The sequence below is a fragment of the Aristolochia californica genome, unplaced genomic scaffold (assembly GCF_029961685.1).
Source record: "Aristolochia californica isolate CCGP_79_NKW_82.1479 unplaced genomic scaffold, dmAriCali1.0.hap1 SCAF_2, whole genome shotgun sequence".
In the NCBI taxonomy this organism is placed as follows: domain Eukaryota; kingdom Viridiplantae; phylum Streptophyta; class Magnoliopsida; order Piperales; family Aristolochiaceae; genus Aristolochia; species Aristolochia californica.
Window position 1 is genome coordinate 5,838,843 of NW_027181881.1, and position 143,863 is coordinate 5,982,705.

Consider the following 143,863-nt stretch of genomic DNA (forward strand, 5'->3'; position numbering starts at 1 on the left):
CTCTTGCAAGAATCCTCTAAAACGGGTGAAGTACTCGTTGAGATTTTCTGATTGATTCGTATTGTACATGGCCTAAAAAAAACATCATAGAGCCTATGAAGGCTATCAGTACTAGAATTACTTGTATTTTTAAGGTGGACTACATTATTAACCACAAACTCTTTTATATTGTTAATCAACCAATTAATCACCAAAATGACTTCTTTAAGCCATTTTTTAGCTAAATCCTCTTCATTCCATTAAAGCTATTATAGATCGAATATAAATGACATATTTTATTGGCAAAAAAAATTAAAAAATAAAAACCTGTAACGAAGGCTTTTCCTCTTTTCTTGGCAATTTTAAGTTTTTTTTAGTGAGAACCAAAATTCACATGAGATCGTTTGTTGTTGGAACATCGAATTTGACAACTGTGTCAAAAGTGGATGCGGGGGCCCATACACTTCAAGGTAGGCCCATAGATGATATTACCTTCTGACGTTGCCCTTTGGCATCCAATAATATGGAAATGGCAATAGGCAATGTCATCTCTAGCGGGTGGGGTCAGTTCAGACCGGGTTCAGCCGTTTAATACGTGCGCCCCCAATGATTGGATCATTTTAGTCATTTCCTAAAATATTGCAATTACCTCACCCCAAACATGTTATGATGTGTGACAAGTTATATACATGTGACACTAAGCACATGCATGAACGTGTCCCACACACAAATAAGATAGTAAAAAGGGTTGAAAATTTTTAAGGCTGTAGGACTCCATTACATTTAGCAATGTAGAACTAAAAATCAAATCTCATGTGCACGTGTGCTCAAATTAATACACGTCCTATATTTTCCACCATTTTGAAAATTTGAAACTTGTCAAATGATTTGGAAATATAGAATTTTTAAAAATTTGTAGGTATGAGTGATTGTTACTCTATAGTTTCGATGACATGTGTCTTTTAGATTTGAACCTTTATCTAGTTGGAATTTTCGCTATCCAAACGATTAAGTGTTTGTCATAATGTGAATTCCATCGGGATTGCACATTACAGTCATGCAAAATTATATTTTTTTGTGGGTGTCTGCTAGAAAACAAACCCTGATTCTCAATTAGATTACAGACCCATAGTTATACTCACATATGTGGTATCGTAAAGGATTTACTATAACTCTATACTTTCCTATAGTAGCCTCGATCCCATTAACCTCATCTAGTGTAACTGAGCACCTACATATAAGTGAGACATATTAACCTCATCTAGTGTAACTGAGCACCTACATATAAGTGAGACATGAAATAAATTCACTATAATTAAGCACTTCTACCAACCACTCAATTAGCTCATTTTTTTCATTGTTTCATTTTGGAATATCCAATCAATTAGATTGAGTTGTCATTGATGGTGACTCAAGAAATAACCTTTAATCTCATCCCTCTGAGACTAAATCTAATATGACTCAAGATTATTACTTCAATGAATGTGAAGTTCCTCAAAATTATATATCGAAGTTCAATATGCCTACACAACTTTAAATTATAACTTTTAATTTTTTTCTTTCATTATGGTCATTTGATTATCACAATTAATCAAGATAACAGGAATTGGTTTATCCATTATGGGAATATCTGATAACAAACCCCTAAGCCATTCAATTTCTATTTAAACCTCTATAATGGAGCTAGTAATCTAAGGTCTGCTTGGAAGATTTCCAAGAGACAACACCATTACCAAATGTAAATACAAACCACCACTGGTTTTTGCATCATCAGAATCAAAGATCTTGTTAGTATCACAAAATAGTATCACAAAATCCTTCTTTCTACATAATGAGTTTGACTCAAAACAATCTCATTTCATTCTTTATTACTCTTGATTCCTCAAATGAAATCTGTTAATCCTAGGTCTTTAATGCAAAGTTATAACTAAGGTATTTCTTTACCCCTAGAATTTTGACATATTTGTTTCCAAAAATTTAAATGTCATCTATATAGAAATATAAAATAATGAAAGATTTCTTATATTTTTTTAATACACATTTTTCAAACTCACATATTTTCATGTCATTGCCTAGGAGTTTTATTTAATGTATATAAAAATTTAACTAACTTATGCACTTTATTTTCCTGACCAAGAACTACAAAACCTTCTAATTGCTCCATATAAATATCTCTCTCTAACTCGTCATTAAGAAAAATAGTTTTCATATCCATCAGATGGATTTCAAGTTTATATAATGCAATCAATGTAATAAGCACTTCAATTGTAGTTATCCTAGTGACTAAGAATAAGTGTGGAAAAAATCAATCCCTTCACTTTGACGAAATTTTTTTTAGCAATTAATCTAGCTTTTTATTTTTTAATAGACTCAATTAGAATTAAGTTTCCTTTTCAAAATCCATTTGAAGTAGAGTTATTCTCTAGAAAAAAATCCACCTTTGGTGATTACAACTATATTTGACTCAAATACTAATTTAAAGCCTAGTTGACTCCAAAGGAAACCACTTAAGATTTTTGCATACATCTGGCTTGTGATTCACATGGTGGAGAATGAGTGTTTTCCCTGAATTAAACCCCGATTGTACTTTTCCTTCTTTAGTAATTTGTGCAACACTTAAATTGCTCATTGTTACATTTCTCTCTTTGACCTCCTAGTAAAAAGAAAAATGAAATATCAAAACAAATATGGACAATTGCTTCTATGTACATTTAACTAATGTGAAGAAATAATAAGGGAGCTATAACACAAAAGAGGACGGAGGGCATAGTCAATTCTGCCATTGAATAGCTTTCTAATATGAGGATGTCAATGCTGAAACAACCTCATTGTTTAGATAATAGGGTCCTTATTTATGACCCCCACCAATCACCTTTTTTGTCTAGTTGCTTTGAAAGATATAGTAAGTAGAAGAGAAGGTTATTAAACCGTCAATCTTTTAAGTAATTTGACGAACACAGAAAACTTAATTAAAATTGAGGAACAAAAGGCCATTAGAGAGAATAGGGAGTTGAAGAATCAATGTCTTGATCATGTGTCTATGAATAGTTAACAAGAGCCAAAGGAGATAATATGGCAAATCTCCAATCTTCCTAGTAAGATGTTCATAAGTGCCCGAGTTAATAATCCAAGGAGAAGAATTAGCCCAATGAAGAGTAGAAGACATACCAATGGTAGCAATGGTGGTAGTGGAGGTGCGAGGATATGCGAGGAACATAATCTTCACCTTAGGAGACCCTCTTAATCCTCTGCACTAAATGTTTTTGTGGAAGTAGAAAGAGTTGATCCAACTTCCTTTGATTTTGAAGTAGCAATTGAGGAATTTTTAGTGATTGGTCTTTCATTAAGTTTCCAACACTTGTCCGCCACGTAGTTAAATATTCCATTGTAAGTAAAACTACGATGAGTAGAAAAATCAAGCATACCTCGACCTCTTCCACCTTGTCCTTTGCCACTACATCCTCGACCTCAACCGTTGCTATTATTACCTCTTCCTTGAGAAACCATTGTAGATATTTTTTTAGAAGGTAGATAAAATGCTCAACTAAGTCTTTGACTGGAATCCAAAGCATGGCAGAAGAAGAAAGTTTGGTAGAGGAGCTTAAGATTTTGCCAATCTAATATGGTTTCATGTTAGCAAGGCAAACTACACCAACCAACTCTTCTTGTTACTTTTCTTAAACTACTAGAATCGATGAAATACGATCGTGTCATCTTCCAATCGTGGAGAAATCTTCTTAATTTTGCAAACACAAGATCCTCCTCCTATATGGTGTTGTACATTGCCTGAAACTAATTATAAAGCCTTAAAGACTATCAGAACTTGAATATAATTTTGTACATGTATCGTTGATAACCTTAGTTGTGTCAAGTTGAGCAACATTGTTTGACACTAATTCTTCCATGTTATTTATCAACCAACTAATTGCCAAAATGTCTTCTTTTAACCACTTCTTGTAACTAGCATCTTCCTAATAAGTGGAGGGAGAAGATTTAGAAAGATGATCAACAAGATCATGTGGTATTAAAAACCATATAACAAATTGATCCAGCAAGATGAGCGGCACCATCAACCACATCATGGTGGCAACCACTGATGATGTTGGCTAGCAAATTGCCATTAGAAAGAAATTTTACAAAAAAAATCATTCAAATCCAAAAAAGAAAAACTATATTATACCAGTCCTCTTATCAACTTGGAGCATATACTATATGCAATTCAATTTCTCCATTACTCAAATTACAGATAAATAAAGTTTATAGTGTTCAACTTGTACTATGAAATACAAATACAAGGGTGATCATTACTTACCTGTAGCCATCAAAAACAAAGAATTCTAGATCTCTAGAATGTCTCCCAATTCAAAAAGAATAGCCTCAATGGGTATGGTTGTTAGTGATCGCCTATAACTAGGGACTATAAATATTGAAAACACTCAGTTACTTTTGTTGGCCCAGATGGCTGCTCACGACAAAGGTGAATGGAGAATATTTAAAGTGAAAACTTAAAATATTTAAGGCACAAAAACACACCATAAGATATTAAGATTTTTTTTGTTTTTGAGGTTCTCGTAATGGTAGTCATAGCCCAAAAACAATTACTTCGGAAAATTCCACAAATATACTCTATTAACTGAAATTTACATGCAAAGAGATTCCACCTCTCTTTAAGCCAAGTGTAATACCCAATGACACAACACAAATCTCTCTTGGGAGATCTTCTACTACTAGAATTTGGCTCTAGTGGATACTTTATGTTAAGAGACACTTAAGTGTGTAAGGGTGACATGGGTAGTAAATAAGGAGAACTTCCATAGAGATGACATAGAATTGTAATTATGCAAGTTGGTATATGTCCTCTTCTGTCTTTTTTTTTTTTGAAACATGTAGCCCTACGGGCATTGTAGTAATTTTAAACACCTTCACACAACCATAAATACCTCAAGGTATGGGTTAGAGCATTCAAGCCTCTTCCACTTGGCTCAAATTTTTCCATACACCTCTAACTCTTTTCCTCTTCTTTGTCTCCCTTGGTTTCTTCTTTCCTCTCTCCCAAGACCTAGAGTTCCTCTCCTCTCTCTTTTCCTTGAGATCTTTTGTGTTTATGTGTTTGTCCTAGAAATCAATATGGTATCAAAGCCGACAAAGATCTAAGATGGAAAAGGAGAAGAAAATGGAGAAGAAAGGGAGGAAGAAGAAGAAGAAGAAGATAAAGAAAAAGAATAAAGGAGTTTCAAGTTTTTCCTTTAGTTGTCATTTTGAATCTCGTTTACCCTCTTAGGCCAGTCCTTTGCTGCATTGCTTTGGTTGGTCCTCTTTTTTTATAAATGGGTGTTTTTAAGTTCATTGAGAATATTTTATTAATACCCTATGGGTTTTTACATGTGTATTTTAAGTGATATGCATTACCCTCTTCAGTGATTATTATCACTATTTTTTTCTAAGTTCTTTGAGGTTGGTTTAAACTAATATTTTATCACCCATTTATTACTTTTTAAGAGTGTGTCCAATTGAGTGCTTATCCTTGGGACACCTTGATGGAGGAGATAATTACTACAACTATTTTTTTTTAAACTGATTTTTGTTTCAAGTTGGGATCATTGCCATTACCTCCTAGTTTGAGGGAGAGAATAGAAGGAGAAGTATGAAGGATAAGATTGGAAGTTGAGTATTGCAATTGTTGTGCCTCCTTTCAAATTGAAATATGGGTTATGGTAATTAAATTTTATGTAACTAGAATATCCAAGGGGTAGAACAAGATGAAGATTACAAGCAAGATGTGAACAAGAACAAGATGAGTCAAAGCAAGGCAGACAAAATTTCTTTTTCAAGCACACAAGTTTCTTGATCAATATTATTTGCAAGTAAAGTTACAAACACCAACTTGAGGGGGAGTGTTAAGAGACAACCATGGGTGTAGAGTTGGCATGGTTAGTAAATACGGAGAAATTTCATAGAGATGACATATAAATGTAATTATGCAAGTTGGTGTACATCCTCTTATGTCTTTTTTTATTTTTGAAGCAAGTAGCCTTAATGGCATTATAGTCATTGTAAACACTTTCACATAACTATAAATACAACCTCAAGACATGGGGTAGACCATTCAAGAGTCTTCCTCTTGGATCAAATTCATCCATACACCTCTCTCTCTTTTCCTATTCTTTATCTCCCTTGGTTTCTGTTGGAAGATGGGCTCAAGCCCACAAGCTCAAGACAAGAAGCCCACACGTCAAGGGAGTGGCATATGTGTACAATATGGTACTTACCATAAAGATGGCATAGAGGTTTAAATATGTGTTCCTTTTTTGTCTTTTGTTTTATCAAGTTGTAGCCCTAAAGGCATTGTAAAACTATAAATAGAGGTAGAGCACTGAAGCCCTCTCCTCTCCTTCCACAAATTTGTCTAGCCTTACTCTTTCTTATTTGACACAAACCCTTATTCCCTTAATCCAAACTCTCTCCTTCTACGTTCTTCTTCTTCTTCTCCTCTCCTTTCTCTCTTCTTCTTCTTCTTCTTCCTCGTTGATCTGAAGTTTTTCTTATGGGATCCTAAATTCTACAGTTTCTTCTCCCCTCTCCCAAGAGCTAGAGTTTATCTCTTTTCTCCTTCCCTTAAGATCTTTTGTGTTTATGTGTTGGCCATAGAAATCATCACTATCCTTCTTGATTATGATTTTAAAAAACTTCAATCATAATAAAATAAAAATACATAAGATGAAAGAGCAACTTACACCTTATAGGGTTGACAAATTTCTCCTAGAGAGATCCAAGATTCTAATCCTTTGAGCACAAGAGTCGAGTATATTGGAGTTTTGATTTAGTTAGGATTGCCAAGAGATTTGAGAAAAAAATGAAGGACTTGGGTAGATACTATCTTTTTTCTTTCTAAAAGGTAAGCTTGGAATTTTAAGTGTGAAAACATTTTGTGAATACTTTAGTATGTAAGTAAATACTCAGTGATTATTCTCCAATAAGTTTGGAAGCCTACTTATAAGCTTCCTAGCAAAAATACCCATTTTTTACAATTTAAAAAAAGCTACAAAAAGTGTTGATCAATCAACGAAAAGATATGATTGATCAACCATATATAGCATCTATAATTTTTGAGTTCCCTAAGCCTATTGATTGATCAAGGCATCAATCAACAAATTTTAACTCTTTATAAAACTCATTGATCGATCATGCCTCATCTATTGATTGTTCATGCTTTATAGAATTGGCTAAACATTGTATGCATAATCGATCATACTACAATGGATGATAGATCATGCTTAATAAAGTCTTCCTTGTAACATTATTTATGATCGATCATGCTTTATAAAGTCTTCCTTGTAACATTTTGTATGATCAACCATGCCTATGCAAGATGATCGGTCATGTTATAGGTTCTATAGGACTCCATTCTGAATGATCGATCATGCATAGTGCTAGTGTGCCAATTTGAATTATACGCATGATATAGGCAATACTAAGGGATTTAAACTTTTTAAATCATTTGTATGCATCAATAAAACATGGTTTTTAAGAAAATGTCATGCCCTAAAGCTCCAATGATCATAAATGCCTTAGGATTGAAAATTTAGTTAATTGTCCTCTTACAAAGTTAGAGTTCTTTAGATTTTTCTATATTACTTGACATTAGAGCTACAAGGCTTCTAGCTTCTTTTTAGTTGCTTCTTCAAGATGATGATTTTTTTTCCACAAGGTCTTGTATTGATTATAACATTAGTCTCTTGAAGGAAATGCTTGAAATGCAAATATGCAAATATTACATTTGTAATTACAATGACCCCCTTTTTTTTCTTATAATGACGAAACCTAACTTGTAGAAATTTAAAAACATGATCCCATAGAATATTTCATGTAAGGTTTTTATCACTCTTGCTCCCTGAATTTGTGCACTCAAAAGAGTGACTTAATGTCATATTAATATTCGCTCCCTTTTTTGCCATAGAGAAAAAAGATAAGTGCAAAGAGGACAATAAGTAGAAGGGTAAAAAGATATGCCTTTCATTTGATAATTTAAAAATATGTATTGGAGCACATGAAGCGCAATTAAACACCAACTTTAATTACAAAAAATCAATAATCATAAGTCAAGTCAATCATAGGTCAAATAGGGCTAGTGGAGACAAAGCTGAGGGTGGAGGCAATCGTGACGAAGAGGGGAAGTCGATAACGGAGTAGGGGATGTGTTCTACCTCCTTTTGTCTATCTTTCAATTAGATTTGGGTTGCATTGGTATTCACAAGTGTATCCTTTATGTCAACCACATCATTTTCGAACCGCATGAGTCGATCGAAGTTGGAGGATGCATAATTTCTCTTACTCTTCATGAAAGTATATATATTGCTCTTTTTTTTATCTCTGTCCAAACTAGGCTCATCACTCAACTTTTTTTTCTTGAGTGTCTTTTCCCTTGAAGTGTTTGGAGATCCAATAGCCTCTCACTTTCTCAAATCCAAGCTTGCTTATTTAAGCTCACAGATAGTCATCTTCTTTGAAAAAATTGTCACTTTTTACCACTCCAAAGCAATGTCATGATGCTCCATATTAAGAGTAATGATCTGCTCAAAGGGAAAACCGTTGGCTCTTACATTGTTTTCTACATTTAATATTCGGTGTAGCATGAAGTAGCCAAAATTAAGTTCCACCCGTTGGGTCAACGCCTATAACCAAAAGATAAAAGAGGTGATTAACCTCAAGAAAGTCCTTTTTTCTTGGATTTAGGATGTGAGTCACAATCTCTATGAAAAGTGTAACCCCCGTACTCATATCCTTGGTCTTAATCTCGGAGGAACTCCCTACCATCTGTCAAGAAGGATTCCCGTCGGTGAAGCAAGACCACAGAGTAGCGACGACCAGAGTTCACGCTTTGGTTTCTCAGGAGCAAAGACGACGTTCATCGGACAGAGGCTGATGGTACAGCGAGAGCTCTCAGCTCTTATGGCGGTGGACGGAACCACCACCACCTCACGGGACTGATGGAACAATCCAAACGGAGAGCGTCGCGCTCTCTGGACTCTCGGCGAAGAGGATGGCGCTAGAGAAGATGAATAGTCTCAAAAAATGTTCTCTTCCTTCCTCTCTCTTCATTAGCTATTTAAGCTTAAGCTAAGTGGTTATTACAAACTGGCCCATGGGCCCAATACAATGCCTACTCTAAATACCCTATTGACATAATCCAAATTGTACAACAATTATAATAAGAAATTCTATCTAAATTACAATGTAAGATATCGTAACATCCCCCTTCAAATTGATGATGGTGAGTCAACCAACAACAACTTGCCAACCAGAAAATTATGTCGTGGTTGAGACAATGCTTTGGTGAAAGCACTTAAAGATCCGAAGAGATGTATGAAAGAGATATTACCCGGTGCTCCAAAGTGTCGTAGATAGAGTGACAGTCAACCTCAATGTGCTTGGTGCGCTCATGGAAAACAGGATTGGCGGCAATCTGAATAGTACTCGTATTATCCGCATGAAGGGGTGTAGGGGAGGTCTGAGGAAATTGGAGCTCAGTAAGAAGACCGTGGAGCCAAATAACTTCAGAGCACACAGTAGACAAGGATTGATACTCGGCTTCGGTAGATGACTTGGACACCCGGTCCTGTTTCTAACATTTCCAAGAAATCAGTGCATCCCCCAAAAACATACACCAGCCTGTAGTAGAGCGACGGGTATCAGGGCACCCTACCCAATCAGCATCACTGTATACAACCAATTGAAGCTCGGAGCCAGTAGGAAAGAATAATCCACAAGCAGAGGACCCGCTCAGAAAGCGGATGATACGCCGAACTGTCGCAAGATGAAGGTGTCGAGAAGATGACATAAACTGACTGACCTGATGAACTGCATAGGAGATCTCTGGACGAGTAGTGTTTAAATATATAAGATTCCCTACCAGACGGCGGTAGAGAGTCAAATCTTCAAGGAGAGTCCCTTCATCTTTTCTATATTTGACATTGACCTTAATAGGGGTAGCCACCGAAGATGTGTCTTCCAACCCAGCAAGTATAATAAAATCTCGAATATACTTATACTGGTTTAAGAAAATATTAGTGGGTATGTGATGCGAGTTGCCCAAGATCTTTCATATGAAAGGTCGCATGTAACACTTGTTGCAGCTTGGTAATCAGTCCAGAGTCAGTGCCAGTGATAATGATGTCGTCCACATAAACCAGGAGAATGACCATGCCCACGACAGACTTATGATAGAATAGAGATGAATCATACTGACTCTGTGTAAACCTGTGGATAATAAGTGTGCCACGAAATTTCTCAAACCAAGCCCGGGAGGCTTGCTTAAGCCCATACAGAGGATGACGAAGCTTGCAAACCTGATTAGGAGATGACGTAGTCATACCCGAGGGGAGCTTCATGTATACATCTTCCTGGAGGCCACCGTGGAGAAAGGCATTCTTCACATCCATCTGATGCAACGACTACGACTGAGTGATTGCAATGGCTAATATAGTACGGACCATGGTCATCTTGGCCGTCGGTGCAAATGTTTTCTCATAATCAATCCCATATTTCTGTTTATTCCCCAAGGCTACAAGGCGGGCTTTGTACCTATCCAACGATGGGGGAGGGGGCAGCACCAGGGAGGATCAGAAGCAATCGGCAGATCAGGATGGGGAGGGGGCAACGATGCAGTGGGTGAGGCTCATCAAAGCTTTGCAGGCTAGACAGAGATGCAGAAGACAGTGTAACGTGAGAGTGAAAAAATATTGATTTTTAAAGAATACCACATTCTGAGAAGCACGGTCTCGACGCGCCTGGGGATCATAACAAACATAACCCTTTTGAGAAACGACATACCCAAGAAATGCACATATAACTGATTGGGCTGTAAATTTATGTCATTCATGATCAGGTAGATACACAAAACAAACACAATTGAACATCCGACGATCAATTTAGGACAGAGAATAACCAAATAATTTAACAAATGGAGAGACATGATGCAAGGTAGGTGAGGGCAGGCGGTTTGATTAAATGAACGGAGCTAGAGAGAGCTTCATACCAAAACCGAGGATGAACAAATGATTCAAGGAGAAGGGTGCGGACCATATGAAGAAGGTGACAATTTTTCCACTCAACAATGCCATTTTGTTGTGGTGTCGAGGGACAAGAACGCTGAGAGATAATGCCTTTGCTTTAAAGAAATTCCTGGAATTCAACTGACGTGTACTCGCCTCCAAAGTTAGAGCGTAGTACTTTAATGTAAGTAGAGAACTGTGTTTTAATGAGTGCAAGAAACCTCTTAAAAATGACAAAACTTCATACTTAGCCTGTAAGAAGTAGACCCAGATAAACCGACTAAAATCATCAATAAGGGTGACAAAATACTAATTTTATGCATACGAGACAACAGAAGCAATTTCCCAGACATCACTATGAATAAGGTCAAAGCAGTGGGAGGCATGCGAGGCATGATGAGGAAATGGTAAAACTTTACTTTTGCCAAGTTTGCATTATGAACAGTCAAAATAAGTATCAAGAGAAGTGCAGTCTTGATTGCCTAATAAACCCGATTTCAAAAATGTACAAAGAACATCCGAGTTTGGGTGGCCTAGACGTCTATGCCACATCTTAGTGCCAGAGCCAACAACATTATAGGCAAAAGAAAGTACAGGAGAACGTGAAATAAAGGTGGATAGAAAGACTTTAAGTGGAAATAGCCTACCCACTTTAGGTCCCTTTGCAATCACCTTCCCCAACGCTTGATCCTGCACAACATAGCTAGAGCGAGAAAACTGAACATTATAATTTTTATCAACCAGTTGACTAATAGACATAAGGTTTGTCGATAGGTCAGGGGACACAAAGACATCGGCTATAGGAGAGAGATCACCAACAACACTGATAGGCAGAGTGTTGCCATCAGCACTGTTGATGTGCAGGTTGCCATCATACTTTATGACATTAGAAAGAGACACTACATTGTGGTCATGTGATTAGAAGCACCAGAATCAAAATACCATGGTTGAGTAGAGATTTTCTGCTTACCTGAGATACCAAAAGTAGAAAAAGCAGATATGATCATTTGTTGTACCATTTCCAGAGTGAGAGTGGTCAAACTTGCATGTGTTGGAGAAATTGGAAGTGCAGTGATGGGGTCGACAATCGGCAATGCTACAGAACTAGAAGTACTAATGGAGGCATGATAAGTTGTATTCTTCTTCTTTTTAGGGCGAGTAGGGCAAGCTACGATGAGATGTCCCGACTTCTTGTAGTAGTTACAGGACTTCTTGGGGCATTTCCGAACAAAGTGACCATATGCATTGCAGTGGAAGCACAGAACAAAACTCATGTCCCAACTCTTATTTTTCTTTTGTGCTACATAAGCCACTGGAGCCAAGATATCAGTCTGGACTCGATGTTCCATCCCAGCCTAAGTGGCAAGGCGCTGTTCTTCCCTCAGAAGTTCACTCAAACAGGCATCCAGTGATGGCACTGGATGATGATTCATCAGATGTGATCAAGCAATCTCAAATTCTTGACATATCTTCATCAAGAATTGGTCTCGTTTATTAGTTTCATGTACGACTTATACTGTAGAGAGTGCAGCAACCGGGACATTCTCATAAACAATATTAGTGTAGTCTGCTCACAGATTTTGGAAGCCCCAAAAAAATTCTTCAATGGAACGGCCTCCTTGTGTGAAATTTGCCATTTCATATTCAACTTGAAATCGACCCCATAAGTCTTTTCCCATGACAAATAGCCGGAACTGAAATTCCCAAGCACTATAGTTCTTACCCGTGAATCGAATAGGAGCGAAATCTAACTTTTCTGTTGACATGTTAAGACCGAAATTTTGTTGAGGGTTTCTGAGATACCACCCCGTGGCCAAAAAATTCCAGGTCTACCCCCACAATTTCAAAAATTCCAAATTTGCCCCCACATTTTCAAAATATCTAGATCTACCCCTGCGCTTTCAAAATTACCAGATCAGCCCTCACGTTTTCAAATATTCCAAATCTGCCCCCACAGTTTCAAAATTCTATACCTGCCCCCACAAGTTCTGAAAAATACAGAAACTACCTTATGCAAATAATTGCATTGCAAACTTAGGAAAAAAAATTGTCGGCCGATGTCGAAAAAAAAAAACTAACCTGTCCCTTCTCCTTTTCCGGCGAGTGACATTCCTCGGAGCTCAGATAGAGATTCTGACCACTCCTCCAAGCTCGGATGATGTTTTCTGACCACCCCCGAGAGCTCTACCGAACTCTGAGTCGTCGGACTGCAGCTTGGCGGACAGAGGTTCGACGGGTGGAAATCTCTTCGGACAGAAGTGATTTGATCACTCTTCGGACGAAGCAAGCTCTGATACCATGTCAAGAAGGATTCCCGATGGTGAAGCAAGACCACAGAGTAGCGACGGCCAAAGTTCACACTCTGGTTTCTTGAGAACGAATAAGACGTTCGTCGGACAGAGGCTGGCAGTAAAGTGAAAGCTCTCAGCTTTTACGACGGTGGACAGAACCACCACCACCTCACGGGACTGACGAAACAATCCAGATGGAGAGCGTCGCGCTCTCTGGACTCTCGGCGAAGAGGACGGCGCTGGAGAAGATGAACAGTCTGAGAAAATGTCCTCTTCCTTCCTCTCCCTTCATTAGCTATTTAAGCTTAGGTTAAGAGGTTATTACAAACTGGCCCATGGTCCCAATACAATGCCTACTCTAAATACCCTATTGACATAATCCAAATCGTACAACAATTATAATAAATTTTTTTATCTAAATTACAATGCAAAATATCGTAACATCCCCCCTCAAATTGATACTGGTGAGTCAACCTGCAACAATTTGCCAACCAGAAAATTATGTCGTGGTTGAGACAATGCTTTGGTGAAGACATCAACCACTTGAAGATCCGAAGAGATATACGAAAGAGTTATTACCTGGTGCATATAGCCCAAAGTATCTATCAAAGCTTTCAGTCTCTCATCCATAGAACCTGAGGTACAGGTTGTGTAAAGTTGTGGAGTTTAATTAACGCCTTATGCAGAGTCGGTACGCGGATCGACCTTAAATTGTAATTATACAAGCTAGTGTATAAGGGGTGACTAATAAATAAGGAAACTACAATACTTTAATATTAAATTTTAATTATACAAGCTAGTGCATGACCTCTTATGTTTTTTTCCTTTTGAAGCATATATCCTCTTGTCCTCTTCTTTCTCTCCCTTGTTTTCTTCTCCTTCTCTCCACACAAGCTTGAGCTCTCTCTCTCTCCTCTTTTTGCCTCTCTTCTTCACTCATCTCTTAGACCCTAGTAATTATATGAAAAAGACCTTAGAAACCAACTGGTATCAGAGCACATGATATAGGGCTTTGTTTGAAGGTTGCTTAACATTATTCTTGTGGAAGAAATTGTAATCAAGCATGGTTGGTGTCTTCCTCCTTATGAATTTTGATTTTTTTTAATTAAATATGGTCATCAAGTTCTTTTTTTATTAGATCCTCTTCAAAAATTCGTTTTTGCTCCATCCCATACAAGGAGCTCATTTTTTTAGATGGACATTTTCTTCTTCAAGGCTCGAATTGATAGCTCAAATTCCCTTTGTTGCATCTTTTATCTCAAACATGTTTCTCAATTAAGAATCCTTCTTTTTTAGCCCTAAAAGGTTCCTAAAAATATGGTGTTTTCATTTTTTTTTTTTTTTTATGGAGACATGTTTTTTTTATGGCTAGTATTCCTTCTTGAATTAAGGTATTTCCTTTTGTGTTCATTTTACTCTTTGACAAAAATTTCCTAAATTAAATCTCAAATTTGGTAGCTTCTAATCAAGGGCCGAATTTTCTCTCCTTTGAAAGAAAAAAAAATAGAGAAGAAAAATTGAAGGAAACTTACCATACTCTTACTTGCGTTCATTACATTTTTATACTTAAGCAAGTAAAATATTCCTTCTTGAGAAATTTCAAATTTTGATCTCTTAGAAAAAAATTTCTTTCCTTTTTTTAAGAGATCATTGATTGAGTCATAAAAAAACCCAAACTATGGATGAAAATAGTCAATTTCATTCTTTAGACCTTAAGAAATTTGATTTTCTTAAAATAACTAGCATACCTCTTAAAGGGGTTTTAAACTACTTTTCTTGGGCTCAGTTAATCAAAAGGTTTTTTATTACAAAAGATCTTGCTAATAATGGCCTAATCGAATCTCTTCCACCACTTAATGAGGAAGATGCAACTTACAAAAGGTGGCTAAAAAAAAAAACATATTAGTCATCAACTGGCTAATAATGTTATGCATTTTGATACGACCAAAATTATTTGGGATACATGTATAAGATATATTCTAGTAGATAGTCTTCAAAAACTTTATGATTTTTTTCAAGTCATGTACACTACAAAACAAGAAGCAACCTCAATGAATTTTTTTGCAAAATTTAGAAGATACATAGAAGATTGGAAGTCGGCTCCCCCATACTCCTTCGGTGTGGTCACTCAAGAAAAACAACGAGAATAGTTGGTTGGAGCAATTTACTTAGCCAATATAAAGCCATATTTAGAAGTGGTAAAATCTCAAATCCTCAATTCTATAGCTAAGCCTTCCCTTGATGATATGTGTTATCAAGAATCGAATCCCAATCAAAGAAGAATCAAGGATTCAAGATCAAAATCACTTAGAGACGTCTACCATATTTTTCTCAAGGTAGAGAATCCCGTAATACTTCAAAGGGACGAGGAAGAGTTGGAAGAGGTCATAGTAATTTCATCAAAGATTGAGGTATATCAAATTCCTCACATTCCTCTTGCACCTATTGTATCTTGTCTAATCATGTACAAGACACAAATGTTGGAAACTACATAGTCTGGCCAACACGTATAAATCAAGTTAGTGAACCAAAAGGGGTCAACCCTAAAAAAAATAAAACCCTCATTGAAGAGGATTATGAAGTCTTTCAAACGTTAAAAAGTATGATCATTACCACTTCTAGCACCTCTTCAGTCCCCATGGCCACCACAATTATGTCACCTACTCTCCTTTATGACTCTTCTCCAATGTGGATCATTGACTAAAGGGCTTTTAAACTTTCTCCTTGTCCTACTTTGCAGTTTGTTTCCATCGTCGAAGGATCTCAAACACAAGTTCATGCTGAGACTAACTATAAAATTAAAATTAGTCAACAAAGGGAGGTTATTGTTTACCCGACAAGTCATTCAATGCCGTAATCAAATTCATGTATGTAGATTGAATTAGAGGTCTAAACCAGAGATAAGACTTCACATGCCATTGCAACCTTGCAAATTTCTATTGTGGATTAGCTGAGAACTAATTCTGTTAACTTCAAAATATTTAAATTTTAAATCTGGCATGTGCATCTTCTTCTATTATCCATTTAAAATAGTTTGATCTGTCTAAAACACTGCACAGTAATAAGGTTTTGACCTGGTAAACGACTGACAATCGAATTGGGTTTGGACACTGGAGGCTGATTCCCTTAGGTTATTCATTCATAATTGTAATTAAAAATTTTCCAGTCTCGGACACTGCAAAAACAAAAGTCGCACCAAAGAATAATGGATTAAACATCGACCGTGGTTTCGTTCCCGAATTATTTTTTTCTCTCGAATAAGACCGCCTCCAGCAGCCTCTAACCTCTTCCTCGTTTACTTATTCTTCTACATCAGAACCTTCTGAAGAATTGAATCAACCCATATACCAGACTGTACAGATATTGCCCCACTCCAAGGAATGGCGCTTCTGCGCTCTCTCTCTTCTCAAGATGGCATCTCCCTCTTCAATTGGCCGGGCCTCTCTAGCTTCCCAGTTCAGACAAGATAAGAAAAGAGCTCTTGGGTGGTCTCATCTGGTGCAGATGGCATTGAAGAGCACATGAGCAAGCATCAAATCCACAAAATATTGATGCCCGATCAGTCCGTCCTTCCATGGCAATTTCGCGGGTCCCCTGCCATAATGCACCCCGTCGTTGCACCTGTTGTCGAAATGCCACGGATACGTCATGTCGAAATTGTCGACCACACCGTCCATCAAACCCTTCTCCTTGAGCTTGTCGAGCAGCACCAGATTGAACATCTCCATCTTGCTCGGATTGAACGCCAGGTCCCGTGCGTACCCGCCGGTTGCTACCGTCGTCCTGTAAATAAACTCCGGCCGCTTCTTGCCCCTTTCTTCCACCGACTTCAGCACCTCCTCCCAAAAGCTGGCCGCGTACTCTGCCCCTTTAATGTACTTTCTCAGGCTTCTCCAGTGGACTCCGTCGTGTAAACCCGAGTTCATGATCATCACGTCCGGTACCGTCTCTTCCTTGAAGTACTTCCTCAGCAGCTCTCGGAAGCCTTCGTCCTGAAGCGAATTCAGGCCCTCGTAGTTCTTTGTGTCGTTCCAATGGCCGTTGAAGATGCTCGTGATCCGCACCCTCTGAGATGGGTCTCTCGGGTTGGTGTAATTCCTGTCAAACCGTCGCGGCACAGCCTCGATCTCCGGGTGGTACAGGATGAAATTCAAAATGTTCCGGATCGTGTCAACGTGGTTCGAATCGCCCCAGAAGAAAATCCAACGATCTTTCAGGCAATTCCAGGCCTCGTCGCCTGTAAAGATTTTGAAGCTACAATGTGCAGAATATACCCATCCGTTGCTCTCTAACGAACCCAACGGTCCCTTGCACCAAGGACTCTCGCATGGGTAATTCATATCCAGGCATCTGTAGCGGCCATCCTTATCGATCTCACATCTATCGTTTCTCGCATGTCGAGTCCACCTTCCCGACCACACCTCGTGGTTAAAATCAGACTTTTCGCACTTCCTGATCTCCGGCAACTGAACCAAACCTTTGCCGAATCTGACCGGGACGTTTCGTAGCTCTCTCCGGTAGGCAAATCTCATTGGGGAGAATTTAAGCCCTAGGAAGCTTCTGAAGAGGAGCACCACAGTGAGGTTGTATTCACCTGCAAAGTCCGGGTGGACTTGGAGAGAGAAAGAATAGGAACCGTTGCCAAGATCTTTGACGGGTGGACGGGATTTCCATCTTTCGCCGGATATATCCGTCTCAAAATAGTCTCCGCCAAGACAACGCCGGGTCCCATCCTCCGCGTAGGTTTCGATCATAAACTCGTGGATTTCACCAGTCGATAATTGAACCAATGCTTCATCATCAAGGCCTGGAATTTTAATTTCTGTGCTTTTGCTGTCTTTGCAAGGTTCCCCTCCTGGTGTTAGCCATCTATCAAGAATATCGGACGTGAAATTTGGCTCTAACTTGACAGAAATCCAGTCAACCACCGACCTCATCTTCGTCTCCGTAATTGAGGCGTTGTCCGAATCAGGCAACTTCGGATGGGTTGGCGGTATGTCGTTCCGCTCCTGAATCGAACTCCGCTGCGCAGAAAATTCCCCAGGCGGCTGTGTTGCATTGTGAACGTCGTGGGTCGAATTATCTGGTGCCGAAAAATCTAAACCCGCCTCTGATGTATTGCTAGAATAGGAGATGGCAGTGGTATATGACGGCAAGTTGAGACCGAGATAAGCAAGACGGTTCTGGCGCGAGCTGACGCCGCTCCGGACAGTACAGCTATCAATGCTCCAAACGACGATCATAGTGAAGAAAAGTGCTAACACTATGGTGGGGAGGCTAGTTTTCTGACGGCCAGTGACCGGAACCGGGGATGATCCTTTGTCCGGCATCTGTCAACATTCAACAATCCAGTGAGCAAACATTCATTACCATCATTTTATGAAAGCCAACAAACGGCGCCGCCATGACCAACCGCATTTATATCAATTCATGGTTTTAGTAATAACTATTAAAGTTCCATACCCGTGTTAAGAATATGCAATAACTATTAAAGAAGAAGAAAGAAACGACGGGTTCACATCAGCAAATGCCCAGATGAATCGGGACCTCGAGATGGGCATCAGCAATTTCTCTGTTCTGAATTCTGAAACAGATAAGAACTGGAAGGTCGGGATTTCCACCCCTAAAGTGACACCCACCACGGCATGCCCCTCGGATCACCATGGGCCATCTCTTGACTGCCCCACCATGTCCGGCTCCCGCATTTAATGTGAAAGATGAAAACCTTCTCTTTTTCTTTCTTTTTATTTTCTTCTTGCTTTTTGTAATCTTCCCCAGACGCGAGTAGTTCAGCAATGAATTCTATTACAGAGCAATCATACAGCCTTCGATAGAAACCAGTGTTTTTTAAGAGGATCCAATGAAAAATATCGCCACTTTAGAGACAATAATATAATAAGTACGGGATTTTCGGCTCAAGCAGAGTCGATCAATGTACAATTAGCCGCGGAACAACCGAGAAGACCTCTGCAACAGAAAGACTACTTTCATCGTGGCCTTTTGTTTTTCAAGAAGAAAAATAAAAAAAAGGATATCGAAAAGCAAAAAACCAATAAATTCTCCTGTGGCTTGTGGTCGTTTCCATGTTTTTTGTACCAGACCGACAGGCATTTCGGATTCCGAGGAAAAAAATTAAGAGGAACAAATCCAGCAAGAAATTCCAGAACATACCGTGATTTAGAAGAGGATTCTGCCGATCGTAAGATGTCGGAGCGCCCTGTCGGTTCCCGAAAGCTACGAATTCTTGACAACGCCAGATCCGAACGGAAACGAGAAGCTAATCGCCTTTCCGCTTTCTTTAAGTTCCTCTTTCTAAAAGAAAGAAACTTTGAAGATCACTGTCAGTTGGCAGCGACAAACGACGAGAATAAATAAGAAAAGATCTGAAATTTGAGCTCTACAACCGGCCCTCACGAACAACTCAGCTCGTTCGTGGCCGCGAAGTCTATTTCTTTCCTTTTCCTTTTACTCTACATCCTTCCATGAAAGCCCCAACTAGGGTAGCACTCCAAAACTCCTACCCAGCGATAATCCTTCGCCATTCGATGGATTCCCCAAATCGGAAAGTATCGTTTCGCCGGCGACACGAACACGTAAGATGGGATTGCCGTAAAAGTGGAAGAGTAAGAGGAAGAGGAAGCTGCTCCTGGGAAAGAAATGCTCTCTCGAAAGTGGTAGAAAAGAGAGAGCGATCCTCGCACTAGCACAACCCACCTCCTCTTTCCGCCTTGTCTGTTTTCTGATAAATTAAATCGTTTTTCTCTTCGGTTCTTCCTCTGTCTGGTTTTTCTGTAATGGCGAAATCCCCACAAGCTCCTCCGGTAGGCCATGAAAAGCCGATTCTACCCTCCAAAAGATTCCCACCGACAGAAAAGATTAAGGGCGGTTACGTCAAGCGAGTCTATATTTATTTGGAGATTTGTCCACCGAAGCGTAGGAGGGAAACCACAACGAGCACAAGGGTCCGACAACGGTTCCTGACCGTCAGCGAAGTCGCTGTTTGTCGCCGTCTTCGCCGTTAACAGTTAGCAGGAACGGACAGTAATAAACTGGAAATTGGATGGAAAAGTCGGAAAGTGTTATTTCCAAATCCCCGTCCTTGATCCAAAACCTGACAGATTTTTCTCTACTTCCCAACCCCTGAGATAAACCTGAAACCCGACCCTGGGTTTTTGGGTCGGGTCGGATCAGGTTCCCTATGAAACTTGTTAAAAGACACCCAAATTAGTAAATAAAGAAAATTTTCATAGACATAGCGTAAAATTATAATTATGCAAGTTGGAATATGTCCTCTTATGTCCTTTTGTTTTTGAATCATATAGTCCTAAGGGTATTGTCATCATTATAAACACATTCTCACAACTATTTACAACCTCAGGGCATGAGGTTAAAACATTAAAGCCATGTCCTCTTTGCTCAAATTTGTCCTTACACCTCTCTCTCTTTTCCTCTTCTTTGTCTCTTTTAGTTTCTTCTCTCCTCTTTCCCAAGATCTAGAGTTCCTCTCTTTTCTCCTTCCCATGAAATAATTTGTGTTTATGTATTTGCCCGAGAAATCAACATGGTATGAGAGCTAAGAGGGAAAAGCAAAAGAAAAAGGAGGAGAAAGGGAGGAAGAAAAAAGAGAAGAAAAAAAAAGAGTTTCTCGTTTTTCCCTTTAGTCTTCTTTCCTAATTCTAATTTTTCATTGGATTTTTCACTCACTTAACATATATTTCATATATAAAATTATATACCGTTGGAAATATATTTGAATCTAGTTTTCAACTCAGAAAGAATTGTTGCAATCAGATTTATATAGAGATAGAAATCGGCATTTGAAGCAAAGATGGTCAAGTAGAAGAAAAGTTTTGAGTAGCAGCAGAAAGCCTCAACTTTTTGAACTGTTTGTACCAACATGACTTGAAATTTATATTTAGAATTATATCTCAAAAGAAATATATTGTGTCTACTTTCTATCCCAATACACGTTTTCTCAACTTGGAAGAATTAAAAGTCATGTTGGTATCTTATTGGATGCGAGATTCCGAATTTAAGGCGAATTTTTTGCTTCACTTTTTGAGTTGCTAATGTTGGTTAAGTTTCCTATTTGTTTTCAAACTCTAGTCAAGATTTTACCAACTTGGGTTTATTTCCTTCCTTAAAAAAAATTATGAGTTTAGTTCACTTTTTAATAAAGTCTAAATTTTTTTAATTAGAAAGTCTTGTTTCCTCATTCTAAATTCTAAATCTCCCTTTTTTCAAAATTTATCTCTTGAATATTTTCTTTCCAATTTTATCCCCCATGACCCTTTTACTCAATTGTTTTTCTCCTATCATTCTTTGTCTACTCTCGTTTAACCAACCCCTTGGTGCATTGCTTTGGTAGGTCCCTTTATTTTTATATATGGGTGGTTTAACGTCCATTTAAACTTTTTAATTGTACCCTTCTTGTTTGCTTACTCTTTTCCTCAACAAGAAAAATGTTACCAAGAATGAGGTAAAAGTCTTTTTATGGGACCAACAATAAATAATTATATAAGCTATGGTAAAGAACATCCAAGGGAGAGAGGGAAGATTGAGTATTGAAGACCAAGAACTGTTTTTCTGCTGCTCAATGGTGAATTGGTTACTCGAGGTGATATTTATTGAACTATTCCTTGAAATAAAAATAGCTTTAGGGGAAGGTTGTGATTCCCTCTCCCTAGCTAGCTAACTTCGCCCCAGCCCTCCCTTCTCTATTTGAACAAGAAAGGGGGAGACAATCCCCCTCCTTTCTCGCTCTATCGCTTTAATAGGGGAAAGACCTAGTTCACATAGCAATAAGACGAGGAAAAAGGGGGAGGCGTTGCCCTCCCCTCCCCACCTCTATTTAGGGGTGGTATCAAGCCAAGCCGAACCCGAACCTACCTATGTTCGAGTAGGACTTGATTTAAATATTTTAATTCGAGCTCGAGCCTAGCCCAACCTCGAGCCTAAAATTGTAATCGACCTCGAACCCAATAATTTTAACTGAGTTCAAGATCCAACATACATTTAAAACTTTTCAAAAAATACATGTTAAATAAATTGTATATAATATTATTATAACGCAGAAGAAGATGTTGAGGAGCAGAAAAACACAACTAGGAATAGTTCAATACATATCACCCCGAATAACCAATTCACCATTGACATGAATGGAATCGAACAAACAGTTAAAAACAACTCAAAAAGAAAATTTCATGAGGGATTATATAATTCAGACTTTGCATATCTTTAAAAAAACGCTTCTTTTCACAATATCCATCATAGAATTTGTAAAGTTAAAACAAAAATTCGTTTATAGCTTGTTTGCCCATACCTCTAACAAAACTAGCAGACATTAGCATCAAATGAAAATCTCCTCAATCGCCCTTTTTCTGAAGGAGCATCCCTTGGTAAATCTTTCACGACCCGGCTAACACAAAACAATTTGGCAATTGCCGCACACCACAACCATCAGAGAATGGCTAAAGACAGTCGTTTTGCAACCAACAAGACCACATAAAAAAATCAATTTTCAATTACAACTAAAACGAAAATAAGGAAAGATGAGATTAGTTCAACACCAAGTTATGTCTCTTCGGTCATCAAAAAAATAAAAACAACCATCATACTTAGATAGGAAATAAATAATGTGAAAGATAGAAATAGAGCAATCTCTTTATTTGAATAAATGAATTGCACAAACAAAAAGAAAAATTCACAGGAATACTCACATGTTGAAGCATCCTTGACATTTCACATCCTAAAATCCCAAAAAAAAGTCAGTGCCTAATTAATCACAAGGAAATTAAAAACAAGAACAAATATTACCATGAAAAAAGAGTTCGGACTCTGCATAAGACGCTTTAGCTTATGCCTCCTTTTCTCAAGCTCAGCAGTAGGATTAAGCATATCGATGTTGTTTGGAAGCACCTAAACACAATAGCAACTCGAAAATAAGTGCCATATAATCAAAATCCTGAGTTACAAGTACTCCAACAGAACCAATCTAGCTATCGTAAAACAATAAAAACAAAATCAAGGCTAGCAAATAAATAAACCGAAAAAAAGAAAGGGTATGCAGAGCAAAAAAACCCTAAAAGTAGATTCCAATGAGTCCAAAATGATGAGATGCGACTCCCCGCAAACAGAGCAAAAAAAATAAAAATTCAGTTCACTACATCAACTAACCATTTTTGTCAAAAGTCTCTAGCACAAAAACCCTAGTAGCGGTACTCTTCTTAGAGGTAAGAGCTAAAGGTAAACCTCTACTATAAACATAAAAATCAATAGTAGGGGAGAGACTGAGAGCCATTACGTTTGAGAAATGAATAGGAAGGAGCTCCTAAAACAACATCGGCATGAGGCGTTTGTCCGATTGAAGATAAATAATAGCATACAGAAGATAAAAATGAAAAAAAAAATCAGTGTTAGGTCAGCGATGAAAAATAAAACCAGAAGATTAAAAATAAAACAACTTACCTCTTTCCGTCATTTTCGTCGGGAGGAAGAAGTTTGGAGGAAGAAATCAAAGAGGAAGAAGATCAGAGAGGAAAAAATCGGAGACTGAGACTGAGAGTAAAGGATCAAAGAGGGAGAATAAGGAATAAGAAGATGAAATTGCCCCATTTTTACTGAATCGCCGCCTGACAAACGTTGTTTCTCTGCTCCCCTGATTCCCGTTGAGAGAAAGAAAGCCGAATAGACGAAATCGAAGAGTCGACCTCCCGCTCCTGCTCCCGCCTCCTGACTCCCAAGGTCCCGGGCCCTTGTTAAGTTAATGAGCCGGTTTACAAGCTTTCGAACTGAGCTATGGTTTGGTTTGATGTCACCCCTACCTCTATCTGTTTGGCTCAAGAAGAGACCTCTAAACCTTGAGTTTTGAAAAAAAATATTAATGTTATTACTATTTTTATAAATAAATGAATTTATAATATTTAATACATCATGATATATGACATTTATTTACATTTTTATAAAATAATATTATTAAATTTTGGTATCAACATTTTTATGTACTAAAATAAATTATTTATTAATTTAACACTTAGCTCTTAATAAGTATTTTTATTAATTTAAATCTTAAATAATGATGGTTTCTAAGAGTACTAATTTTTAAAATATATGAATAATAAATAATAACAGGTGAAACTGGGGGGATTTTCTCTTGCTAGCACAAAGACAAGGGGAGGAGAGGAGCAGTGGGCTTATTTCATGCAGTGATAGTAAATAATACTTGATTTTGTGAAACACAAAACTTGATTTTCCATAATTTTTAATGGCATTTCTAATTATTAAATTATTAAAGGTATAACTTGGAAATAATTTTTAAGATTTTTCTCTCACCGACGGTCTCGATTTTAAAATCTAGTCTCTTGCGAGTCCTCTGAGAGTGGGCCAGTGGAGCTTGTTCGATGCATTGGAACTCACGCAACCGGAGACGCTGGCCAACACGTGCCAACTATTGACTCGAGGATCATAGTCTTTTACAGGTTAATTAAAGAAAGAAGTTTATATGTAAATCATAATACAAGCCTTCTCCTATGGGACCCTCAACGCCGACTGGTTGGAAGAAATAACGGAAAAGCAACGATCAGAGAAGAGGCAACAGAGAGAATAAAAAAGTCAGGAGAAGGGGAAAGATCTCGGGTGTAAACAGCACAGGAAGAGGGAAGGGAGACAATATGAGATTGTACCAATGTGCTATTCTTCTAAATTAGGAAATAAAGCAATTTTGATTTGAGGTAGCGATAAATTTGTTGGAAGCGGAAAGTGAAAAAAAACTGGCAAATTTTGGGCTACGAGCTCGGTGGTCCTGGAAGGAGGAGACAGCAGAGGAGGACGAGGAGGAGTGTCGTCCCTGGCGTAGAAGGTTATCCATGGCTTTTTCATGGGCCTCTATCTTCCGCTTCGCCCTCCTCCTCCTACTCATCGCTGCCATTACCACCGCTTGCATTACTCTTCCCATTGAAAAGGTCATTTCTTTATTAATTTTATGTTTTCTGTATTTCATCTATTGACTTGTTTCAGTTTCACTTATTTTATTTTATTTTTTATTCTTAATATATATACTTGTTTTCCTTATTTCCCCCAACATTATATCCAACTATTCAGCTCCATCTTTTCTCTTCAAGTTTTAATTCGTCCTCTTATGTTGCTGCAACAATAATTGCATATTACTACCCTAAGTGATATCACTTCATCACTTGGGGTAGTAATATGCAATTATTGTTGCAGCATGACATTGTTTTCTTTACAATTCTTTGTGCTGGATTTGGAGGATTATGAATGATTCTGATTGGTTTGAAACTTTCGTACTTTATTTCTTAGCATTTGTTACTCGTTAAGGTGTAATCTTGCATTCCTTTGCTGAGACTGGGAGGAGCCTTAGGTGGCACTCTTGTGTTTATCAGTCTCTGCGCTATCTTTGTTTTTCATATCAGTTATATTTCTGTAGCCGACCATCTCAAATTACAAATACTAGGGATAAGTGATACTAACAGTGGCACTTGTTGTTCCATTCATATTTGATATGTAACATCTCTGGGCTTTTTGGTGGATAGTTTACTCTCTGCAAATATCCCATGAGGATAAACTTCCTTCCTCTGCTTCCATGAGTAGTTTTTGGTCAGATTCCTTCATATTTGTTTTCAATGGTTCATTATTTGTGTTTTTACTGATCTTCTCTTTTTAAAGCTTCTCTGGTTCTCTTGGTGGACTGTTTCTGATGGCATGATGGTCATCAATATTAGTATCGTGATGGTAGATACAAACCCAGAAAGCTAGAATAGTGAGATTATAGCATGTTGAGAATACCGGTCCAAGTGTATCCCTAGCTAGTGATGGTTGTGTATGTTTCCCTTTGAGTTAGAGCAGGGTATTGGCAGTGGAGAGGCACCTTTAGAGTGCTATCTGATTGGTACAAACAAGTAACAAGGGCAGAATTTTGATTTTGGACTTCACCAATATTGGCCACACATTTAGGTGGATGATGCTCATGACAATGATTTGGAGGTCTAGATCAGAGCCGATACTTGGGAAAAATTCTTATCAAGAGGAAAAAAGTGACAAGGTGTTTGAAAAGCTATGTGAATTTGCAACATTGATATTAGCAGCAGAAACATGCAGTATGCTCTGCTGAAGGTTGAAGGATCTAAAAGGATGAGCAGATGGCCAAAGACAATGTTGTTTTGTTTGGTAAGATATGCTGAAGCATGTATTGGATGCAGAATTGTACATGGGACTGCAGTGAAGTATTTGGTAGACAGCTCCAATCATATATGTGATACAAGAGTTCAAACATTTTGGTTTGTATTGGTTCTTTGTGTTTCTTGAAGCTAATTATGGAAGTCAGTGTTGGAGTTTTCTTTATCTTTTTACTTCTTAACTTGTTCTTTTTCTGTTTGTATGCGTGCTTCTTATGTCAATCATTTGTCTTTCAGTCCTTATCCCAGTACTACAGACTCTTTTATTCTGTCTTATTATGCTAAAAAAGAATAATTACTCTTCTCATTTGAATTTGTAGTGTTCTTCTTTTTACCATATTTCCTGCTTTTGATTTTTTATTTGTATCTTTAATTTTATTAATTAGGATTATTAGATGTCGTCTTCTGTTTATCTCTATTAATTTCGTCCTTGCATTTAATTCCAGTCGTGTCAACTTTTATTTTGGACACTTGATGTCAAACTATTTTGGATGATTGCATGGCTGAGATTCTAAACAAATGGTGGAAAGTTGGTGCAGCCTCACCATTTCGTATGAAATTATTCCTGAATTTTGTATGCTGACTTTTATTTCCTTAATACTGTGTTCTGGCTCAGATATTGAAGGACTTCTTGTTGTGGATCAAGCAGAACCTTGGGCCATGGGGTCCACTTGTACTGTAAGCATAAAATACTGCTAATATTTAATGTTCTTATACTGGTGTGGCATTTAATATTTAAAGAAAGAGTCATCTCAGTTGTCCAGAAATAACGTAATGGTTAGACTCAATTTATTTTCTTGAATTTGTGTAGGGCTGTCGCGTACATCCCATTAACTGTCCTTGCTGTCCCAGCTTCTATACTCACTGTAAGCTTGTTATTCCTTAGCAGCTTGAGTCAATCAACCTAGATACACATTCATCTTTAGTGATGCAATTCAAGATTCAATGAAGAATAGTATATCATTTACATGAATTATTTAGTTCACATTCTTAACCTTATTTCCTACATAAGAAACTGAAATCAATTTGCATGTTACAAAACTATCAGAGATTTGAAACTTCCATAACCTTGTAAAAGTTCAGAAACAATAATGTGACTTACCAAGTGGGTGGATATTTCTCCAAATTTGCATTTTGGACAATAGTTTCCATTTTTGGCCACTTGGATGTACATAAGAACCTGAAATTGTGATGCGTGCTACAAAACTATCACAGATATGGAATTTCTATCACCTTGTACAAGTTTGCTTTTCATCTGAAGAATAATGTGACTTACCAAGTAGGTGGATATCTTCTCCAAGTCTGCATCTTGGAGAATAATTTCCGTTTTTGGCTACTCGGATGTACATCAACAGTGTATCCAGATCTCATTCAATGACATATCCTTTCCTTACAGTCTCTGTGGTGGAATTAATTTATCGTATTTTGGAAGATTAACTGAATCAGGCATCATGCTATTTTAGCATTTTCCAGTTCGAAATTAGGAAAGTAAAACAAGCTGAATGATTGGAGAATTTATTTTGCAAGTTCGTTTGTTATAATTCCTGAAGTCCATCTTTCTCCCCATATTAGAACTGAATGTACCATAATTTGGTTGCTTGATATTCTTTGCAAATGCCAATTCAACTTTTAATGCTAGTTGATCTCTCTCTCTCTCTCTCTCTCTCTCTCTCTCTCTCTCTATCTATCTATCTATCTATCTTCCTTATACGTTGCACTTGTTTGTTGAATTTCCAGCTTGGGGGTGGTTACCTCTTTGGTTTACCAATAGGCTTTGTTGCTGATTCAATTGGTGCCACTATTGGGGCAACTGCTGCATTTCTTCTTGGTAGAACAGTGAGTTCTAGGCCTTGGCTTCTAGATATTAATGTGTGTGTTTTTGTATCTTGTCACTTGGTGACATCCAAGCACCAAAGCTATTTGACAAAGTTAGCCTGTACTAGTACATAAAACTTTAGTGCTGGCAATGAAAATCTTTTCTTTCACTACCCAATGCAGATTGGGAGGTCATTTGTAGTTTCAAAGTTGAAGGATTATCCACAATTTCAGGCGGTCGCTATTGCAATTCAAAGATCTGGCTTTAAGGTTTAATTATGCAACTGATGGCCTCCATGTCTATGTTTAATTTTTTGTTGTCCAATTCATTGTTTGATACTTGTTCCTTTTGGTCTATTTTCTGTGTTGCTGATCATGCAGATTGTGTTTCTTCTTCGACTCGTCCCATTGCTTCCATTTAACATGTTAAATTACCTCCTCTCTGTGACACCTGTTGGCATTGGAGAGTACATGATGGCTTCCTGGCTGGGGATGATGGTATGTGTTTCACTAATAATTGTTCACTTGCTTGTAGTGTTCATGGCAAATTTAAATTTGGAGAATATTTTGGGTGAGATACTTAGCACAGGTGGAAGGAAAAATAGAATGTGTTTCATAGTACTTGTGACTTCAAAGAGTTAGATCTTTTATCCTCTTGATTTATGAGTCTTAGTGATATGACATTAAACATTTCACTAAACTGTATTGTAATATTTGTCACTATAGGTGTTTGGTAACGGAGAACAATTCAATTGACTACTTTTGTTAGCTCAGTCTTACAAATGCATACAGTTGTTTGGAGAGAACTCAGTGTATGCATAACTTTTTGTACTAAGTGTGTTATTTTTATTTAGCATCTAATAGAAGCTAGATCCAAAAAAATACTAGTGAGACTTGAAACAAAATTTTTCTATGAAACTTTAAGGTTTTACTATAATCTTCTGTTAAATGGCAGTTGTCCTGTATAAATCATTGCTGCTTATGTATAAATTTTTGTACACAGTGTGTTTTTTATTTAGCATCTAATAAAAGTTAGACCCTAAAACATACCAGTGAGACTTAAAAAAGAATATGCTTCGAAACCTTCAGGTTTTATTATGTACATGAGTCCGATTCTTCCCACCTGTGGTAGTTTCTAGTTGTCACTCTTAAATCATGCCATAGCATATGCCAGTTGTATTCTTTTCTTTTTCATGTTTCCAGGCAGCTAGTCTGTATTTTTTAAAAGGTTCCCTTTTCATTATAACCCAGATATTTTTGCAACCAAATGCTAATGCAAAATGTCACTGTTTCAGCCTATAACTCTTGCACTTGTTTATGTTGGAACCACTTTAAAAGACCTTTCTGATGTGACGCATGGTTGGAGCGAGTTTTCAGTAACTCGCTGGGTAAGCAATACTTAACTATCTCAGTGGTTCATTCATTTTGTGCTTCTTCTGTTCGTCCTTGTTTTAGTCTTTACAGTTGATTAACTTCACTATTTGTGTATTATATATATATATATTTTTTTTTCTGACGTTTTTTTCCTCAAAAGTGATTGGATTATATTGAGGAGAGGGAATAAGTGGAGCTCTAACAATATAAGGGGGGTAAAAACAACAAACTAAGGAAAAAACAGCAGAGGCAATTATAGTATATGCCAGCTCACTACTAAATCATCAAGAGAAGCTCCTTCAGAGGCGAGGCATTCCACCTCCACATTAGCTGATTTAGGACTGTGCACCCAAGCACTGATGAGAAGCCTGGATGTGTTCAAAATCTCCTCCAATTTGGCGGTGGCCTCCAAGGGGGATCCACCTCCTTATAACACCTATAAATGATTGCAAAGGAATTCCCATTTTGCTGAGTTTCTAGCTAGACTATTTCATTGCTTATTTTATCTTTTTTGTCAATCTTTCTCTCTTTTGTGCTTATGAATTTGCATGTATTTATTTTATATTTGTGCCATGTTTGTTTTCACATGCATTAATGTCCAAGACAATAGCATTTCTACCGAGGTTTCCCATGTAGACAGCAGTATTAGCACATCTATTCTGAGGTTAATATATACTTAAGAGGAAAATACTCAAGTTTTTGGCAAAAGATTATAAATTTTTCTGTAGATCTACCTGCTGTTTGTATGCTACTTTTGCTGGTGGAAATTTGGTATGTTGGTACTGTTAAGTTTAACCACAGGCTTCTGTCAAGAAGAAGTTTCTTATTGGAATTTATTCAGCTATGCCAGAAGCCACCTTAGGTTTTTTTACTCCTGTTCTGTCCTCTCTAACATTTTTCTACTCTTTGTGCAGGTACTTATTACATTGGGTTCAGTAGTATCAGGTAAGAAGATTTTCTTTTGCTGTTTCTTTATGCTAATATATAGTTATAGTTATGGCAATAATATGTCTTTCAACCTAAGCATTAAGCATGACCTAGAAGGCTAATACTTGATTTGTACTGGCTTGTTTTAAATGCCCAATCAAATAAGTGGTTAGAATTTTCCATATGTTTGCTGATATATTGACTTTGGTTTGTGGTCGAGAACCTTCTCTTTATGTCTGTTTGGGTGGCCAATCAGCTGTTCTTTTTTGTGGTGCCTGACATGTTGAATACTTAAACTGCAAAAAGGCCTGGCATTTTTATTTGGTTTGTGAACTATAAGATGGATCTAGATATGCAAGCTATTGTGTTAAAAAAAAACATATGTTTTAAGTTGAGAGCTTCAAATAGTGAATAGTAAGGAATACTGTTATAAGAATGAAGTCTGCCTAAGGACTGGGTTCTTGTTCTTTGAATCTGACAATATATCATGTGTTAAACCGCCATGGACTATAATTGTCAGTTTGTGACATCATTAAAAAACTCAAACTGCAAATCCAAGGATACAATAGTAGGTATATTGATAGATTCAGCAAGTCATATAAAGCATAGAATCTCTCTATATAGGTCTCACTTCTAATAAAGATTTTTTCGGGAAAATGTTCTGTATTAGTTGTGACATGGTCCATGATTTAGTTTAAGAAATGCTTGACCTATCCATTTTAAACTTGGCCTTTTGAATTGGATGTTTTATTTATGGTATCAGAGCAAGTTTGTTGGGCCTAGCATTTATTGTTGGGTCTCTTCTCTGTTTATCCACATGGTTGGAGTTGCTAGAAATGCCTACAGCCTAGGGGGGTATGTTGGGAAGATCTCACTTTCTTTATAAAGTCATTCACAACATGGCAAAAAAACTTAGGTTGGTTCTCTGCGTGTTAGGTTTGAGTTCCTGAGTTGGATATCATTCTTTACTTTTAATTATGTTGGGTGAGTAAAATTGAAAACTTTTGAAACATAAATGCTGCACGTCCATGGCATTGGAATCTGAAATATGTTGTCCACAACATTTTTTCAATAAAGGTTACTGATATACTAAACTCGGTAACATTTAGATGTATGAATTTGCATGTATTAACTGGAACAAAGCAACTAAGGAAATTAAAATTTTAATTTCAGTATGCCAAAATAAAATAAAACAAATAAGAAATTAAAACAGTCCTCTCCGTGGTGGCAGGGTACACCCACAGTTTTGCTCCTCATCACATTTCCTGACCCCAGTCTGTCCAGTAGATTAGTCAAAATAGCCAATCTGGATATCATCTTTTCTCTTGGTTATATATACTTCTGAAAACTATTGCAGACAATCTGTGGATGTAAAGTATAATGGGTGTGGACATGTTCCAAACGTTTTGGTTTCATGTACAGTGCCTGATGTCCTTGACTTGTCTGTGTTTATGTGGACGCAGTGGTTCTCATGATTTGTGTAACGAAAGTTGCCAAATCAGCGCTGGACAAGGCCTTAGCTGAAAACCCTCAAGTGGAGACCATCTTATCGTCACCTCAGTTGCCAGTTGTCTCTGGTTCACCTTCAGGTCTCCACCAGCCTCTCTTAATCAAGATTGACACAGCTGTTGATGATCATGAGAAGTAGATTTCCTCTCTGTAAGTACTTACCCAGGTTTGATGCTCAGTTTTTACATTGAGTGACAAGTATAGTGACAGTACAAAAACAATAAACGTGATGGTTATATGAAGATGATACCATCCGATGCATCCTAGGGTATGGTTTACATATGCTTGTCATTTGTCATTTATCTCAGAAGTATTTCCAGTGGAGATGTAAAGTAGAAAATAACACTGCCTTGGAATAGGAGTCTTACTTGTACAGGCTATTCTATCATATATGTTATCTTGCTCTCATGCTGTTTAGGATCGAGTTTTTCTCTTTCGTTCTTGATAACGAAGCAAAGGGGAACATCTTCTTTGTTCCACTTTGACAAATGCGAGGTTATCTGTTAGTGATTGCAGGGGGGGAACAGTAGTCATGAACTTAGCTTGACCACATGCAGACGACAGATGAAACACCCTTAGTCCATGGGGTTGTTGGAAGCATTAACAGCCAAAAATGTTGCCTCATCCAGCCAAATAATGAAAAATAAACAAGGATTGTCCACTCAGCTGCTGGTCATTTTGGATCCTATGAAGATATCAATGGCTTTATCTTTTCAGAGAGGATTTCAAGGCAGTGCTTACCGCTTTGCAGAGTTAAAAAGGGTAACAACACAAGCTTCATCTTCTCTTTGCTTCCTTTGTTTCTGAAGCTTCACCCTGGACATTTAAAAGTAACTGGCCATTTATGTATGTTATGTCATTTTATCGCTACACTAATCAAGGATCAAGTTTCTCGTGTTTCAGCCCTAACTTAACTCAACTGTATGAAAGTGAGAGTTGTTATTGTTGAGAAGATTGGGGAAGATGTAGTGATGAAGTTCAGAGAAGAGTTTTAACGAAATATTAGGAGGAAATAGAGAGTAATTTTGAATTGCTGCCCTCTTCGAATTTAGATTCTATTCATGTACTGTTTATCTTTGGTGGAGGTTGGATCAATTTAAACCTGTTATTAAACAGGTTGGCCTGAACCATTCATAAACAGGTAGGGTTGGCATTGGGTTGAGCCAAGTTTGAACTTATGTAGTTTTGACCTCGAGTTCAAGCTCTGCCTTCAAGTCTTAAATTAAATTCGAGGTTGAGCTCGAATTTTAAATGGGTTCATGGGTTCAGGTCGAATTCGAGTCTGATTCAAGTTTAACCTATATTTAAAATTGTGCATCATTTTTATCGTATATAATTGGTTCTTTCTAAACCAAATTCAAGTACATTACATGATATTATATACATTTTTGTACATATATAAAATATACAACATTCAAAGACGAATTTTAAACCAAGCTCCTTCCTTTTCTTCTTGCTAGAAAATTGCATGCCTGAAGTCTATGCTCTCTCAAATAAATGAGCAAAGTCTCCACCTATGACAAAAATAAAAGAATAAAATTTATTATTTTCTAATAGAAAATAATTTTTTGCCGTTTATTACTTCAAATAATGGAAAATATTAATATTACCAAGATGGGAAAAAAAGTTGAAAAATATATAATAGGCAGTATTATCTCTATGGGCTTCTTCTCAGCTTGTAATAATCAAACAAAAATTTATTATATGAAACTAGAATATTCACAAGAAAATATCGTAATTATTGTATTTAGGATCCCATTGACAAGGTCTTTGACCATGGTGGTGAGAGAGGAGTAAAAGAAGAAGAGGAGAAGAAAATGAGAGGAAGAAGGAAGAAAGAAGAAAGGAGAGAGAGACAACTAAAGAGATGGAGAGAGAGGGAGTTTGAGAGAAAATCCTAAAAACTAATTTGAGAGAGAAGAGATGAGACTTGATGATCTACCCCATGCCTTGAGCTTCTATTTATAGTTGAGGAAAGAAGTTTACAATGACTACAATGTCCTAGGTCTACAAACTCTAAAAAAAAATAAAATAGAAGTAAACATATATCATCTTCTTTAATTACAACATTGTGTCACCTTTATGAGAAGACCTTTAAATTACCTCTTAGGCTACCTCCTTGACGTGGAAGAGATATTTACTTTGATGCCACTTCGAGATGTCTTCCAACACTCCCCCTCAAACTACGGGAGAGGTAACATCGTAAATACCTAGTTTGTCGCATATAGCGGTTAAAACCTTGGATGTGACTGGTTTCATAAGAATGTATGCCACCTACCCTTGGGATGAAACATGTTTGAGAGATAATCGACCTTGGTTGATTGATCATGCTTTATATTTTTGGCATGTGCACTTCTGGTTGATCAATCATTCCAATGCTAGTTCATCTAATAAACTTTTAATGTATGAGAATGAATGATCCTAAGTGATTCTAACATGTATGAAATGCGTATATAAATTAGTAAAAACATGTTTGAATGCAAAAAAATTCCTAAAGCTCCAAGTTTACATTGTACCTCATATTTTGTAATGAGTGGACAACTCTCTTTACATAGACTGAGTTTTTTATATTTTTCAATGATTCTTAAAACTCTAGTCTTCAATTTTTCTTCATCTTCTGAGCATATTTCTTCAAGAGTTATTGACTTTCCATGAGGCTTGAGGTCTTTGAGAAACTTGTATCGATTCAACATTTTAGAACTTGAAATTGTGATCTCTTAAATGAAAAGTATTTGAAATACTAGATATACAATTGTCAGGTCTATTAAGTTTTGTTATCATCAAACTCAAGAAGGGAATCAACACACGGTCAACACAAGAAACTTTACATTGTGAGAGACTTATTTAACATGTAATTCACTCAAGATACTTATTTTAACATGAAAATGAATAAAGAAGTTGAAGATTCAAGAAGACAATTCAAGACCCAAACCCATGTTGGAAGAAGTTTTGATTGGAAAAAGATAAGTTCAAGTGGAAAACCTTTTATGATCATAAAGAGTCATTTTTATGTAAAGGATAGATTATTCACTTGAAACTCAATTTAGCTTATTCTCCAAGTTTTGATTGGACAAAGAGCACATAAGTCTAACTAAAATTTTGCTCTCAAAATTGGCGAAAAAATCACTCAAATACTTTAGTTTTTGCTCTCTGGAATTATTTGGATTGATCCCTTGCTTTTAAGTTGACTTGCATAAGTGCTCATAAATGATTTAATCCTAAAATCAAAGTTTAATAACTTGTGATTTATATAATCAAATGCTCCAAAAGCCAAAATCTTTTGAGTGTGTCCATGATATTTTTAGTTAGGAAAATTAGTAATTCCACAAAACTTGTATTGGTTGTAATTATTTATTTTTTGTTATCTATTGAATGTATTCAATTCTTTTTATATTCCTTTTGTACTCAAATTATACATTAATGCTCTTATAAAAATCCACAATTCCTCACTTACTAAGATAGTTGGCAAATGACTAGACAACTGACATGTTCATTAAGTCATTTGGTCGAGAGTGGCATTACTTTCTCAAGAACAAACTCATGTGTAGTTCCCCCAATGTAAATTTGAGTGTTAGTCAAAGCCCTTGAGCAAAACCCATACTTCACATATATGAGTGTTAGTGTTAAGGCTTGGCTTTCCGCACCTTCATCGATTAGTCTTTTCGGGTTGTATTGGTTAGGTGCTTAAGCTAGGCACGCCATGTCCCCCGTTCAAATCCCTGCACGTGAACCTTGGTGTTGTTATGGTGAAACCATGTCACCTTGTATTTAGCCCATGACCTGCCATAGAAAAGCATAGATGTACACCAAGGGCAAAGAATGAAAGCCATACTCAACATGTAGGAGAACAAGGGCACTAACCCGGTCACCTTGTATTTTAGCCAACGACTCTACCATCAAAGTTTTATGCTATGACCTAAACCATAGAATCGTCCCCTTCTTGAGGTTTTTTACGCAAGAAACACTTTGCAGAGAATTAGTAAACGATATTTAAAGAATCCATTAAAGAAAGATGAAAAATGGAACTTGCAAAAGAAGATTTCACTTAGTGAAGATAGTCCTAAATTACGAGCTCGCCAGCCAACCTTCATGAGACATTGATCACTTGCTATCCGTTCTTTTATTACATCTGACCCCTTTCACCTCCTTCCACCTTCCTCTTTACTATGCATCAAAGTTGCTACCAAATTAGCTTCCTAACCATTCAGCATCAATGGCTTCGTCAATCCACATCTAAATGTCAGGAAAACAAGTCGTAAAATAAAAGCCATTTAAGTTTTGTTAAATTCACTCAGTCCGGCCTTCCTAAACTTTCGGTTTACCCTCCATTACAAGTATAATAAGATCATCTCTCACCTAATTCTGCAACTATTTCAACCTCACGGCGACGGTGGGGTTGCTCGGTAAACAAATATTTAACTTCTGGAGTTTCTGCTTTTCACCTTCGTCTTCTGGGTCATCCATTCATGAGAGTTTCACTCGAAAAAACGAGTCTCAGGAAATCCCAGAACTGCTTTCAAGTATCTAACCAAAAAGAAACAGAGAGACAGATTGGAAAGCAAATGTTTGGTCGGTCATAGTCGTCCTCTTTTAGCCAGCCTACTCCTCAAGCAATTAGTCTTTAAGCAATCGTATATAGTATCAAACATGGATGGATATTATCACGGAAATGATCGACGGGAAGCGATATTATCAATACTATTCAACAGTAGATGCTGTAAAGATTATGGTAATCGGTGAAAGTAAATTGTTCTTCGAGTTACGAGTTGGACGTGCTGGTGTTGTAGGCCAAGAAACGCATGAGAATTCTTCAGCCACATCTCACGGTGAGAGAGAGAATCAAGAAATGGTCAATCCTAATTGCTTTTCACAGTGAGATGCAGCTGAAAAGCACTGGGAGAGTGGTAAAGAAAAGTTTTAAAGACTGACATGCAATCGAACTTACTACGAGGAAAGGGATGCGGGCACCAACTCTCCTTCTACGAAGCAAAATATATCCTTTCCGTAAATCGTAATCCACTCTCGCTGCACGCCCACCGCGTTAATGGATTCCCTGTATAAAAATGATAGCGATGAGGACCAACTCCCCACAAAGAAACACGTTTGCACGAATTCCTGCCAAAGTTATGAAAGGCAAATCTTAAATGGACGGCCCCTCCATTAGTCCGAACCCATTATTTCATCTCTGTAAATTTGTCAGCAAGAAAGTAGTTAAAAGGGAGGGTCCCCTTCATCATCATAATTAAACTACCCAACAAAAAGAAACCCGGCAACCTTATAACGAAAGAAACGCTTCTCCCGGCAAGAGAGACAGCAGAGTGGATCTACAGAATGAAAATAACGGGGATGAAAATCTTCAACTCAATCTGTCTGTGCTTTCATGGCTGTCCCGGTCAGACGAAGGTGTCGAGGCCGGCGTCCAGGATTTGGAACCTGACGGACCGGCCGATCGAATTGCAGATAAGGGTGGGTTCCGTACTGAAGAAGGGTCACACGCTGAAGCCAGGGAGCTCGAAGAGGCTGAGATGCAAAGCTATATACAAGACTTACATGCCCAGCAGTGAAAGCGTCGGCCTCTACTACGACGAAATGTGCCAGCCTTACGTGTGGATCCATGACACAGTGGGTGAGTTTGGCAGGAGTCGGGTGGTGAAGCAGCAGTACTTGAGCCTTGAGGATTTGAGGGACTTCTCGGAGATAAGGGTACTCAGAGATCACCACAGAGGCTGCATTTTGGTGCAGAAGAAAGCCAGACCTGATTTTTGCTGAAAACTCGGAGGCTCTTTTCAGTAAGTTAAGTTTATGCTTCTGTTGATGACGACCTGGGTGTACTGAATTTGCCATATGGCCAAGATTGAGGTTTTCTTCTCTTTATGTCAATCTGTTTGTGCTCTTCATTGAAACTAATTACAGAGAATGAAAAAGAAACGTTGCGGCGGTGTTTCACAGGAAAAAATCATTCAGGGCTACAGGTCCAGTTTCTGGACTCTTGTTTGATTTCAAGGAATTGTTGCATTAAAAGACGCCAGTGAGGGTCCAAGCTTTAGTACTCAAAAGAGTTTCCTTCCATGCTTTTAATGATGGAAGCATCAAATCATCCATGGAGCCCTCACTTTAGGAAAGATAAAACGTATTCTCCCATGACTATGTCTCAAAGTCTCCAAACAAGTTCACCAAATAAACTAAAAAAAATTGGAACAGAGAAAGCAGTCTCTCTCTACTCATCCACTCTTGCAATAATTATGGAGCTGTAACTTTTTATTTATTTTCTAATTTTTTTAAAAGGATATTAAAAAAAAATCTTTACTGTTTACTTGTATTCTAAATAGAAAAAAGGGGAGAGCTGATAATTTTTTAAATAAAATATTTAAATTAATATTTTTTAATACCTTCAGAACTGGATAAAACTGAACGAGGCCATCAGAATGTTCTTAACATATATACTGCTTGCTCTTCCAGGAATAAATTTCCAGTCTAGCATTCAACTTGAAAAGCCTCAATTTTCCATTTTCCTTTATAGCATAACAAGAAAGCCTAGCAGTGTTTGTTACATGGTGTGTAGATTAATAGATCAAAATTCTAGACACCTACTTGTTTTTCAGGGCAGATATAACTCACGGCCTAGTAGAGGAATAAAAAACTGAGAGACTGCTCTAGTAGTTCTGGGAGGGATCAGTGGCCAAAGCATGTGGAACCAAATAGAGACCCTTACTCTCCAGAAACTTCCTTGCTGCCGGCATGTCCACCTCCATCAATCGTCTCATTGTTTCTTCCAGAGGCTCCCCGGCCATCTGTTCATGGCAGAGGTAGTGCCCATATTCCTGCAATTTTCTATCCACGCTTTAGAAAGAGAAAAATTCCATTAGTGCATAGAAGATGGAACAGCAAGAAACCTAGAAAAATTAATATAATGAGTAAACTGTGTTCATAATGCTCAGAGATATCCACTCTAGACCTGTAAGTTGTGTATTCAATTCCAAACAGAAGCAAACCAAAAAGATGGTTCATTTATTTTGGTAAAAGACTGAATTTTGTGAAGTGCCTGATGTTGGCAACTTCCAGTGCTCTCACAGTGGCCTTCGTAAATCTTTCACTTCCAACTGTCATCAACTATCTTTTTACCTTTCAAAGTTTGCATCAATTAGCTTAAATTGAAAGTAAAACATTTCCAAGTTCCACAGAACCAAAATCCCTTCCAAGAGTGGATGATGTTGGATGACAAATTCTAGTACTATACCGCTAAGTGAGAAAAGGGACCAACTGTTGCTTCACCACCCAGTCTACTCTGGCTCAATGCCTGCATAATTTAGACAAAACTACAAAGTCAAATAAGACACAAGAAGGTCACTTGAACCAGTCCATCGGTTAGCTGTTTGTAAGAGTTTTTATCACTCGTTAGTATTGGGCAAGTTTTTTTCTAGGGATAATAGTAAACCATTAATAAATAAGAGAAAAAGAAATCTAAATTCTGTCAAGTTCATTAAGTATTTAGATTGCTGACAAACTGATGGCTTTATAGTTCCCTAATTGACATAGAAGAAGCAAGTCAATTTATCTGGAAATACTATAATGAGTAAAGCTATCCTGAAGAGTTTGATCCTTTTAGAAGTATCTAAATCAGAATACTCCACTATAATGCTCACACCTTAAAGCAGACCAGCCTTATCACACCCCAAAAACGAACTTGATAGATGATTATACAAGATATCCCCCCCCCCCCCCCCCCCCCCCCCCCTTAGCCTTTGTTTCGATGAAATGATTCTAGTTCATGGGAGCATAAAAGAAACAATGCCTACAGAAGTTGATTTCCAAAATTTAACACCAATATTCAAATGATCTTTTTTGGATGTGCTCAGACTAGTGTCATTAAGCAGTATATCACATTAATTAAAAACCTAGAATGCAGACTCACCCTAATTTGAAGTTTCAACAACTTGACGTAATCAGTAGCAGAATCCAGAACATGTTCTCTACCACCCTACACCAATGAGTTCAACTATTATATGGAAGCAAGAAATAATCTTTTCAGCATTTCCATTATACAATCAGAAAATAAGAAAAAGCATGAGTCAAGGAATGGTTGTGGATAATGTTGCATGGTTCAAAAATACTTCTTTTGAAGGTTTTGCAAATTAATGCTGAGAGAGAGAGAGAGAAGACTTAATTTAGGGTAAACATTGTCTTCTAAATTCTGCTCACAACTATAAGGACTTAAAATTTCAGAAGACTATTCATAGTATTATGACTTTCTACAAACAACTAGGGTCTCCAAACAGAGAAAAGCACAAAGAACAAAATAAGACTGACGGAAGGTTTTAGAACAAAAAAGACTTCATACCATCTCTTGTGCATTTGGTAGAAGTTTTTGCAATGCTTTTACTCCCTTTGTAAGCCTTGCTCTGCGATGCTGCCACCATAAAATATCTTTTAAAGAAAATAAACCAGACTGACTACAATCAAAATGAACATCTAACCCCCAAAGACATACACCCTAGACATGCCACATGAGAGGGAGAGAGAGACCCGAGAATCTACAGCAACTTGTGAAGTGGTTTGGACCAAATGATTGCCCAGTATTCTGTCACAAGTTCCAGATGTTGAACTTTGAGCTGCAATGGTTACTGTTACATGAGGATCAGCAACAGCACAGTTGCTTGAAGGAGCTGAATTCTTTTGCGAGATCTGAGACAAAAGTAGTACATATGAAACAGAAGAATCCTCATTTCAGAGAATATGCTTTTGCATTCGCAAATTGGAAGCCATACTTGAGCAAGTTGTGGGTCTTCTTCGTTCTGCAACTTGTCTCCTACTTCTGCAGGTAGCACAACATCTGCTACCTGATTCAAGGACATCTAGCTCTTGTAAATCTAATTATCGAATTCTATGACACCTCAACAATTTAGAGACTACACTTACACATCTAGTTATACTATCACAACAATGGTTTGACCATGAGAAGGCATGAGCTGCTCTGTTCTTACCATCAGGTTATTTGAATTCCCATTATTCAGCATATCAATAGGAGCCTCTACCTCGGCAACATTCATATCAAGAGAAAATGTAGTAGGCTTATACATATCTCTCTGCAGACAATCGGGTTGCTTTTCTAATCTTTCATATTTGACACCATAGAGCCCTTCCCTGCCTCCTACGATGTCTAGTGGTACCTGCATGCCAGGAGCAGCTTGGGGCAGACCTTGATAGCCATGAACTGGAGGAGAAAACAGTGTTGACATGTGTGCACTCATGTCAGCTGTTATGATGATAGGATATGCAGCAGTATTGTTGAGTTGATGATCCTGATGATCCACAACATCATCAGGACAAAATGCACCAAAATTTGTAGACATTGGCTGCAGAGTAATCTCAGGACCACTTTGCTTGTGATCACTGCTCTGGATATTGGTCCAAATAGACAGAATTTGTCTGCAATTTCAAAGATTGTGAGATTACTCACGACTGTCAGATATGTTGAGACAATATTTGGCAATCAAGCAGAGGAGAGCTAAAAACTCAAACATTCAAATACTGAAATTCTTGAATAAAACATTAATATGAAAACCCAAAAGTTCGATACATCCTTGAAAACACAAGTAAAATTATTTAAAGCGATTACATGTTTTCCCCAAGGGTAGTCAATGGACTTGTGCTAAATTGTGCAAAAGAAAAAGATTCAATCAAGACCTATTCTACATAATTACCCTTTCTCACAAAAAAAAAAAAAAAAAAAGAAGACATATTCCTTTCAAACGGCAGAAAGGAAATGGCCAGCATTAACCCCACCTCCTCCTAAGCATAGGGAGGGACTAGAAATTAAACATGATCATCCTACATGTCCAATAGAATCTAACTAAATTAATAAATTATAAGTGCTGGTGCCACATCATTCAATCTGAAATGCTCCTACAAGGTACAGATTGTAATGGCACAGAAAAAGAAAGTCCACAAACCATAACCCAAAAGACAGGGAGACAACAAAAAATTCAATAATAAATGAAAAACTAATCAAATTTCCAAGATCTCTGAAATTAGGTTGAATTTGGAAAACAAGCAATATGACAGGGCCATCAACGAACATCAATTGTGGTAACCGTTACTTTCCGTTAAGCGACTTTAACTGTTGTAAGTATCCATATTGGAAGAAAAGGGTATGGCGAACAGAGTTCCCTTAAGATTGAAGATGGTAGAGATTATGAAAACAAGAAAAGCACTATCTCACTCATCTCTTCCCACAGTTTCCACGAAGGAACCGTGTTTATAACAGAGAAGAAACTAATCAGCAACTCAAGTCATGTACAAGCAAGCATCCAGTTTAATCCCTCTAAAACCAATGGCCATTGAATGAATGCTAGGAACAGAAGCAAACGAGTATTTGCCTTTCGAGGGTACAGAGAATGTCGAAGCAACAATGACACAGAGCCCATTTCTAGCGTCACAGACATCTCTCAAAACCGTTTCATGAACAGTGTAAAAGAATCATGCGTCTCCGACTTTATCCCTATGAACTACTTTGAATTTGCAAGATATGTAGTACTGGGAAGAAAAAAAAAAGTAAAAAATGGATCTCAAAGCATTGCCGAACAAAATGACGAAGGCCAAATGTCGAGATTAGTTATTGATGTTTGATGCTACATTCACGTTGGGCAAGACCTTTTAGGTTTTTAGCAGGAAGCCACGGGAAAGAAACGCTGCTGTTCTCGCCTCGTCTGCGACCGAGCTGAGAGTAGGTACGTTTATGTTAATGTAACAGCTGACTGGCCTGGACAACGCGGGATGATTGACGGTGACTAAGTTACGGAAATACCCCTAGAACACTGATAAAGTATAAAAAAATTACAAATTTATTTGAGCGATACTGAATTTTCAGTATTATATTTTTCATGTATAATAGCTCAGGAATATCCTGGGGCCTGGTTTCGTGTTTCCGAATATTCTCATTTTTCAGAGTACGTGCCCTCTTAGTCTCTGATCCGTAGACTTTGTTCCGCGCACCTTTTCTTTGTGTTCCTGCCCTGAAATCCGAGTCCAGGTACAATCGAGTATCGGAGAGGAGAGAGAACTGGAAACTTCGGATTTCGTTTCACAATGGAGAACCCAGACACTCTGAAGTTTGTGGATGAAGATCTTTCGTCTTCTATTCTATTTGATCCGCAGAAAGGTATGACACTTGGATCTATTTATCAAATTCTCGCTCAATTATCTGACTTGCCTATGATAAGTTTTGTTCCCTATCTTTTTTTTTTTTTTTTTTTAACAAAGGTATCAAAATATCGATATGGTTTCGGTTTGTCAGCTAGGTTTTATTTTGCTTTTTTGCCTCATTTACTTATTTGTATTCACATTTCGGTTTCTAGCTTGATGTTCGTCTCCGCTATTAATTTTCGTGTTGAAACTACTTATATGAGTATTTGCGTTCCGTTTCTTCTCGAGTTTCAACCGGAATTTCATTATCTTTCTCGTGCCAACTGGTTCATGAATCATGCGAATCGCGGATTCGGTGTTTTTGTGTCTGTAATTTCATTTGTTCATGCGAATCGCCCATGTTGCAGTCCGCTCTCTTTCTTCATATGTGTGGAAGTTACGATTTTGTGGGTGATTGTAGTATTTCTGATAGTATTTATTTTGCACATGGTGATCATGACGTTTATGTAATTTTACAGCGGAGACCAGAAAGTCACGCAGTTTGTTACTCGAGAAGAAGATTGAGTTTCTTGAATCCTTGGCCAGCAAGGTATGAATCATTTCTATTGACCAGTCCCATTAGGTCTGACCTTTTCAGTCGTAATCTATATGTTGTAATCGCCCAAAAAATTTGTGTACTCAATAAAATTAATTTCTTAAACTGCATAAACTTCTTTTAAGCTGTCAATAATCTATCCCAGTTATTTCCTTATATGTTATTTTTTATTTGAGCAGGTTAGTAATCGCCGTTCTCGAAGATGGTTAAATGATCGGTTATTGATTGAACTTGTCCCCCGTCTGAATGCTGATGAAATCAGAGGCCTTTTTGCTCCACCTCCATGGGGTAAACATTTGCCCCAAGAAAAATATTCTTATGATACAGTGGTACCATATGATTGCTCAGCTCATCCTTAATATGTGTGGCTGGCACTTATTTTGCATCTAAGAACCAATTTTAGTTAACAGCCACTTCCATGAATCTAAAAAGACAGAGCCTTGCAAGATGGATTCTTTACTCAATGTCTTTTTATTTTTTTAATGTTCTTTTCTCAATTTATTTTGTGGGAAAACTAACTTATTGACTCCATCTGCTATGAAATTTGGCAACTGATCCCTTGAAAGTCCATTAAAAAAAAAGAAGTCCAAAATTGACCAGGCTGCAGTGCATGTCAAAATAGAAATAGGTTGCTCAGAGGAATATTACACAAATTTCATATTAGAGACTTCTATTATACCTATTTTGATGATCAACGGGTATCAGTCTTTCCATGATCTTCCATTTTTAATTTCCATCTGGTTATGAATCACTTGGTAATACTAAATATTGATTGACATTTGCTTAATCAGCATTGTCTATCATATGTAAACTTTCTAGTGCATGTTAGTGTGTGAAATTTTTTATGACATCATGGTAAAAAGAAAACATTCATATTTCAAGTTATATCATCTGTAAACCAAGTTTATATATGCTAGTCCACTAAATAAATTCTCCCACAGGTTCACATTTCTTCTCATGTAGTCCTTTATGTAATTATTCTGTCTGTTTCTCTTTGACTTGTTCAGCTGTTGGTAATGTCTTTACTCTTTTTTCAGGAGACAATGTGCCACTATCACCATTTTGCATGACAAATGGAAAAGAGTGGGAGCCATTTAGGAACATAGATATGGATAGTGAGGTATGTTATTTTTTGTCTTTTGAAGTGGAGCTGCTCTTGTCTTCATTGATTGTCTTTCTTTTCCTGTTAGGCAAAGGCAAACTTTTGAACATCATTATCAAGGTGAATTATCTACTCATCATCAGATCTTCCTGGCTAGCTTGAAGACTGATTTAACATGCCCTTAGTTTTTTCTCCTCTTTTGTAGTTTATTTTCCCTGATGTAGACATTTGGATGATGAACTGCCTCCATCGGAAGAATTATAGCATATGGGGAAAGTTAAAATATGAAAAATATGAGATTTTGGGAAAAAATAGCAGAGAAAAGAGGAAAAAAGAAACCTGGGAGAAGAGCAGCCTTGCTGCCTTTTGGAGAGAAAAATATGCTGCCTTTTACATTAGGACAAAAATGCCCCTCAATACTCAAAATTACACGTCTCCTAAAATACATGTTTAAATTGAATGAAAATTGATCCATAGATAAAATAAGACATCGTCTATCTAACAGCCATATTATAAGATAAAAGTGTAATGTGGGAAATGACCAAAATACGCCTGAACTGGTATTTTAACAAAACAAATTTTAAGGTGATAAGAATATTTCAAGATGCATGGAAATAAAAATATTGACTTGATTTGCAGAGAAGATAGTCTGCATGGTTAAATCTTCAAAAAATTGTGTCATCTCATTGTAGCACTTAACCCGACCCTCTGTTCTCAGATGTGGTGGGGCAAAAGTGTGCTTAAGTTCCCTTGGTCCTTTGGATAACATTCATGACTTTTATTGCTCGATCTATGGGTATTATAATTGTTGAGAAGAAATATATATTGGCTTGTAACATTTATAAAGTCGATATGGTGGGGGGACAAAACTTTAAAATACATGATAAGGAAAAGATTATTCCAGTAAAAACTCAAAAGTGTTATGCTTGACCTTCAAACTCTTCTTTGGCAAGTGCATCATTGTGCAATTTTGACTCTCCTCATTAAAGTAATTACAACCAATGTTGTTGAGCCTTAAGTTTATTTAAAAGTCTTGTGTGCTGCATTATTTTGGTTGTTCATGAGATAGTTTACCCTTGTCTAAGCTTACCATCTAATTTTCAAAATGATTCTGTGCTAAAACGAGGTAATGCTTTAGTCACTAGGCTTGAGGAAGCTGTCCCTCCTAGAGAACCTACAGAAGAATACTTGGTACTGACTACTGGTTCTTCTGCCAGTGCAGCATAAGGTTCTTGTTCAACTGGCAAATCATCATCCAGTAACTTTTATGAAAATCTCTGTCTTAGCTTCCTCCTAAGTATACTAACTTTTGTTTTCTAGAAAAGGAGAAATTGAATATTTGAAGGATACCTCCTCTGACATTTCCTTTAGGAAAGAAAGGAATGGTTGAAGAACCTCCAAGTTTTTTTCTAAATCTAACAAATCTCTTTGATTTCTATGTAAGTGGATGAGTTGAAAGAAATTTGCTGATGAAACTGTTATCTTTCCCCTTTTCCTGTTTCCATGTAGAGCGTTTGATCAACAGAAAAGCTGGAACTTTTACTTCTAACATATGGTCCAAGAGTTGGGGCAATGAGAAGCAATGTCGTTATAGCTGTAGCTCTTTGACTGCTCAATTTGGCTAAAACTTAGTTGGTTCCATGACACTACTTATTACTTATTATAATGAAAAGCTGTAGAAATTGTAGTCTTTTGGACACGATATATGGTCCAAGTAAATTATGTAATGCTACAGTACTAAAGGAAGCTTTCTGTGAAAAGGTAATTGGTAGAAAAGGTTATCTCAAACTTTGGATAGATTTTATGATGAATAAAAATAGTTTTCTGCTCCCTATTGAGAGGATTGTCTTTGGTCCAATAGGTTTTCTTTTAAGCTGATCATAAAAAATTTAAGGTTGAAAATTGACTTGACTTTCCAGTCATGAGGTACTTAAACTGGATTGAGCATGCAGTAGTTCGGAAAGATTGTTTGGCCATTCAGATGTGTCAGTTCCACCTTGTTATAGAAGAATTGTAGAGGGACATCACCAACATTTGACCTTCAATACCCTTTCTTGAAGCCTTTGGCCTACAAATCGGTGCAGCTGACAATGAATGCAGTGACATGGATGCAGGGAATTATGCCTGTTCAACTTGAATTATTCTAGCTTGGTCCTTGGTCTGTCTATGCTTTTTTGATAGCTTCATTGTTATAGTGATTGATATATATTGCAAGTGATATTTCTTTTGTGAAGTGGAAAAAAGTCCCACATTGAGAAATCTTAAGAGAAGTGAATAAGTTACAAGGTTGAGAAATAGGTCTCGTAAGTAGTTATTCTTTTTGGGATCAAACTTGGTTCAGTCCGTTAGTGGTATTAGAGCAGGTTGAGTGCGTGGGTCGAGGCCCAATGTGTGATCCGTAGGTTATTTGTATATTGTGGGCTCTATGAAGTGAGGGCTAGGTTATTTGTGTGTTGTGGACATGTCGCAAGCTCATTATGTGTAAGTCTGGACGTGAGGGGGAGAATGAAGTGAGATTAAGTTTCATATTCAGAAAACTTATGAGAAGTGAATGAGTTATGAGGTTGAGCAATAGGCCTTCTAAGTTGTTGGTCTGTGGGATGGAACCAGGCTCAACCTATCAAAAGAAAAAAAAAATCAACAAGAGATAGAGTAGACATCTTGTCTGATACAAAACAAGAATGGTATATCTTCAAAAAAATCATGTATGCAGATAAAAATGTTTTCTTGTGAGCGGACAATAACATTTATACCCCTTCTATGTATGAGAATAACTAAGAAACACACATTTAACAACTCGACGATATGGTTTATCAATAGAGGAACCAAAAATGTGTGCAACACACACTCATCCAAAAACATGAGGGCAAAGAGAGAATAAGTCGGCCTTTGGTTTCAATATTTTGAAAGGAATTTTTCCTCCAAGAAAAAATTGAAAATATTTTGTTTATAAGAAAACATGCAGTAAGTACTACATCACCCCTATAAGATTTGGAGAGTTTCATATGAAGTAGCATCGTACGAGCAACTTTTAGAAGAATGATTTTTCATCTTTGCTACTCCATTTTATTGTAGAGTAATCACACATGATGATTAGTGAATTATATCATGAGTTTGGCTGAAGGAGTCAAACTTCTGATTCATAAACTTGAGCCCATTATTGATACAAAAAGTGCAGAGAGAAGCATCAAACTGAATTATTATTTGATCATAAAATTTTTGAAATACATTGAAAACTTTTGACTTCTCCCATAAGAAATACTTATAACCAAAACAAGAAACAAAATACTTTAACAAAAAATACTAGGAACTGAACATGGTCCTCATGCATCAGAATGCAATATCTCTAATAGACTACTACTTTTTGTTTGACTCAATGGGAATGAAGTTCGATGATGCTTCCCAAGTTAACATGACTCACATTGAAGCAATAAGCTAAATGGTAGATCTGAAAACAACTGAATCGCTTTTGTTGAAGAAAAATGTCCTAACTGCAAATTCTATTGGAAGGTGAGTTGATAGCATGGAATACGAAATGAGTCTGCTAGAGTGAACTTTCCAAGTGATAAAGTCATACTTTGTCATGCCCTAAACTAGTCATCCTTCTCATCTTAAGATCTTAAAATGCACAATGAGTAGGATAAACTGTTATGGAACAGTTCATTAATTTTGTAAGTTGACTAGCCGACAAAAGGTTAATTGGAAACTTTGGAGCAAATAATATTGATTTTATTGACAAGGAGGATGTTGGCTACGGGGGGGCATTGGGTTGGGTTTCGTAGGGAACTCGACCCAAAAATCCCAGTTTTAGGTTTCACGTTTCAGCCCTTGAGTTTATTCACTATTTGTTATGAAAAGATCATATGGAGTTATTATGTTAATTGTGTATGTAGATGATATTATTTTGTTAGGAGTTGACAAATAGGGAATTGAAGAAGTGAAAGAGCATTTGGCTAAGCACTTTCAAACCAAAGATTTGGGTTCACTCAAATACTTCTTTGCATAGAAGTTGTTTGGAGTAAGATGGGACTTGTCTTAACCCATAGGAAGTACGTTATTGATATACTACAGGAGTATGGTTGCTAGGAGTTAAACCTGTAAAGACACCAATGGAGGTTGATAATAATCTTCATGATGAGAGCAATGATGAACTTAAAGATAAAATAATATATCGAAGGTTGGTTGGGAAGTTGATTTATGCTACAGTCACATGGCTCGATGTATCATTTGATGTAATCATGGTGAGTCATTTCATGGAGTGTCCATGTAGAGCTCATTTGGGAGCTGCTTAGAGAATCTTGAAGTACTTAAAGGGATCGCTTGGGAAAGGATTGTTTTTTTAGCCTCCCAATCATTTACAGATAGAGGCTTTTAGATGCAAATTTTGTAGTATCCAAGCTAGATAGAAAACTGGGTATTGTGTATTTGTGGCTGGAAATTTAATTAGCTGGAAGACTAAGAAGAAAAAAATGTACTAGCTAGCTCAAGTTTAGAAGCAGAATATAGAGCAATGACTAATACCGTACATGAGCTAATGTGAATTAAGGCTGTTCTCTAGGAGTTGACCAATAAGTCATAGAACCCATGACCATGTATTATGATAACCAGGTGGCTATTTTCATCACAAGCAATTTAGTGTTTCACGAGCAAACTAAACTTGTAGAGGTTGATTACCCCTTCATTCAAGATGCTGTGATGAGGAAGGAAGTAGTTACTCGCAATGTTCAGTCAATTGATCGACTTGGTGACATGGTTACCAAAGTCTTGGTTAAGTGTGAGTTTGGGATATTTTTTAACAAGTTGGAGCTTCTAGACATATATGCTCTAGTTTAAGGGGGAGTGTTAAACATTAAGTAGGGGTATTTTAATCATTTTATTTATTCTGCATGAACCTATAGGAGTGCCAGCAAGATTGTCTGATTGTTAGAAGTCTATGGTCCAAATTACATGTTATCTAATATGTAATTAGTTAGATATAGAGTTTTTTAGTCATAAGGGTTATTTATGTAATTGGACTCAAAAGTCACCTAAGTGAGAAATAAATAGAAGAGAGGATCGATCTTTTCCCCGTCGAGTGCTGGATGTTGCACTCTTCTCTTCTTCTTTCTATTTTTCTTCCTTTTTTCTTGTTCTCCTACAAGCTTATATTTTTACATCTTTAATACTTATTACCAGGTTAGCATGCTGGAAGCCCTTCAGAAATCGTCAACAAGAAGAAAAGACCGGGTTGATACTGATAAGATCATTGCTTTGAATGCATGGCATAGAGTAGACTCTCGATCAAGGGAGGCTCTTCGCCGCAATTTCCTTTCAGAACTTGTCGAAGGATTTGAGGTATGTAGAGCTCCATTTAATTTTCTCAAAAGTTCATCATTCTCTAAAACTCCAAAACCTATTGATTTATAGAAGTGTATAGAGCATATCTTGGGCCTTGTCTCATAGCAGTCCTGTTGAGAAGATGTATTACCATATTTTAGCATAGTGTGATTTAATGGTAGCTGCCATCTAATGATGTGTAGTGGTAGTGGCAACTGTGGTAACATCTAATGCATGACATATGTTAGTTTGAATAGCAGCCACATTCTGAGACAATTGATGATCTGAATTTTGATCTTCTCTATACATGTTTTTTGTCTGTTTGTATGTGCACGTTTTCTGGATCAGTATGTGGTTTGTTGGATCAATTTGTGGGTTGCTGGATTTGCTTGCCAATATCAAGATGTGTCATAATTGTTTGGCCATGTGCAAAAGTTTTCTGTGTTGGATAACCATTTTCTGTCATAAACTCTCCAGGAAGTACTCAGTGAGCTTATGGAATGGCTGATTTTCATTTCCATTTAGTGGCTCCATCTTGTATTTGTTTAAGATACAATTCTCAAGGTGTAGAGTCCAGGTACATAATCTCATAGTAATGCTCTACACCTTATGTGACATCGGCTGTCTCATAGTAATGCTTTACACCTTATGTCACATCAGCTGATTGATTTTTCTTGTCACTCTTCCACAATGCATGAATGATTTTTGGATTATTGCTGGCAAAGCAAAGTGATGGAACATGATAGGTTCCATCATGCCATGGTTATGTCAATGATCATTTGTCCCATACGTACTATCTGGCATCTTTTATTAGTACAGGATAGAGTACTGCGTAATGTTTCTTCTTACTTTCCATGGGTACTTATTGGGTACTGAAAGGGCTACTGTTTAGGAATGTGTAAGAGCATTTATCAAGGATAGCAGAGATGGTGATGACCTCGTGCTTCATATTCAAGATCCATATAATCGATTATTGCTGCATGGAGTCTGTGAGGTACTCCATTTGATCCTTTATTTGACATTCTTATATGAGTTAATTTGAAAATCATTTGAAGAGTCAAGTGTGATAGCAACGATAACATTGATGTCATGGTTGTTTGAACTAGGAGTAGTGCATTGAACTAGTTTCTTATATCTGACAAATCTTTATAACGTGTGTGGCTGTATAGTTCTACGATTTGATATCGGTAACTGCTACAAAATCGGAGAAGGGAAAACTGTTGAAGATGACAAGGATATCAAAGAAGAGATCAGGCTGTCGACAGGTCTCAAACATGACCCTAACTCATTTCCTGAAAATGGCCAAGGAGGGGGTTGTGTTTTAGGGTGCTTGATGTGCAATGAATTGTATATTATTGCTAGAGTTGTAGTTAAGAATAAGATAATAAGCATTTCAGGGTATGATGGCAGCTTTATCTAATAATTGGCTGGTCACATCTACACTCTCTGAAACAAAATGGCGTCCAAACTCTTAGAGAAGTAGGCATTCCAATCTGGTAAATGCAAACTCCAGTTTTATTGTACATTTTCTTCTTTGTAAATTAATGTCAACTGCCACCAGTTACCATTTCCGGTGTCTTCCAGAATGCATATGGTCAGTAAACGGTAGTCCATGAAAGCTTTTAGTTTACCATGGCCATAACCTGACATAGTCATATGGATGTTCGTCGTTTCCAGAATAGTGTGATAATATTTGATGCTCGGACGCATCCCAAGCGTGTACCCTTTATTCTCCGACATCACCTGTGTCCTTGGTTGCTTCAATCGGGTTACAAGCTGGTGTGTTTAATTTAATATTCTGATGTTGAGAATTCAACAGATCAAATGAGAAAGGGAAAAGCTACGCAACCAAGGTTTCAAAGACGCGTGTTTTAGTCAATAATCCGACGCTGGTGTCTCACAACCTTCATGTCCTTGTATTCTTGGTTGCGGTTGCGAAGCCAGAAGGAGGTTAAAGCCCGGTCTCCTCTGCCCTTTTAATTGCAACATCAACAGGTGGGGGGACCTCTCCCCTACTCTTGGAGGGGTAGTGAGATGGTTTTTCTACGGTTGATTTTTTTTTTTTTTTAAAAAGAAGTCATGAATCATGATCATGCTAGCTGATTTCATCTATCAATGAGTTATCAAATTAATCTAAGCCAAATTGAGTTTAATTAGACCTGATCAAGACATATTTTTCCAATAAATTTTCAAATGCAGCCCTTTTAGATGTTACATCTCCAAAAAATACCTCATGGGTGCCATATTTTCTTACATGATCTTGTAATTTAAATTTAATGGGTAATTATTATGACAAAGCTAAAAGGTGTTAAAATAAAATTAAAATTACTAGATTAATTTTGTTAAAAATGTTTAATTAAAACTTTACTTTAAAAAACAACATAAGGAGGAGGGCCCAATTGGATCCCTTCTCTCTACCAAGTTAGGGAGTTTGTGACTTTAGTTTGCAAACAATCTTGGTCAAGAAACTTGGGTATTTGAAAAAAAATTTGGATATAGTGTGACTGGAAAAAGAAATTTCAATTGTGTTACCTTGATTCATCTTGCTTGTAATCTTCATCTTGTTCTGAATTTGTTTTCCCCCTTCCTTGGATATTTGGTTATGTAGAAATTGATTACATTAGATGGCTATAACATGTGAAATTCTTGATTTTCGGTTACCTCTTTTTTGTACTTATTCTTCTACTTCTCCCCCTTAAAGGTGGGCATCTCTTTGTTTTTTGCCAGGAGACCCAATTTACATGATGTTGGAAGATGGGCCCAAGCCCACACGACCAAGGAACACCCACAAGTCCAAGTGTGTAGAAAATGGGCTCAAGCCCACAAGACCAAGGAAGACCTACACATCTAAGAGAGGTGGAAGATGGGTTCAAGCCCACAAACCAAGGAGAAGGCCCACATGTGGTGGCATGATAGTAAATAAAGAGTCATCTAAAAATGATGACATTGATGTAATTACTTTAAGTTTTAGGGGGAGGGTTAGGATACAAGTCCATTATCCTAATCTTTCTCCTCTTTTCTCCAAATTCGTCACTCTTCCTTTTCTCTTCCTAAAACCTTTTTTCCACAACTTTTCTTCTTCTTCTCACACCTTAATCCTCTTCTATTGTGATTATACATTATGGAATCCTAAGTTTCAACATAGTATCGGAGCGGGCAATGATCTAAGATGTAAAAGAAGAAGAAGATGGAGAAAAAGGGGAGGAAGAAGAGGAAGAAAAAGAAAAAGAAACAAGTGGAGTTTCTCGTTTTTCCTTTATTCTTCATTCCCAATTCATATTTTTTATTAGATTTTTAAATCTCTTATCCTATGTTTCATATAGAAAATTATATATCGTTGGAAAGATATTTGAGTTTAGTTTCTAACTCAAAAAATAATTATTGAGATCGGATTTTTCTAGAAAGAGAAATTGACATATGAAGTAGAAAAGATCAATTAGCAGAAAAGTTTCGTACAACAACAAAAAATTTCAACTTTCAAGTCATTTAATGCCATCAAGAACAGACTTTATATGGAGAATTATATATCAAAAGAAATATATATAAATCTATTTTATTACCTATGTAACCAATTCTTATTCTGAGGTTTTTAGATGAAGATATCAATCACAGAAGAGTCAATGGTCATGCTGGCTAAAGAAGAAATAGTACTCAGTTCAGCTAGATTACAAAGTCCAAAATCTATCATATTATTTATCTCAAAAGAAGTATATTTTATAAAGAGAAGTTATACCTGGTTGAAATGTATTTAATTTTAGTTTCAAAAAGAGAAATTTCATGTCAATCTGATCTATATTTAAGAAGATATTCACATTGGAATAATCAAAGGTCATGCTAGTACTATTACATGCAAAAATTCGAATTTAAGCCCATTTTTTTGCTTCACTTTTTCAGTTGTTGTTATTGATCAACAATATCAGGAAAATGTATCATGATCTACCCTTGGAAACTTTTTGTTTGTTAACTAACAATATTTGGAAAAAATATTTAGAAGATCATCTTATTTTCAGGAACCTTCCTTGATTTATTTGTCGTAGAGAAGAAATATTCCTATTTTGAATTATGGCAACTTCCCAAAAAAGTAGTTATTTGATTTAATACTGAAAATTACTGAAGTATCTATGTAAGAAGATTTTGATCTAGGATTGGATTGAAAACGTGTGTTTCTTCTTTGGTTATGAAAAATCCTTGCAGTATATTAACAACATGTTGGTGTAGCACTCGGATTACTTATCCCCTTATCACTAAGTGAAATCCCTTCAAGCTATAACTGGACACTTATGTCATTGGATGTTAATTAGTTGGTTTAATATGGCTAACTCTCAGTTTGGTGTCCGAATTAATCATTGATGCACTAAGCGTGAAAACATCATCTATTACTGTTTTATTCACTCTTCTCTGTTTTTGAGAAGACCTTTCAACTGCTCTCAGATCCAACAACACTCAGTTCAGTTATTTTTTTTAAGAAGATTAATAACACTTAGTTCAACTTATTGGCAGCTTAGTACTCAGTTCCAACTTATTATTTGGTGCACATCTTCCTTATTCAAGGATGAGCTTGCTATATATTCTCTCATGTGTCCTTATTAGGGGTGGCATTGAGCTGAGCCGAACCGAGCCCGAACTTGCCTATGTTCGAGCCGAGCTTGATTTAAATATTTCGAACTCAAGCTCGAACCGAGCTGAGCCTCGAGCCTAAAATTGTTATCGAGCTCGAGCTCAATAATTTTAACCGAGTTTTAGCTTTAGCTGAGTTTGAACTCCACCTATATGTAAAATTTTGCATAAAATACATGTCAAATAAATTGTATATAAAATTATCTACACACTGCATAAAATTATTCAAAAAGTTGCATAATTTTGTATAAAATTTATTAAAAAATAATTCTCCTGCAAAAAATAAGCAGTTTTGCCTTTTCTCTCTCTCTCTCTGACAATTATTGACATTCAAAATTTCCACGTCCATTATTCAACTAAAAAAGAAGAAGAGATTATTCATCTAGACATTTTGAATAAGGTACAAAATGTTCTCACGTAAGAGAAGCATATGATGTAACAAATCAAAAAACACAGATATGTATGTTTTTGCTTAGAAGATCCCACAAGAATACGAAATAGTAGTATTTACCTGATTAAATTGGTTAGTATTTGACGAATCCTTAACACATCACCAACAACCGAAGACAAAAAGTTGAAGAACAATCAACATCTAGAAAATTAAATAGTAAACTTATGCGGGCCATAATTTAGAACAGAAAAAAATAGATTTGGCATCAAAATATTTTCTAAATCAGTATCTATTAGACTATGCTATTATTGCTACTTAAACCCCTGTATGGCTTTCTCTGTGGTCCACTCCCATCGAAACGGAGGAGACGACACCGGACCAGGAATGGGTGCCAGCCCGACTCATAGCCTCAAACGAAACAGCCTAAGATCAACGGAATATAGCAACACAACCACACAACTGAGATCAATCGAAGACGGCAACACAACCACATACAAAAAAAAAGTTTGTGCTTTATTGACGGAAAATACGAAGGAGCAGAAGAGATTCTATTCCTTCTTTCTAATCCCGCGAAATTGAAAGATGGCTCATCGGAAAGCTTGGAAGCCCTTCACAACCTGAAACGGAGGAATCCATAGCTTGGCGACCTCTCGTACTCTGCCTGATCCGATGTTGTCTCCTTTGGATTTATTGGATCTAGCCGATGGAATACCTTTTGAACCTGCTCGATTTTGAAGCCTCGAGTTTTGAATCCATAGCTTGGTGACCTCTTCCCTCTTCCCCCTGATTCATGAGAAGCTATAACGAAAATATCGAACTTGAAGTCGAACGGTTGAACAAAGTCGAAGATGACTCATTGACTCCCGCCTCCTGGGCCGCTCGTTAAGTTAATGAGCTAGCTCATGAGCTTTTGAACCAAACCATGGTTCGGTCGAGTTCAGCTCGTTAATTTAAATGAGCCTCATCTCGATCTCGAACTCGGTTTGAGATCCAAATAAACCGAATCGAACCAAAATGATTAGGCATAATATTAACCATTGAATATATACACCTCGACGATGGTGTTACAAAGTGGAACCCACCATGAGAACTTGAGATGACATGATGGGTCATCACACGAGCTGGCATGAGTTGGAAGATTTGATGATCAAGTGGGACCACAATGATAACCACGAGCTGATATCCTTATCACATGAGTTGGAAGATCAAGTAGGACCCACCATGATAACCACGAGTTGACATCCTTATCACATGATCACGTGCCTCATAGAAGAGTTCTAGTTTGAGTTATGTTAGTATTCTAAATATGTTGAGTTATTTAATTATGATAGACTTACCTTTAAGAGTTATAGTTTAGGTGTAATTAGGAGAATGTTAGTCTAATTGTATTTAGATTCTACTACTTTACTCTACTATAAATAAAGGTACTTGTACTCGAATTATAATAAGAAAGATAAGTAGTTCTCCACTTCTCATCTCGTGAAGTTTTCCTCTCTAGCCTAAACTCTTTTTTCTTTTTTTTCTCTTCTCTCCTCTCTACTGGAGAGCTCTCTCTCCCTCTATTTTTCTTTCTCCCTTACTCACCTTACTTGAGATTTCAATAAAGGGGTCCTAATTTCAACAAATGGCATTGACTCAGTCGTGCCCAATCTTACTAAAGCTCATAGTTGAGCTTGAGTCTCAAGCATTACTTTGTGACTTACAATTTCTCTTTTTCTCTAGGTGTCACTTTTTTTTTTTTTTTATAAATTTTCTTATGTCTCTTTTTCTCTTTAAAGGTTTGCTACCTCTTTTCTCTTAAAAAACAAAGGGGCATTAATGTTAGTGGGTTTAGAATTGTTAATTAGGAATTCTTTCATTTTTTTTGTATGAAATTTAGAATAAATATTTCTAGAATATAGAATTCTAGAGTCTATGTGACAATTGACAGTCTTATATATTTCTCTAAATAATATGAATATCGTGTAAGTATAACTAATTGGATACATCATAATAATTGAGATAAATATTAGTTAATCAAAATAATGTAGTGATATTATTCATATTTCCACATATTACTAAATTTTCTACAGTAATAAGAAATTTATTATTATTTAAAATCTATTAAAACTATTATTATTTAAATTGAATAAATTTATAAAATATTAAATAAAAGGATAAAATATTATAAATTTAAAATTAATTTGTTTAATAATTTAGTCATTTATATAATTTGTATAAAGTAAGAACTTAAAATTATAATTATTTGATCATATTGATTTAAGTGAGTGAATTTATTTAAATAAAGTTAGATATATTTTAAAAATTATTTTATAATATATTTAAACTATTTAAATACTTAAATATTTTTAACATAATTTTAAAATTATTATTTTTATTATAAAATAAAAAATAATAATTATATTTATTTGGCATATTTTATCATATTTTTTTATCATTTTATTAATAATAAATAAAATATGTTAGGTAGACTTAGGTCCATACTAATATTTTTTCCTAGGTTAAATGGTTGCATTAATTTAAATAAAGTGTAATATGTTTTCAACTTAGTTATCAAATAATAATTTAAATCATTTAAATTAATTATTTAAATAGTATGATATTTAATTTCTAAAATTTATATTTATTAAAAATAATATTAAATTTTTCTTATTTTGCTTTTGTCTTTTTATTTTATTTTGAGTTTTTGAAGAACTCACCAAATTTCAAAACTCTAGGATCAGTGTTGATGCCTTATTTGAAAGAAGTTACATTCATCTTTCCATTTGTACGCTTGGATTGCTTTTCCTGAATTACTTCACTTTCAATGTCAGATTGATGCGTTCACCGATTCTCCAATTGCCGGTAATCCGGCGGCCATGTGCTTCCATGGGCGGCGACCTCGGGTAATTACGAAAGCGTTGAATGCTGCTTTCATGCTCAATGTGAAGAAAACTTCGGGCGGTGACTTGACTGTATGTCTGTGTCTTCATTTCTTTGCTAAATTCTCGGATGGATCGATAAAACTGCATTTTCTGCATTCCCAATATGTAAATTGGTCTTTTGGTTCTTCTTGCTCGTGCAATTTCTGCAACAATAAAAATCATAAACCCAGCGCTCGGGTAATGAGCTTTCTCGTAACTAGTTGGATTGTATGAATGTTGGTCATAATGGATTGATGAACTCAAAGCATAGGTGCTACAGGGATTCCTGTTATTTTCTAATTTCATTTTCTGTCATTTGTGTTTATTGATCAATTTAAGCAGCAAGACAGAACTACAAGAGGGGAACGATTAGCAAGTTATGAATCAATGAATCTTTCATCTGCTTTATTTCTTTAGATGCTCTGAGCATTTTCTCAACCTGGTTTCCTTCTGCCCCCAAAAGAAGGGTAGTATAGACGAGAAATGGCGACAACCTACATGTCTATGCTGTGAAAATCACGCCCAGGAATAAAGACGAGGGAGCGAAGAATGATTGCGTTTGCACTTTCGTGATCGACATCGAAATTGCAATCGAAATAAACCGCCGCCTCTTTTGCATTCTTCAGGAATAAAATAGAATTGCTTAGAACAATGATCTCAGAATTGCCACTACCAACTTACTTCAAATGATATGTCGCCGTCTTTTTAGGTGAAAAGCATGGAAGACAGTAGATATAACTAAAGAAAAAGAAGAGAGAAAAAGATGTTGACCCATTACCTTCCGCAATGAACTTTACTGTAGATGTTGCTCATTGTATTAATGGAGATAAGAGAGAAAACGTTTTTACTAACTATACACAAGGTTAGTGGCTTTACAGTATTTCATAACAGAAAGGAGAAGATGATTGAAAACTAAAAATGAAACAGAATGGATAATTGGAGATTGACAACTACAAAAGAGAGAAGAGAGAAGAGAGAAGAGAAGGCTTTTCCTTTTTTGTGTGTTCGTATTATTATAAGGCTATAATAGTCGATTAAGCTTTGGAATGGAAAACCCAAGTAGGATGATGCACTATTGAGACTCAGAAAAGATTGGGGCAAAGGTGGATGGATGCCAAGCGGAGTCACGGAGAGAAGCCACTCGCTCGGCTTCTGCGAAGGTGTACAATATCCGGATCGATCGGTAGATTTGTACGGGAATATCAGTAGACGACCACGTGGCGTACGCGGTGGATCAGATCTTCTGGAAGTTCCACTTCTCTGTGGCCCGACAAATCTGAGATGACGCTTTGTTATTCCTGTTGTCAAAGGAAGAAACCGTCGCTCCAACCAAAAGTCTAAAATGGCTCTCCTGCTCTCTTCTACCAAATGCCCTGCTACGTTTCTTCTCTGGGTCGCCTCTCCTGAATCTTAATCTTTTGTACTTTTATGACCTGCTTCTTCTTCTTCTCTCTGTAAGACATGGGTCAATCCGTGAGCCATAGAAGAAGACATGATCAACGACCCCAAAGCTACCCTCCTCAACTCATTTCCTCGTCATCAACAACCCCCTCACTTCTTCCGCCGCCACCAGCACCTCCACTAGCTCCCCAGCCACCGCCACCTCCCCCTCCTCCCAATTACGTCTTCGCGGCGAATGCGCCTTATCCTTCACCTCGCTACCCTTTTCCTGTGCCGCCTGCGCCGTTTGGCTCACAGTATCCTGGCTCTTATGGGGGTGCTTATAGGTATGATGGCCCCCCTACGGGCCAGTTCAACTACCCTTATTACGCTAATCAGACTGGTAGCGGTTGGGTTCAGTTTCGGCCGTCTTCTTCCTCCCCTTGGCCTGTCATTCCGCCGCAGCCTCCTGCCCCATATGTGGAGCATAACAGGGCCACAAAGGTGAAAAACGTTATTAACGTCCGTAAAGAGACGATTCGGATGGAAGTGGATGACGAGAACCCGGATTACCATCTGGTGTCGTTCACTTTCGATGCGGTAGTGGATGGGAGGTATGAGCTGTCTCTTGTTGATGTTATTACTTTCACATCTATTAATTGTTTTTTTCAAACTCGATTGATTGCTTTGGTGGAGATTTTGGACTAGGTTTTGTCCCTGCTAGATCTCGGATGATCTGGATGACTAGGATGTATTATCCGAACCTTATATAGTACCGTTGGAATTGCCTCCCTGTGTTATCCCTCTGGTTAGAATTGCTTCCTTATGTTTTTTCCCTATGATTTACTGGGTTCTTGGTGTGCCCCGGTATGTGTATGAATTTTGGTTGTAGGTATTGTTCACCTTCTGTTGGATATTTATTTAAGTTAATTGCAATGAGAACAAAGTCTGCTATCCTTTTTTCCCCATTTGGTTTTATGGGTGTTGTTTGGTGAGTTGTTCTTTTCTTTGTTTTGCTTGAATAGGTTCTGTGCTAAAGGTGAGAAATCTGCTGATTAGTAGAAAAAGGAAAAAATCTGTTGGTTAACCTTGTCTAAGAGAAGAACTATGCCAAGGTTTTGAACAAAATAGAGACATATGAATCTTTCTAGATTGACCAATATACATATTGACTGAAAAACAAGAGAATATAGATTGAAGGTCATGTTACACTGAGACAAGCGACCTTCTCTGACAGGATATTCTTTTGCTTTCTAGGCTCTATTGTATAAGAGGTGGTGATCGAATAGGAAGTTAGTTCAAATGTGGAATGACATTGGTGGAGATTGGCATTTCGAGCTTTTTGATTGACAAATGCTGAGAAGGATGAAAGCTGAAGGTCATGGTCTATGGTGCTATATTATTGGAATGAATTGGAGAAAATGAAGGTGGTGGAAGAAAATATGGATATATGACTAGAAAAGAATAAGACTAGAAATGGGTGTCATGGACAATAGTTTGCAGTATAACAAACAGAATAAAATTGAGAGAGTTGTGTGAAATGGTGTACCTTTGTTGAAGCCTATTATGCACCAGGAAGGGGGTCTTGTCGTTATCAGTTGAGGGACTGAGAACAAATAGAGGAGGCCAAAAGCGCATGCTTGGAACTTTTGAGAACTACTTGAAGAAGGATAATTCAAGGATGTAGTACGTTAAGGGCAGAACAGAAACTTTTGATTTAATTTTTGCCATTTCTTTAGTATTTATCTCAAAGTTTTGCCATTTATGTCCTAATCCAGTACGGCATTATTAAACCTTTGCATGTGAGGTAGCTTAGACATGGTCAATTTTGGGGTAGTGTATTAAAGTTTAAGTTGGTTTCCTGTGTTGAATGCTTAGCATCTGCGCCTTGGTTAACTCTGCTTCTATCTGCAGTAATTTCAAACTGAATGCTGTAATAACCTGGTTGCAGTTGAAAGTGGTTTAAGCATGCCCTCGTTTTTAGGACTCGTATGTTTTGTTTTTAGGCAAAAAAAAAAAAAAAAAAAACATACAAGTCCTAAACTTGGTGCTTCTGGCGTTTTGGAAGGTATATTTGCTGGAGTGTTAGATATCTTTAGCTGTAAATAAAACACAAGAGCAGAGATATTTTTTGTTTTTTTGTTTGAAGAAAATTATATGATTTTTTTTTGTCATAAATAGCAATAGCTAGCTGAGTGAGGGGAAAGTCGATAACCCAAATGGGAAATGGAAGCAGGAAATACAGTATGAGAATAGCCAGGCCATGACAAAAAAATAGTATCACATACTAGATTTCATAAATCTGTATTAACATGTTAGAATTTCTACAACATGTGGAATTGTGTCTGAATACAAAGAATGAAGGGTGGGGGACTTTCTTCCACTGTCTTCTGTGAGCTGAAGCTTGGCCTCTCTTGTTTGCTGCATTACTCATTATTAAATTGAAGGAAATCTCAATGCATTGAAAAATATATATATTGAGCATGTAGGAGACATGCTAATGGACTCTCTTTATTAGCTTTATTAAATTTCCTTTTTCTCTTGCTTAAAAAACAAAAACAAAAAAATCTTAATGCAATGTTTTGTGGCAAGTTCTTGATGGACAGTTACAAATGCTTGGTTCTTTTGTGTAGACTGATGCACTTATCTATGAACATGTAGAGGAGTAGAGCATAAAGGTACAATTTATCTCTTATTGGTGGATATTACTGAGTTCAAATTATGTCCCCTACCTAAACCCTGGAGTTTAGGCAAGAGGTGTAATATCCACTTTTGAACATGTATTTACTCATGGAGTCCTTGTGTTTCACATACATTTGTTATTATAGAAATGCTTCCCTCTAGGTTCTAAACCATTGAAATAACACTTTCTCAATTTCAAAAAGAAAAAACTTACTTTTTACCTTACTGGGGAGTTTCTTTCTTTTAACTTTTTCAAAACTTGGTAATTTCAGTAAAGAGAGGAAAGTTTGGGAACAAGGTAGAAGCCTAGATACCATAAAATGCTGACCGATGGAGTAAATCATTAGTATACGTATCGTCTATGCAACTCCAGATGTGAGACACAGATATTTGATTAATGGATGAGGCAGAGATGTCTTGATTTAGTCAAAATGCATAAGCCAACTTATGGGGATTTCTGAATTTGATTGTTTCAAGTGAAATTGTTCATTGAAGTGGGTTCATCCCAAGAAGAAAAGGATTTAACTTTGTTTCTTCCAAGATATGTAAATTTTTCTGCATACAAACCTTTGAAGGAGCTTAAATTTACTCGTTGAATTCCATTACTATCACATTAATTGCAGTGAAATTAGAAATAGGTACTATCTTTTAGTTGGCAGAAGTTAACTGTCTTCTGCTAGTCAGGGAACTTTTGATGTACTGTTTTTAAATTGTAAACCTTTTGTTAAATCAACATTTCAATGCCTATTATGAACTGTGATTATAAAACTGTGACTAGATGCCTGCACTGGACAATGTTAGAAACTGTTTGTATCATGTATTTTGACTTGATACTTGAGCCCCTTGTTTCTGTATTTCTCGTCTCTGTCTTTTGATATCCTGATTATTGTAATTAGCTGCCTGTTGACACAAAAATACAAAACAAAGTGACCTACAACAAGAGAAGAGATTGTAGTAATCATTGGTCTTCATAAATTAGTCTTTTCATTTGTGTCCGGTACTTCTTTTTTAAACTGTTTTGTTCTTTTCTTTCTTCCAGTATTACAGTCTACTACTTTGCAAAGGAAGGTGAAAATTGTAGCTTCTCTCCTCTTTACCTTGATATTGTTCCAGTGAGTGTACCTTTTCAGAAAGGATCAGGGCAGAAATTCCGCCAACCTTCTGGAACTGGAATAGATTTTGGCTTCTTTGCGTTGGACCAGCTGTCAAAACCATTAGAAGAAGATGCATACCCACTTGTAATCTCTGCTCAAGCACCGAGTCCTGAAGATGGACAGTTCGGTGAGCCTCAATCTACTTCTGGTAGTGCTCAGATCACTCAGGCAATCCTTGAGAAGAGGAATGATGAACATTTCCAAGTGAAGGTAGTCAAGCAGATACTGTGGGTTGATGGGATCCGTTATGAGTTACGTGAGATTTTTGGTATTGGCAACTCAACAGAAGAGGAATTTGATGATAATGGTTCTGGAAAAGAATGTGTTATTTGCATGTCTGAACCAAAAGACACGGCTGTGTTACCCTGCAGACATATGGTAAGAGCCAGCAAAACAGTTCTTCTTTGTTCTATTTACTTGTGTTGTCTTTTTCTTCTGTTGCTGATCACTCAAGTCTTTGATATCGATAAGCAAGCTAATTCCTAATTGTGATACAGAGTATAAAGATCTCAGATCTTATGTATACAAATAAACATAGAAAAAAGTAAAAGGGAAGAGGATTTCAGCAGGCATATCATCTTAAGAGGATCCTATGTGAGATGTGGTGGTCAGCTAATCAAAAGCCATCATGAATTCATAGAGTGAAAATATCAATAATTAAGGAGTAGTTGTCAATTTGCAACTTTTAACTAAAGTCTGTCAAAGTAACATTAAAAAGAAAAAGAAAGCTAAGGCCTTTTGACGGGTTCAGGTTACGATGACATTGATCTGGTTTATGTGGATAGACCACTGAGGTATAATAGAGATTTAGTGGTAGTTTATATGCTCCTTGGGTGCCGCAGATAATTTATCTTGTTGAGTTTACTTTGGGATGATCAATCGAATTCTATTAGTTTTGTTTCCTTTCTTTATATCACTGATTCTTAAATTCCAATGTTTCAGTGTATGTGCAGTGAGTGTGCAAAAATACTGAGGTTTCAGTCAAATAAATGTCCCATATGTAGGCAGCCTGTTGAGCAACTCATTGAAATCAAGGTGAAGAAGGATGAGCAGTGAGAATTAGTATGTTCAGATTTTGGTATAGTAGTAATACAGGTTCAACCTGTCACCCATGCACAATATGATTTTTTAAATCTTTATTTATTTTCATACTTACACCTTATGGTGTTGAATTTTTGTTGTATAGTTTTATGTGAATGTGTATGTATATTAACAGTGTCAGACCCTATCTTTGCAAGGATGGCTGTAGTCCCTAGTTCATCTTCACCTGCAACCCAATTTGGACATGGTAAAAAGTGTTATCAAAATAGTCTCAGGAATGATGAGTGGCTTAATGTTTGTGTCTCTCTGTGACTCTTGACCTGCAGAGACCAAAAGGGAGCCCCTTGTTGGAGGATTAAAGTTCGGTTCGACCTGTAATTCGTGGTCTCTTTATATGGCAAGTAACGATGTCAGAATCTAAAGGAGAAGCTGTCTCTCGCAGCAGTGCTGTTGCTAGAGAAGTCGGTAAGGTATCTCTCCCAACTGTGTCCAAGCTGGAATCTTTGCTTTTGTCGGAACCAACACAGTAAACCCCTTGAAGCACATGATCTCTTTGGTTGAATGATCACAAAAGTGGGTCTTCATAATCATTAGTTGAATACTTTTTTACATCCCAAAGAAAAAAAAGAAGAAATTCTAAGCGCCTTGTTTGAAAAGGAGAAGACACAAATAAGTCTGAGAAAGTAAAAGGGCAGTATCAGTCTGTATGATATTTTGTAGTGTTCGATGAAGCATCATCGCCATCGTCTGCTACAAATCCGGCTTGACAAAAGCAGGGATGGACATCGCCGACCGTCATTTTCGAGAACTCCAAAATGGATAACCAGTGGCTTCAATTCTCATCGACTTCGCCCATCGCCACCCAATTTGGAACACGACAACTCTGTGGCTTCCCGGGGTGCTGAAGCTGTCGATCTTGTTGCTTTAGAGGTCAACCGCCATGTCACTGTGGTGTCGATGGAACTATCTATTTCCTGTTTTTTACTCCGACGAAAAATTCAGAAGTGATTGATCGCGGCGGGGACGATGAAAACCGATGAAGTGTCTCTTACCTACTCTGTTTTCTCATACGAGAAGAAATTTTCTGAAAGGTGGTCCTCCAGTCAAATTTATGATCGCCTTCACGGATACTTCAATCTTCTAAAACGACAGAATATGACATACTTTTTGAGCTTTTATTTATGGGTAATCATAGCTCCATGTCTGCTTTTGGACGCTGTTTCTCTGTGAATTCTTCTTTTTCTCTCTAGTGTTGATCCCAATATCTGTTCATGTTTCACCTTTTGTTTCGGAGAGAGAAAAAGAGAAAGAGAGCATTTCCCCACAAACCTAACTAGTTGAAAACGGTGCCAGGGCAAGAAGAAATTGGCACATGAAGTCGTAAAAGAGCTTGATTGATTTGAACTCCTGGGCCATGCACACCCTCCTCTGTTTGGATGGTGCCACTGTATGATAAATCAATCACAACTAATACGGTAACATGGTTAGGGTGGTTGGTTTCCACCCAAATCGCCATCACCATCTTTGTAACCTCATCTCTGTCGTCTCAACCCCAACCCGATCACCATCTTTGAGAGGGAAAAAGACACTTTTAACATGCGTGACAAGCCAAAAGGCTAAAAACAGAGTAGAGTAACTTGAATTGGCATCCTTGCTGCAATCTTAAGTGATTGACAATTGTGATATGAACTGATTGAGAGACGTGACAATATTAATGATTAGAAAGGGAATAGTTCAATTATTGGAGAAACTCGTGGTTGAAAAACCAACACAATCTTTGTCCCATTTTTCTTTTATCCTAACCTTCCCAACCACTCCCAAATATATATATGACTCATCTCTAGTGTTGTGTTTGGAACAAAGAAAAAGAGGAAAGAAAAGAGGTTTATGTTCTCTTGTTTAGATGTTTATCGAAAATGGGAGAGAAAATAAAAGAAAATTTTAGTTTCTCTTGTTTCGATATATGGGAGAGAAAATAAAAAGAAAAAATAGTAAATTATAAATTTTTGTTCTTCCCAAATTTTATCATTTTTTGAGAGAATTTATCAACTAAGAGATTGATTTTCTCTCTTATTTTTTGTTTCTCTCAATGATTCTCTACTACAAAACAACAGAAAATAATTTTCTCTTTTTTTTTTTTCTTTTTTTTTATGGATTCCAAACCGGCCCTAAATCTCCGAGTTTTAGGGATATTAATTTTTTTTTTTACGAGTTTTTCCACTTCATTCATAAACCCACCTCTCTACGTTTTTTCGGTTTAGATCAGGTTTCCTACGAAATATTTTCTTGTTTCAAATTAATCCCTTTAAAACTATTGTTCTTTATTGTGTCCATGTGTAGGAAATGTGTAGTAGTATCCTAGGAAAAACTAAAAATATTTTTCTCTATTTAAAATTTTAAAATCATAATTTGGAATCTTATTATTACTTTACTCAAAAACTACCTAGAGATTTAAAAATATTTTTCTTTGTAGTTAGTATTTGAGGCATTTTATTTGAAGATCAATTAATCATTTTTTTAGGAAAAATAAAAATCACAATTTATGCATAAGTTCATCGAAGAAATTTAATTATATATTAAATTTTAATAAATTATTATTAATGATCAATAGCAAAATTCATGAATATCCTATTATATATAACATAGTAATATTAAAATTAATTTTTTATGTTTTTATTTAATAAATTTTATTATAAATGTAAAATACTTTTATATTTTATATTAAATATTAAAATATAATCATATATAAATAAAATTTTCACAAAAAGAGTAAGGAAATTATTAAATTTTTATTTATATTATAATTAATCTAAATATAAAAAATTAATATTAAATATATGATTTATTTATATATTTATTTATATATGCATGTTGGTGATGGCTCATGGTGGGGCTTTGCAAGGAGAAAAAAAAAGGGGTGGAGGGCTCTCACCAATGAATCATTTGATAATGCATAGCTACTAGATTGTATCATCCTTATGTTGTAGTTATTATTATTTTTATTTATTTAATCAACAATAATAAATTATAATATAAAATAATATTATTAAAATAATTAATATTAATTAAAGGCTTACTATTATTTGTTAATATCATTAAATTTTAAACTTAATTTTATTAATATTAATAAATAGAAAATTATAATTAGATAAAAACATATTTAAAAAAATATTAAAAAATATTTATTATCTATATTGACTCCGGTTGCAACTCAGAATCGAGCTTTACGTAGACCCAGGAGTAAAGGACGAATATTTTAAATGTGAGGGATATAAAAGTAAAACGCTAAGGAAGCCCATTTGTCTCATGGGCTCTGTTGTTTGGGTCAGAGAGTGAGAAGGGGGTAAAAGGGGGTTTTTAAAGTAAATCTGGAAAAAAACACACAAAAAAGGGAACGAGGGGAGTTCAGTCCTACACCATCTAACGGTGCTCATTTAATGGCATTCTGACACAGTCATTTCCCTTTTATTATTGTTTCTGATAACTAAATCGACTTTGATTTGCTTAAGAGGCTTCACGCCGGCTCTCTCTTTAAAGCCTAGCCGATCCCAATTTAATTTTATTGTTTCCATTAAAATAACCCGAAACGAAACGGAAATACATAAATAAAAGGGCAAAAGGGAGAAGTTACAGCTGCCTCTCTGTCTCTCTCTCTGTCTCTCTCTCTCTCAGATCGAAACGCATTCCAGAAATGGTGTAGTGGCATTTTAATGTCTACCCACCACTTCTCCTTCTCTATATCTGGACTCGATAAACTAAACCTGTAAACCCTCTTGTCCATATTTTTCTCCGTTTCACCTCACTCTCTCTCTCTCTCTCTCTCTCTCTCTCTCTTTTTTGGTCTCTCTGGTTGAAGGAAACCCACCAAGAAGAAAATCTCCTTCTGTCATTCACTCTCTTCTTTTCTTCGTGCCGTTTCTGACTCTCCGTCAGAATCTCTTGGCTTTTTTATTTCTTTCTTGTCTTTGGTTTTGGAACTCTTCTTCGGTGGACGGAATGAGTAAAGAAGAAGATGTTAAGTTTTTGAAGATCCAGGTACTCTTTAGTTTTGCTTCTTCTTAACTCAAAATCACTTTTTTTTTATGCCATTCGTTTCCGCAAGTGACGGGAGCTTGTGTTTTTGTTTCCTCTTTGTTGTTTTTTTCTTTATTTCCTTGCGTTTCTTCGATTTGCAGACCTGCGTTCTTAAAGTGAACATACACTGTGATGGATGCAAGCATAAGGTGAAGAAACTGCTCCAGAAAATTGAAGGTATCCCCTCCTTTCACTTGTATTTCACTCTTCTGGTTTTCATTCTTCAAATGACTGCCGGTTAAAAATTTCTAGCTTTTTAGAAGTCAGATCTGCTTCATATGGCAAAAGATTCACATATATGCAAGTAAATTTACGTTTTTTTTAACGTGACATATCACTTTTTCTATTCCTAGGCTACTGGTTTTTTCGACAAATTGGTAGGTGATTGGTCGATATCTGCACTTTTTGAAGTTTCTGCTACTTTTTTTTTTTTTTTTTCCTGGCCGTCTTCTGTAGTTTTCACTTCACGGTTTTCAGATTTTCCTATCCAAGGATTTTCTCTGCAAGAGTCTTGAAATGGTCTATAAATTTCAGCATTCGTCAATGGGTAGTTTTCAGCCTTTTCGTCATCTCACTGATACTCCCTTTGGTGGCACTGTCTTTAGGTGTCTACACAACCTCAATAGATGCAGAACAGGGGAAGGTGACTGTTTCGGGCAATGTTGATCCAGCTACTCTCATAAAGAAGCTCGCAAAATCCGGCAAACATGCAGAGCTGTGGTCTTCCGGGAAGGGTGGCAACCACAACAACAACTTCAATAACATCGGTCAGCTCGGCAAACAGTTTCAGAACATGCAAATCGATAACAAAGGTCTAAAGGATGCTAAATCTCAAAAGGGTGGTAAAGACCAGAAGGTCCCCCAGCAGCTGCTGCCACAACAGCCACAACAGCTGCATCAGATGAAGGGGTTGAAAGATATGAAGCTTCCCCAATTCAAAGACCTGAAGCTTCCTTTCAAAGACCAAAAATCAGTCAAGTTCAATTTGCCAGAAGATGAATATCTAAGCGATGAGTTTGATGACTTCGATGATGAGGACCTAGATGATGATTTTGATGACGACTTTGATGAAGAAGAGGAGGTCATGAAGTTGAAAGATAACAAGATGAAGCCCATGAACGGCCCCGGTCCGGGTATGCCTCTCATGAATCCCCATGCCATGCTTCCTGTAAATGACAAGAAAGGCGGTGGCGGTGGGAATGGTAATGGCAACAAGCCCGTGCAAGTGCCTATTAAGGGTGCAAACAACAACGACGGTAAGAACGGTAGCGGCGGAAAGAAAGGTGGAGGAAATCCGCAGCCAAACCAGAATCCTAATCAGAACCAGAACCAGAACCAGAATCAGAACCAAGGTGGGGGCGGTGGCAAAAACGGCGGTAAAAATGGAGGCGGAAATAACAAGAACCCCCCTACCGTGCCCAATGGCGGTGGCGGTGGCGGTGGGAACAACAATCCCCAAGGAGGTGTTAAGAAGGGCGGTGGGCCACCCAAAGATATGGGTCAAGGGTTTCACGAGATGGATTTGAGGGGTAGCGCAGCTCCAATGGCCCAAATGGCCCAAATGGTGCACGGAAACATGCCACTCCAACAGAATATTCCGGCCGTTCAAGGATTACCGATGAACGCGGGTGGGTACTTTCAGGGTGCAGGGCCGGAGATAATGGCAGGCAACCCCTACCACCAGCAGTACTTGGCGGCAATGATGATGCAGCAGCAAAGACAGAACGGAGGGGAGCGGTTTCAACAGATGACGTATGCTCGGCCGCCACCGGCGGTAGCCTACGCGCCGTACATGCCCCCGCAGTATCACCCGGCGGCGGCCCCGGAGTACGCCCACTTCTTCAGTGACGAGAACACCAGCAGCTGTTCCGTGATGTGATCGGAATATTCTCCCCGTCCGTTTGTGTTGCTTTTGGTGTGTAGGGGTTTGTTTTGGAACGGTGATCAGTGACTAAGGAGAGAGAGAGAGAAAAAAGGTGGGGTTTATGCAAAATCTGTGGTTTATACTTGGAAAATGTGTTAATTCTTAGCCTTTCTTCCCTTTTATTTTTCTGTTTTTCCCCTCTTTTAAGTCAAATAGTTGATATTATTATATAAATCTCTCTTTATATATATATATATATATATTGGAATATAGATCTATTAAAAAAAAATATTAGGGTTTAGGGTTTATGGGTTCTTCTTATGATGTGAAGACAATGTACTGAGAGGTTTTTTTCTTGTTTTTTATCAGATGTGTCAATATGTGTTTATAAACTGGAAATAAGAAATGGCAACAATTCTCTTTTCTTCCAATTCTTGCTTCAATTTCTTGATTGCTTAAACCTCAAATTATTTGAAGAGCAGTTCAGACCAGCATCAAACCCCTCATTTTTACTAAAATAATTGCTCATGTCACCCTCAAATGATACCTAATAAAATTCCTTCGTGTGGGCCCATCCCCACAGGGTCCCATCTTATCCTGTGGGCCCAACCCTTCCTTATTCATGATTCCACTTTTTTTTTTTTTTTTTTTTTTAATAAAACTTTGGTCATAAAGTCAAAGACGGAAATATTATTTAAAAAACGGGGAGAATGAATGTTAAGAGGGAATCACATGGGAGTGCATAGGGATGGGCGTCGGCGCAAAACCACATAAAACCTCACGAGACCTCCCTCTCATTATTCGTTTCTAACTCATAATTTCGACCCCCCTTGTTAGGGAGAAAATCCTGGGATTTGATGAGGGAAGCAACCAGCAGGCGTAGTAGAATCAATGACAATCATAACACTTTTGCTTTTCTTCTTCTCCTACCCTTTTTCTCTCTTTCAGACCCTCAGATTTCACTCATTCTGCTCTCTGCTCCTTTTTTGGTCTGAACCATGAATTCTTGTTTACGGGACAAGGAATAGGTTCTCTCCTCTCTCTAAATACAACAAAAATGCCTGAATAATCGAGAAGAGGGCTTTCTGGCAAATAATACCTCCACCATTTGGTAGTGGAGTAGTCACAGCTTTCTGGCAAATGCTGAGTGACCGTCATGAAAGCTTAAAACAGTAGTTGCCATCAGGGAAAAAAAAAAAAAAACAATTAAGGCTTTAGGGATGAACAGCCAAAATGAAGCTTAACTCCAGACGCATGGAATCAGCTTTTTTAGATTTTTTTAGTTGTTTAATCTTTTCAGTAATCCCGTGATCCTCTTCTGTGATTCCCCGTGAAGCTACAGCTTGTCCGGCCCAGGATTTTTCTCTGATTATGCCACCGTGAATGCATTATTGAATGAGAAGAAAGAGTAGAGGAAGACAACTTTATTCAGTCTATGGTCGAATGATATAGAATAAGTGGGTTTTGTTTAGCGAATCATTTGCCAGAACCAGGAAAGGTCCCCAGAAAAAACTACTCTAAAACACTATCTAGATAAAGCAGGTGAGTGTAGCCATCATAACGTAGATTTTTGTTTTTGTTTTTTTTTTTTTTCAGAAGAATTAAAAAAGAAAAAAGAAAAAAGGGGAATGGACACAATCATCTGTTCGTTCACATGGCCAATCGGACAAGTTCATCATCGATTAGATTAATCTAATGTACTTTACGAACTTGTACTTTACACAGATTGGCCGGAAACCTTCTTGGATGGTTCTGTCGATCTTGACTGCACAGCCAATATTTGATTATAAAAGAGCAGATTAGGCGCTTCATACCCAAGTACACTGTACGGAGGAATTCTGGAGTGGTGATACCACAGCATTTCATATCTACTCTGTTTGGAGGTCTGTCCAGGGGGCAAGAATCAAAACATTTTTTAATTTTTGAGTTCTTCCACTTAATGGTGATGTTTATGAACTTAGTGTTGCTCTTTAATGGCGACGGTACTTGCATTTATTTAGTTTTTTTTTTTTTTGTTGAATCTGTGGAACCAAGGTGGTCTTCTTTGTTGTTGTCGTGAAATGGGCATGAATCCAAAATGAAGCTTCTGATCGTATGCGCTTTTTCAAAGAAACCGACCAATTTGTTTTCTCGCGACGAATCTCAGAATTAAAATATGACGTTCTTCCAGGAGTCTTTTGAAGTTTTAAGAGGAGAGAGAGAGAGAGAGAGAGAGAGAATTGAGTCGTACTCAGCAGAAGATTTGGATTCATTTTGATGACTTTTTTTACAGCTGCCCAGCTTTTACTACCTGTCATTCTTCCAAGCGACAGCTATAGCACTTTTGAGTAAGAGTTTGGACCTTCTTCATGTTTGAATTTCCTGAATCGTCTTCCTCCTCTCTTTTATTGCAGGAACACAGCCCTGAGTCCCGTCTCCTGACCCCTCGCCCCCCTCGCTCTTGTTCAAATTAAAAACCCTCCTTCCAGCTTTTAAAAAAGTACCCACTAGTCACCAAAAGCCAAATTAGCCAGACGAGTTTGAGTTTCTCTTGTGGTCATTGTTTTCGGCAGTTTATTGCTTGGAGTTTGAACTTTGGAACAAGCACATGAAAAAGCCGAGAGCTTATCAAGAACGATAATAGTTCTCAGGGGATTTCGTGGATGCTGACCGCACCTTCATTTCTCAATTAAAATAACAAACTTTATACTGAAGAGTTTAGACAACCAAACCCCGTGTGGGTGGACACCATAGATTATTAAAAAAAAATGGTCGAGAGAGAGAGCGAGGCGAGCGAGAACTGGAAACTACGTCAAGGAATCTCTCGCAACCCTCTCTGCGTCGAGGCAGTACAAATCACAGAAATTGAGATTATACTTGTGCCGCAAAGGTTGAGACAGCGGAGTCCCGCAGTTCGAAACTGTTTCCGGTTTGTATGAGGCAGAAGTGGCTTATTTAATGGGGGAATCACGTGGACGGGGAGCGATCAGAGAGTATATTTCAAGAGGAGTAAACTGGAGAGGCAGGAAGCAGTGAAGAGTGTTGAGTTTCCGAGAAGAAAAAGGCTTGGATTGGAGTTGGGAAATGAGAGCGAGATAGGCTAACGTGCTAATCTACACTCTCTCTCTCTCTCTCTCGGGAATGGTCGAGAAGAAATTCTGAGCTCTGCTCTTTGACCTTGGGGGCTTTAACCTGGTTATTAATTTCTGACTGCTCCACCACGTTGGTTTTTACAGTCAAACTAGTACACTCCACATGAGTCTGGATCTCGGGTGAGCTGAACGAGACCTGCAAACTTCTGAATTTCTGCAACTCTTCTGCTCTGCTCTCGCTGACCTTGTGTCCTTCCCGGTCGACCAACGGCCTTTTCAATAAGGGGAGTGAATAGGTGGGCGTCCCTTTTGGAGGGGGAGGGGCTCCTACATGAGCGAAGCAGGTCCTCTCTCAATCCCACGCCTTTGCACCCAACACTTTATTTGAAAAGAAGTTAACTCTGGTTCCATCATTTTTCTGGTTTAATTCCAAGTTTCTCTTGCAGGTGACACCATTTGAAGAAAACGATAGATCGACTGAGATACCCACCCAGTATCCGAAACGCGTTAAATAAATTAATCTTCTCTCCCTCGTCGTTCATCTTTGTCGAATCACAGCAAGGTATCGGCAACAGCGGAATGAAAATGATGGCGAGTCTAATCTTAATGAGTGGGTTAGAACTTGTAAATGAAGTCTGTTTAATGCGAAGGGCTCCAGATTAGATAAATCTGAAACCTGAAACCGCCATGAATTTAAAGGCTTTCTCCTCTGTCTTCATTACCACTTCCATTGAAGCCGGTCCAGGAATGAACTATCATCTTTCTTTTCTTTTCTATTATGAGATCCTCACCGTTGGATCATCCCGTCCACGGTTGTACTTCCTGTGTCGGTCCCCCCCCCCTTATTGGATTATCTCTTATCCTCGGATTTAGAAAAAATAAGAAGAGAAGTTGGAGAGCCGACTGCGGATCGGAGCCGAGCCGAGAAGCTGTGAGGCGGTAGCATTCATTAACGGCGCTGTCTGCCGTCTCAACGGAATCTGATAGTAACGTGGACCCACCAACTGCGTACACGCCTCATTATTACAGTCCGTCTCAGGGCGAGACACACAGCGTGTAACTCCTCGGGTCACTTGGACCGTCCACGTATAGACGATGCCGCCTGACTGGGCCCGGATCATGCGGGGATCCCGTCATGCGCCCTGCGGGGGGTGTCAGAGCTTGCATGGTCAACCCACAATGCAACGGCTTACACAAGGCACAAGGGAGTTGCACGAAGATGCTAAAATACCCTCCTCGTTTCCATATTTTACAATATCGGATTACGAAATTTTAAAGTGGAAAGGGTCCGGTTGTTAGCGCCTTGAGGTAATGGCACATGTGAGGAGGTAGACAATACATGTGACGAGCCTTATCACTTAGGTGTAACGCCCACACCACTCATTCCTGCCCGCTGGAGTGTCCATGCGGGCCCCAATCCTTAACCATGTCTTCTCTCCGGTTTGGCCAAAAAGAATACTTTCCCACTTTGTCACTTCAGGGCCCACATATGTGCTCTTTTCCTATGGACATGGATCCCTGCAACACGGGGATATTTTTTTAGCGGATGGGAGCTGGTACTTGTCACAGTATCCATGAAAAATATCTAACTAAACAACAAAGTCTACCAGCTCACATGAACCTAAATCCATAAATGTTAGATATTTAAAAAATGCATGTATATATGAGGGTAACTAAGGGTGAGTAACTCAAAAATACTACTTCAATTATTTTTATATTTTTTTATTCACATCACCGGCTTAAATAACCGTTTTACAGAATATATACAGAGGAATTATGAGTGATCCACGGGATTACACAATCACCGGATTTACAGAATATTTATATGATTTCTCTTTAAGGGAAAAAATCTCAGAGTAAATCTTAACACTCCCCCTCAAATTGGTGCATAGATATCACTCATGCCCAACTTGTCAAGATAATTGTTAAAAGCTCGGTAAGACACTGCCTTGGTTAGCACATAGGCAAGCTGATCCTCAGATCTAACATAAGGGACTTCAATGATCCTTGCTATTAACTTTTCTTTAATAAAGTATCTATTATATACAGAGGAATTATGAGTGATTCACGGGATTACACAATCACCGGATTTACAGAATATTTATATGATTTCTCCTTAAGGGAAAAAATCTAAGAGTAAATCTTAACACTCCCCCTCAAGTTGGTGCATAGATATCACTCATGTCCACTTGTCAAGATAATTGTTAAAAGCTCGGTAAGACACTGCCTTGGTTAGCACATAGGCAAGCTGATCCTCAGATCTAACATGAGGGACTTCAATGATCCTTGCTTTTAACTTTTCTTTAATAAAGTATTTATTAATTTCAACATGTTTAGTTCTATCATGTTGGACTGGGTTATGGGCAATATCACATGTTGCCTTACTGTCACAGTATAATTTAGGACTTGTCTGCTCAATATGTAGTTCTTGTATCAGATCTTTGATCTATAATAATTCACATATTGCCTTGGCCATTCCCTTGTATTCGGCTTCAGCTGACGATCTAGTCACCACCTCTTGTTTCATACTTCTCCAAGTGACCAAATTTCCACCTACAAATGTAAAGTATCCAGATGTAGACCATCGATCCTCTATTGGCCCAGCCCAATCGGCATCGGTATAACCTTCAATTTTCAAGTCATCTCCCTTTTTAAATAAAATTCCTTTCCCTAGAGATGATTTCAAGTAGCGCAGGATACGGTTGACGACATTCATATGTTCTTCACTTGGAGAGTACATAAATTGGCTAACCACAGTTAGAACATAAGCTAAGTCTGGTCTGGTATGTGCAAGATATATTAACCTTCCAACTAGTCTCTGATAACGTTCCTTGTTAGCAGGGACTTAATCTGAATGTGTTCTCAGTTTCAAATTTTCTTCCATAGGAGTATTGATTGGACTACATGCTGTCATACTAGTTTTCTTCAATAAATCCAAAGCATATTTTCGTTGAGATAGAAAAATTCCCTCTTTGGATCTTGACACTTCAATACCCAGAAAATATTTTAAGTAGCCAAGATCTTTCATTTCAAACTCTCTAGCAAGATGACTGTGCAATGCTTTTTTTTTCTTTTGGATCATTCCCAGTTACTATCATATCATCAACATACACAATAAGAGTTGTGATGACTTCCTTGTTATATTTCAGGAAGAGGGTATGATTTGAGTTACTTTGCTTGTATCCGATAGATTTCATAAAATTTATGAACCTTCCAAACCACACCCTCAGGGTCTGCTTCAAACCATATAGGGATTTCCTCAGTTTACATACTTGTTTGCATCCTTTGTTTTGCATAATACATCTAGGAGGTAATTCCACATATACTTCTTCTTGGAGATCTCTGTGCAAAAAATGCATTTTTAACATCAAACTGATATAAGGGCCAGTCAAGATTCACAACCAGAGATAGTAGAATCCGAACAGTATTGATTTTGGCAATTGGTGCGAATGTCTCCATATAATCGATCCCGTAGGTTTGAGTATATCCTTTGGCAACAAGCCGTGCTTTGAACCCTTCAATGGTACCATCAGCTTTATATTTAATGGTAAATACCCACCTGCATCCGACTGGTGTCTTTCCTACAGGTAGGTCAACCACTTCCCATGTTGAATTTTTTTGGAGGGACCTCATTTCTTCATTCATGACTTCTTTCCACTTAGAATCTTTCAAGGCTTCCTGCACACTATTAGGAATAGATATAACAGATAATTAATTTACAAATACTTCATTTGCCTTTGACAATCTATGATAAGACACAAAATTATGCATGGGATACTGAGATTTAGAGGTGAGAAGAGGTTCATAATTGACTCTACGTTTTCCTCTTGTGGTTCGATGAGGTAGCACTCTTATTTGAGTTTCGTAACTTACCTGAGGCTCAAACATGGACTCGAACTCAGAAGACAATTGACTCATTGATACATTATGAAGGGGAGAAGATGTTGGCTAAGACTCTGGTTGCATCACTTCCATCTGGTCTTGTCTGTCTCCATCCTGTGAAGATGACGGCTGAGACTCTGGTTGCATCACTTCCATCTAGTCTTGTCTATCTCCATCATGTGAATCATGCTCATTTGCATCATTTTGATGTTACATTACTGTAATCTTAATACTTACCACTTGTAGTATCCAAGATAAGCAAATGAGTATTAAGGGTCTGCAATTCAATTCCACTTGTAGTATCCAAGATAAGCAAATGAGTATTAAGGGTCTGCAATTCAATCATGTTCTCCCCCTGAAATGAAGATTCAGGAGTAGAATAATACATGTGATCTTCATGAAATACCACATAGAGAGTGACATACAATTTGTGAGGGAGGATGATAACAACAATAACCTTTATGATATTGAGCATAACCAACAAAGACACACTTGAGAGCTCGGGGTTCTAATTTATTTCTCAATGGCTTATGGAGATGAACAAAGGCTACATACCCAAAAACTCTAGGTGGCAGATTCGGCACAACAGGTGAACTTATAGTTTCATGAAGAACACTCAAGGGAGTCTTAAATTGTAACGCACTCGAGGGTATTCGGTTGATAAGATAATCTACAGTCATGATGGTTTCACCCCAATAACTAGCTGACATATGAGCTTCAAACAAGAAAACATGAACAACCTCAAGAAGGTGGCGGTTCTTTCGCTCTACAACCCCATTTTGTTGAGGGGTGTATGGACAAGTAGTTTGATGACTAATACCATGATCATCTAGATATTCTTTCAAACCTTGATTAACAAATTCTCCAATCATTGTCACTACAGAGAGTTTGTATTATAGAATGGTATTGAGTGGCTATCATTTTGTGAAATTGTTTGAGCAGTGAACTAACTTCACTTTTTGATTTCATTAAGTCAATCTAAGTTATCCGGGGTGTGATCATCAATAAAGGAAACAAACCACCGTTTATCACTCAGAGAGGCTATATTTGCTGGACCCCATACATTAGAGTGGATAATCATAAAGGGTGCTGGACTCCTAGTCCAGTTTGCTTTCTATTCACTGGGTTAAGCCAGTTTGGGTCTTTGATTCTGGTCCGATCCGCTTTCTAAATAAGACTTCATCATTTAAATTTTTTTTTTTTTGGTTTCGGTTCGGTCTGGTCCGAGAACTGGTCCAATCCGGTCTGCCACTGGGTTGACCCGGGTTTGGGTTTATGTTCCGATCCGGTCCGTGAACTAATCCAGTCCGGTCCGGTTCGCTTTCTCTTGTTGGGTTGATCTTGGTTCGGTTTGAGACCGGGCCATTCGGCAAAAAAAAAAACAATCACGGACCTAAGTTTAAGAGGAGAAATAAAATTTCCTGTACCTTGTCTTCTTCTTCGCTGACACCGATTGGGCTGGCGGTTTACGTCTCTTCCTCTTCGCCAGAGCCGATTGGGTTGGTGGTTTTCTGGAAGACCGGACCGGTGGCTCGATTGCCGTCGTTGGTGACGTCCAGAAGGTCCGTATTCATTGAGACAAACGCTGGTGAGGTTCTTCATCGTTGGTCGGTGACTCTTTTTGATGGAAGGCCGAGCGGTGGCTCTGTGGCCGGCGGAACTTCCTAACAACGCTGTTCACGGCGAAATAGAACAGACTTGCTTTTCTCCGACGACTGAGATTACGGGATAGAGCTTTCGCTCTGTTCCTCGGCGACGAGAGACTACGGGATAGAGCTTCGCTCTATTCTTCGACGACGAGAGACTATAGGACAGAGCTTTTGCTCTGTTCTTGGGTGACAAGAAGGAGAAGGATTTTCCTGCTTTGATACCAACTCAAAAATACTACTTCAATTACTTTCATATTTTTTCATTCACATCATCGGCTTAAATAGCCATTTTATAGAATATACGTGGAAGAATTATGAATGATTAACAGGATTACACAATCACCGAATTTACATAATATTTACATGATTTCTCCTTAAGGGAAGAAATCTCAGAGTAAATCTAATAGAGTATGGGTTGGGTTCTTGAATGATTTTTGAAAACTCAAACTTCCCTACGGATTTTTATACTTACTCTTCAAAACTTTTTCTACATGGTGACCTTTCAGAAGAAGTATATATGATGGTCGAGGGGGAGAAGATATGTCAATTAAAAAATGCCATCTATGGGCTCATACAATCTTCGCATACATGGTTTGATAAGTTCATCAGGGTTGTAACTCGACTTGGGTTCTAAAGGTATTAAAGTGATCATTCTATATTCATTAAACACCACTTGAGTGAAGATCCTCATGGTTGTGTATGTTAATGATATTGTTATTATGGGCAATGACTCTAGTGCTATTCTGCAAGTTAAGGAGGACTTAAAAAAGGGATTTCCAAACAAAAGACATAGGACTCCTCAAATACATCTTGGGTATAGAAGTCCTTCAATCCAATCATGACATAGTGTTGTCACAAAGAAAATATGTTCTTGATTTGTTACAAGAAACATGAATGTTCGGGTGTAAGACGACTGACACATCTATGGAACCAAATGTTAAACTCTGTATTGAAGGTGGTATTGATGTTGAGTTAGTAGTTAGTGGGAAAACTTATTTATCTTATAACTGCAAGACCGGATATTTCCTGTTAAGTAAATGTTAGCAGTCAATTCATGCGTCAACTTTAGTAATCTCATTGGATAGCACTAGAAAGGATTCTTTGATACTTAAAAGAAAAATCCAAGACAAGGGTTATTATTTAAAAGTCATGGATTTCCTAACATTGATGGATTCCAAGATGGGTTGGTTTTTCAGCTGACAGGAAATCCACTTTTAGCTATTGTACAATGATTGGAGGAAATTTAGTCACATAGAGAAGCAAGAAATAAAACATGGTGGCGAGGTTAAGTGCATAAGCTAAGTACAAGTCTCCGACACATGCAATAAGGACTCCAAAATCCGTCCATGAGAAAAAAACTCTGTTAGGATTGGAATTCCAACCCTATCCTCATCTCTATCCCATTACCATAATCTCCAAGCCAATCATGATAAACCATTATAGATTGCGTTGTTGTGAGCCACCATCGAAGAAACCTTGCCTACTTTGCAAGGTGAGGGGTTAATCATTCCTGCTTATATTGGGTTACATCAGGCCAAGTTCCCTATTTAACCAACTCTATCTACTCTTGTAGTACATTATGAATGTAATATAATAACTAACAATTATGAAATAATGTACCGTTTGAAAGATGGGAAAACTATATGACTGCTGAATTCATGGAAAAGAGAAATACTTCATTGACTTATTTTATAATCAAAGTACATGAACTTCTATTTATAATGGAGGAAGGTAGTAGAGTCCAATAACAATAAAACTATATTTGCCCCAATTACACCCAAACTCTAACACTTAAAGATAAGTCCTACTATAATTAAATAACTCAATATAAATAGAAGACAAACATAACTCTTCTTTGAGGACATGACCATAAGATAAAGATGTTAGCTCGTGGCTATTTTTGTGGGTCCCACTTGATCTTCTATACAGCTTGTGGTTATTTTTTTGAGTCATTCTTGATCTTCCAACCAGCTTGTGGTTATCTTTGTGAGTCCTTCTTGATCTTCCAACTTATGTGATAAGGATACCAGCTCATGGTAATCATGGTGTGTCCTACTTCTTATGTGCTTGGGCCCATCTTACAATACTCTTAGATATGTGGGCCTTCCTTAGTCGTGTTGCCCATCTTACAATTCTCTTAGAAATGTGGGTCTTCCTTGGTCGTGTAGTCTATCTTACAATACTCTTAGATATGTGGGCTCTTCTAACACTCTCTCTCAAGCTGGGGGTGAGAGAATATCTTGAACTCTCAGCTTGCTGCAAATGATGTATAAGATATTTTTGTATAAAAAGTCCTCCATATCTTCCAACACTCCCCCTCACGCTGGTGGGTTTTCCATGAGGCCTAACTGGCATAAGATAAGTAAGAGTAAAATCACTCCAAGTTGTATGGCATTGCTTCATACTCTAGTAGGGCACACTCCTATCATGGTGATGTAACATTGATGTAGTAATAAACTTGTTCATCACGGTGTCCCAACCCGGGTACCGACTCTCACAGGTAGAAATTAACGGGTAGTAGATGTCGTAATAAGCTCCTCCGTCACGGTGTCCCAATTGTAGCAACACTCATAAGGTTACAATAAAGGTTGGCCCAAAGATATTTGCGAGAGTTAAATAAATGATGGAATGAGAAGTGAGAGGCCACCTCTTCCTCAATAAAAATGTCTCATCCAAAGAGACACAATAACATCAACTGAAATTGGGTTGGGCCCATATAACACGACCATCTTCCAACACATATAACACAAACCAAAATAATAAACCTTGTAAAAGGACCTATGAAATAATCCGATGTAAAAATTTCTTCTTAGATGCAAAAATTTCATCTTTTGTATTCCCCATTTCTTGAATAATTTGGTCACATAAAACTTATCCACAACATATGGAATAAAATACCTTTTTCTTGTACTTCTTTTACTTCTCCCCCTCAAGCTGGGATTTAATGGCAGTGATCCTAACTTGAACCAAAAATCATAGATATAGTAATAATCCCAAATAACATAGATGTAGTAATACGCCCTCAAACCAGGGAGAAGTGAGATATTTTCCTGATATAGCAACTCAAAAAGTGATGCAAAACAATCGGCTTAAATTTGGGTTTTTCAATACAGCAGGATACCAGTATGACCTTTTATTCTTCAAATGCGAATATATTTTTAAATATAGATACGATTGACATGAAATTTTATCCTTCTGAAATTAGACTTAAATAAATTTCATCCAAGTAAAACTTATCTTCATAAAATATAATTATCAGAAGATAAATAATCTAATAGATTTTGGCCTCTATAATCAGGCCGAACTAAGTATTGTTTCTCGTTTTGTCAACATGACCATTGACTCTTCCAAGATCAATTTATCCTTATAAAAAACTCAGATCAAGAATTGGTTGAATATGTAAGAAAATATAATTACATATCTTTCTTTTTATATATAGTTCTCTAGATAAAGTCTCGTTCTTGATAGCATAAAATATGTCGGAAGTTGAAGCTTTCTACTGCTGCTTGAACCATTTTTTCAATTTGACTTTTACTGGTTCAAATATCGATTTCTCTTTGTAGAGAACTCATATAGATAATTGGTTGAATAAGTAAGAAAATAGACTTGCATATATTTCTTTTGATATATAATTTTTCATATAAAATTTCGTTCTTCATAGCATAAAATATCTCGGAAGTTGAAGCTTTCTGATGCTTGTCAAACCATTTTTTTCAATCTGACCTTCACTACTTCAAATATTGATTTATCTTTTTACATAACTCCGATTGGAAAAAAATAACTTTCCTTGTAAATTAGACTCGAATATCTTTCCGTCAACATATAATTTACAATATGAAAAGCTCAGTATAGAGGTAAAAACCATAAAGAAACTAACAGGTACAGGACCTAGAAAAAAGATAAATACGAAACCTAAACTGCTTGAAATAATAGATAAAAAAAAGGATCTCATTATAACTGTGGGTTGACCACGTCAACTCATAGAACCTACTCTTATACCATGTTGAATTTATGGAAAAGAGAAATACTTCATTGACTTATTTTATAATCAAAACACATGAACCTCTATTTATAATAGAGGAAGGTAGTATAGTCTAATTACAATAAAACTACCTTTGTCCTAATTATACCCAAACTTTAACACTTAAAGATAGGTCCTAGCATAATTAAATAACTGAATATAGATAAAAGTCAAACATAAATCAAACTAGAACTCTTCTAAGACGTGGCCATAAGATAAAGATGTCTTTGTGAGTCCTTCTTGATCTTCTAACCAGCTTGTGGTTATCTTTGTGAGTCTTTCTTGATCATCCAACTAGCTTGTGGCTATCTTTGTGAGTCCTTCTAAATCTTCCAACTTATGTGATAAAGATGCTAGCTCGTGGTAATCATAGTGTGTCCTACTTCTTATGTGTTTGGGCCCATCTTATAATACTCTTAGATATGTGGGCTCTTCCAACAAGGACTTTTCTGATAATAAAATTATGTAAAAATATAAATAATATATAACAACATACATACTTTTCATCTTGACTCAAATTGGAATAAATGTAATAGTGGCAAACCTTCAACAAGATGTTTACAAGTGATTAGCCTATTGCCTCTAGCCAAAAAAAGTCTAACAGCTGATGATAAAATCATGTAAAGATATAAATAATATGTAATAACATACATACTTTTCGCCTTGACTCAAATTGGAATAAATGTAATAGTGGCAAACCTTCAACATGATATTTACAAGTGATTACCCTATTGCCTTTAGCCAAAATAAGTCTAATAGCTGATGATAAAATCATGTAAAGATATAAATAATATTTAATAACATACATACTTTTCATCTTGACTCAAATTAGAATAAATGTAATAGTGGCAAACCTTCAACAAGATATTTACAAGTGATTAGCCTATTGCCTTTATCCAAAATAAGTCTAATAGCATGCTTCACTTGTAAGGTCATGATCTATTTATGGGTTTCCAAGGGTTATCATTACAATTAACCAATGATAAAGGGGTGGGTTTCCTCTAGGTAACTATTTACTAATAACCACCTCTAAGTAGCTATTCACCTATAACCACCACTAGGTAGCCATTCACCAATAACCACCTCTAGGTAGCCATTCACCAAAGGTTAATGTACCCAATTAAACCACCTCTACTGGTGATGTGCTAAACATAATTCCCTACATAACATTCAAATGACTAAAAAACTGGATATGGATCCCACACCCATAAAGTTATGGTTGTTTTATTCTGTAATGATCATTCAAAAATATTTATTTGAAAGCATAGTCCTAACAATCCCTCAATTGGTTTTAAAATCATCAAAACCGTCAATTTATTTTTAAAATCATGCAAAATGAAACCATGACCAAGGACATAACCTCGAATCATTGACTAACCTATGCTTATACAAAAGATATTTCTAGGAATGTAAAACTAGGGAATCAAACAAATCAGTGCTCATTAAGTTCAACAGTTTATGTTTATAGCATACTCAGAATCTAAGGAGTTCATGGTAAAATTATGTATTAGTTTGAGTATTAGCCACTAATAACTATACACGATCAACTCCATATGCATGAACTATTTAGATATCTAACTCTCACTCCCTATCGTGACCCTTCCATATATTTATATGAGTGTATTCCTAATAGGGAAGCTAGACATTAAGGCAACTCGCTGTCCATAGCATACTCAAAACCTAAGGAGCTCAAAGTTAAGTTCTATACTAGTTTGAGTGTTAATCACTACGAAGAATGTGCCTTCTCAGTTCCATAAACCTGGACAATTAGGGATCCAATTGTTGCTCCCTATTGAGACCTCCTCATAAACATGGATGAGTGTATACCCAATAGGGAAGCTGAACCTCAAGGCGATATCTAATGAGTAGTCACAAATATATTGGCATACGATAAAATTACATTAACAAAAGTACAATATGTTATTTTATATAATTTCAAATATACACTCGTCATGACATAATACAAAAATGAGATCAAAATTACAATATAAAGTACAATACTTTCTACTCAGTTTTATAATACATCAAAAGAAAGGAAATCCATGTTAAAATCCATGTTTTTAACATATATAATTAAACTGGTTACACGAAGATATTTCATAGGTGAATTAGATAAGTTGTCCTAAGAACAAATCTAGATAGATAACAACATCCTGTTTCTTCAACATATTGCATATAGTGATATTGTGCTTAAATGTATTTGGCCTTGGAGTAGCACTTTGGATCCTTTGTGCAAATACTAGAAGCATTATCATAGAATATTGGAATTGGTCTCTCCACACATTCACTACATGAAGACTTTGAAGAAATTTCTAAAGATAGAGAACTTCCCTTATAGTTGTGTGCATTACCATGTATTCCAATTCCACGGTTGATTCCACAACAAAATTTTGCTTCTTAATTTTCTAGGAAATAACACCACCTCTGAACATGAAAATAAAATTAGAGGTTGACTTTCTAGTGTCAACACACCCTTGATAATCAAAATCAGAACAACCAATTGGTTCCAACTCATCAACCTAGTAAGTTAGAACATAAGATTTAGTTTTCCCTTATTTAATGCATCACCCATTTCACTCCCTAGTGACTTAAACCTTGATTTGCTTGAAATCAACTTAGAACTCCAACAACATAGGCAGGATCAGGTCTTGTACAAATAAGAGCATGCATAAGATTTTCAGGCAATAGAATCATTAAAATATTTAGTCTCATCCAACTTATCCCTAAGTTTAGGTGGACAATCCTTTTTGTTCATCTTCTTTGTAACATCATATGGAACTTTGTTCTTAATAAAATTAGTCATATGAAAATGACCCCAAAGAATATCAATATACCCTTCTTTAGGCAAACAAAGCTTCCTCAATTTCCTAGATTGTAGAGTTTTAATTCGAATGAAGTATGGAATTTCTCCTAGATCTTTCATTCTAATAGTGCTGAATAACCACTTTTTAATCTCCAACAAGAACTCCATATTATTGCTAGCTAATAGAATATCATCCACATATAAAGTGAGAAATGCAATATGATTTATCTCCGTTTTAGTATAAATATAGTCCTCTTCCCAAATTTGCATAAAACCATATGCTTCCATTGCTTCATGAAACATGATGTTCCACTACCAAGATGCTTGCTTTAATCCTTAAGTTTAACTTCTCCAATTTCAAAAGTTGTCTTCAACCCTTTTAACGGGAAACCTTTAGATTGTTCTACATATATAATATAATATAATATAAATATATATGATAATATATATATATATAGATGTGTGTGTGTGTGTGTGTGTGTGTGTATGTATATATGTATGTATATCTTATTCTATAGTTTAGGACTTACTGAGATATGTCAAAACTCAGTTTATGTAAGAGAAAGTTGTGCAACTCCTTCGAATTGAAGTACAATGCAAACTTGGAGCTTTAGGACATACTTTGCATTCATACATATTTTTAAATTGTCATCTTTACACTTCAAACATGTTAGAAGCACTTAAGATCATTCAATCCCATGCTTTCAAAGTCAAATTAATTGAATTGGTATTGGAATGAGCGATCAACATCTACCAATGGTTGATCATCCAGAAGTACTAGTCAAGATTATAAAGCATGATTGATCAACCTAACTCGATTGATTGATCATCCAGAACATGGTCAAACCGTGCTACATAGCATGATCGATCATGAGAAGTTCACTAATCGATTATACTTTCAATGCACTACCAAAAGGAATTTTGATTGATTTATCATACCTTGGTATTGATTGATCAATTAAAATGTCAGACCCAATGAGAAGATATTGATAGATCATACCATCGATTAATAAGACACATTTTGACAGAAAAATAGCCGTTATGCTCAATTGATCGATCAATGTAAACATTGATTTTTGAAAAAAATTAAAAAAAGGGCTAGTTTGGCTTGAGGAACTTATAAATACCCCACCGAACCTCCCATTGAGAAGTTAATGAGCATTTATTAGCATATTTTTAAGCCTTTATTTTCAAATCCTTGAAAATCTTCTCTAAGTCATATTGAGAGAAAGAGTGAACTCAATTTCATGAAATTCTGACACTTTTTTCTCCATTCCTCTGCCTTAGACAAACTCCTACATTTACATTGTGCTACAAAGTTGGAGGCTTGGATTTCTCAAGGAGAAGTTACTCTCCAAGTGTAAAAGGGTGTAAGTTATTTTATCCTTTCTTTGTATTTTTCTCTTGTGAAAGGTTCATCTAGAAACTATTGTAATATAGATATAAAGGGCCTAGCTAGAGCTAGAATCTAACCAATCTCTCGGGGAGATTGATTGTAAGAGTGTGCATTTGAGCTACACGTGGTTTAAAGAGAACCAAAATCTCTTTGATGTAAAATTTGCTATTAAAGCTAATATAGTGAAATTTCCTAGGCACAGGATCTTGGGTGGTGAATACCAATAGGGGAACATCGATAACAAAAAATCTTGGGTGATCTTTGTGGTTTGTGAATTTTTTACATTTTAATTGCATGCTTACATGTTTTTTATTTCCACTCCTTGAGTAACATTTTAAATTGTAATCTTCAATTCACCCCCCTCTTGAGAAGCCACCTAGGCCAATTCTCACACTCATAAAAAAACATTAGTTTATTTAAAAGATTTGTCATTTTGGTTATTGAATTGGCCTCTTCTAAAGTTCTTAGTTTTTCTATATATCTTTTGAAGATGCCTTGTGATAAAGCCCATTTCATCGTAGCTTTCTTTACTAATGTCATCATTCACACTAGATTTGGCCTTAAGAGCAGACTTTTCCTATTTTTGAAGATGCCTTGTGATAAAGCCCATTTTATCGTAACTTTTTACTAATGTCATCATTCACACTAGATTTTGCCTTAAGAGCTAAACTTTTCCTTTTGGGTTGCTCTCCCTCTATTTCTTTGGGTTCCATTTCATATGCTAGGACGGTCACAAGTAGCTCTTATAAGCTCATTGTTCTAAAGTTAGAATTCCCATGAATGGTTGTCTTCCTCATGTCCCATGACTTTGGAAGAGCCTTGAGATGTTTGTTATTTTTTCTATACAATGAGATATCTTATTCTAAGATGTTCATTTCATTAATAATTTTTGAAGAGCAAATATAGAAGATTCTTACATGACTCTCACAACAAAAAGTCTCAAAAACTAAAATTAATATGGTAGAGTCTTACATGAGTCTCACATGCGGAGGTCTCATAGAAAAGTCTCAGTTAAAAGTGTTTTAGTTATGTTAGTCTTCTATTTATGTTCAGTTGTTCAATTGTTTTAGGACTAATCTTTTTGTGTTTAACTTTGGGTGTAACTGGGACGAGTAGTTTAATTGTAATTGGATTCAACATGGTCAATGAAGAACAATTAAGTATTTTTCTGTTCCATAAATTCAAGATGGTATCAGAGTGGGTTCTATGAGTTGGCTTAACCCGCATAGATAATGGGATCCTTTTCTTATCTATCATCCCTAGTAGTTTAGGTTCGTATTCTATCATTTTTCTTTCTTTCCTGTCCAAGTACCTATTATTTTCTTAGCATTAGCACCCCCATACTAAACTTTTCATATTGAAATTATATATTAATAGAAATATATTTGAGTCTACTTTCCAACACAAAATTAATTTTCATAATCTGAGTTTTCTACAAATAGAAATCAATATTTGAAGAAACGATAGTTAGACTGTAAGAGAGGTTCGAGCGCTAGCATAAAGCTTCAAATTTTGAGGCATTTTATGCTATAAAAAATGAGACTTCATATGGATAATTATATGTCAAAAGATATACCTATAATTCTATTTTCTTGCCTACTAAACCAATTTTCAATCTGAATTTTCTAAAGGGAGATATCAATATTGGAAGAGTTAATGGTCATTCTGGCCAAAGAAGAAAGAGAACTCAGTTCGGCTAGATTAAAAAATCCAAAATCTATCAAAGTATTTCTCTCAAAAGAATTACATTTTTTGAAGAAATATTATACTTTATTGAAACGTATCAACGTCTAGTTTTATAAGGAGAAAATTTCAGTTTTAATATGATCTATATGTAAGGAGATATTTGTATTGGAGTTGGCAACCATCGAGCAACAAAATGAAGAAAATAAAGATGTCATAATAGATTCAAGTACAAAGTTTTTTATATGTAAAATTAGTATAAAAGATACTTGTAAAAATTCAATGCTCCCCCCCCCCCCCCCCCCCCCCCCCCCCCCTCATTCCTCTTGAGAAGCACATGGGCCAAAACCTTGTTGGGAAAAATTCCACTAATTGCTATATTAGCTGGAAATTACAATCTCAAAAAGATTTTGACACTTTTTAAGACAAGTGTAATACCCTATTACACTATTAATACTCTCCCAAAGAGACAAACAACTAGATTCTAGCTCTAGTAAGTCTTCCTTTTCTAGATTTGAGGTTCTAGAAAGTCAAATACAAAAGAAAAAGAAAACTTACACCTTTGAGTGGGAGCATTAGTCTTCTCCCAGTGAGATCCAAGTCTCCAATCCTTTTGAGCACGAAGGACAATTTGATGGAGCTTGAGAATACTAGGATAGAGAAATTTTGAGATATTTGAAAGGAAATACAAAATTAAGTTGTTTTCTCTCAAAAGTGGGTTGGAGTAGAAATTTCACGTAAATGGATATTGAATGCTTTTGGTTTTCAAATAAATACTCAATCAATCGTGTAAGGGATGTTTGGTGAACTATTTATAAGATTCCCAACCAAACTAGCCGTTATTTAGCCATTTCAAAAAAACTGACAAACACATTAATCGATCACTAAAAAGGTATGATTGATCAATCATATGTAATAACTATGATTCTTTTTCTTGATTCTTTAGGCTTGTTGATTGATCATAGCATCGTTCAACAGGTTTTTATGTCTTTTAAAAAAATTATGATTAATCAATCGATCCTGTCCAATTGATCAACCAATCCTACTCGATTAATCGATCATGCTTTGTAGCCTCAAAAGTGCAGAAGTCAGTATGATCGATCATGTAAAGGAGTATGATTGATCATGCTTTATGTTTATTTTTGGTATACTTCTATTCAATTGATCGGGCTAGTTGGTATGCTTAGTCAAGTTTTATAGTTCATTATGCCTAAACTTGTTTGATCGATCAATCCAATTCAAATGATCGATCATGCCAATTGCCAGTATTCTAAAATTGCTTCTAAGCATGATAAAAGTTATCCTAATGTGTTCTAGAAAGTTTTAAATATTAATATGCATCGACTAAATATGATTTTGAAAAGAAATTTTTTAAAGCTCTAAAACTCTTGTGTACCTTTGGATTGATTGTTGGTTGATTGTTCTCATACATGACTAGAGTTCTTGAGATGTTTTTACTTGACTTAACTCTAATCTTCAAGTCTTCAAACTTCTTGTAAGTGCTTCTTCAAGATGACTTGGCATTTCTTTGAGCTTGAGATTTTGAGATGAATTTGTTGGTTCATTTTGCAAAGACCGTTGAAATTGTGTCTCTTGGAGACATAACATCTAAAAGTTCAATTAATTTTTGTTATCATCAAATTAATGATAGGAATCAACCTAGGTCAACAATGACTACCATTACGGGAACAGCGATAACAAATAATGATTCTCCTAATGGTGTGTGCTTTTTTTTACTTGTCTCATTCTTTCTTTTTGCACTCCATGGGATTAAATTCTTAACATAGAATCTCAATTCACCCCTCCCTGTTGAGAAACCCCTTGAGCCAACACTCCTCTCCCTCGGTACCACAATGTTTTGTAGCATTCTCTAAATTACCAGTAATGTATAAGTATCTTTTTTGGTTCTCCAATCCCCGCCACACTTGTAATCGAAGGTGTATTGGAGTAGAAACGTCCCACTCCCAACTATTCTAAAAAGAATACATTTGCCAAATTAAAAAAAAATAAATCAAATATTTGTCAAAAAGAATCTACTCCAATTTGGGAGAAAATGGATCACAACGGATTTAGAAGCCACCAAATCTAGTCCACAACATCCGCAAATGAACAAAAATATTAATTTACTAATCCGATCTGTTATGCAATAATCTGCGGGTCAATTTTGTTATACCAGATTAGCAATGGGTCACACATAGAGCATATGGTTTATTGATCCCACCCAACCCACTTGATTGCAACCCTACTTTTGTATGATCGATCTATAGCTTTGCCTTATAATAATTACCATTTGTACTAGTTACACATCAAGTACCACTTTAACTCCTATCTCCAAATTTGACATTGCAATATATAGCAAATCAGTAGTTAGTCATGATGTAATTTCAAATATAATTGCGTTAAGCAATCTTCAGCTTCACAGTTTATAGCGGTTTGTCATTGATATTGATTCAGTTTATAAAATTTAGGAAGATTCTATAAAAACAAAAGCAAGATTAAACCCAACCTTTACGTGCTACTATCCGGAATTAGAAAGAAAAAGGAAAGGGTAAAGATAGTTGTAGTATGCATGTTACTGCATTCTTGAGCCTTTGCGTGTTCGATCTTCTTCACAATTGAATTGCTACAGTAGCAGCTTGTGAGAAGCTTTGTTGAACCTCAAGAACAAGTTCTTCCAGGCTGAGTTGACACTCCAATCCAATCTGTTAGGAAAACAATCAAACCAGAACCAAGAGTAAGTGAGTTCTTTCTCATAGCATATTTCTAGTGATCAACTGAAAATAGGACTGAGTCGTACTGTAACGAATACGAACAATCAAGTACCTTAATGACGAAGGAGTAGAGCACGGTTTCGTCCATGCTGCTGATGTTAAGATGAGTTATCTCGAAGGAATGGGTCTCCAAGACTTGGATTATCTTCACAAGTAGCCCAGGAACTCTCCTTGAAATAGTCCGGAGGATGACGTTAGACCCTGAGACTTTGGCTTCGACGTCGGCGATTGAAGAGTTGCAGGAGGCTCCGAGTTCCGTACTGTTTTCGAAGTTGAAAGTGTGATCAAGAGGAGTGAGTTGCAGAGCTTTTGGACTAGGACTAGGGCTCTTCCTTTTCTTTTTAGATTCCAGAGACTCCAGAATCAGGTGCAACTCTTTGATGAACTCAATCACCCCTCCAATAATCGAAGCTTGGTCTCCCTTCAAAGATTAAACACAAGGAGAAATTAGTCAAAGCAATTGCCAGAAGCTGGAATTCAAGAGCGATTGACACGAAGATTTTTAGCCAGCAATTCAGCCTGATGTAGCTGTAATAAAGCATATTCATCAGCTTCTCACAGATTCTCCAGGGCCATTCAAAGCCTAGAAGTAACCCAGTTCAAAGTTAATCTGAATTTACGAGATTCAATCGGCTGGTATCTTCAGAGCTTTCTAAATCCTCTTATCAAGCACTTGTGCCTAGATAGGTACGACGGGCGACGCCTACAAGTTCCATTGCATGGAGCAAACACTTACTCTTTTGACGTAGAAACATGGGGTGAGGGAGCGTAAGACCTTCAGATGTTCGTTCATTTGCTTCCTTCGGTTTCTCTCCACAGTTATATGAGACATGGTTTAGTGTTTCGTTGCGCTCCTTTTCCTTCTTCCTGGAACGACGACGACGACTACGGCAGCGGATATGCAGCCATGGAAGTGTTCGTGAAGAACTATATATATATATTATATCCAATTGTACATACGCCTTTGCAGGGGAAAGTAAATATACTCGGGCTGGCAATCAATGCTCTGCGTCGTGGTCTCGTGAGCTTCATTCTCTCGTATGTATTGCGTCTCACGTTTATGGACTTGCTCTCATTCAAAGTAACTTCTACAGACCTACTTCCTTCTTCCAGTTTCCAAAAATTGCATGCATGGACGTTCTACTATCAAAGTACATCCATCTTTACGTAGACTTATGACGCTCTCATCCACTTTTCTTTTCATATTTGCTCTCTTGCCATGATCTAACCTGAACGGCCTTTAGATTTTGTGATTCGTGATTCTACTTACCAGCATGTCAATGGGCCATAAAGTTGGAGGGTTTGTACTATTAGCCGTTTCCTTATTTTTAGGTATGACCTATTATTCCTTTAGATGTTGGGATAGTGAGCAATTGTAACCACTTCTCTTTTGATGGAAAATGTAGGTTGTATAAACGACATATCTGGTTTAGCAGGTGCAGTTTGTGACTTCTCCAATGAGGAACTTCTAAATAGACGAGACAATCCTTTGGAATTTGATCACCATGGCAGGAGGTAAGCATTCGTTCAAACTTCAGTTTAAATTTTATTTATAAATTTCAAAATATATGTAGAAATTCATTTTATGTTTACGAACCAGTCTTACAACCTTGTCTTATCTTCGAGAATCTGGAAATTTCCAGACAGATAATCGTGTTTAATAAAACTTTAACTGTGATTTGCCACCTTGCCCAGTCAACCTATTGGCAACTTAAATCATCCCATGTGTAGCAGGTAGGTTGAGGTCATTGCCATAACTAACCCAGAAAGCTCCATCTCTCTTAATATTAGTCTTGAGTAAATCTAAATGAGCCACAAGAGTGCATGGTGACACGACTACGTAGTTGCAAGGCCAGGGTAAAGTTGTGTTTGGATGGAGGAGAGGTCCCGTGAATGAATGAATGGAGCGAGTAAATGCCAGGAAGGTAAGAATGAATGACTGGGTGACTGTCAAACTGGGAACTCAATTCCATTCTCTCCATTCTGGGAAGTGGGAAGTCTGTAGAATCAATGGCACTGTATCAAAGATGTGACCGTCGATACTCCAGGAAATGTCGTCCTGCTTTCCTTATCATGAGCAATTACTACTCTTAACACAAATGAATAGGCAAAAGGCGAATGATCTTGTCACCCTCGCCTTTCACTATATCACACATATGCGACTGGGTCATACGCCTCTCTGCCGTATCATGGAGGGCTGTCTGTCATGAGAGTAGGTTGTCATCTATGTTTGTTACCACTATAATTGGTCCAATTAATGACGGTTTTTATTTGTCAAATTTATTTTTTCTTTTTATTATCTGATGAAAACCTCTATTAGTAATCTTTTTTCATCCCAATTACATTATCTACTTCGGTTGTGGTTTTCGTTTTCTAGAAAGATTAGCTTTGGGTATCTCTCGTTGCATGACCTCAACAAGAACAGATCGGTAGTGACTAAATTGAACTGTTGATAATTGACCTTATCAAAAGTGATTAGTGATAGTTGACCCCAAAATAAGGAAGGCTGCAAAATCGGTGATGCACCTGTAACGTGGTCATACAAGAGATAATGCGACCTCTTTATATCAATATTAGACAACCAGCTAAAGGTTGTTTATAACCCTCGGAAAAGAAAATGAGAATTTGACCATTATTATTTTAAAATATAATTAACAAAAATAAGATAATAATCAAATTCTCCTTTCGACTGACTACTTTTGTGAATAATAATAATCAAAATTTTATTTTATTTTACTTTCCGTGGGGTTCGAAACAGACTCTAAAAGTCGGGTAAGTGGAAAAAGCTATGTAATAGAAAATAACAACCATAGTCTCCACAGAAGTATCACCAGCTGAAGCACTAGCCAGCAAAATTCACTAACTCCTCTCATAGAAACTTTCTCCATATTCAATTTTACATAAGAGGGCAAAATTCTGCATGGGATGTGTACCTAAAAAGTCCATCATTCTTTATCAGAAACGTCGAATGCAACTGCAGTTCAATGGTTTCATGGAACTTAAATGCGACAGAAGGTTGCTTAATAAAAATAGTAAATAGCAGGTTACAATGGTCACTATTTATATGTCCGTTCAGACGGCCTCTACATCTTGATTCACTACAAAACCAAAAAATAATCAGAAATCAGGACCTTCATGAGGGGGATTATCAGGAAGAATTCCAAAAGAGTCTACCACCTCACGATGTTAATTTCAAGTTCTGAGAGTAGCTCAACAAAAAATACAACTACATAGGGCAAAAGTTTTACAACATTTCGCCTATAATGGTCAGAATTCTTGGACATTTATAGCTGGAAAAAGCAACTTCCGGACAAAATTGCAAGAAGACTGGTACATCGAAAATTAACTAGGGCAATGCCTAGTAAAAAATCTTTGTCGTGCAGAAACCCAAAGAAGGCAAATTCATTTTAAATTCTATATCTGGTCAATTTAGTATTTCCATGTAATAGCAGGACATAGGAATCCAAAGCAATGCCCTTGATTTAACTGTCTCAAACCTACAGCTAATAGTACTAAGCAGTAGTAGCCTGATAATTATTGAACATGGGGCTCTACACCAAGATGTCTTTGCCAAGTTGGATCTTTTAATTGAAATCTTTTCTTACATTAGCAGTTATGAAGAATTTTGACATCCAAGTTGGATCTTAAATAGATGTTTGACATCCATGTCCCATGTATTAAATCCCAGTTTTCACAATATAAATAACAGGTATTTCTGAAACACTAAAGGGTTTTTTCTTAAACCTATTTTACTCTCATCTTTGGTTTTTGAGCTTATTAAGATAATATCTGTTTTGTGGTTGACAACATTCTACTCCAAATACTGGATGATGCTAATGGATTCTTTGAACAGTTCTATTCCTTGAATCACCAGCCTGACAAGCTCATTAAGAATAAAACTTGAAAGTAGTCTGTAAAGTTCAATGAATCATAGTGGAGATGATTTCACCTGCAAGGGATCTTTCAAAATGTCTTAGCTGTGAGATAAAACCATGGTTTGGAGATATTTCAGGTCGTTTACTCTTGACGAAGTTCAACGCTTGCGCGAGACTCATATGGTGCTTCTTCATCAAATATGCAAGTATAATGGTAACACTGCCAAGTCAATATTAGATTGGTTAATGAGAATATCTTCCTTAATTAAAAAAATTCAATTGTATTGCCCACTTTAGAATTTGCACCCCAACTTTTCGCTCATGGATGTTATAACAATATCAGAATGTTCCACAGAATAACACAAAGAAAAGGTTAAGAAAATAAAACCTTATCTTACATCAATATCATTCCATAGGTTGGACACACAGCAAAACCAATGGTTTTGACTATATGAATTATGGATTGTGTAGTCTAATAGTAACTTGTCAAACTCTCTTTACCCTCCCTCATTGCAAGCAAGTGCTAATGTTTACCATCTAGCATCTGTTCTCCTAACGTTTACCATCTAGTTTGTCTTTTTTTTTTTTTTTTGACGAATCTACGTCCGCTACAATCCTGCGCTATTCTTGAATCGTATCAACGTATGCATCTATAGTGTCAGTCTTGGTAACAAACTGAGTGATTTTGTAATGTTGTGTTATTATGCCTACACCTTTTTTTAAAGAGAATGAGCATGAGATATTATTATTGAGGTATGGCCTATATACTTGTTAGTCTTGGTAAAAAAAACTGGTTGATTTTGTAATGTCAAGGTAACATGCCTACACCTGTTTTTTTAAGAAAATTTGAATGATATTTTATTAAGAGAGAAGAAATTAAAAGGGTATCAGAAGGATTTCAAAAACTGAAACAACTGGAAAAAAATAATCCAAAATCACTGATCAAGAGGGAGGCCGACCCCTTCAATAAGGTGTTGGATAGAGATACTGGCTGCGGCAAATGAGCCAACAACATTATTTGAGGATCTTATCATATATTTCCAATCAATACATAACAAAGAACATGCCTACACCTTTATCCTATTATTCCCCAATTTAAGAAAATCAACCTAAACGTATCCCAGGCATTTGAGGTTGTCTTGGTCGAAAACAGGTGTTTCTTTACCCAAACACTGGTAATATTGGGCAAACTTTGGACAATGAAGCTGTAAAGGTTCGGTCCCTTCTACACGCCCTTGAGAACCACTTCATCAGAAACCATGGTGAGGATTTGATCATATGGAACGACTATCCTAGTGGGAAGTACTATGTTGCCTCCTTCGATAAGAAGCACCTCTCCACCCCTGATGTTCATAGTACTGCTAATGTTGTCTGTATCCTCATTGGGACTCTAAAAGCTATATTCTTCTACTGGTGTGTATCCAAAAAACAGATTTTTAACATATGATAATCTGCACAAGTGGGGCAGAATGATAGTCAACTCTATTTGCAGGCAGTGTAACAATGAGGAAAAGAATGTAGACCATCTACTCCAACACAGCCGGTTCACGTCCCAGATATGGCAGCACATCCTACAGCTTTTCAACATGAATTTCTATATGCCACCTTCCTGCCCAAAATTCATCACCCAGTGCACCTTGATACCTCTACCCCGCCTTGGGAGAATGCTAGGTGTACAACGTTGACAATGCAGCCTTGGTGCATCTGGATAGGGAGGAACAATAGGATCTTTTGGAGTCTCATGAGGACAGTCAGTGAAGTTGATGAGTATACCACCAAGCTCACTCTCTTTGTGTGTATCTCTCTTGTGTACAGCCAGAAACAAGACTTTAAGTATATAATCTGCATAGTTGGCGTACAATGATAGTCAAATCTCTGCAGGCTGTGTGGCAAAGACAAAAAGACAGTGGACCATTTACTCTTATACTGCCCATTCACATCCCGGTTGTGGCACATCCTCCAGCTTTTCAACATGAATTGTTACATGCCACCTTCCTTCCCAGAATTCATTACCCAGGGCAGCATGATGCCCCTAGCCTCCATTGGGAGAACGCTAGACGTACAACTTTGGCAATAGCTTCTTTAGTGCATCTGGATTGGGAGGAACAATAGGTCTTTTGGGGCCTTCATGAGCAGTCAATCAAGTTGCTGAGTTGATCACCAGCCTCTCTCTCTCTTGGCTTTGTATTAGAAGGAAGATTGCACAGTTCAGTAGCTCCTATATTCCAGAGAACTGGGCTAATGTTGAATCTCTCAAGGTAACCAAAAGCAAGACTGGTGGCTTGGATCCTTCCTACTGGAGCTTTACAACTGAACTTCGACGGCAGCACCCAGGGGTGCCTAGGACATGCTAATTTTGGGAGCATCTTGCCAGTTTGGATGCCTTATCTACAGAGATGCCTTACTCTGTGGAAGAGAATGGCAAGGGTGATGATCAGCCTTTTGTAATCAAGGGAGACTCCAAATCAGTAACCAGCTGGAGTATCAATAAGACTAAGACACCTTAGAGATTACTCTCTCAAATGGAGGAAGTATTCAATCTAGCCAAAAGCCTATAAATTACCTGGAGTCACACTCCTAGATCTGCCAATGGAGAAACTGAAAAACTTGCCCTTAATGGGCTCTTCATATGGGAATCAAAAATTATTTGGTGCTGAGAACGGTGCTGTTGTGCTTAACCCCAATACATGATATATATTCTTTTCCTTGTTCTATTTTGGAAGACTTACTATAAAGCATAACATTTTTTTTTCCCTTTTTACTGTTTGCTTCTAGGACTCCCCTCTCATGAGGAGAAGCCTCTGTACATGCTTTTTTCTATAAAATGCAAGCTTTAGACATCTGGGAGGCTCACCATTCTCTAAAGCAATTCAAAAGAGGCAATATTGCTTGTAGATGCAGTCTAAAAGCTAGAGTTTCGTGTGTCATGTGACATATACATATTAAAAGACGATGAAAAACATAAAAGAAGACAAAATTTGAGCAATGCATACTAGGAAACACTTTTAAGATCAATCTGATGGAAAGTTACAGAAAATCCTTTCAAACTGCTAAAGTTGTTAGTATCAAGGGTGATTTGGTCATTTTACATAATGTATACTCCCTCTAGGATTAGGATAGTGTTTACCAGAATTATAGTGGATGTTAGGGTAAATCTTCAGATATATGACTTTTATTCTAGGAGATATAAGTAGATTAACCTAGAGAGGCATTACTGTCGTATACATTAGTCACTTAAGTGACCTATATAATAAAAGGAGGTTGAGATCCTCCTTGAGAAGCAGTACTTCTGCATCTTCTTTTCTGGGCTCTCTTTTATTCTTCTTCTTTATTTAACCTCATTTTGTTATTTTTACATGGTATTAGAACAATCGATCTGATTTTTGTAGGCTTTTAACAAGACTCTCCATATTTTAAAGTCCATCAACTCTCCTGGAAGAGGATTTCCCCGGAATAGCTGCTGATTGAAGTCAAAAGTTTAAAAAAAATTCTCTTTCTTTGTATATAACCTTAGGGTTGATGGCTTACACTAGCAACCGAACAGCTTTATGAGTTTTCTGCACCCCTAGAGGTTTGTTTGGGTTCTCCATCCCAATCCTGTGTTTGCACAAGCCTTCCAAACTTGAAGTGTGTCAGCATCATCATCATCATCAGGGCTGACATCAGTGCTAATTGATTTCTTCTACTATTGATCCACTTGGATTACAGTAAAATAACAGTGTAATCATATCAGTTGTGTTTGGGATGCCATAAGTTTTCACCCTATGTGAGGTCCACACCATATGCACAAACTATTGGGTGTATTTTGATTGATTATTGGTTGAAATTCTTTGTTGAACTGTAGTTTGTGTGTTATTTGACGTGTCTGGACTAATAATCATGTCTGATTTCGGCAAAGTTGTCTCCTCAATGGAAAGGAGTATATTCAGAAGGGAAAGATACAATTGTTATTACTGCAAAGAAATTGAGATAATTCATTCAGAAGTATGGTGTCCACATTGTGTTCCTAGTCTTTTCGGTTATTAATATTTTGTTTCCTTTATTGATGATTATAGTAGGTCTACGTGAGTGTTTCTCCTCTGAAACAAGTTTGAATGGAATAAAGAATCAATTTGGTACTTCAATTTGTGTTTTATGAACTGATAATGGGTTCGAGTTCATGAATAGTAAATTTGTTTCTTTTTGTACTGTTCATGGTATTCTTCACCAATCCTCATTTGTAGAATATCTCAGCAGAATGGTGTTGCTAAAAGAAAGAATGACCACTTACTTTAGGTTGCACGAACTATGATGATCCACATGAAGGTCCCTAAATATTACTAGGGTGATGCTATTCTCAAAACATGTTTCTTGATTAATAGGATGTCTTCCTCTGTATTTAGTAGACAAATACCATTTGATGTACTCAAGCCCGATAGTGATTTTTTCCTCTTTTTCCACGTATATTTAGGTTTGTTTGCTATGTTCATGTTCTTGGTTCTTTAACTGATAAATTATCTCCTAGAGTAATTAAGTGTGTTTTTCTTGGAACTCACATTCTCAAAAGGGTTATAAGTGTTAATGACCATCTACAAAGATAACATGTCTCAGTGGACTTTTACCTTTTTTTGAAAATATTCCATTCTTTTCAGTCCATTGAATTTGATGTTGTTCCCGTGGGTGTTGATGTTGTTGCTCTGCTTCCTATGGAAGATGTTCCACATGATATATCAGTTCCCATGTCACCCAAGACTTTACAAGTATACAAGAGATGGACAACTTCCAAGGCTAAAGCTCCAGGGCTCTCTCTCCCGCTATGCTAGTGCCTTCCTTGTCTACTACTGCTAAGGTAAGTGATTTATATCTCCATGTGTCCCTTCACAAAGGGGTTTCTGCTTGTATCAAAAAGGTACTAGGTATCCGATCTCCAAATTTGTGTCCTTTGATCACTTGTCGGAGCCCTTTAAATCTTTTGCATTATCCTTACCTTTTTGCTCTATTCCCCCTTCAATCCAAGAAGCATTGTTATTACCTCTTTGGAACAAGCCATGGATGCTAAGATGGAAGCCTTAACTGATAGAGGACATGGACTTCATGCAAACCACCATTGAATGTAATCATAATAGGTTGTCAGTCGATGTAAACAATGAAATATAAAGCCAATGGTTCCATTTATACGTATAAGGTCACACTTATTGCAAAGAGATACAAACAAACTTACGGGATAGATGACTTTGAAACTTCCTCTCCCATTGATTGTTAACTTCTGTATAGAGATTTCGCTGAAGAGGTATATATAGACAATCTCCAGGGTATGTTGCTCAAGGAGAGATAGGAAAAGAATGCATGTTGCATAAAGGTATGGTCGCAACCTAAGTCCCAAAACTTGGTTTGATACGTTTAGCCGGCGTGCAATGTTATTAGGCTTTCAAAGGAGTCATTATCACTCTGTATTTTTGTTGAAGAGCTTCCCTAAAATTATGGTTTTGATTGTATACGTTGATGATATAGTTCTATGCGGCGGTGACAAAAATGGCACTAATGAGGTGAAAAAGCATCTAGCACACCATTTCAGACCAAGGATTTAGGAACACTTAAATATTTTCTTGGAATTGACATAGCGAGAAGCAAAGTGAGTATTGTTCTGATACAAGGAATATGTGACTGATATACTACATGATATGGGTTGTTAGGAACTATACTGGTGAAGACTCCTATAGAGGTTAATCATAATCTTCATGAGGGCAATGAAAAGCTCGGAGATAAGACCATGTATAGGAGGCTAGCAAACAAGCTTATTTATGCTATAGTGACGAGGCCTGGTATAGCTTTTGTAGTGAGTATGGTCAGCCCACTTATGGAACACTCAAGAAAACTCATTTAGAAACTACCTTGCAAATATTGAGATACTTGAAAGGTATACTAGGAAAAGACTATTGTATGAGCTACATAGTCATTTGCAAATTACAAAATATTTAGACTCTGAGTATGTCAGTTCCAAGTTGGATAGAAAATCAACTTCTAGATATTGTGTGGATATTGGAGGTAACTTAGTAAGATGAAAGAGTAGGAAGTAGAATATAGTTGCTCATACAATCAATAAACCGTTTGTGAAATCTAGGAGGTAACTTAGTATGTTGAAAGAATAGGGCTTTCTTGCTAAAGAGGCAATGATGATGTATTGCGACAATCAAGCCCCTTTTTCGTTGTAAGCATTCATGAAAGAACTACACTTATAGAGGTAGATGTTATTTTATTAGGGATATTGTGATGATTAGAGCAATGGTCACTCCATATGTCAAGATTATCAACTTGGTGATGTTTTTACTAAAGTTTTAGGAAAATGAGATAATGGGAATTTTTGTAACAAGCTAGATCTTCTAGTTAAATAAGCTCCAGCTTAAGGGGAAGTGTTAAAGTTGATAGTATGAAAGGTAATTTGGTCATTTTACATACATGTATTCTCCCTCTAGCAATAATATAGTGTTTAACCAAATATAATTGATGCTAGGGTAAATTTTCAGATTTATATGTGTTACACTCTAGGAGATATAAGTAGGTTAACCTAGTGGGCCATTTTTGTCATTGTATACATTACTCACTTAAGTGACCAATTTAATGAAAGGAGGAGGTCGAGATCCTCTTCAAAAACAATGTCACACACTCCAGCACTTTTGCATCTTCTTCTTTCTCTGCTATCATCATTCTTCTTTATTTCACCTCTTTCTGCTAGTTTTACACAAACGCCTATTTATAACCCCTATATCTGACTTTCCTATTCAAACTCAGTTATAAAGCAGAAATAGATAAACAAGGTAAAATATAAAACTTGTAATATAGGACAGACAGCAACAAGAGCTCAAGTTAGGCTCTATTCATAGACAGCCTTACTCTCAAACAATTTTTGTGTTATTAAAAAATAAGGAAAAATAAATTCACCTTCTAGATCTTCCGGCAAAGCAGTGCACCAAAACACCACCACCAGTTCTTTTTGCTTCATCAATGTAATCAAAACACTCACTGAAGTACTGTTCTATATTTGTATCAGGGCTGTCAAGAACTAGAAACTCAAATTAAAAGCAAAGTAAGATTCTAGTTGGTTATATTATACCAAAATTACTATTCTGGGAAAATAAAATATTTAACATCTCATATTTATAGTAGAGAAGAATCATTCAACTGGTTCATCAAATGCTTCGAGCAACTTACAAAAACCTAACTGATATTATAAGGAAGAGCATTAAGTGTTGCCATTCCACAAGAAAAACAGCATAAATAATGCATCCACAACACTGGTTCTCCGACAGGGTGGTATCGGTTCTGATACTTCAGCAAAAAATGTGCACAGTAATGACAATAAAATGACTTCAAAATGAAAATCCTTATAAAAGTAACATGAAGAAGAAAAGTAAATTCTCCTTGTTCATGATATTAAGTTAATCCTACAAAAAGAGCCATTCAAGAGGAATGTGTTTCCGATAATCTTAATTCATTGAAAGCTAAAGTTCTTAACTTTGATGGCTATGAAAAGAAGAAACAAAAGTGTTAGACATGTTACGATACGGTTGGTATTTATAGGGGTGTAAACAGTATATCAATGGAACGAAACAGCTTATTATGTATACCATCCCCTTTATGTACAACTTATCCCATATACTGGATAACCCCAACTATTTAACTTGTATTCAGTATCTCATTTATTTACCCGATTACCAAATGGTAAGGCTGGTAATTGGGTAATAGATGGAATAATACAAAAATTACTTTAAAAATCAATATTTTTTTAAAAAACAGATAATCATATAAAAAATTTTAAACAATGTCATTCTAAAAGAGTGAAACTCGTGAAGATTCAGTAGCCCAAACATCAGAACACAACATAAAAAATTACAAGGGTTTTGAGGGATCTGAGATTTTTTCACCTATTTATTCTTATTTGCTTCCCTTCCATTTAATAAACAATAAATGGGCAATCTAGTAAAATTATATGATTAGCTAATTGGGTAAGAATTTTCGTTCTACTTTTGTAATCATTTAAAATACAGTAAACTGAAAATAGGGAAACAGGAAAATTAACACCCCTAGTATTTCAATACCTTCTCCCCGAAAGCATAATGAATCAAAGAAATTGCATCTTGGAAAGAAGTCACAATTAAAGGAAAAGCACCCAAAAGCAGTGTGCAATTAGCCACCAACAGAACCAACAAAAGAAGCTTATTAGACATATAGCTTGACAGACTCATATCCTAAATATGAGATGAAGCACTCATAAGGAGATAAGGTTTCCAAATATGTAGAACCTCCATTTACCTTCAACTTTCTTATAAATGAAATCGCTTGGATGAGCAGGTTCTAATGATTGAGCCACCACCAAGACGTGGGTGACATTCAAACTCTTTAACAGCTCTTTGTTGCAAGCAACTCCAACAGAGCCCAGAAAGAGTCCCTAAAATATCAAACAAAATTAAATCCACTAAAAAAATCTAGTAATTTTAGAAAAAGCAAGAATTCAGAGTTTGTTTTAGAACAGAAAATAACTTTAACAATTTCATTAGTTATTCAGGAATGTAAGGGTGATCATAAATAGTTAACAGAAAGAGATCAACATTACCCAAAATATTAACCAATAGATGACAACTGAAGCATTAAGCTTTTTCTAATGAGCAGAAATTATGGTAAAAAGTTTAAGTAACGCTCAAGCACTTGACATAAGCATATATGGAAGAGCAATTTTTATTATACTCGTGGCACACTGATGTGAAATTTGTTTTCATGTGCTCCTCTGCCTTATAAGTTACAGCTAATTTATAAGGTTTTTAAATAGACTAAAGTAAAGCTCAGAACACCAAAAACAACAATAATCTGGTAAAGATAACGTCATCCAACAAAAATGGATTTGAGAAAAACTCGATGGTCATTAGATTCAGTACAAGTTACCTCTTCAATTTTGCATGGAATATTGTCCTCTTTTGCATACTTTGCCACCAAAAAGCCTCGCAACAGTTTTGCTACCCTGTTTTTATAGATATCATCAATCTGAGCCATTCCAAGTAGCAAGATTAATCACTTCTCACTAAAGGCACTGAGCTGTTGGCAATCACATCTTCCTACCACAAAATATAAATGAAATTATAAATTTCAATAAAGCAGGGCACAATTAACCTTCACATAAGTCTTGACTAGAGGTGCCATATGTAATTATGAATGAAGAGATAGATAGGTCCCGCTAATTCCACATCACAATAATTGCTATTAAGTAAGAACCTTGGTATAGCAGAAATATCTAATCTAAAAGCATTTGCAACAAATAATGTTAACATACTCTCTTAAAAATCATAAAAAAAAGCCCCATATGTCATTATGAATTCAAGGATGACAGTTATTGTTCCTTTCTTGACTTGGGCCTTTGGCTTAGTGGTCACATAGGGGGGTTTCAAGTGCGAGGCCTTTGGTTCAAATCTCACCAGTGTAGGTCCCAGAGACCACCAACCTAGACGGATGGGGGTTTATAATGCAAATTTTATTTTTTTATCCAATGTTGTGTGTAACTACTCGTTTTATTGGGTAATTCTATTTGCAAGTTGTTTTCATAATTCAAGTTTATTGAAAAAACTCCCCACACAAATATACAATAAACTTTTATAGTGGTTCACAATCCTATCACAGGTTGTTAATCCACTCCTGAAGTGTTTTGCACTTTAGATTTGACTCACTTACTCTTAACACCTAGTAGCACTTACAACTTAAGGTCACAAAGACCATACACCAACAGGCTACACAACCTTCCTCTCGACTATGCAAGCCAAGTTACAACAAGGCCCAAAAACTATTCACTCTCTTCCAATAAAGGGATTACAACAACACACTACACAAGCCTAGACCCACTGAGGGGTTTTTGGCAGCTCAAATAGACTACACAAACCTAAAGCCACCATGAGATTTTCGGCTCACTAGGCTGCACAAGCTTAAACTCACAAAGGCATTTTCCAACTCACTAGGCTACACTAGCCTTAGACCCACAAAAAAAATTTAGCTCACTAAGTCACACATGCCTAGACCCACAGATTTTCAGCTCTCTAAGCTACACAAGTCTAGAACCACAAAGGGATTTTCCACCACACCACAAAGGCTTTTCAAATTGGTGTGAGTTGTGAAGTTGGATTTGCCTACACAAGGCTATTCCAACAAACTTAGCAAGGATTCCTTGCTTTACACTATTGCACATTTAATGCCTCTTAAGAGGCAAATACAACAATAAGGTCAAAAAAATAAAATTAGACCCAATCCTAGATGTGATTACCAAGATAAATAGCAGCTGAATTTATAAAGATAATCTTGATTTGAGATTAAGTTCTTTTGAAAAACCCAAGTCAATTGTTGAAACACAATTACAAGCATATTTGATTCGAGGAAATTTGCTCAATAAGTGGTAATAATGTTTTGAAACTATAAGTAATCGAGCACAACAAAAAACACAAGCTAAGTCAATCAAAATATGTAAAAATAAAAGCTCAAAAGAACTTAGAAAATAAACGTTGAAGAGAGCATGAAATTAGATCTTGACATCCCAAGATGATTTGAAACTGGAAATGTCTTGAGAGGAAGTAGCTCTTGAATGCTTTGAAGTATCTCAGTTGTATTTTGCTTGGCTGTCACTTGGTTCAACTCTCAAATGAGTTAGGAGGGCTATTTATAGGCTCAAAAACACCTCCTAGCCATTATTAGGACGTTGGAAGACATTTAGAAATAAAAAAAGCCATTGATCAAAGCAAACAAAACTTTTTCCAAAAGTGAACCTCTTAAGCAATTAAGATCCAGCTATTAAGCGATCAAGAGCTCCAACGGGTCTTTGTTTTTTTTTTTTTTTTTTTGTTGAAAATCCTGAGCTCTTAATTGATTAAGACTTCTTTGGTTTTAATCAATCAACAGAGTCTTAATTGATTAAGGTCAAGGGACTTTTAATTGATTAAGAAGTCTCAAGAAAATGTAGTTCTCTGCTTAATCTATTAAGTCTCAATCTGCAATAAGAAAAAGAAAATTTTCTCGGGTACCAAGAGCTCCAACGGCTCTTTTTTTTAAAAAAATCCGTAGCTCTTAATTGATTAAGACTTCTTTGGTTTTAATCAATCAACAGAGTTTTAATTGATTAAGATCAAGGGACTCTTAATTGATTAAGAAGTCCCAAGAAAATATAGTTCTCTGCTTAATCTATTAAGTCTCAATCTGCAATAAGGAAAATAAAAATTTCTCGGGTACCCAGCCTATACTATGCTAAATAAACCAAATAGGGGCAAATGATAGCAGACCAGAACAACATTGTATCAAATTACTTGTCTCCTTCTTGCTGCACTCCAAGTTTTTGGTATGCCTCGCATTTGAATTGAGCATCCAAATTTGGTCAATTCCAGCAAAAAAAATCTATGAACACGGTTCTAGCACCATGCTAAATGTGTACAAAAAACAAGATCAAAGCAAACAAAGCTTTTCCGAAAATGAACCTTTTAAAGCTAAACGAGGCCTCTTAAAGTTGGTTTTTAGTTCCAAACACTTGGAAAACATTTGAAATGATTTAAAAACATGTTGAACATACCAACCCTTGGAAAATGTATTTTGAGTTTCTTAAATATTTAAAAAACTTAATTTTTTAGTAGCATATCATAAAGTTAGGTCAGTTAATTTCGAGACTTATCGATGTCTTGGGAGCCTTTTTCTTTGACTTTCTTTTTTCTCAATCTTCTTGATGCTAGGGACGAGTTTTTTCTAATACTTCTTCTCCTTCTTGTGGGCTTCCTTCATTGACTTCTCAAACTTGGCCTTTCTTGAGGCTTTCTTAACAATGACTTCATAAGCTCTTGAACCTCTTTTTCTTTTGTTCATTCACAACCTTCATTATTTGAAATTCCAAAACATGGTTTTGTTCCAAATCTTCAACCAAAACATGGTTGGCCATGAGTGTTTATTATCATCAAAACTTAATGGAGTGAGATCTTGAGACCAATGTCCTCCCAAAAGCCAAGAGTGAGATCTTGAGACCAATGTCCTCCCAACAGCCAAGGGTAAAGGGGTGAGAGAATAATCCACACTCAAAAAAAAAAAAAAATTCTTTTTATACATAAAGTCTAAAGTAACAATGACTAATGGATAATTGAAATATTACTAAAAAGAACAGTCACATGCAAGAGAGGTAGTGGAGATCTGAAAAAAAGTAAGAAGAAAGAAGGTTGAAGAGAGAGAATGAGATGGAGAGAAAGTGGAGATGAGCAAATTGAGAAAAGAAACTGGGAGAGGGAACTTGGACGTCCCCCAACTTCAATTTATAGCTTAGGGTAGAGTGGGTTTAGTACAATTTACAACATTATTCCTACTTTAAGTGAAAACCCTAATCTCTATATCTCCTATTCTATGTCCCCTTTACATGAAATTTGGTCCATAGACATAGTTTGACATGAAGAATAAGATTACATCAAGAAATATAAATAACAACAAGATAAAATAACCAAATACCTATGTTCTTGTTTTTCAACACTCCCCCTCAAGTTAGAGAGTATATATCGAACAATCCCAACTTGCCGTAGAAGTTCAAGAATTCACGCTTTTCCAGTGCTTTAGTTAGGATATCGCCGAGTTGATCACCAGACCGAACATATGTAGTTACTTATTTCCTTATTAATACATCTTGGATGAAGTGACAATCTACCTCTATATGTTTTGGTCTTTCATGAAAGACTAGATTGTTTACAATGAAGATTGCCGCCTGGTTATCACCATACATAGTCATAAGATCCTTTTAATCGAGGTCAAACTCCTAGACAACAAATTTTATCCACATTAGCTCACTGACAGTGTGGGGCATTGCTCTATATACAGCTTCTGCACTAGACTGAGCAATAACATTTTGCTTTTTACTTTTCCAATTGACTAGATTTCCTCCCAAAAATACATAGTATCTAGTGGTTGATTTTTCGTCAAGCTTGGAGCATGCATAATCAGCATTAGAGAAAGCTTCAATCTTCAAGTGATTATTAGGTTTGAAAAGGAGACATTTTCCTAGTGTTACCTTTAGATATCTCAAAATTATTTGTGCAGCCTCTAATTACGTGGATATACTCCATGAACTGGCTCACTACACTCACTTTAAATGAAATATTTGGTCTAGTAACTTTTGCATAGATGAGTTTGCCTACTAGCCTTCGATACATTGTTGTATCTTTCAGTTCTAGATTTTAATCATCATGAAGATCAAGTTCTACCTCAATAGGTGTATCCGCAAGTTTAGCCCCCGGAAGACCATATTCTTGAAGCATATAAGTAACATAATTCCTCTGAGTTAGTGTTGTTCTTTCTTTGCTTCTCGCTACCTCAATACCTAGGAAATATTTCAACTGACTAAGATCCTTAGTCTGAAAGTGATTCGCCAAATGGTATTTAACTGTTGCAATACTTGATCTGTCACTCCCACATAGGATGATATCATCTATATATACCTGATTTGTCACTCCCAGATAGGATGATATCATCTATATATACCAGCCAAATAATAATTCCAGATGGTTGTTTTGGAATAAATAATGAATGATCACAATGGCTTCTACTGAATCCCATGGATATAACCACTTGACTAAAATTTTCAAGCTTGCGGACTCTATTTTAACCCATAAAGAGCCTTCTTTAGTCGACATACCTTATGTGCCTCTCCCTGAGCAACATACCTAGGAGGTTGCTCCATATAGACTTCTTCCTCAAGGACACCATATAAGAAGCCATTTTTAATATGTAGCTGGAATAGAGACCAGCTATGATGGATTGTAACAGAAATAAGCAAACGAACAGAGCACAAACGAGCAACCGGAGAAAAAGTCTAAAAACCATCCACCCCAAATGTTTATGTATACCCTTTGGCAACAAGACGAGCCTTATACCTTTCAACTAATCCATCCAAGTTATATTTAAAAGTATAGACCCATCGACACCCAACTACAACAGCACCTAGAGGTAAGTCACATAACTTCCAAGTCCCTCTATCAGTTAATGCTTCCATCTCAACATCCATGGCATTCATCCAATGAGGTTACAACAAGGCCTCCTAGGCTGAAGAATGAATAGTGCAAGTGGAGATTGACAAAAAAAACTTACGATATTTATCAGAAACGGAATCAAAGGTGACAAAATGAGATAAAGGATGGCAGGTACCTTCATGAACACCTTTCCAAAGGGCAATACGAAGGTGCAGATTACTTACCTCAGGATCAGGAGATGATGAAGAATCATGGTCAAAATGTCAGGAGGGGGTCTGGATCAGAATGAGAGGGTTGTTGTCGGCACTGGTATACCTACAATGGTTTTTTAGTAGGAGCATTTCGTGGGGCTGGAGCACATTCATCAACTGGAAGCGGAATAATCGGACTAGGTATAAGGGTTCAAGTGGGACCGACTCAGATTTAAAAGATTCAAAAAACAAAACATCCTCAAAGAAGGTAACATCAGCAGAAACAAATGTTTTCCTCATAGATGGACAATAACATTTGTACCCTTTCTGTGTTCGAGAATACCCTAGAAAGACACACTAGATAGACCATGGAGACAACTTATCCTTTGACTAATCAAATACATGTGCAAAGCATACACACCCAAAGACCTGAGGTGACACTAAAAACAAAGGTGCAGTAAGTAAATGACGATTCTTGTGCTGAACAACTCCGTTATGTTGTGGAGTCAATACACAAGAAGTCTGATGAATGATTCCTTACAACTGACAGAAAGAGCCAAATTTACGATTCATAAACTCAAGACCATTGTCTGTACACAAGGTATGGATAAAAGTTGCAAACTGATTCTTTATTTCATTATAAAATAGCTGAAATACATCAAAAGCTTCAGATTTTTTTCATATGAGATAAATCTAAGTACATCTACTGAAATCATCAATAAATAAATAAAATACCTATGACCAAACTGACTAGTCATAGGACAAGGACCCCAGACATCCGAGTGGACAAGCTCAAAAAGTTTACTTGTCTTATGAGAAGAAACGGGAAAGGAGCTCCGATGATGCTTGCCCAGTTGACATGACTCGCATTGAAAAGTAATACTAGAAGGAAGATTTGGAACTACTTGAATCAATTTTGTTGGAGATGACCAAGTCTGAAATACCATTGACGAGGTGAATCAACTGTGTGTAGTGCATGTAATAGTATAGTCCCCCTCTCTCATGAGCGGAACCAATCATCTTCCTTATCACGAGATCCTGAAAGAGACAATGAGTAGGGTAAAAAATTAGAGAACAATTCATAAACTTAGCCACTTGACTAACAGACAACGAATTTAAAGGAAATTTTGGAACTAACAGTGCAGATTGAAGGGAAAGGAAAGGAGCAAGGGTAACATTTCCCACTGCCTGTACTGGTGAAACTGACCCATCAGCAAGATTAACATGTTTAACAAGAACAAACTCCTTTAAATAAAAAAATAGTGAGAACATACTTGACATGTGTTTTGTGGCACCAGAATCAAGAATCCAAGATGGGGGAATGAGACACTGAGAGTGCAGTCATACCTGCATAAGCAATCGTATGTGCCAAGGATGCAAAGAGAATAAATAGTTGTGTCATCCATTGGAAAATTTGTTGCTCCGACTGTGAGATTTGTTGTTGTTGTTGTTGGATGAATTTATATAATTCATCTAGAGCAATAGGTGGGATTATAGTTTCAAACTGTGGTGTTGTACCTTCATGTGTAATAGCATTTGCCCACACAGGCTTCCTAAATTTTACTCAACATCTATCAGAGTAATGATCAGTGCATCCACAGTGAACACACTTGCACTCAAATTTACCATCTCCTCGGCCTTGTCCTCTACTAAAATTATCTCAACCACTGCCTCTACCAGTCTTTGTGCATCCCTAGGACGTATCAGTAGAATCAGATGTTGTAGCTGATGTTGAAGGGCAATAGCTTCACCCACTTTAGTATATTTTCCAGCTCTAGGCACAACAATCTTTTCAGCTCTCTGTACCCTATTAAAGGTAATAGAGAGGTTAGGTATTTCATCCGAGGCCAAAATTTGTACCTTTATGTTGTCAAATTCAGCTCCCAATTCATCTAGAAAATTTTCCACAAGGAGTTGCTATTATCGGAGTTCCCTTTCATCCATAGTAAAAAAATGAAAGACATTAATTTCTTGCCAAATACTCAGAAAAGAACTATAGTAATCTGTCACAATTCTATTACCCATTTTCAAACCAAAATTTTTTGTATATAATTTATAAACCCTGGAAAGATTGCTCTCTTGTCCATAAAGATCTTCCAAGGATAATCACATAGCCTTGGCAATTTCAAAGTTCATAACTTGGCTCCTAATATTAGATTTCATGTTGTTGACAAGCCAAGTCATCATTTGACTGTCTTCAGCCTCCCAATCATTATCCTAAGGAACAGGAGGGTTATCTCCAATAAATTTCAAAATTTTCAAGTACATTCTAATACATCTGAACCAAGTAAGGTAATTATCACCATTCAACCTATCAGAGGTGATAGTGATAATATCTTTACGATCAAGATTACATGACTCCTTTGTTGGAGTGTAAACTTTATCAAAGTCAACCATATCAGATATATAAGATCAAATAAATCTTCCAAAAAATTCCAAATCAACCAGCTCCAGTGTGTTCCACAACATAAAAAAAAAACACAATTAGGGCAGACATAAGATATGTGCAGATCAAACAATCCAACAAATCCAACAAGGAGATTATATTCAAAAGATAAAGTGCACTGGAACCTGCACTAGGGCTGACGTCAGCAAGTGCGCAGATGACATCAACAATCACAGTTTTGAAATTTTGGCGCACACCACCAGATCAGCATAAAAACCTCTTTTGGCAGTTTAGAACATCAGGATATGTTATTAAAACAATAGAACCAGTAACCCTACGGTTATGGTAGAGAGAAAAGAAAAAAATTGGATTTTTACAAACCGCTAACCAATAACTGGAAAAAGATCCTTCCTTTATGTAGACGTCTGCTTTAAAGAGGCGAAAAACTCACAAAGATCCTTCCCAAATGCGATCTACTGTTTTGATACCATGAAAAAAGTAAGAAAAAAGAAGGTTGAAGAGAGAATGAGAGGGATAGAAAGTGGAGAAAAGCAAATTGAGAAAAGAAATTGAGATGGGGTACCTGGACGTCCCCCAGCTTCTATTTATAGCTTAGGGTTGAGTGGGTTGAGTACAATTTACAACATTGCCCCTACTTTAAGTGAAAACCCTAATTCTCTACACCTCCTATTCTGCGTGTCCCCTTTACATGAAAATGGGTTCATAGATATAGTTTGACATGTAGAAAAAGATTACATCAAGAAATATAAATAACGAAAAGGTAAAATGACCAAAATGCCCCTGTTCTTGTTTTTCAACAAATCAATATCCTCTCACCCCACAGCAGGTAAACAGTCTCATAGAAATTTTAAACAGTCAATTTTCAGCCAAGGTTGCTTATTTCTCAATGTGCAGCCAGAGATCAACCACAAGTCACACGACTCACATAGATCTTCCAAAATATGCACCAACCAAGACAGTAAGGGGCCCTTTTAAAGTCCAAACTATTCTATTGTTCAAATCTCCTTCATCAGGATAGGCCCCCCCCATTGAGATGTAGACATCACAAAAACACTACAAAACCCTGGAACTTCAACCACTGAGATACCAAAACAACCATTTGAAATTTCACGTTGTCCACAGAACAGTTTCCTCATTATAATATATATCCACAGTATCAGAAGGATCCAAACCACTTACAAGATCTTATGTACACCCTAGAAGTAACTAGCACATGCAAATTTAGAAAGTACACACAATTACTTCATGCAGCTTATATCAAACAAAGGATGAATCTAATTGCAAACAGACTTTTCCGCCTTTTGTGATCAACTACAATAGATGGGAGCAGTAAAAGTCTCACAAATGAGGTCCTGAAGCCTATGTCTAGAGATGTTGTCTATAGCACCTTTTCTCAACAAAAAAAACAAGACTAGAGATGTTATCTAATTGTGTTTTTCAGCAACTTGAATTAAGAGATGTATGACTACCAAGGTAGGGTTCAACATGTACAGTTATCTATTCAGGAAAATGGGCATGCTATAAATAATATTTTTTGAAAGGTATATTATATAGCCGTTCAAAAAATATTTATTTATAGCATGTCCTATTGTAGCTAAGGGAGCGACTTCTGCGAAGTTGTTAAGGCATAGCATTTTCGTCATCTATCTATTCCCTGCATGAACTGAGCGAGAGCAGTCTCTTGATAACTGAATAAGATAAAGTGTTGATCGCTGCAACTAACGGCATCAGTAGGAAAAATAATAAAAAGATGTTTCCCTTACGTGTTCCTCAATAAATTTGTTTAGGTTCCAAAAGACATGCACCAGTCATTAGCAGTTTTGATGAATTGAACGAGTTTCGAGGTCAAATTTCCCCGTATACGACAGAATAGCATAAATATCGTTGCAGGGCAGAACTAAGATTCTGGATAACACATCGACCAAGAGGTCTACAATAGATAATCAAACCATAGGAGAAAATGAAAATACGCCAAGGCTCATTTTTGAACCAATAATCAACTAGTAAATTTAAAAAGAAGTCTTAGAAATAAGAGCGGATGAACGAAATACAACGACATTTTATGTTTCATTTTTTGAATGTCCGCTACAAACTTTAATTACAAAAACAGATACAATTTCCATTGACAGGAGCAACGAAACGAACTCAATATGGAATGGAACTGGCCTGGATAGCAGATACAGAATACCATCGTTCATCACTTCCAATCTTCGAAATATTTTGTAAGTCTTGCAATTCAGAAAACTGAATCGATTTAAAAAGGAAAAAGCAAAAACAAGGATGAATAGAAGATTACCAATTCCAATACAGCGTTCTAGATCAACCAACGGTGAATCCAATTAGACTAGGCTTGGGAAAAAACGACAGTCAGACCGGCACAAACGAAGTCAGTCACACACCCATTCGAAGCGATCGCTTCCTACTTTTCGAAAATCTGAAATCTGGCGAGCACCAATGGGACCAGCTACTGCTGTCACATTGTAATGAATATTCATAGAGTTACTAAACAGTATAGACGTTTCTAAACTTCCGTCGGCAGCGCCAATCGACTTTCTACTATGTGGGGGCGTCATCAAATTTGGTTCCGTCTGGATCTTGTTGTGATTCGTGACTAGTCACGAGAGTCACGTCAAAGTTTCAATGGAAATATCTAAGCCCGTCCTGAAAGTTAGAAACTAGTAAAAAATGATGCTTGCAATCTCGATCATAAACACATATAAGTGATAGCGATTAACTAATATTATCCAATAAACCGATTTATTAGGTGCAGAAAGTTATCACCTATAAGAGTGGACGAAACTATTCTAACACTCACCCCGCCCATTTTTTACCCCCTCTCACGGTATTTGAATGCGGAATATGGCGTGTCTAGCCCTGATACCATGACAGCGGTTATCCAATACACCCAAAAAACCAATCTTTTAGGTGCAAAAAGTTACCGCCTACAAAAGTAGATGGAACCACTTTGACAATCAGTGCTAGCAACCCTTATGACAATAAACTGAAATTAGCTTTATTTCGAACAATCTTATTTCAAGCTTGGTTAAGATTAATTTCAAACTAGTGTTTTAGCCCTTTTCCATGGAAAAAAATAAAAATATAGTGTATTAAAAAAAATAAAAAAAAATTATTAATATTATAAGCATAATATTATTTAAATACTTGCATAGCAAGACAAATATTGTATGACTATAGAACCCTTGGCATGTACTGGAGTTAAGATAACAATAGGTTGGGTCGATCGGGGTTTGGATTTGAGAAAATTCGATATTAAACAATTTGCGTCACCTGTCTAATGTTGTTTTTCGAATTTAAAATAATTTAAAGTAAAACAAAAACTATTTTTATAAAGTATTAGACCAATGGTAAAATCATGTTGGTCTTCATTATTTTGATGGTAACAAAATTTGTAGTTTGAAAATGTTATTAGTGTATTCTATACACATATCTTCCAACACAAATATTATGAAGTCTATGGCAAAAGCTCAAGACAAAAGAATGATTCATCAAGTTGTCAAGTCAAGACCAGAAGCACAACTCATTGAAGATTATTTTCGTGAAGAACTACACAAAGAAGAAATTTGAAAACTTGAAGAATAGAAGGCCTAGAGTCAAAATCAAATAGAAAACCTCAAGAACTCTAGTTATGTAAGTAGATAGCTAACTTTTAGATTCTAGGGTTTCATGCTTAGAATAACTAGGGTTTAGGAGAAGAAGAAGGAGAAATGAGGAAATGAAAGAAGAGAGTTTAGGATAGAAAGCTAGGCAAGTGAGGCAAGAAAGAAGATGGAAAAAGTGAGGAATAAGAGCACCGATTCTAGTGTCCTCTCCCTTAGCTTAATACTTGTTTTAGGATAGAAACCCTAGTACATGAATAAAAAGAAAAAGGATTTTAGATATTATAATTATAGCTCATGCCACTCACTCACTTAATTATAATAGATGTCACTCATACTACTTTCACACTCCCCCTCAAACTGGTGCAAAAACATCAAATATCCTAGCTTGGTACATGTAGTTGAGAGAGCTTGTAAGAATAGCTTTTATGACACCTGGTTATAATTTTTCTTGAACAAAATGATAGTCAATTTCAATGTGCTTGGGACTTCATAAAAAACTAGAATGGTTGCAATGTGAATGGCTCCTCTATTGTCACAATGGAGTTGCATAGGCTTAGTTGTTTGAAACACGAGCTTTGTCATCAAGGATTTTAGTTTGTAATAGTTCACTTATTACATGAGCCATAGCCTTGTATTCTGCTTCGACACTTGATCATTCTATTTTTTGGTTCTCTAGGTAACTAAATTACCTCTAATAATTGTAAAATAACCAAAAGTTGATTTTTTTGTCATCGGGAGAGCCAATTCAATCTACATCTACAAAACCCTCAATATTAGTATGTCTATGGCATTTATATAATAACCCTTAACTAGGATTTTTCTTTAGATACCTGAGTACTCTCTCCAATGCTATCCAATAAGACTGTTGGGGTTGATGCATAAATTGACTGATGGCACTCATGGAATAAGATATGTCGGGTTTTGTGATTGTGAGATAAATTAATTTTCCAACCAACGTTGGAACTGTCTAGGATCAAATGTATCCCTATATTCAACACACAACTTACTGTTTGGTTCTATCGGTGTATCAATGAGTTATCCAAGCATTCCAATTTCTTTTAATAAATCGAGTACATACTTCATCTAAGACAAAATAATGTAACGACTCAACTGTAAAACTTCTATATCTAGGAAATATATGAGGAGTCTTAGGTCTTTGGTTTGAAATTCTTTATTTTAAGTCATTTTTTGTTTGCCGAATACCCTCAGTATCACTACAATCATAATAATAATAACATCAACATAACCAACCATAAGAATCATACCTTTTACAAGATTTTTTGTAAATACAGAGTGATCACTTTCACATCATGTGAACCCAAGGAAAATAACCACAATAGTAAATTTGTCAAACCAAGCAAGAGGGAATTGTTTCAACTTATAAATTAGTCTTATTTAGGCAATACACTTCTCCCCCTCAACCACATAATTTAATATTTGCACATATAGACCTCTTTTGATAGGTCACCATTGAGAAATATAATTTTTTAATACCCAACTGATATATAACTCATTTAGAATTGGTTGCTAAAGAATTAGGAACTCAAACATAATTCATCTTGGCTACCAGAGAAAAGGTCTCATCATAATCAATACCATAAGACTGAGTGTTACTTTTTGCAATCAATCTAGCTTTATACCATGACACTATTATACTCTGTTAAAGACTTATATAACATTATGTTTGTAGTAAGTGAAAAGGTTCATTATATTACACGTGAGAATAGGTAATTAATTATTGGTGATTATATATATTTTTTCCTACTTATTTTTGGTAAAATAATTTCTCCAATAAAAGCATATATTTCTCCATAATTTTTTAATTTTTCTAAGAATAAGTGAATATTTATTTATAATTTATAATTTTTTTCTACTTATTCCCTGTGAAATTACTTCACTGAGAATAACATATATTTCTCGGCCATTTTTGAATTTTGTTGAGAACAAGTGGATTTTTCATTTTATCTACCTACTCTTGGTGAAATAATTTCTTCGAGAATAACATAAATTTATCGGTGATTTTTATTCTCTTAGAATAAGAAAATATTTTTTTATTATTTTTCTCTTCTTATTCTCAACAAAATTATTTTGCTAAGAAAAGAATATATTTCTTGGTGATTTTTGAATGTCATTGAGAATAAGTGGATATTTTTGGTTTTTCATTTTCCTTACTTATTCTCGCCAAAGTTGTTTCCTCAAGAACAATATTCGTCGAGAACAATATTTGTCGAGAACAAGTGAATTTTTTTTTACTTATAATTTTTTTCTACTGATTGTCGATGAAATTATTTCACCAAGAATAATATATATTTCTCAGTGGGTTTTGAATTTTGACTACAATAAGTAGATTTTTTTTTATTTTTTCTTATTTATTCATAGTGAAATTATTTTGTTTAGAATAGTATATATTTCTTGGAAAATTTTGAACTTTTTTGAGAATAATTTCTTCCTGCCATTTACTGGGAATCTTTTTCTTGTCAAAATTCAAATATCATCTAGAAATATATACTATTCTCGACAAAATTAATTGTATTGATTAAAGTGCTTAAATTTTGTTGGCAAAATTGGTTTTTACTGAGAAATGTGATTTTTATCATCAAAATTATGAGAAAAAATTGTAGAGGAAAGTCAAACTCTTGTAGTGATATCACCATATAAATATTGTTTCTATATAAAATTTTAAATACTAATTTTTATATCATTTTATTCATATAAACTTTATCCATACGAATATTATTATTTTTAAATGAAGAGAAATTACAATTATCATATAAACCTCTTTTACTTTCTATAACTTGTAGTCATCTGCTTTGGCCTTTTGCACTTCAAGGCTTCAAACTCCCTTACTAAAGTGGGCGACTTCTTGCATAAAATACGTGATCAACTTTTTTTATGAAATTAAATTATGAATTTAAATAGAAACATAAAATATTACTACAAAAAATAAAAGTGCCACTAATATTCAATTTGTGCGGCAAAATTGAGCTTTTGCCAAGAAATATTTATAAGTAAAAAAATTGATGAAATAAAAGTGTAGTTGTTGTCAATTGTTGTTACCTAGTGTTGCAAGAAAATATTTATTGACAATTTCTCACGCTTTAGAGGGAAGCTTTTTGACATTGAAATTTCAATTTCACCAAAGAATAACATTTTTTGTGACTTTTTATTTTACCAAAAATATTAAGTGTGTTTTTTAGCAGCAAAATAGTTTTTCACCGTTGAACATTATTTTCAAAGGTGAAATCTCTTCCACCATTGAAAATTTTCGTTGCCTAAAGTTTTTTTTCTTATAATGCCAAAAATTAAAAAAATTGGCACTTTATTTATTTTTAATATTTATATTTAACTTATTAGAGCAACCTTGGAGGAAGCTCTCTTTCCCAAAGGATTTTGGAAATCTTAATCATCTTCTAGAAATATGAAGTGTTTTCCTTTAAATCTATAATTGTTGTCTCTTCAATTTGCTTCCTTTGAAAGTCAAGTCCTTAATTGGGAAAACGAAAAAATAGTATAGTAAACAAATCTCAAATATATCATATTTAAGTTAGGGCATTTGAATGTCCTGCAATGTCACTTGTAGGTTTCTTGATTCAACAGGGTGCCAAATATTGTTCATATTGACCGATCTTACCGTCTTGATACTCATTTACCAGCTTGTCATAGGCGGTCTCTCAAATATCATGGCTGATGATGTTCTTTTTCTCTGATTAAAATGTTGATTTTCATATTTGCACTTGAAGAGCATGTTGTAGCAAGTCTTTCTTTCTTTTGATCCTGTTTGGTTTTTATTTTTTATTTTTTATTTTATCATAGAACAAAGAAACTTGGCAATGGTTGCTCTTTTAGGGCTTGTTTGGAAACCCATGGAAAAGAAAAGAAAAGAAAAAAAAAAGAGAGAAATGTATTTTCTGTTGTTTGATAGTATAGAATTATTGAGAGATAAGAAAATAAGAGAGAAAATCGCCTTTTCTGTTAGTTAATAAATTTTCTGACACAAAATAAAGGAATTTGGGGAGAAAAGAAAAGAAATAGAAACTTCAGAGAAAATTTTAAAATATTACTAATTTTTATTTTTTTTTATTTTTAATGTGTATCCAAACAAGAGAAAATACATTTATCTTCCATTTTCTCTTTAGTTTTCCATGGGTATCCAAACAAGCGAACTCAACCATATCATACCACTCGCCGATTCCTTTAAATGAAACAAGAACTCTACCAACTCGTGGTCTTAGTAGGAGATTAAAACAATTGATTCATTCCTATAGGATGGAATGAATATGTTTTGAATTGTAAACGCTTTGGTTACTTGTTCCTATTTTCTTCTAATTGTATCTAATCAACAAGGGACGTGAATGGGACTCGTTTATATCCCTGAAAATTACCTTTATTATGTAATGTGCAGAGACGTGAATGCTCCGAATCGTTGGCCGAATAGTCCTCATTCCATCACCTGACGTGCCATTTCAGAGCTATATACTGATAAAAGGAGAGACTAGTCCCATTCTTCTCCCTTCCCTGTCATTGAAGGATTGGCCTAATGCTGGTCGACTTGACTAAGTGAATTCCAAATCCATTTTTGTGGACTGCAGTGAAAGTTGATTTTATTCATCAACTCAAGATCATTTTGGTCCATGAAATGGAAAGGAGGTCATGCAATCTTGTTTCATATGAAGTCTATCACTAGTAAACCATGTTAGAACTATTTTTTTTTTTTTTATAAATTTAAAAAACCATGATTTTGTAAGAGCGGATGATTTCATATCTCTAGGTAGAGGTAGTTATTAATGAATCCATACTTAGGGTGGTGATTAGTGAATGGTCACCTAAGGTTATTGGTTAATAGTTACATTGTGTTGATTTCGAGGGCTGACACATAAACCCTAGAGATTTCAAGGAAATGAGAGAAGAGATAAACTTTAACTCTTGGGAGAGAGAAAAGAAGAAACTAAAGGAGAGAAATCGGAGGAAGGGAAAGAGGTTTATGGACGAATTTGAGCTAAGAGGAAGAGGCTTGAATGTTCTATCTCATGCCTTGAAGCTGTATTTATAATTGTGTAAAGGTATTTACAATGATTACAATACCCTTTGGGCTACATGCTTCACAAGAAAAAAAAAATGTAAGATGACATACACCAACTTGCATAATTATAATTTTATGTCATCTCTATAAAAGTTCTTCTAATTTACTAATCATGCCACCCTTACACACGTGGGTGTCTCTTAACAGGGAGATGAAAGTGAGTAGACTAATCACTTGTAAGCATTCCGGCAATACTCCAGTATTTACGTTTTCATTCAAATTGGTTTCGAATTGAAAGTTACTTAGATTATTATATTTTATTTACATGATTTTAAGTCTAAAGAACCATTTTTTTCTTTGGTAATTGATGTTGTTTGATACCTAAAGGGAAGCGAACCAGACGCTTCCTATGATAGAGGCAGGCTTTGAAATCTGCAGTTTTGACTAAACAAGCATCCTTTTCTTGCTGACTGATTTTTCTTCTTGCGGTGTCGATGGATTCAAATTCATAAGAGGGCCAATGCCTGTTTGGCTCGAAGCATTGCCGTTTTCTTTTACCCTTCTCGGTGTTCTAGTTTTTTATTCGATTAACTGTATTTTTAGTACTAGCAGGTGAGCATCATTAATGGCGTTGATATGAGATGCTGAACTCAAGATCTCGCTCCAGACTCTTAAGGACATCATGAAAGTTGCAAAGGCGATGCGAGAGAAAGTGATATTCATCATGGGCGCGACGGGAACAGGAAAATCGAAGCTGGCGATAGAGCTGGCTACCCGATTTTCTGGGGAAATCATTAACTCTGATAAAATACAGGTTTATCAAGGGCTGGACGTAGTTACTAACAAAGTGACGGCCGAGGAGCAGAGTTTGGTCCAGCACCACCTACTAGGAGTGGTAGACGACCCTGATAAAGATTTCACGGCGGAGGACTTCCGGAGAGAAGTGCGGCGTTCGATAGAGTCGATCGCCGGCCGAGGAAAGGTTCCCATAATCGCCGGCGGATCCAACTCTTACATCGAGGCGCTGGTAGACGAGGAGTTCCGGTCAAATTACGACAGCTGTTTTCTTTGGATGGACGTGACGCTTTCTATTCTGCACAAGATTGTTTCTCAGAGGGTGGACAGGATGCTGGAGGAGGGCCTCGTCGAGGAAGTCCGTAAAGCCTTCCACCCGGTGGGAGACTACTCGCGAGGCATCAGGCGCGCAATCGGAGTGCCGGAGATGCACTGTTACTTCAGGGAAGAGGAAAAGCTGGACGAGGGGAAACGAGCAAGCCAGTTGGCGAAGGCCATTCAGGCTATCAAGGACAACACAAGGAAACTCACTTGCAACCAGCGGAAGAAGATCCTCAGACTCCAGGAATTCTTGGGCTGGGACATTAACCGTCTGGATTCTACAGAAGTATTTCGCAAGAGCGGCATTGAAGCGGAGAAAGCCTGGAAGGAGCTCATAAATAAACCGACAGTGGCCATGGTCAACAAATTCCTTGTCACCGCAGCAGATGGACCTGCCCCTACGACAGAACTTGAGACCATGGCAACTGCTGAAGCTTTTTCAGTAGCCGGCTAAGAAGACAAGACACTACTGTTAGGAGCATTAGATCAAAAGGTGCCTGGTTTTGAGACTTGGTGATAATGTTACTTTTTTATGGTCAATCGATATCTTTAGATCTGATCCTCAGGGATCAGTATTGGGTTGGTGGGTGAAGGTAAGATACCCGGATTGTGAGACAGGTTTCAGTATACTCTTTATCGTGAGTTTGGACAAGAATAGTCCTGATACTAGTCTACAAACCATTACAAAGCCCTCTTTTGACAACATTTGCAGCCTTCATTGACAAAAAAAATGAATTGGAAGAAGACAAGTAAACAAACAAAAAAAATGATTGAGGACTTGCCTATACATATTGTTGACCATGTACCACCTCATTTGCTCAAGTGCTACTTAGTGTCATTCTTTTCTAATTCGATTTTGACAATTGCCCTATACAATTTAACTTAATCTTGATCTTTTATTAGGCTTTGATCTCAATAATCGATCTAGAATTTAACTAAAACTTTGAATTTAACAATTGACTGTCTATTTGGCATAACCTCTAGGCTTTGACCATTAAGAGATTTGACTTTGAGCATTGGTCAATTGGTGATTATGTTCCTTTAATAGTGGTGGTTAATCAATGTTGACAGTTAGGTCTTCGATTGGGTTTCTAACTTTGGTGCACAAATTCTTATATCTACAGATGTCATCCCCCCAAATCACACTCGATAGATGAGTCCTACTAACATGAAAAATTCTCTCTCAAACCTAACAAGAGGACTATGTTAAGAGAAAATCAAATTCAAGACTCCACTTTGCAATTTGGACTCCAATCAGCTTGTTGGGAAGAACTAGAATTCAAATGGTTCATAAATTCCAATGAGTTTTCCCCTTACTACTACTGCAAAAACTCTCTCAAGAAATTTCAATTATGTTACATGGCCTACTACTGCTAAGATCATGACTTAGCAAAGAAATTGATGTTGTTGCTAACTCTCTTCTATACCATTCTTTTCCTCGCTTTTTTTTTCTTCTCTGGTGTCGTTGGCTGACATTTCTTCTCTTATGTTGGAGGAGGAACCATCGTTGTTCCTCCATTTCTTTCTCTTTGTTCTAGTTCCTTTTATTCTAGCTCTTTTTGGGATTTTCAATGGCTAGAGCTGATTCCATGACCTTTGGAGCTCCCTCTATAGGGGTAGTAACCTGTGGGAAGACAATTGTGGTTCAGCTTTCTATCCCTCAGCCAGTCAAAGGCAAGGTAGAAAAAGAGTTGTGGAGCCTAAAGTGTGTGCGACACATTCTAGTCCAAATTCATTTTTTGGACCCTTGATCCAATTAATGGTCTGATATGAAGTTTGAATATGGACCTTGTATTTGTTTCTTGGTTCTGCTAGCCTCGACACAATTTTTACTATGGATCAAATCAAATAGGAATACCACCAACACTTCTACCCCTACCTCTGCTAGGCTACTTCTACCTCTTCCTTGTGTACCACTTCTTATTCCTTTTCCCTAAGAATACATGGCAAAAGTCTCTACTTGGATGACTTGAAAGTAGAGGTGGAAGTAGAATACTAACCATTGTTGCACAAATTTCATCAAAGGAGGGTTTTTTTTTTTCTATCGAGCTAAGAATCTATGACTTAACAACCTCAAGATAACGCTTTAGATTTACAAGGTAAATTGTCATAATTAAGGACTTTCTCAATTATTATTGAACAAAAATGTTTGAGTGAGGTTGAACCAACTTCCACTCTTGAAACATCCCTTTAAAATGAGCAAAAAATTCATAGAGATTCCTCCCCCCACCACCCCCCCCCCCCCTCAGGTTGGTATTAAACATTGTCTAATATATATTATAATGCTTCTATAGAGTGTGAGAACTAGAATATAACTTAGCTCATGTATTACATTATCCTTCTTAAGCCCCTTTTTTGTAAGTAGCATTTTCAATGTCTACAGTAACTAGGAACCTCTTTACAGGTCGAGACAAAGAAAAGTAATTTGAAAGACCTCTAGTAATTTTTTAAAATTTACTTTTTTCAAACATATTGACTAGAATTTCTTCAGCCATGACTCAAGTAATAGTAATGAATAATGAAGGTATGTTTATGAAAAAATACTTGAATTAACAAGGACGGTGTATCAATGTAAACAATGTATAATCAATTAGATAGAGTGTAGTAGAGAGATGTAAAATGAATGATCAATCAATGGTGTTGGAGATGGTTAATCATATATGGTATTGCGTAAAAAATGAGATTGATTTTAAAATTGTGACGAGACAATGACTTTAAAATGTATGATTGATAACAAAGACAATGATTGATTGATGGTATTGTGTAAAAAGTGAAAATTATGATTCTTAAACCCCAAGAGAAAAAATGATAAAGGATAGATTAGATGGAGTTTCAAAACTCATCAAGGAGTAAAAAATGGTTTTTTTTCATAAACAAGCAACAATAAAGGTGCAATACTACCAAACATGAGATCCTGAAAAATTGATAACTTTTCAAACTTTCCAAACTAAAGGTAGAGAAGTAGGACATATAAGCAATTAAAGATAAAAAAATAGAGTTTGGTCTAGGACAAAAGTTTATGCAACAAAGAAACTTATTTGGGTTCATGTAGCAAATTAAAAAGGAACCAATTTGATTGTCATCCTAGCACCAAGTTAGAACATCCACTAGTACTAAAAGAACCTTAGAATCCCTATTCTAATACCATGTTAGAATCAAGAATTCATGTCCTTAAAGCCTTGAGATTACCTTTATTTACATGTAGATTAAAAGAAGAGACTTAAGAGAGAAGAAGGTGATTAGAAGAAGAGAGAAGAGAAGAGACTTAAGAGAGAAGAAGGTGAACAGAGAAGAGAAGAGACTTAAGAGAGAAGAAGGTGAACAGAGAAGAGAAGAGACTTAAGAGAGAAGAAGGTGAACGTGGGTGAGAAGAGAAGGATATAGGAAGGGAAGAAGAGAAAGAGGGTAAATGGAGTTTGGGCACACTAATAGTTCACGTTGAGAAATATCTATGCGAAAATGAAATTGAAGACGAAAGGAACAAAAAACACAAACCAATTTTATGTGGTTCAACCTTAGGAGCCTAATCCACGAATGAAAAGGAGGGAGAAATTTTATCGAATCAGAATAAATTTTACAATTAATGCAAGCCCATTTATACACTAATGAAGAATTATTTGATTCCTTAATTAAGGGGGGGGGGGGGGGGGGGGGGGGGGGGTGGTTAGTCCACAATAAACTTGAAATGAAGTGAAGGTTACAATTCATCTTATATGAATTGATTCAACTTCAATTCATCTTTGGGTGTTAGTATAGACGAGTTCAAGTGCACTGGAAAATAGATTACAGTGTTAGTGTCCCAAAATGAAAATTATGATATAAACAAGGGAATGAGTAACTTTTTTGTAATATACTTAAATAGAACATATACCTAAATAGATAATTAACCAAAAATAAGCATGGTTACTAAACTTATAAGTGATTTAAAGTGTAGTATTAAAATATATTAATAAACTAATTAATGAAAGACTATATTATATTACTTAATGATTATAATTTATTATAAATTAATATCATAATTACATGTGACAAGAATAAATTATAAAAAATAAATAAATAAAGTAAAAAATAACATAATAGAATATAATAAATAAATAATTTTTTTTAATAACATACGATATATTTTAACATTAAAAATCACTAATTTAATACAATAATAAATAATATATATATATATATATATATATATATATATTATTTTATCAATAACATAATATATATTTTTACATATTATTAATTAATAGTATATTGCCACAAAATTTAATACCATTGGTTTATTAATTATAACAATGGGATAATTAAACCAAAACAACTTATCAAAATTTTATTTTAATAATATTTTAATTATGACTATTAAATCACTAATTTAATACAATAATTACAAAATGAATATACTGAATAAATAAAAATAATTAGTTTATAAATAAAAAATATGAATTATTATTTTTATGACGCTGGTTTAATTTTTCTTAACTTAGAAAAAATTAAACCAACTTCGTCTTCCTCACGGCACCCCGATGCCTCTTCTTCCTCACAACACCGATAATGGGGGGAGACAACAGCGGGCCAGCAGGTAAGGGCGACAGAGGCGACGCTCCAATGGTACGCTGAGAGGGAGAAGAGAGAGAGGCCGAGAGGCTTTGCGACAGAGGCTCGACCTTCCGTGCTCTGCGATGGCGGTTCTACGACGGAGGTCGAGAGGGAGAAGATAGATGGAAAAAAATTCAGGGGAGGAAGGTCGAGAAGGGAGAAAAGTCAAGCGAGAGAAAAAAATTTCGAGAGAGGAAGCCAAGAGAGAGGGAGAACAAAGCGAAATGAGGGAAAAAATTTCATTCGGGGGAGGAAGAAACGCGTCCCGTGCGTGATTCATGTGGATGATTTGCAAAATAGGTATGAAACACGATTCCCCCATTTTTGCCTGAGAAGATTACCAGGCGTGATTCAAATGAAGAGGAGATCATTTTGGACTTATGGCCCAATCGAGTGAATGGAGTAATGTGCATGTAATTCATTTTTGACTAAGCCCCCGTAAGGTTTTGATCTTCATGCTTTTAAGAAATCAAAATCAATCAAGATTTTCTCTTGATTTTTGGAAATCAAATTTCCTTAATTATTACATAATTTAATTTCGAATTTAATTTCTCTCTTAACATTCCCCCTCAAGTGTATTGGGGGTAAGATGAAATACAACTTGTTGTCTTGTAGGATAGGACCTCCATCTTGTGAAGGGAACATTCTTTGTGCTTGGCATTGTTGATGGTGCAATGAAGTGTCATATGGGATAAAGAAAATCTTGATGATGGTAATGACTATGGAAGGGGACATCCAACTAGCATGTCCTATATCTATCCTATAAAAAAAAAATTTATACAAGCAAATAAAAAAATGAGATGAAATAGTGGTAGGTGGTGTATGAAAATAGTGGTAGATGGTGTATAAAAAAATATATTAATATGATATTTAAAAATGGTTTAGAATATGAGATTGTATCCATTACTCAACCCCTGTTCCAAATACTGAAAATAAAAATATCTCCCTACTAATTCAATAAATAAATCCTTTCTCAATTCTTCTCCCTTTTTAAAAACAATAAATAGAGTATTTTTTAGAAAATAACAGCGAAAATTTCATAAAAATTGAATGAAAGTGAGGAAAATATGAGAGTATTTTTAACAAAAATTGGTCGGGTTTGGGTTACAAAAATGAGAAAACCAAACCAAAAACAGAAAACAGATAGCCGAATGGGTCAGGTCTTCTATTCGGATCGTGTGTTGAATACGCATGTTCAATTTGAATTCGAGAAGTGGAATGTGATGTGGATATCGAAGCTGATGCGGTGTGTTTAGGTAGATTCTCTATCAGTTTCCATCCCGAATCTGGAAATGTGGATCGGATTACACGATGGATCCTTGAGAAATTAAACTCGCATGTTGGATAGACACTTCCTTAATTTAAGAAATCAAAATCAATAAAGATTTTCTCTTGATTGTAGGAAATCATTACAAATCAATCTCTTAACACATGCCCCATCCATTCTTATTTATAATCATTCCGAAAATTATGTTGAATTTAGGACCCTATGAATAATACCTCGAGCAAGGGGAGAGAGAAAGAAAAAGAGAAAAATAAGAAAAACTCTTGGGTTAAGAGAGCAGATAAAAAATGAAAGAGGCTTGGAGAGAGAGACCTTCACATGAGAGAAGAGGAACTAAGAGGCTTTCTTGATTGATTTTCGAGTTACAATCACCTCTATTTATAGTTGAGGAGGTGATAGAGTCCATGTACAAGTAATATTAGGACTCCTAATTACATTCAAACTAGAACTCTCTAAGATTTATCATGATAAGATTACATTATCTATTTAAGAAATTAATTTAACTCAACTTCTAACTTTTTTTTAATCATGTAAACCAAGATAGAAAGCCAGCTTGTGGACTTATCTTTGTGGGTCCCACATGATCTTCCAGCTCATGTTGATAGGGATACCAACTTGTGGTATCTTTGTGGGTCCCACTTTTTCTTCAAATCTTCTATTTAATTCTAAATCATGTTCCTTATCTCCTAGCTCGACCCAACTTGTATGAGGGCCTTTGTTAACATCTCTCGACCTCATGTGGGTCCCACTAGCTCATGTAGCAATGGTGGGTCCCATATTATAACATTCCCCCTCAAGCTGGGGGTGAGAAAACATCATAGATGCCCAACTTACTACAAACAATGGATAAAATTTTATGAGTAACTGGTTGGGCGAGAATGTCTGAAACTTGGTTCTATGAAGATACAAGCTTAAGAGATAAGATTCCTGCAATGAATTTTTCTCGTATGAAGCGGCAGTCTATTTTTATATGTTTTGTTCTCTCATGGAAGACTGGATTTGATGTGATGTATATTGCAGCCTGATTATTGCAATATAGATTCATAGGAGTTTCTTTGTAAAATCCCAATTCAGTAAGGAGAGACCTGATCCATAGGAGTTCATTGACTATGTGTGTCATGGCTTTGTGCTCTGCTTCTGCACTAGATCGTGCAACTAAATTCTGTGTTTTGCTCCTATATATAACCAAGTTTTCTCCAACCATCGTACAATATCCTGAAGTAGATTTCCTGTCATCCGGGGATCCGGCCTAGTCTGCATCTGAAAAACCTTCGATGTTGAAGTGTCCATGATTTTTATAGAGAAACCCTCTTCCTGGTGCTCCTTTGAGATATTGTAATATCTGTTATAGTGCTTGCGAATGACTGAGTTGTGGATTATGAATATATTGACTTACCACACTGACTGCAGATAAAATATTTGGTCTCGTTACGCAGAGGTAAATGAGTCTTCCCACCAATCTTTGATATTTTCCGACATCTACCTCTTCTGCAGTACCTACACATAATTTTGTGTTCGAGTCCATGGGAGTTTCTTCAAGTCTGCATCCATGCATTCCGTTCTCCTCCAGTAGATCAAGTACATACTTCTTTTGAGATAATATGATTCCATGTATGGATTGTAGTACTTCAATGCCTAAAAAATATTTAAGCAGTCCAAGATCCTTTATCTTGAATTCAACACAGCGCCATTCTTTTGTCTTTTGGATGCCCTCAGGGCCACTGCTGGTTATAATAATGTCATCAACATATACGACTAGAATCACCTTGCCCTTCGGTGTGTCTTTAATAAATACGGAGTGATCTCCAGAGCATCTGTGAAATCTGGCCTGTATGAGTGCTTGGCTAAAATTTTCAAACCATGCATGAGACGACTATTTGAGACCATAAAGAGATTTTTTGTAATTGACATACGGATTCCCCCTCAATCACATACCCAGGTGGTTGTTGTATATAAATTTACTCCTTGATATCCCCATCTAGAAAAGCATTTTTGACATCCAGTTGATATACCTGCCTAGAAGAGTTAACTACCAGAGATAATAACATACGTACCGAGTTCAATTTGGCCACAGGAGAGAAGTTTTCTTCATAATTAATGTCATAACATTAAGTATAACCTTTAGCAATAAGACAAGTTTTCAACCAAGCTACGGACCCATCCGAATTGTGTTTCACAGTAAACACCCATTTGCAACCGACATGTTTCTTATTTGATGGAAGTGGGACTAGAGTCCATGCTTGATTTTCATAAAGGACCTGCATTTCTTCATCCATAGTTGTCTTTCACCTTGGATGTTTGAGAGCCTCCTGGTAAGATTGTGCAACAAGAATAGAGGAAATAGTGAACAAAAATTGACAACAAATAGGGGATATACAATGATGAGACACAAAGTTTGTTATAGGAAGAGAAATAGAGGGCATGGTGCATGATCTAGGCTCTTTCCTAATTGCAATAGGATGAGTATCATATTGTGGGCCAAAAATAATTGGAGAAGATGGACTTACCTCAGTAGGATCCGAAAACTCAGCCAGTGTGGTGTCAACCCGTGTTTCTGGGTGCTAAGTAGTTTCTTCAGCATGGGGCACAATTGGTCGAGGAGAGACTAGTACGGAAGATAAACCTAGAGGAGCATTATCAGAATAATATGGAGAGTCTTCAAAGACTGTGCATCCCTCGACACAATTAAATGCTGAATAGTGGGATTATAGCAAACATAAACTTTTGTGTACGAGAGTATCCTAAGAAGATACACTTGATAGATTTTGGATCAAGTTTACTGTGTCTTAGGGAGGAAATATGGACAAAACATTGACAACCGAAAACTCTCAAGGGCAGTGAAAAAGGATCATCATCAGGTCATAATAGCGAGTAAGGAGATTTTTTTCCAAGAACGGAAGAGGGTAACCAGTTTCTAAGAAAACATGCAGTAAGGAGTACATGCAACCAATAAAAGTATGGAACTTTCATGGCATATAGTAATCCACGAGCTACCTCAAAAATATGACGGTTCTTTTGTTTGGCTACACCATTTTGTAAAGGGTTGTAAGCACATGATGTCTGATGAATAATATCATTTTCTTGACAAAACAAGTCAAGATCTTTGGATGTGTATTATTTGGCATTATCTGACCGAATGACTTTAATTTTCTTCCCAAACTAGGTGAGTACCATTGCATGAAAAGATTTAAATATCAATGGTATTTTAGAATGCTCTTTAAATAAAAATAACCAAGTAGTACGAGTGAAGACATCAATAAATGTAATAAAATATTTCACTTGAGAAACGTTGGAGACACTCAAGGATCCTCATACGTCAGTATGAATTAATGAAAAAGGAGAGACACTTTTAATTTCTGGATGAGGTGAGTATGTAGACCTCTGATGTTTACTCATTTGACATGCTTCACAATGAAGATCTGACCTCGCTTTAGGAAAAATATGATGAAGAGATTGGGCGGACGAATGTCCCAACCGGTTGTGCCATAACCTAGTTTAAGTAGAGCTCCCCTTGTTCATGGTCTCCACCAATCACACACTTCATTGTACGATCCTGAAACACACATGAAGTGGATGAGAAAGTGGTTGAGCAATTAAAATGTTTGGTGAGCTGACTAATTGATAAAATATTCAAAGGGAGGGTGAGAACGAAAAGGATATCAGTGAGCAGAAGCGATGGTGTAACAGAAGTGGATAATTTCCCTTAAACTTTATTTTGTGAACCGTCAGTAATGGTAACAAATTTATGTGAAAGATATGGAGAAATTGAGTATAGTAGATGTCTGTTACGTGTAAGATGCTCAAAAGTTCTTGAGTCAATTATCCAGGATGAAGAGGAGGCAGAAAGCATACCAGAAGCGGTGGTGGCAGCAGTCGGTGAAGAAGTACTAGGGGAGGACACATTATGGTCTTCATTTTCTGGAAAAGTTCATAGATTTCATCATTAAATGTATGCTTTGCAGTTGTTGTGGTAGACCACTCCACTTTTGTATCACTTACTAAGGCTTGGTTTGCCTTATTTTCATTAGCCTTATAATATCTTTCTCAAGAGTGGCCCAATCTACCACATATAGAGCATTCCTTCAGGTGAAAGTATGTGTCTTTGTGTGGCCATATCCCTTATAATGGGTGCATTCCTTCCCATATGTTCGGTCAAAACTAGTCCTTCCACCTCTCCCTCTTCTTCCTCTATAAAATCTGCCTCGACCTCGGCCTTGGTCAGATGGTGTTCCCCTATGTCCAGAGTACATAGTAGATGATATTTCAGTAGTAGAGGGAGAAGCGTCTGGAATACGGAGAAGTGTAACACATACATCATCAAAAGTGGGAACCGCAGAAGAACTAAGAAGGTGAGTAGGCAAATCGATTTGTAAAATAGTTCTCCAATCAAGTAATCAAAATATGACCAAGTGGAAGGCTTTAACCAACTCGGTTAATGGAGATGCTTAACATAAAAGCTAAGTAATTAATATTAATGGACAATGAGTCATAAAAGGCTCACCATCATCTTTCTTTATCCAGGAATCTTGTTCCCACAAAGTTATAAAAAATCAATATGCACTGGTCTCGATCAAAGTATTATGCAAACCAACAAAAAAACTGCCTTGATAATTTCCAAAGATAATCCGAGATGCATATATTTTCATAATCTCATAAGATAAAAACATGTATAAGTACCTCTCTAAACCACCTCATAATACCGAAAACCAGTAGCATAAAATCAATAATATCATAAATAAATACTTATCTCATGAACTTCAATCTTGCTTCATAAGGAGCCTTCTATGAGAAACTTTTAATCATATCTTCAAAGAGCATATGGGGGTCCTAAATTGGTAGCTATGATACCATGTTGAATTTAGGACCCATGAACAATACCTCGAGCAAGGGGAGAGAGAAAGAAAAAGAGAAAAACAAGAAAGACTCTTGGGTTGAGAGAGAAGATGAAAAAATAAAAGAGGTTTGGAGAGAGAGAGAGAGCTTCACACGAGATAAGAGGAACTAAGAGGCTTGCTTGATTGATTTTCGAGTTACAATCACTTCTATTTATAGTTGAGGAGGTGATAGAGTCCATGTACAAGTAATCATAGGACTCCTAATTACATTCCAACTAGAACTCTTTAAGATAAGTCTATCATAATAAGATTACATTATCTATTTAAGAAACTAATTCAATTCAACTTTTAACTCTTCTTTAAACACATGGACCAAGATAGAAAGCCAGCTCAGGGTCTTATCTTTGTGGGTCCCACATGATCTTCCAGCTCATATTGATAGGGCTACCAACTTGTGGTATCTTTGTGGATCCCACTTGTTCTTCAAATTTTTTATTTTATTCCAGCTTATGTTCCTTGTCTCCTATCTTGAACCAACTTGTATGAGGGCCCTTGTTGACATCTCTCAACCTCATGGTGGGTCCCACCAGATCATGTAGCCATGGTGGGTCCCGCATTGTAACAAATTACATTGACAAGAATACCCTAGGTAAAGAAGAGATAAAATAAGATCTAAAATAAACTACATTTAATATGACATTACATCTGGATTTTTACTCTAGTTTATTTTTGACATCGCTCCCTCTCCAATATCTTTTTCCTCCACTTCTCTACACCATCGTACCCCCTTCCCTTCCCATTCTTTGTTTCCCTCTCCCTTACATTCTTTCTACCCTTCTCTCCCTCATCACTCGTCCTCCACCCTCGATTTTTTTCTTCCCTTTGGTCTCTCTTCTTTCTCTCCCTCTCCCCTTGGGACACTTTCAACCCTCTGCCTTTGCCTCTCTTCTCTCCCATCCCCTCCCTTCTTTTTCTACCTCCTTGACAATTTTTCTCTTCTCTTTCCAATCCTTCTCCCTCCTTCCCGTTTTTGTTTCTCCCCTTCTCTTATACTCCTCTTCTCTCTCCATACATGTCCACTTTTTCTCCTTGGAGAAGATTTGAAGATAAGAGATAGAATTCGATTTGTAATTTGAACGGGATAAACTCCCTTATAAATATGTAACCTATTTTGTTTCAAATCATCAAAGAATAGAGTTTTATTATGGTATCAGAGTGTACCTGATCCTGAAATCGCCGTTCCAAAACATTTCTTGTCATTTCCGGCACCAACGACGACATCATCGAGGTTCCAAACCTCTCGATAAATAGAGCCTCGGTCATTTCGCCGGAGTCATTTCGGCTGGAATGTGGAAAATCCTCAGAGGGTACTCCACCACCTCAGAGTCCTCCATGAACGGCCATATCGTCGCCTTTCTCTACGGTTCCGTCCCCGCTTCCGTTCTCAGTTGTTCTCCACGATCAAAACCTTCCTCAAGTTTCTGCCTTTGTGGGCATCCAACCATTTGATTATTGTTTTGTGCCTCTATAGATCAATCAACCGTGTCCCCAAGGCCTCTTTGCCCTTTGATTATTGATCTATGATATAGGTGCTAATAGTCTCCTTGGCACACACGATGAGGCATCCTCCTGGTACACAAACCGAGGCCTATCCAAATCAACACACGTCGAGCGTGCACATACTCGGAGAATATTTTCTAAAAGGGCAAACACACATGCGCGCAAAACTAAGGTGTCCTTTTACCGGGATAGAAGTGTCAAACTTCACACATTATATTTAACATCATGACCTTTCAACACAGATATTGAAAGTATGACATCCCAATTTGTTAATCCCAATCACCTAGTGTATCTTCACTATTCAGATCAGCCTGGGTTAGTTCTTGTACCGCAACTCTTCACTGAAGCAAATGGAGTCATTTTATGACTATGACTCTCACAATCTAAAACAAATTTGGTTTTGTTGATGAATCACTAAAGCTACAAGACAAAGATGATGACGATGAATTGCAACAATGAATTCATTGTGACAATCTTGTCATAACCTGGTTATTGAGTTTGATCTCTGAAGATATTGCGAAAAACGTGTTCTATTGTGATGGAGCACGAGAAGTTTAGAATGAATTATGTGAACACTTTTCTCATGTAAACAATATTCAATTATTTCATATTGAGAATGAGATTCATGATTGCATACAACATAATATGTCTGTTAGCTCCTATTTCACCAAGCTCAAAGGATTGTGGGATGAGAGAGATACTCTTTGTCCTATCTCACACTGTAGTTGTGGAACTAAGAAAAAAAACTATCCTATCTAGAAACACAGAAAATCATTAAGTTTCTCTTGGGATTAAATGATTTTTTTACTACAGTACGTAGACAGATATTGATAATGAACCCTTTGCCTAAGATTGGCAAGGTTGATTCGCTCATGCTTAGGCATGAACGATAGAAAGAGGTATTTGATAAAAAGAACATAGTTCAACCTGAGGCAACAGTTTTTACCGTTAGAAATTCAAGCAAGAAAAGTGCCTATGCAGAATGTAACAAAGACGGTCATAACACTGTATATTGTTGGGCACATTTGAAGTGCACTTATTGCGGATGGAAGGGTCACAATTTTTTTTTTGTCAAAAACTCAAGAATGCAGAATCAACTAAGCACATAGAGAAAAACATCTCCAACTCCTTCCCTTTTACTCAAGAGCAATGCCAATAAATCCTGCACATGCTCAGTAATAATAAGTCTTCTATGGCAAATCATGTGGGTAACTCTTCACAACCCATAACGAACTTTCAGGTTAAACCCTCTACTTCTCCTCTCAAGATAAGCAAGCTACATGGATCCTCGATAGTGGAGCCTCTGATCATATTGTTTGTTGTCCTGAATTGCTTACATCTTGGAAAACTGTTACGAACAAAACTGTAGAATTACTAGGTGGTTCTCATGCCAATGCTACCCATATTAGTCAAATGGTTTTCTCTTATAGTTTGGTTCTTCATAATATTTTATGTGTCCTAATTTTCCAATTAAACCTCATTTTCATAAGCAAACTTATTTCTCATTCTCTTTACATCACTATGTTCCTTACCCATTTTTGTGTCATACAGGACCTACGCTCTAGGAAAACTGATTGGGATGAGAACTGAACAGAAGGGTCTCTACTACCTTGATCACCTACAAAAATCATCTTGCTATTGCGTCCATTCTCCATATGTTATTGGTATCAACATTTCAGACATCCTTCAAACCAAGTATTTGTTTCATTTCCTTTTAAAAACTCTTATAATTTAAACAATTGTATGGTTTACCCATTAGCTAAACAGAATAGATGGCCATTTTCTTTGAGCACAATATCTAGCAAATCACCTTTTGAAATATTGCATGTTGATATATGGGAAGGTTACCAAATTGCATATATTTTGGAGCCCAATGTTCCCTCACCATAGTCGATTACTTTACTAGATGCACCTAGATTTATTTGATGCGCCAGAAATCTGAAACTCAAACTCACCTGACTAATTTCACTAATATGATAAAAACCCAATTTTTTTCTAAGATGAAAGTTGTGCGTAGTTATAATAACTCTGAATTTACTGTTACGACCTACTACTTGTCCAAAGACATTGTCCACCAAACAAGTTGTGTTCACACCCTACAACAAAATGGGGTTGCAGAATGCAAACATCAACACCTGCTAAACATGGCCCGACCCTTTTTTTCCAAGCCCATCTTCCTAAAAGATCTTGGGGGGATGACATTTTAACTACTGCTTATCTCATAAATCGGACTCCTACCTCAGTTTTGTAAGGTAAAACACCTTATGAATAATTATTTAATACTGTACTCACTTACTCACATTTACGAGTATTTGGATGTTTATGTTTTTCCTCCACTCATGCCCACAAGCCATCCAAATTTGATGCATGTGCAATTTGTTGCATTTTTATTAGGTATCCTTATGGAAAAAAAAAGATATAAAGTATATGATCTTGAACTACATAGTGTGTTTGTCTCCCGAGATGTTACTTTCTTTGAGCAAAAATTCCTTCTTAAACATATTTATGTTGCAAGTAAGTGTCCCATAATTCCTCCTCCCATAACATTTATCTTTTATGATGACCGTATACCAGACACACCTACTCAGTCAGAAAGTATGAAATTACAAATATTAATAATGCTTCTTTGCCCCACATACCTTCTCCCACTCCCATGCTACCCCCTGATCGTCGCCTCTCTACCAGACTAGTTAATCGACCCAGCTTCCTTTAAAATTTTCATGTGGAAGCGACCCTATTATTATGACCTGAACAATCTTCTGCCTCCAACATGGTCACCACATCAAACACACCTTATGCGCTCTCTCAAGTTCTTTCTTATGCCCAATTATCCACTTATCATAAAACTTTTGCCAACTCGTTAACCATTACTAAAGAACCAAGTAGTTTCTTACATGCCATGAGGGATCCTAAATGGCGTCGATCCCTTCATGATGAAATTCAACCACTATAGGCTAACCACATATGGATACTCATCTCTCTTCCACCTGACATGAAACCCATTGGATTTAAATGGTATACAAAGTCAAGCTCAAATCTAATTGCACGATCGAGCGTTACAAAGTTTGCGTAGTCACCGAAGGATACAACCAGGTTGAAAGACTCGATTATCAAGATAGGTTCGCCCCAGTTGCCAAACTGGTTACTGTACGTGTTCTACTGAGTATTTTCGCTATTAAAGGATGTCATCTCCACCAACTCGATGTCAACAATGCGTTCTTACATGGTGATCTTGATAAAGATGTATACATGTCCATACCTCCAGGGTTTGGACGAAAGAGAGAGACTCGAGTGTGCAAACTCAACAAGTCCCTATATGGCTTGAAACAAGTTTCTAGACAGTGGTTTTTGAAAATTTCCATATCCCTCAAGACTGTTGGGTTTCATTAGTCAAAGGCAAATTATTCTTTATTCGTCCAATCTCACAAGGGAATTTTTACAACAATACTTGTGTATGTTGATGATGTGGTTTTGGCAGGTAACAATCTACAACAAATTGAAGATGTGAAATAGTTATTATCCAAGCAGTTCAAACTTAAGGATCTTCGTCAGCTCAAATACTTTTTGGGCATAAAAATAGTAAGGTCTTGAAATGGAATTTCCCTCTCTCAAAGGAAATATGCCTTGGAGATATTAGAAGATGTTGGATTTCAAGGAGATAAACCTCAAGGTTTCCAATGGAGAAAAAACTTGGCTTTTACACAATTCGATGACGAACTCCTAAAAGATCCTTCATCATACAAATGTCATGTGGGAAGATTGATCTACTTGACCATTACTAGACCAAATTTAGTCTACGCCGTCCATGTTCTAAGCCAATTTATAGAAAAACCATGTACAACACACCTTGAGGCAGCACATAGAGTCCTTCGATACCTGAAACAAACTCTAGGATAGGGTATTCTATTATCCTCCACAAGTATACTCCAGTTAAATGCATTTTGTGTTGTAGATTGAGTTCACTACAGGGACACAAGAAGGTCAGTAATAGAGTACTGTATATTTCTTGGACAATCACCCATTTTTTGGAAAATAAAGAAGCAAACAACAGTGGCTCGATCAACCGCTGAGGTAGAGTATCATTCTATGACTACTACATGTTGTGAAATTACCTGGTTGAAGACCGTTTTGAAGGACTTGAAAATTGCACATACTCAGCCAGCCATCTTGTATTGTGACAACCAAATTGCTCTACAGATCGCCTCAAATCCGGTTTTTCATGAGGGAACCAAGTACATCAAAATTAATTGTCACTTAGTTCATGAAAAGATTCAAGCATGGATGATTAAGACAACCCATATACGAACCAACGACCAAACTGCAAACTTATTCACTGAGGCGTTGAGTTTGTTCCAATTTGAGGCATTACTCAACAAGTTGGGTATCATTAACATACACTTCAACTGGAGGGGGAGTGTTGAAGATAAGATCTGATCGGATTTGAAGATAAGGAAATAAAATAATATTTATAATTTGAATGGGATAAACTCCCTTATAAATATGTAACCTATTTTGTATCAAATCATCAAAGAATAGAGTTTTATTACCTTCCCTTAGCTATTCCATTGGAATTTGTAGGTTGTTGCTACTCATTAATTTTTTTTTTAGGCAACGATTTGTAGTTGATTTCTATTTAAACTCATTGGAATTTTTTCTCTTTGGTATGAAGGTGTTTTGTGATGATGAGGGCAGATGTAATATAAAAACTCTCTTGGCTAAATGTTCTCTACGTTGCAAAAGATGAAATCATAAAAATCTTGTCTAATCAATCCATATTCTTGATGATTTTTACAAAGTTTTATGTTATGTTGGGGAAATTTGTTCCGGCCAATAGAAAAAGGATGTTGGTTGTATTTTTTTTCTTGCTAGCGACAATCCTCTTTCTAGGACTGGGAGAATTTATATTTTTTGTAATGAGTGGCTTACATGATCCACCTTCAAAATGTGAATTTTCATTTCAACATGTCTAATGTATAATTCAGAACTTTTTATATTAATTAATTTTCCGCATAATAATTAATTTATATTTTATTAATTTATTATTTTTTGCATTTTTTAAATATTTAAACTATTTTCACATTTTCTTGTTAAATCGTTTCATAGGAAAGATGAAAATAAAATTAGAAGAAATAGGCTTTTCTCATGACAACGTAACTACTTTGTTAGATATGTGGTCATTATACCTAGTGACAAACAAATTTGTCATAAAACAATAATAAGGACATGATCTTTATTGTTAAAAAAAATTGTCACTAACCCAATCAATGGAAATGAATATTTCATTTCTAACTATAAATTAACATTTCTCTAATGATTCTTTATTTTCATTTACTTCATTTAACAACAACCTTTTCATTAATAAAATAGGACTTTGGCAACAAGAAATTGTGTGTCATTTATTTACGTTTTCAATGATGAATTACATTTTGTCATTAAATGATTTTATTTAACAACGATATCTATATGTTTCATTGAAACTTTTAGAAATGAATTTTTTATGATGAATTTTTCCTTCAAATTTTTTTGTCATTATTAGTTTTGTCGATAAAGTTTTATTTTTAGAGAAAAAACTTCTATCGCAAAAAAATACATTTTTTGTAGTAAGTCTAGGCCTACTTGAGATACTTGGAATATGATTTGCTAGTTCCCATAGAGCAATATGAGGCACACGTCTCTTCTAAGACTTGGGAAGGAGAGATGGTGTTAAAGATGGGTTCAAGGTGCATCCCACAATGACTAGTAAGTTAGGAATTTGTTTTCTAAATTAATAAACTAATCTTTATACGTATTGATCCATATAGGGCTATTTTTTAACATTCCCTCGCACATGTGATCCCTCATAGTGGCACTCCTACATGTGGAAAATTTGGGGTGAAGACCCATATACAAGGACCTACTTTGGTACTATGAGAAAATTGGGTCCAAGATACATCTTAAAAAATAACTAGCCAAGTTAAAAAGTCTATTTTTTTTCTAACTAATATAAACACAATATGTTTCTAATCATTTAGTCCTCATAGATAGTTCAGATGTAGGTCCAGATATGAGCACCGATAGTGGTACCATGTGATATATGATTTCAAGACTCATCCTAACATAATTAGCCAACTTATGCAACTGTTTTCCCCACTAATGAACTCAATATCTTTTTAGTCATTGATCTATGTGGGATTATTCTTTAACAAATTAACAAGTTATTTCTAGGATGGGACTCGGACATAATTTTCTTATGGTATAAGAGTAGGTTCTTGTACGTGGACCTCTAGGTAAATAGTCCATGTATAGGAGTTAAAAAGAAGGCAAATACTTTAGGATAAGGAGTGTTAATATCGATCGATGAATCAATTTTTTTTTTATTTTACTAGTTAGGAAAGAGGTTTATTAGGTTCTTTTGGAATAAGACATGTCTTTTCTATGTAAATGCACCTGGTCGCCTTCCTCTATAGGATTAGAGGGATCTGAGCTCCATGAGCCTCATTAATCTAACCCATTCTTAGAATCCCAATAGGCACGTCCATGGATAGAAATCCAGCAGGGGCTTAAAACCTCTTAATGCTTGTCCACGGTTTAGCAGATTCCCAGTAATAAATGTTTTGATCCAAATGTAGAAATTAAAGGATGAAGAGGTGTGAGAATCTCGTGGAGAGTCACCTCAGTTAAAATGCCAACAAATCACTTCATAACCGTTGGTAAATATTAGAGAAGAAAGAGCAAATCTTTGCTAAAAGTTCAGAAAAATTAGATTAAAAACGTAATCTCCATTTTCTTGCCAAACATAGCCACTTGTGCTCTATAAAATTCCAATAAGCTTCCCAAGTGCCCATCTTAGAGACAGGACAGTTCTCGAGGAAGGGCCCAAGAGAAGTAAGCGCTTGTATCCCTTTTCTGAATTGAATTCGTTCATCTCTACCGTTTTTATTTATCAGCAGCAAACGTTCTTCATATTCCTTGCTATTTTGATCTATAGTAGTGTGTATCTTCTTCTTATATACATATAATTAATATCATCATCTTGGGCTTCTCGAGTTGCAGCTTGTTCTTGAAACCCACAGCTTCTCAAGTTGCAGCGTGTTCTTGAATCCAGTATGTTTATTGAACCACGGTTTCATATCACCGCTGACTATCTGTTTTCTTTCCGTAGTTTGATAAATCAATTAGTTTGTAATTCGTTATTTGATTCTGTTAGCCAGGTGCTTAACGGTTCCAGCGTAGAAACAACCTCTTTCCCTCAAGAGACTCGAGCTTGAGATCATGGAGGCCGCGAGCGCAAGGCTAGCCGAAGTTGTGTTCGTACTAGGAGCTACTGGAACGGGAAAATCTAAGCTGGCCATAGAACTGTCTACCCGATTTTCCGGCGAGGTCATCAACTCCGACAAGATTCAAGTTTACCAAGGGATGGATGTCGTTACTAACAAAGTGACGGCGGAGGAGGAGAGTTTGGTCCGGCACCACTTGCTGAACGTGGTGGACGATCCTGACGCTGATTTTACTGCGGACGACTTCCGGCACGAAGTGGTCCGTGCGGTGGAGTCGATCATCAGTCAAGGGAAGGTCCCCATAATAGCCGGAGGATCCAACTCCTATATAGAGGCGTTGGTGGACGAGGACTTCAGGCGCAAGTACCAAACTTGCTTCTTTTGGCTTGATGTGGAGCTAACGGTACTACACACTTCCGTCTCCCGTCGGGTGGATCGGATGGTGGAGGGCGGCCTGGTTGAGGAGGTCCGAACAGCGTTCCACCCGGAAGGCGACTACTCTCGTGGAATCAGGCGGGCCATTGGGGTCCCCGAGATGGATCGGTACTTCAGAGCGGAGGCACATCTGGAACCAGCCGCACGCGCCATCTTGCTGGCGGAGGCCATCGATGAGATCAAGGCCAATACATGCAAACTCACTTGCAGCCAGAGGGGAAAGATACTGAAATTTCGTGACCACTTAAGATGGGCCATTCATCGTCTAGACGCCACAGAGGTGTTTCTCAGCAATGGCGCAGAGGCGGAGGAAGCCTGGGAGGCACTCGTTCTCAGACCAGCGGAGGGCATCGCGAGAAGATTCCTCACCCATGATCGTCAGCCGAATGCCGTCGGGCCTGTTTCAATGGCGGAAGAGGCGATCATCACAAGCGCTGTCCCTTTGGTGGTCGGAGCCCTTGGCTCCCCTGTTGAGTAGAGCGGGCTCAGCCGGTCATACATATAGCTTGGCATCGTCAAGCATTCCTTTAGCTATCTTGTAATAGGGAAAATTAGTCTCCATAGTTCAGTTAGAACTTCTTTAGCGGATAGGTGGGAGCTTGAATGTTCATCGTCAAGCATTCCTTCACCTATCTTTTAATAAGGAAAATTATCCTCTATAGTCCAGTTAGACCTCCGGCGGAGGGGTGGGGGCTTGAATGTTCTTCAACAGAAGGCTTTCTAGTGCTATAAATAGCAACCATCTATTGAAATATCCCAGTTTTCTTCTATTTTACATGAGTCGTTTTCTGCCCTTTTCTTCTTTCCTGACATTAATTACAGTCTGAATTTGCTTACAGGCTTTTGGTTGATAGGCACCAGAAGTTGTGCTTAATTATTTCTTACAAGTTGAAAATTTCCAAAATAAAAATTTGTAGACCCACTAAAATATGAGAGTCTATTAGTCTATTGAGGAGACTAATTTGTTAGGTCGGGTGAGGAACAAACCTAGAGAGAGGGAGCAAGCTCAAGATGAACACATAAGATTTATAGTAGTTCACAATTTTATTTCAGATTGCTAATCAACTCCAACGGACTTTCTATCTAGGAGTACAAAATCTACTAAGGTCACCCTATGGCATTTACAACAAATTGTCTCTAAGGCTAATTATGCCATTCAATTGACCACAACAGTCAATTTACAATAGCATACCTCACTTAGATTTACAATAGCAAACTAGGCAAATAGACTAGACTTACAAAGGGATTTTCAACATCTAACTAAGCTACACAAGCTTAATCCCACACAAGGATTTGCGGCAACTCACTAGGCACATAAGCCAAGACCCAAAAATGGGAGTATCAACATTGTCTGCCAGAACAAGGACTAACAACTTACTCAACAACAAACAGAGCTTCACAACCTTACCATTTCAGCCACACATGGCTTTTTTCAATCAAATTAATTTGAAAGTGTTCTTGCCTACTCAAGACTTAACCAAATTTGCAAGGTTTACTTACTCAAAATATAGTCAAATATAAATGCCCCTAAATAGACAGATTTTACAACCTAAGCACAAACAAATAGGTACACCAATCTTGTGTACCTACTCAATGTAACTAGCGGCTCAAAGAAACTTAAATGATTTAATTTCAAAATATTAGTTCAAGGTACGTCTTGGATTGGTTTTTTTAAATCGGGGGGCATACACGCAAAGGATAGTAAAGTATAGCCTATAAGTACTTTGAACTTTAGTAAATGATTTCAAAGTGCAACGACACTACTTTGGTGTACTTGACCAAGTATAATATGTTAGACCAATGGTACAATCATGTTGATCTCCATTATTTTGATGATAACAAAATGGGTATCTTGAAAGAGTGCTACTAACAATGTTATCATCATATTTTAGACTCGTACCTTCCAACACATATATTTCAAAGTCTATCACAAAAGCTTAACACAAAAGAATGCCCAATCAAGTTGCCAAGTTAAGACTTGAAGTGTAAAACATTGAAAATTGTTG

The 143,863-nt window shown here is 36.6% G+C and overlaps 11 protein-coding genes and 1 pseudogene across 18 annotated transcripts; 7 read left to right on the forward strand and 5 right to left on the reverse strand.

Moving 5' to 3' along the window:
- Positions 1-16,445: 16,445 nt before the first annotated feature.
- Positions 16,446-20,043, reverse strand: LOC137956899 (uncharacterized). The gene is made up of 2 exons (XM_068804564.1): positions 19,493-20,043; positions 16,446-18,651 (listed from the first exon to the last, which is right to left on the reverse strand). Exon 2 carries the CDS (start codon positions 18,649-18,651, stop codon positions 16,813-16,815), a length of 1,839 nt encoding a protein of 612 aa, XP_068660665.1. The 5' UTR covers positions 19,493-20,043; the 3' UTR covers positions 16,446-16,812.
- Positions 20,044-22,670: 2,627 nt separating this feature from the next.
- On the reverse strand, positions 22,671-23,621 carry LOC137957216 (small ribosomal subunit protein eS27z-like; annotated as a pseudogene).
- Positions 23,622-24,863: 1,242 nt separating this feature from the next.
- Positions 24,864-33,038, forward strand: LOC137955809 (uncharacterized). 3 transcript variants are annotated; one of them, XM_068802952.1, is made up of 10 exons: positions 24,864-25,281; positions 27,128-27,189; positions 27,323-27,377; positions 28,249-28,347; positions 28,510-28,596; positions 28,708-28,824; positions 29,622-29,714; positions 30,615-30,645; positions 32,091-32,286; positions 32,644-33,038. In XM_068802952.1, exons 1-9 carry the CDS (start codon positions 25,186-25,188, stop codon positions 32,273-32,275), a joined length of 825 nt encoding a protein of 274 aa, XP_068659053.1. In that variant the 5' UTR covers positions 24,864-25,185; the 3' UTR covers positions 32,276-32,286; positions 32,644-33,038. The 3 variants fall into 3 exon arrangements, with proteins under 3 accessions (XP_068659053.1, XP_068659054.1, XP_068659052.1); XM_068802953.1 differs by having other exon boundaries at positions 32,653-33,038; XM_068802951.1 differs by having other exon boundaries at positions 32,091-33,038.
- Positions 33,039-37,399: 4,361 nt separating this feature from the next.
- LOC137957315 (uncharacterized) lies at positions 37,400-38,149 on the forward strand. Its single transcript, XM_068805070.1, has one exon. It carries the CDS (start codon positions 37,468-37,470, stop codon positions 37,903-37,905), a length of 438 nt encoding a protein of 145 aa, XP_068661171.1. The 5' UTR covers positions 37,400-37,467; the 3' UTR covers positions 37,906-38,149.
- Positions 38,150-38,639: 490 nt separating this feature from the next.
- LOC137957313 (transcription factor LRL1-like) lies at positions 38,640-41,255 on the reverse strand. Its single transcript, XM_068805069.1, has 7 exons — positions 41,118-41,255; positions 40,902-40,973; positions 40,660-40,818; positions 40,475-40,543; positions 40,049-40,114; positions 39,374-39,433; positions 38,640-38,957 (listed from the first exon to the last, which is right to left on the reverse strand). The coding sequence occupies exons 1-7, from the start codon at positions 41,211-41,213 to the stop codon at positions 38,790-38,792; spliced, it is 690 nt and encodes a 229-aa protein (XP_068661170.1). The 5' UTR covers positions 41,214-41,255; the 3' UTR covers positions 38,640-38,789.
- Positions 41,256-42,848: 1,593 nt separating this feature from the next.
- LOC137957312 (uncharacterized) lies at positions 42,849-52,007 on the forward strand. 2 transcript variants are annotated; one of them, XM_068805068.1, is made up of 8 exons: positions 42,849-42,863; positions 43,166-43,294; positions 43,797-43,867; positions 44,053-44,161; positions 44,911-44,993; positions 50,151-50,309; positions 51,184-51,285; positions 51,461-52,005. In XM_068805068.1, exons 2-8 carry the CDS (start codon positions 43,222-43,224, stop codon positions 51,614-51,616), a joined length of 753 nt encoding a protein of 250 aa, XP_068661169.1. In that variant the 5' UTR covers positions 42,849-42,863; positions 43,166-43,221; the 3' UTR covers positions 51,617-52,005. The 2 variants fall into 2 exon arrangements, with proteins under 2 accessions (XP_068661169.1, XP_068661168.1); XM_068805067.1 differs by lacking the exon at positions 42,849-42,863 and adding an exon at positions 43,038-43,082 and having other exon boundaries at positions 51,461-52,007.
- A 7,363-nt stretch (positions 52,008-59,370) lies between these two features.
- On the forward strand, positions 59,371-64,762 carry LOC137957311 (probable E3 ubiquitin-protein ligase LUL4). Its single transcript, XM_068805066.1, has 3 exons — positions 59,371-60,196; positions 63,304-63,796; positions 64,361-64,762. Exons 1-3 carry the CDS (start codon positions 59,664-59,666, stop codon positions 64,472-64,474), a joined length of 1,140 nt encoding a protein of 379 aa, XP_068661167.1. The 5' UTR covers positions 59,371-59,663; the 3' UTR covers positions 64,475-64,762.
- A 3,369-nt stretch (positions 64,763-68,131) lies between these two features.
- On the forward strand, positions 68,132-70,828 carry LOC137955838 (heavy metal-associated isoprenylated plant protein 33). Its single transcript, XM_068803007.1, has 3 exons — positions 68,132-68,494; positions 68,635-68,710; positions 69,139-70,828. The coding sequence occupies exons 1-3, from the start codon at positions 68,456-68,458 to the stop codon at positions 70,410-70,412; spliced, it is 1,389 nt and encodes a 462-aa protein (XP_068659108.1). The 5' UTR covers positions 68,132-68,455; the 3' UTR covers positions 70,413-70,828.
- Positions 70,829-91,409: 20,581 nt separating this feature from the next.
- LOC137957294 (transcription factor MUTE) lies at positions 91,410-92,520 on the reverse strand. The gene is made up of 3 exons (XM_068805050.1): positions 92,410-92,520; positions 91,726-92,094; positions 91,410-91,604 (listed from the first exon to the last, which is right to left on the reverse strand). The coding sequence occupies exons 1-3, from the start codon at positions 92,503-92,505 to the stop codon at positions 91,512-91,514; spliced, it is 558 nt and encodes a 185-aa protein (XP_068661151.1). The 5' UTR covers positions 92,506-92,520; the 3' UTR covers positions 91,410-91,511.
- Positions 92,521-94,498: 1,978 nt separating this feature from the next.
- Positions 94,499-114,615, reverse strand: LOC137955702 (dual specificity protein phosphatase 1-like). 5 transcript variants are annotated; one of them, XM_068802779.1, is made up of 7 exons: positions 114,437-114,615; positions 110,639-110,771; positions 104,465-104,630; positions 103,838-103,973; positions 102,467-102,587; positions 95,623-95,768; positions 94,499-94,771 (listed from the first exon to the last, which is right to left on the reverse strand). In XM_068802779.1, exons 3-7 carry the CDS (start codon positions 104,570-104,572, stop codon positions 94,746-94,748), a joined length of 537 nt encoding a protein of 178 aa, XP_068658880.1. In that variant the 5' UTR covers positions 104,573-104,630; positions 110,639-110,771; positions 114,437-114,615; the 3' UTR covers positions 94,499-94,745. The 5 variants fall into 5 exon arrangements, with proteins under 5 accessions (XP_068658880.1, XP_068658879.1, XP_068658878.1 ...); XM_068802778.1 differs by lacking the exon at positions 110,639-110,771; XM_068802777.1 differs by lacking the exon at positions 110,639-110,771 and having other exon boundaries at positions 104,465-104,634.
- Positions 114,616-121,462: 6,847 nt separating this feature from the next.
- LOC137957223 (adenylate isopentenyltransferase 5, chloroplastic-like) lies at positions 121,463-122,350 on the forward strand. The gene has a single exon (XM_068804969.1). It carries the CDS (start codon positions 121,463-121,465, stop codon positions 122,348-122,350), a length of 888 nt encoding a protein of 295 aa, XP_068661070.1.
- Positions 122,351-141,401: 19,051 nt separating this feature from the next.
- Positions 141,402-142,591, forward strand: LOC137957268 (adenylate isopentenyltransferase 5, chloroplastic-like). Its single transcript, XM_068805022.1, has one exon. The coding sequence runs from the start codon at positions 141,418-141,420 to the stop codon at positions 142,333-142,335; it is 918 nt and encodes a 305-aa protein (XP_068661123.1). The 5' UTR covers positions 141,402-141,417; the 3' UTR covers positions 142,336-142,591.
- Positions 142,592-143,863: the final 1,272 nt, after the last annotated feature.

Bases quoted from the DNA above. Each gene is read 5' to 3' on its own strand.
- LOC137957312 (XM_068805068.1), top strand. From the start codon at position 43,222: ATGGAGAACCCAGACACTCTGAAGTTTGTGGATGAAGATCTTTCGTCT. The intron at 43,295-43,796 runs GTATGACACTTG...GTAATTTTACAG, and splicing joins TCTATTTGATCCGCAGAAAG to CGGAGACCAGAAAGTCACGC. The intron at 51,286-51,460 runs GTACTCCATTTG...GTGGCTGTATAG, and splicing joins TGCTGCATGGAGTCTGTGAG to TTCTACGATTTGATATCGGT.
- LOC137957268 (XM_068805022.1), top strand. From the start codon at position 141,418: ATGGAGGCCGCGAGCGCAAGGCTAGCCGAAGTTGTGTTCGTACTAGGA.
- LOC137957311 (XM_068805066.1), top strand. From the start codon at position 59,664: ATGGGTCAATCCGTGAGCCATAGAAGAAGACATGATCAACGACCCCAA. The intron at 60,197-63,303 runs GTATGAGCTGTC...TCTTTCTTCCAG, and splicing joins GATGCGGTAGTGGATGGGAG to TATTACAGTCTACTACTTTG. The intron at 63,797-64,360 runs GTAAGAGCCAGC...CCAATGTTTCAG, and splicing joins TGTTACCCTGCAGACATATG to TGTATGTGCAGTGAGTGTGC.
- LOC137957315 (XM_068805070.1), top strand. From the start codon at position 37,468: ATGAAAATAACGGGGATGAAAATCTTCAACTCAATCTGTCTGTGCTTT.
- LOC137957223 (XM_068804969.1), top strand. From the start codon at position 121,463: ATGAAAGTTGCAAAGGCGATGCGAGAGAAAGTGATATTCATCATGGGC.
- LOC137955702 (XM_068802778.1), bottom strand. From the start codon at position 104,572: ATGGCTCAGATTGATGATATCTATAAAAACAGGGTAGCAAAACTGTTG. The intron at 95,769-102,466 runs GTGAATTTATTT...TTGACTTGGCAG, and splicing joins TTTGCCGGAAGATCTAGAAG to TGTTACCATTATACTTGCAT. The intron at 94,772-95,622 runs GTGAAATCATCT...TTGGTTTTGTAG, and splicing joins TTTTGAAAGATCCCTTGCAG to TGAATCAAGATGTAGAGGCC.
- LOC137956899 (XM_068804564.1), bottom strand. From the start codon at position 18,651: ATGCCGGACAAAGGATCATCCCCGGTTCCGGTCACTGGCCGTCAGAAA.
- LOC137957313 (XM_068805069.1), bottom strand. From the start codon at position 41,213: ATGTATAAGCCTACTACATTTTCTCTTGATATGAATGTTGCCGAGGTA. The intron at 40,974-41,117 runs GTAAGAACAGAG...TCCTTGAATCAG, and splicing joins GGAATTCAAATAACCTGATG to GTAGCAGATGTTGTGCTACC. The intron at 40,115-40,474 runs GTATGAAGTCTT...TCATTGGTGTAG, and splicing joins TACCAAATGCACAAGAGATG to GGTGGTAGAGAACATGTTCT.
- LOC137955809 (XM_068802951.1), top strand. From the start codon at position 25,186: ATGGCTTTTTCATGGGCCTCTATCTTCCGCTTCGCCCTCCTCCTCCTA. The intron at 28,597-28,707 runs GTTTAATTATGC...CTGATCATGCAG, and splicing joins TTCAAAGATCTGGCTTTAAG to ATTGTGTTTCTTCTTCGACT. The intron at 30,646-32,090 runs GTAAGAAGATTT...ATGTGGACGCAG, and splicing joins ATTGGGTTCAGTAGTATCAG to TGGTTCTCATGATTTGTGTA.
- LOC137955838 (XM_068803007.1), top strand. From the start codon at position 68,456: ATGAGTAAAGAAGAAGATGTTAAGTTTTTGAAGATCCAG. The intron at 68,495-68,634 runs GTACTCTTTAGT...TTCGATTTGCAG, and splicing joins TTAAGTTTTTGAAGATCCAG to ACCTGCGTTCTTAAAGTGAA. The intron at 68,711-69,138 runs GTATCCCCTCCT...CACTGTCTTTAG, and splicing joins ACTGCTCCAGAAAATTGAAG to GTGTCTACACAACCTCAATA.
- LOC137957294 (XM_068805050.1), bottom strand. From the start codon at position 92,505: ATGTCTCATATAACTGTGGAGAGAAACCGAAGGAAGCAAATGAACGAA. The intron at 92,095-92,409 runs GTAAGTGTTTGC...TAATCTTTGAAG, and splicing joins CATGTTTCTACGTCAAAAGA to GGAGACCAAGCTTCGATTAT. The intron at 91,605-91,725 runs GTACTTGATTGT...TTTTCCTAACAG, and splicing joins TCTACTCCTTCGTCATTAAG to ATTGGATTGGAGTGTCAACT.